Source organism: Eptesicus fuscus, chromosome 19, assembly GCF_027574615.1.
Source record: "Eptesicus fuscus isolate TK198812 chromosome 19, DD_ASM_mEF_20220401, whole genome shotgun sequence".
Lineage (NCBI taxonomy): Eukaryota > Metazoa > Chordata > Mammalia > Chiroptera > Vespertilionidae > Eptesicus > Eptesicus fuscus.
The window spans coordinates 18,904,057-19,025,961 of NC_072491.1; the positions used below are offsets into that span (position 1 = coordinate 18,904,057).

The 121,905-nt window shown below is 38.9% G+C and overlaps 2 protein-coding genes across 6 annotated transcripts; one reads left to right on the forward strand and one right to left on the reverse strand.

The window, feature by feature from the left end:
- Positions 1–50,556: 50,556 nt before the first annotated feature.
- On the reverse strand, positions 50,557–112,019 carry NUDCD1 (NudC domain containing 1). Of its 3 annotated transcripts, none has more exons than XM_054708367.1 (10): positions 111,959–112,019; positions 98,316–98,470; positions 82,448–82,633; positions 80,993–81,173; positions 77,076–77,255; positions 75,338–75,542; positions 71,119–71,263; positions 69,480–69,605; positions 53,108–53,267; positions 50,557–51,177 (listed from the first exon to the last, which is right to left on the reverse strand). In XM_054708367.1, exons 2-10 carry the CDS (start codon positions 98,421–98,423, stop codon positions 50,885–50,887), a joined length of 1,584 nt encoding a protein of 527 aa, XP_054564342.1. In that variant the 5' UTR covers positions 98,424–98,470; positions 111,959–112,019; the 3' UTR covers positions 50,557–50,884. The 3 variants fall into 3 exon arrangements, with proteins under 3 accessions (XP_054564342.1, XP_008141613.2, XP_054564343.1); XM_008143391.3 differs by lacking the exon at positions 111,959–112,019 and adding an exon at positions 111,559–111,760; XM_054708368.1 differs by lacking the exons at positions 77,076–77,255; positions 111,959–112,019 and adding an exon at positions 111,559–111,760.
- On the forward strand, positions 112,002–121,473 carry ENY2 (ENY2 transcription and export complex 2 subunit). 3 transcript variants are annotated; one of them, XR_008554546.1, is made up of 6 exons: positions 112,062–112,139; positions 113,581–113,657; positions 117,215–117,285; positions 118,610–118,684; positions 119,233–119,368; positions 121,210–121,272. XR_008554546.1 is itself a non-coding variant. In XM_028148073.2 (5 exons), the coding sequence occupies exons 2-5, from the start codon at positions 113,590–113,592 to the stop codon at positions 121,284–121,286; spliced, it is 291 nt and encodes a 96-aa protein (XP_028003874.1). In that variant the 5' UTR covers positions 112,002–112,067; positions 113,581–113,589; the 3' UTR covers positions 121,287–121,473. The 3 variants fall into 3 exon arrangements, 2 of the variants coding, with proteins under 2 accessions (XP_028003874.1, XP_008141612.1); XM_028148073.2 differs by lacking the exon at positions 119,233–119,368 and having other exon boundaries at positions 112,002–112,067; positions 121,210–121,473; XM_008143390.3 differs by lacking the exon at positions 119,233–119,368 and having other exon boundaries at positions 121,210–121,473.
- The last annotated feature ends 432 nt before the right edge of the window (positions 121,474–121,905 follow it).

Genomic DNA, 121,905 nt, shown 5'->3' on the forward strand with positions numbered 1-121,905 from the left:
CTACAGCTTCTTCATCTTGCATGACTGAGACCTTATACCCATTGAGCAGCAACTCCCATTTCCCCCTCCCTCCAGTCCCTGGCATCCACCATTCTACTTTCTTCAATGAGTTCAACTACTTTAGATGCCTCGTGTAAGTAATATCTAAAGCAGCTGATCTTTCCAAGATCCTGATTTCAATTCTCTTGCATTACATATCTAGAAATGGAATTGTTGGACTTCCTTATTATTTTCTGTAGCAGCTGCAACATTTTACATCCCCAGCAACAAGCACAAGTTTCTAATTTCTCCATATCCTCAGCAGCACTAGTTATTTTCTGTGTGTGTGTGTGTGTGTGTGTGTGTGTGTGTGTGTGTGTGTTTACAATGGCCATCTGAATAGGTATTAGGTGATACACCATTGTGGTTTTGAACCGCATTTCCCTGATGATTAGTAATGTTGAGCACTTTTTCATCTATCTATGGGCTATTGGTATGTCTTTGGAAAAATATCTATTCAAGTCTTTTACCCAATTTTGAATTAAGTTATTTGGTTTATTTGCTTACTTGCTTACTTCTGACTGTTGAGTTGTAGATGTTCCTTATATATTTTGGATATTGCCCCCCTACCATACATGTAGTTGGAAAATATTTTATTTCATAGCTTTTTAACTCTGTTGATTATTTCCTTTGCTCTACAGAAGTTTTTCATTTGATGTAATTCCTCTTGTTTATTTTGATTCTGCTGCCTATGCTTTGGGTGATGTATTGAAGAAGTCACTGCCAAGACCTGGAGGTGATCTAGTTTGGGAGATAAGGTGAGCTTGCCTCAAGTTTAAAAGTTGGAAGTGAGAAACATGCTATTCTTCTTTCCTCCTCTACTTTTGCTGTTGCTTTTGATTGTGCTGCCAACTAAGATTGTGGAGACATTTATTTTTTCACTGGCATGCTGGAAAAGTCCCAGTTTTTAGTCACCATCTTCATGAGATGCATATTCGGCATCCATTTACAGGTATATGTACAGATGGTAAGAGGTGGTGTGGTTTTGGCAGCTCTGGGTTAGTAAAAACAACTGCCTGGTTGCAGGGTACCCTACTGTGGTGATTTGGGCTGAAACCAATAGATGCTTGATCACAGAAAAGGCAGCAGCATTTTTAAAGGCCCAATTTTGCATGTGGCTTTGGAATTCATTCCTCAGAAATGTGTTGCTTCATCCCATCCAACAATTCTGTGAGCTATTTGATACACTAGGATAAATACTTTCCTACATAAATTATTCTAGCTATATAACTAGAGTAGACTATTTTTCCCCACAACTGAATGCCAAGCATCACAGCCATTAACATTGTTACCTAAATTGTAAATATGCTTTCGTTTTAATTTTTTACAGTAGAAAATAAGGGGTGGGGGACTCCTCTCTGGTCCAAAAGAGTTCAAGTTATATAAGACCTTCACCCCCATAACATCCTTAGTGACTCTTCCCACTCCCACGTACACTGTACATCAAATACACCTCTCCAGAGGGTGCCCAGGGACCACAGCTGGTAACATGGCCTCATGGAGACAAATCTACACTTAATAACTGAGAAGCTATGGAACAGATATGCTGACTATATTTAGACTTTACAAAGCACAGCAGGAGAATTTAATTTGAAGCTATGAAACCAAAATTGAAAAGCTATTAGTTCTAACTTAGTCATTTCATCCAGATATGCCACCTGCACACACACACCAGAGAATGTTCCATTACAGATTTTGTGTTTAAGTTGTGCTTGTGGGCTGAGTATGTATGTAGACTAGCAGCAATGGGAACGGAGTCATGGGAAGAAGTGAAAGACAGAGGGGAGGAGGTCCCCGCTATTTGGCTTTGCTGTGCCCTCTGGTCTTCTCTTAGGTTGCTTTTATTCTCATCCTTCTCTCTTAGTCCCAGCTCTTCTTTCCCTTCCTCGCTTTTCTCCTTTCTATGCCTGCCTTCATTCAGACTATACTCAACCCCGCTGCGTTTTCTCCCTCTTCCCATCGTTATCATTTTTTATCTTCTTAGTCAAAAGAAGAAAGTAAAACCGCAAAACAAATATATCCTGCAAAGGGAAAAACCAGCTCTGACATCTAATATTTGATTCTCTTTTCTGCTACATTCAATAATTTTTATATCCAAGAAGTGACACAAAATGAAAACAAAGGAAAAGGAGAAAATATAAAAAAGAAAAAAGAGAAAAATAGTATTTAAATTGTATTTACTACTTGCCTTTATAACTAGATAGGAACATTTTGGTGGTGATGATGCTGATGATGGTAATTAAAAGTCAACTCAGGATAGTTAGCAAGCATTTATTCAATTACTGCTCTAAGTTTGCCCTTATAATGGGTTAAGAACTGAATAGAAAATGATAAACAAGACCAAGCCCCTGCCCTCAATCAGCTGATAAGGGGGCAGGGGGTTGTGGGGGGGGGGGAGGACGAATCAGTTAGTAAGAGAAACATACTACACAATTATGACAAAATGAAATCTCAGAGTATCTTTAATTCCTCTCTGGAAGAAGCTATACAGGCCCCAAAACACACACTTTACCACTGCACTGGGCTAATGCACTTCCTAATAAATAGTGATTGGATATTTGGTGCCTCCCACTCAAGCATTCATATTCTAACACCCCCCCCCACCCCCACCCCAGAGAGCACTTCTGCTATGGGATATATAGGGAAACTCTTTTAGGTATTAATTTACCACAAACTCTGCCTCACTCTTGTTTCATAGTGAAGCAGTATTGATTGGTCATGGGTTTTTTTTCCCTTCCTTTCCCTTACCTACTCATATCCAATCGTGAGCAGGTCCCACTATTTCTATCTCCAGAGAATATCTTAAATTCATTCAGGTCTCTTTATTTACACTAAAAATCCATAACATAAACCACCACTATTCTCATTTGGACTATTACAATCCACCCCCCCATTGGTCTCTGGACTAGTTATTTTCTATCTACCATCCCCACCACCTCCTCCAGGTCCAGATTCAATCCTTCTGTGACCTGCTCTGTGCCCCAGAAGTCTGACTCTTCTCACTGCGCCATTTAGACTCTCTTGCTGGCCAGATTCTGGTTGAATTTGGCAGAAGAGAGGCGCCAAGAAGAAATCAGGAAGTAGAAAAAAAATCAAGGTGTTCCTTTCCCTCTCTATCCTTCCTTGTTATGGGGTATGTCACTCATTGACTACAGTCTCTATGCAGCAAACCCTTCTCACAGCTCTAACTCTCATGGGGCTCTGCTTACATGATTTCTTCTCACTTCTTCTTCAGGTCTAGGGGAAGCCTGAAGCTTTCAGCTATTGCCAGTCTTTGGGTGCCTTAATATCCCTTGTGGATTCTCTTAACCTCCCACTCCTTTGTAAAAACTTGCTTCGTTAAAGTTTCTTGAACCTTCTGGGTAGAGATCATTAGGCTATGACCCTACTTCACAGTCTCCTTGTCTCCACTGTTTCTCCCCTTTAGTCCATTCTCCACAGTAGCCCAAGTGATAGTTCTTAAAATGTAAATGCCATCACTTCACTCTCCCACTAAAGCCCTCCGGTGGTTCCCCAGAACACTTAGAATAACTCCTAACCATGGCCTATAAAGCTGTATAACTCTGCCCTCCCTACTGTCTCTTGTTTCTCTGACCCTATTACTTTATCTGTGGCCCCTCCAACATGTTGATTTTTCCCTATCTTCAGGTCCTTGCAGCAGCTGCTTTTTCATTATGGAATGTTCTTTCTCATACTCTTAGCATGGCTGGTTCCTTCTTATCTTTCAGATCATCTTATCTTAAATGTCATCTCTACTCTGAGTTCTTCCCAGAACACCTGATACGAAATAACCTCTGAGTAAACCTGTTTCAATATTATATATATGATTATCACATTTCGATATTTATTTTTCTTCTTTGTTTGTTTATTGACTGCTCTACCATCCACTAGAATATAAACTGTATCTGCCAATTTGAATATTTTTATTTTTTTAAATATATTTTATTGATTTTTTACAGAGAGGAAGGGAGAAGGATAGAGAGTTAGAAACATCAGTGAGAGAGAAACATCGATCAGCTGCTTCCTGCATACCCCCTACTGGGGATGTGCCTGCAACCAAGGTACATGCCCTTGACTGAAATTGAACCTGGGACCCTTCAGTCCACAGGCCGATGCTCTAACCCCTGAGCCAAACCGGTTAGGGCAGTCTGAATATTTTTTAAAATGGATTTATTGAATCCAATTTGAAAGATATTTAGAAGCTCAGAGAATTGATAGAAAGCTGGAGGAACAGGTCGAGAAATTAGGCTGGAACCAAGGAAGTTTTGAAGGCTAAGCATCAGGAAGAAGAATCCAGGACATCACCACCAGACACAGCTACTCAGCAGTCCTGCCCTAGGATACCATCATAGTACCTGACCTTCACTGCCACTAGATGCATCCACTGCCGCTGGATGGACATGAACGTGGACCTGGACCTCAGCTGCTCCACCACAACTAATCTGGGCCTGTGGTCCTTGAGCTGAGACAACAAAGACATCCTCATAGAGCGGCAACTTTGTTTAATATGGTGAATAAAACAGTGGTTTTAGACTATGTTAGTTACTTTTTGGGCTAAGGATATAATTTAGACAGGTCAGATTCTTAGGGGCCAGTAGAGTGTGGATTTGGAAGAACAAGCAGATGACATTCATCAAGGTCCACTGCTTTTGCTCTTCATCTACTCTTGTCCTTCATTCAGTTTAAAAGCTTCTACTGCCAAGCCAGTATAGCTCAGTGGTTGAGCATCGGCCTATGAATCCAGAGGTCATGGTTTGATTCCTGGTCAGGGTACATCCCGGGTTACAGGCTCAATCCCTAGTGAGGGGCCTGCAGGAAGCAGCCAATCAATGATTCTCTCTCATCATTGATTATTCTTTCTCTTTCTCTCTCTCTCCCTCTCCCTCTCCCTTCCTCTCTGAAATCAATTAAAAATATATATACTTTTTAAGTTATTAATTAATTTAATACATAGCTGCTTCAATCCCCACATGTGATGGTGTAGTTGGTCAAGAGGCCTTGTTGCCTTCATCTACTACCCAGTTTGAGTTTTCTTTACAGTCTGCAAGCATTTCAATCACAAGGAATTTTTGTACAAAGGATGATCTGTAGGATCTAACTATTTGGTGGTCTTGCCATTTTGGAGTTGTTGCTGTTTTTCATTAAGCAGAATTATTAGACAAGGGAGTGCTAACAGGCATTCAAGAGAACCCCCTGGGTTCTAAACATAGTCCTTCTGAAAGATAAGAGTTCTTGTGAAGATTATGAAAAGAACATTCCAGAAAGAGGAATAAGCCCTTCAAAAAGGTCCATATACATGTCTTTTCTTATCTTAAATTTTCCAATTATGCTTCTAAGTGCCTGATCACCTGGGCAGCCTATTAGCCCCTGTCCACAAATCACTGAGTCTGTCTCTTTCCATACAACTGAGCAACCAGTCTCACCGAAAGTTCTGCCTATTGGCATGATATATATACTTTCACAATTGTCTTTTGGAGCCTCCCTTAAGTAAAGATGTAGTACTCCTGCCTGGTGCAAGTATATTGCAGATACATCAGCCCAAGCCCACATTCTTTTCCCTTCTTCCATGAATTAGTCACAGAAATTCTCTGCCAGGGCAAAGGTATGAATTGAGAAAGAGGCAGCAAAGCAATAGAAGCATATGAGCCTGAACCACTGCTTATGCAGTTTCCTTGTGCCTCTGGACCTCCTGAGGTCTAATATATATTAGTCATTCCCATTTTATAATAGACTGCTGCCAATCCTTTCTTATTTTATGCTTCATCAGCTAAAATAATGTGCTGATGGTTAATAATGTGTTTTTGGGTAACATAGTCACCTTGTCAAGCTCCATATTTCCGCCGTCAGGATTCAGCTTCTATGGGAGCCCAGTAACAAGCCTATGAAGTCAGAAATATTGTTATTGCCATTGCAGAGCTAAAGAAATTTGCACAGGACCAGCCGGCATGGCTCAGTGGTTGAGCATCAATCTATGAACCAGTAGGTCACAGTTAGATTCCTGGTTGGGGCACATGCTGGAGTTGCAGGCTTGATCCCCAATAGGGGGCATGCAGGAGGCAGCCAATCAATGATTCTATTTCATCATTTATGTTTCTATCTCTCTTTCCCTCTCCCTTTCTTTCTGAAATCAATAAAAATCTATTTTAAAAAAAAAGAAATTTGCACACAGTTACATGGCTAGTTTAAGTGACAGGGCTAAGATGCAAATCCAGAGCCCACACTCTTAATCAGCACAGTGTATTACCTAATAGTATTTGATTTGGACTTTGAAAGATGAGTGAAGTTTAGCAATGGTATCAGCTTAACATTTTACGTTATTACTAAGTCCCAGGAAGTGTACTAAATGCTTTCCATTTATTATCTTACTTAAACCACACAAAAACCAATGAAGCAGGTTCTATTGTCAGCACTTTTTTGCACATGAGGATATTACAACTTAGACAGGTTAAGTAATTTTCTTATGTCACACAGCCAGTTAATGGTAAAACAGAGATTTTAACCCATGCACTCTGATTCCAGATCAACATGATAAGCCTTGACAAAGTAGAGTAGGAGAGCACTTAGACAGAAAAGCTAGGTAATAGCAGAGTAGAGCTAGAACATTAGAGTGGAGCTGGTTTCTAAAGAGCCTTGATTGCTAAAATAAGGAGTTTGGACTTCATTGGGTTGATAACAGGGAACTATTGAAACATGTTAATTAGGAATTGCCACTATTGTTATAGGACAGGGTCTGGGCCCAGAGCAGGTCTGCCTTAGGCCTGCCAGTAGTGTGTGAGTTGTTGACTTCATGTAGGAAAGATTTCACAACATGAGTCCAAGTGATTTTGAGACTATGTTTATCAAAGCGAAGGGCAGTGAAACAAAGGAACAGCTGAGGAGAGAAGAAGCAATAGGAGAGAGTCTAGGTGGGGCTGCTTTGGCTCTCTGAGAAATTAAAGTCACAGTGACAGAAGTAAGCTCACTGAGAATTCAGGGAAAAAAGGTACCCTGGAGATAGGTTTAGGGGGTAAGCCTGGGATGAGCTGCCATGGCCCACTGCTCCCTTGGTTGCAAGTCCCATGGCAATCCTTAGAAAAAGAGCAGAGATACAAGGAATTGGTGTGTGCTAGCAAGAGCATGCCATGGATCCTTTGTCTTGGGGCTTTTTCATCTTTCTTTGACCAGCCAGAATCCTAGGGTAGGTCTCAGGGAAGGGTTTCAACAGAATATTCATTAGCTTTTCAAGCACGTCCTTCAGTATGTTGATTCATCAAAACGAGTGCCAAAAGGGGCCAGGGTTATTTTCTGATCAGTTTATTTTTAAAGAACATTATTGAAGAGGGACTGAGACCATGGCCGGTCTGCCCCAGAACAGTCTGGAATATGTAAACCATTTGCTCCTAAGTGTTCTTGGTTAGGGAAGATAAAACCTTTTGATTTATTAACTGGCTGTAAATGCTCAAATTTTTTGGCCTTATATAATTATTTTGTCTTGGTTTCTCTTATTCCACTTGTCAAGGAATTTCCCTACCTTCTTACCATCCCATCACACTATAGAGGGGCCTCTAGATAAAACTAGTAGAGCTAATCTGTCTAAAAACAAATTCATGCCCAATCCTTTCTGGTTATGGTTTTCAACAGTAGGTCCAGAGTAATCCAACAGCAGTGGGAGAAGTAAACAAGGCTGAGACAAACACCTTCTGCTATGGGATGGCAGCTCCATGTGTATGGAAAGCATACTCTAGATAGGAGACAGCATCTCGAACTTTAGCAAATAGTTCCAGCCTTGAGAGAGCTAGCCATCTATTTGGGATATAATAGCTATTCTTCCCTGTCACTTGTACTAGAGCCTAAGACCATCGGAAAACACAGATATTTACATTATGATTCATTAACAGTAGCAAAATTACAGTTATAAAGTAGCAATGAAAATAATTTTATGGTTGGGGGTCACCACAACATGAGGAACTGTATTAAAGTGTCGCAGCATTAAAAAGGTTGAGAACCACTGTTTTAAAATATATACTTTTATTGATTTCAGAAAGAGGATGGGAGAGGGAGAGATAGAAACATCAATGATGAGGGAGAATCATTGATCAGCTGCCTCCTGCACGCCCCCTACTGGGGATCAATCCCACAGCCTGGGCATGTGACATGACCGAGAATGGAACTGTGACCTCCTGGTTTGTGGGTCAACACTACCACTGAGCCACTGGAGAATGTTACCACTGAAATGTGAATTTGGAAGAATGGAAATGTAACTGTAGACATGCCTGGTTTTAATGTGAAATGCAAATGTCCATTGGGCAGTTGGGAATGGAGGACCTTCGCCCAGAAGAGAAACGAGAGCTACCGATTGATTAGTCATTGTTTGCATAGTGAAGATCAGAAAAGCAAGGAAAATGAAAGGGACAAAATGTTTTATATTATAGATTCAGTTTGTATGTCAAGTAGGTAAAATGTCAGAGCACAGTGGGCCTCATGATCCTCTTTATCTCAATTGGTTTCTTTCACTTTTGAGGCTCAGATGAATATGTAAGAAAAACAAAGACTAAGTTGATAGATAATGAGTATAACAAAAGAATAATGCTTCCTCTAAAAATATTTTCTCCAAAAATCCTCAATTATAAATCTCATTGAAGTATATTTTACTTTGTTTATAATAATGACAGTATGAAAAACCTCTCTTATTGTTAATCTTCTTATTTTCATAATAAACTTGGTTATATATTATGGTAACAGGATGGAATGATATAGTTGTTCAACTATTCATTCCAAAGAGTTATAATATGGACTAGATACATGGATTAGAAATTTTTAAAGAACTATAAAATCTCAAACTCTTACTTATAAAAAAAAACATAAGGCCTACTATTTCATTTCCTTTTGATAATTCAAAAGGCACATTGGGATTTTGAATTTCTCAGGGTCATTACTGAGGCCATAAATTTTGATTGGTCTACAAATGTGTCAAAGCATTGGATTCATTGTAGTTACTGGTATAAAATATTCCTAGCCATCATTAATTCTCTCAGCAAAGGAGACAAACTAGTTTGGCCACAAGAATTTCCTGAGTAGGTACAATAATAAATCCTCTAGATATGAAATGCATTTAAATGTAGTTAGCTTGCTATATCAGGATCTACTTAATATGATCATTAGAATCTACTACTTTGATTTCATCTTCTGGTAGCCCATTAAACACAAAAACTCTTCATGAAAGTTTATTGTTAATTTGATTGTTTGATTGATTGATGATGCATTTAAAATTTTATCTCAAGTATAAAAATAGAGATTTTTAAATTAGGTCTACCATCTGGTTTCCTTTGATAAGAATGGTAACATGGACAAGCCTAAAGACCAAATGGGACTCCCTACTACTAGTTGGGCAACTTCCTGCCATGTTCACCCTAGAAAAAAAAATAACAATTTCTTAAAACTTGGAGAAATTAACTGTTTTGGGGGGAGGACTGGAATCCCTTTTCTAGTGCTTCCCAGGCAGTACAAAGAACATTAAATCAATACATGGGAACAAGATATTTTAAATCTGTACACAGTCGCCTCAGGTCATCCTATATAATAATAGACAAATATGCAAATTGACCATACCTCCGACACACCCACGAGCCACGCCCACAAGCCACGCCCACCATCCAATCAGAGCGAGTATGCAAATTAACCCAAACCAAGATGGCTACAGCCACAGAGAGCAAGGTTTCCTAGGTAACAGAGGAAGCCAAGCTTTCTGCCAGCCGTTGCAGGCCTAAGCCTCCACTCAAGCTACAAAGTTTCAATTATAGAAGGTAAACAAATTCAAACAAATGGCGGCAGAATGGAGCTTGAGAGAGCAGGCCAGGGTTGCCGCCGGCAACAGGGGAAGCAAAGCTTTCCACACACCCTGGCCAGGCCCACCCGCTTAAGGCAACAAAGTTTCAATTATAACCCCAACACAAATGGCTGTGGGCCTCGGAGGGAGCCCCAGGCTTGGCTCCGCTCCAGGCTACAAAGTTTCAATTGTAGAAGGAAAATAAATTCCAGATACCAGGGCCTCCGCTTTCGTTGCCAGGGGGCGTGGCCAGCCTGCAAACCACCACAGGCCCCTCCCTCAGGCCGCCCCATGCCCCAAGGGAACGCCACCCTGATCAGGGACACCCTTCAGGGCAAACCAGCTGGCCCCCACCCCTGTACCAGGCCTCTATCCTATCTAATAAAAGAGTAATATGCAGATTGATCATCACTGCAACACACAATATAGCTGCCCCCATGTGATCAAAGATCCTGCCCCCATGTGGACACAGGATCGCCACCACAGCAGCAGGAGAGGGCAGTTGGGAGGCACCCGGCCTGCAAGGGAGGGCAGTTGAGAGGGACCAAGCCTGCAAGGGAGGGCAGTTGGAAGTGATCAACCCTGCAGGAGAGGGCAGTTAGGGGTGACCAGGCCGGCAGAGGAGGGAAGTTGGGGGCAAACAGGCTGGCAGCAGAGTGGTTAGGGGGTGATCAGGCTGGCAGGCAGAAGCGGTTAGGGGCAATCAGGAAGGCAGGCAGGCAAGCAGTTGGGAGCCAGCAGTCCTGGATTGTGAAAGGGATGTCCGACTGCCCGTTTAGGCCCGATCCCTGGGATCGGGCCTAAACGGGCAGTCGGACATCCCTTGAGGGGTCCCAGATTGGAGAGGGTACAGGCTGGGCTGAAGAACAATCCCCATCCGTGCACGAATTTCGTGCAGCGGGCCTCTAGTAAATAATAATACATAACTGAAATAACAAAATAATTGTTCCTACCCACTCACTACATAGGGACTACAAGAAGGCTGGTCTTTAAAGCACTACAGGTATCCTAGCTCAGTTACCAAAAAATATACAAAGTGAGTATACAATTCTGATATGCACATGTTTGATTAACACAGACCTGTGAAAATCAAGAACTGTCTGTAGGCTGGCCAGCATGGCTCAGTGGTGTAACCAAGAGGTCTCAGTCAGGACACAAGCCCAGGTTGCCGGCTTGATCCCCAGTGGGGTCATGCAGGAGGCAGCCCATCAATGGTTCTCTCTCATCATTGATGTTTCTCTCTCTCTTTCCCTCTCCCTTCCTCTCTTAATATATATATATATATATATATATATATATATATATATACACACACACACACACACACACATATATGTATGTATATATATACATATGTATATGTGTATATATACATGTATATATACATATATGTAGATATATATATACACATATACATATGTGTGTGTGTGTATATATATATATATATATATATATATATATATATTTTTTTTTTTTTTTTTTAAGAACTGCCTGTATTTCAGGAAGAGACTGGGATCTGAGCTCAGGCCTAGAGAAGACTGACTTGCTCTATATAATCAATGGGTGAATTTCTTTCCATCTGACTTATTTCTCTTTTGCTCCTGGCAACAAAGAAGAGAAGAGAAGAAAAAGAAACCAGTCAGTATCAAGAGACCAGGATGTCCTACTGAATGCCAGGGCCTTTAAAAATTCCTCAGGGAAAAGACTTCTAGAAATGAAAATATCTAACAATTAAACATAACTCATCTGACACTCTAAATTTGCATTGTCCAATATGGCAGCCACTAGCTGTAGGTGGCCATTAAGTACTTGAAATGTGATTTGAAAAAATTAAGATGTGCTCTAAGTGTAAAATACACTGGATTTTGAAGACTTCATATAATTAAGAAGTAAAAGAAATCATTAATAATTACATTACACTGATCACAATTGATTATATTGGTATTTTGGACATATTGTTTAAATAAAATATATATTAAAATTAATTTTATCATTTTAAAAATGTGTCTACTATAAACTTAAAGTTTTATATCTAGTTCACATTATGTTTCTATTAGGCAGTACTGCTCCTATACAGCCTGTTACATATTCAGAGACCTTGAGGGAGTGGATTTGGGTGAAAAACAAGAAAAAGGCATTAAATCAAGCACAAGTGAGAGCATCACAAACTGAGTAATAACATGCAGAAGGCAGAGCTTTAAGAGTTCTACATATATTGATGTGTTTAGTCTTCATTACAATCCTGTGAGGACCTCATTTTTCAAACAAGTAAACTGAGGCACAGATAAATTAAATAGTTTTCCCAATTACACACAGTTAGTTAGTGGTGGATGGAGATTAGAACCTAGGTAGTCTGACTCCAGAGTCCATGCTCTTTTATGGCTGCTTTATTGAAGTACTCCTTTAGCAGTAGCAATAACTTAAAATCAAAGGGAATTATAAGAATGTAAGCGTCCTGCCCTGACTGGTTTGGCTCAGTGGATAGAGCGTGGGCCTGCGGACTGAGGGGTCCCAGGTTCAGTTCCAGTCAGGGGCGTGTATCTTGGTTGCCAGGCACATCCCCAGTAGGGGGTGTGCAGGAGGCAGTTGATCGATGTTTCTAACTCTCTATCCCTCTCCCTTCCTCTCTGTAAAAAATCAATAAAATATATATATAAAAAAAAAAAAAAGAATGTAAGTGTCCTGAGAAACTGCAGAAATGTATAGGGAGTGGTGAAAATTTCCATAAGTCCTCTGATGAGCATTTGCTCTAATCTTTCTAGACTTTAATGATATTCTCAGACTTGGATGACAGAGGTTAGGTTTGCTATAGGCCTTGCATAATTCAATTAGCTTGAACACAGACTCATTCATATACTTTCTGTTTCACTGCCTTCCATTCACATGGCCCCACCTTTGGGCACCACTCTTGATGTAATCATACTTTCTTATTGGTTCTCTCTACTTTCAAGCCCAAATTGAGCTCTTTCTCAGCAAGGTAGGTCTTCAGAAAATTAGAGCTCTTTCTTTTCTAAGCTCCAGATCTAGTACTTTAATTTAGATACATTGTTGTTCCCTCCTAGTCTAATGACCCATACTTAGCCCTGTGTGCTAGCCTCCAGCTCCTGAAATCCCCTGAGTAGCCTGTCTTCACATTTACATTCACTGTGCCTTAGTCTCATCTGTTCTGCTTCAGTGTCTCTGATGTATAGCTCCCACTTGTATAGCCACAGATCTTCTAAAAGCTCTTCATTTTTTAGAACACTGACTGCTCAAAGCATTACGGTCACGGTGCATAATTCTCATTCCCAAAGCAAAACATAAATAACCTCGAGATAAAGGCAGTGCCCCAGAGAACCATGTCTACAGGAAATAAGAACCCAAGGACCAGGAGAAGATCAATGCTTATCAAATCTATTGGGTACCATCTCACACCTGTCAGAATGGCTCTCATCAACAAATCAACAAACGACAAGTGCTGGCGAGGATGCGGAGAAAAAGGAACCCTCGTGCACCGCTGGTGGGAATGCAGACTGGTGCAGCCACTGTGGAGAACAGTATGGAGTTTCCTCAAAAAGTTAAAAATGGAACTCTCACTTGACCCAGTGATCCCACTTCTAGGAATATATCCCAAGAAACTAGAAACACCAATCAGAAAGGACATATGCACTCCTATGTTCATAGCAGAACAATTTATAATAGCTAAGATGTGGAAACAGCCTAAGTGCCCATCAGCAGATGAGTGGATTAAAAAACCGTGGTACTTCTACACAATGGAATACTACGCTGCAGTAAAAGAGAAGGAATTCTTACCATTTGCAACAGCATGGATAGAACTGGAGAACATTATCCTAAGCAAAATAAGCCAGTCAGAGAAAGATAAAGATCATATGATCTCACTCATTTGTGGAATATAATGAACAACATAAACTGATGAACAAAAACAGACTCAGAGACAGAGAAGCATCGATCAGACCGACAAACCTCAGAGGGAAGGTAGGGGAGGATGGGGGTAAGGGGGAAGACCAACCAAAGGACTTGTATGCATGCATATAAGCCTAACCAATGGACACAGACACCAGGGGGGTGCGGGCATGAGTGGGGGGGGCGGTAATGGGGCGATAAGGACACATATGTAATACCTTAATCAATAAAGAAAAAATTAATATATAATATATAATATATAACATATAATATATAATTTCACTGGAAGATGATCTCTTGTTCAGTCGAAATGAGAGTCAGTGCTGAATTCAACTCACAAGTGACCAATTTAACTAAAATTATTTGTGTTTGAAAATAACTGCAGATGCAAAAAGGGAGGGGACCTTTTAACAGACTGGCCTCAGGTGTGCAGGGGTAAGTCATGCCCCATCAGATTGGGTCCTGTAATGTTCCTTGTATGCTTTGCTTGAGTCATTTCAGGGACTTGTAGCTTTAAAGAGGAGGCGGCACAAAGAATAGCACATAGAACAGTACTTTCAAGTGGGAGTTTTCTATCGACTGATTTTATTCTTTTCATTACAGAATTTAGAGAGAGTGAGCAGTTCACAATTTGGGTTTGAAAAACAAGTTGTGGTTTCTCACTTGTTCAACATTTGCTATATTTTAAAGATACTTTGTATAAAAGTTAATAAAGGGCTTGTACAGTAATGGTTGTTGGGGGGTTGGGGTTCTCCCATTCCCCTGAGGAACTAATTTTTTGTTGTTCTCCAATTAGAACAATAGTCTGTCTAAGATGGCAGTACTTTCTAAATCAGAAGTAGACTTAGGATACGAAGTTGCTTTTGTGTGTGATAAGAAGCAAAGTCCTTACTTTGAAAATTCAAACAAATGCTTTACTATAGAGAAATGTTTTAAAAGAAATGGACTCAGTAAATATCTAGTCCCATATTGACTCAATCTGTACTATGGGACTTGGTCTATAACTAAGTTGTACTGGTGGGAGGTGATGTGGTCAGTTGCAGTCCTTGGTTTACAGAAAACCTCCACCTGTGAGCAGAGTGGTGGCCGCCAGCTGCCATCAGGCTATGGAAACAATCTGCTTATTACTGAGGAAAACAAACAGCCAGCAGGTTCTATACACTAATAGCCGAGCGCATACATTTTGAAATTTAGTGCAGCCCGGTAGGCGTGGCTCAGTGGTTGAGTGTCGACCTACAAACCAGGAGGTCACAGTTTGATTCCTGGTCAGGGCCTATGCCCGGGTTGCGGGCTTGATCCCCAGTGTGCGGTGTACAGGAGGCAGCCGATCAATGATTCTCTCTCATCATTGATGTTTCTATCATCTCTCTCTCCCTCTCGGAAATCAATAAAAACATATTTTAAAAAATCTATTGGGTACCCAAGCTTAGAGACATTTCAAATATGCCCAGAATTCATATTAACCAGGCACAACAAGGAGTTGGTAGTGAACAGAGAAAGGGTTCAGATATTGTTAAATAGAATCTATTACAATAAGCCTTTGTCCCTAAAAACCTGAGACTTCTTGGGTGAAACTTACTACATAGACCCGGGCTGCCTTCTAATGAATAAGCTTAAGTCTTTGTGAATGAGGTAACTAACTAACTTTCCTTAGAGTTTCTTGAAGTACTGATGGAGGGTGGCTTCATACTCTATATACTAAAGTAGGCAAGTATTTCTTCACCCTTGTGTTTCAATGTTCGGCATAGCCCTATAACATCCTATAAACATAGTATATCCCAAAAGAACTCCTAATCTGCCCATAAAACTCACTCCTCCCTGAATTTTCCCCCATTTCAATGAATAATGCCACTCCTCACCATTATTAAGGTCAGAACCTAGGAATCAGCTTTGATTCCTCCTTCTATTCCACACCTCACCCCTAATGCTTAAGCAAGTTATGTCAGTTCTTCCTTCAAATATTCCCTAAATCTGACCATTTCTCACCACCTCCATTGCTCCCCTTAGTAGTATAAGCCACCATCTCCTCTAACTTGAACTATTTCAATCACTTCCTACCTTATCATCCTACTTCCCCTCTTGCTTCTCCAGTCTCCACACGTGGCCAAATTAATGCCTGTACCCAAGTCCAGTTACCCTTCCCCACCACCCAGTGAAGGCTTCGGCTCAATGGTAGCAAACTGGAAGTCTGTGAGCCAACTCTGGCCTCAAAATACGTTTTGTCTGCGATGCCCAGTATCTTTGCAAAATTAAAATAGTTGCCAACATTTAAACTTAGGAAAATTTACATAAAATAGATCCAAATGTCTGGCTCGTCTGGAAAAAACAAACAAACATAAACTTTGGCAGTGCTGAGTCCACATTCCGGCTGTGCGACGTTCAGCTGGGGCTGAGGAACAGCCTTTCCTGGGGCTGCTTCACTCCTAATGAGGGCTTGATAGACATTTGAGCTTGAGCTTCAGGTTCACTTCCTTCCCTTCTATCCCTTTCCCGTCATCACTTTCAGTGGTTTTAATAACCTCTGGTTGACCCATCTAACACCAAGCGATCTTTGCTGTCATCTTATCTCAGCTTCACAGCTCTATATTGCCCCCTAGCTCCTTATTAGCAGTAAATGTACCCCATTCAAAATTGTGCATAATATAATGCCTGGCCCACAGTAAGAACTTAATAGATATTTGCTGAAAGATTATTTTAAGGTGAATATTTTCCCACCATCCCATCTACCAACTGGCCTGCCTAGGTACCCAGTTTCCCTCTGCATTCCCTACCGTTTAATGGAAGAAGTATCCCTGCTCACATTTGTGTATTCTGCAAGTTAGGCCTCCCACATTATTCTGAAATACAAATATGACTTTGCTTTAATTGTGAAAATCCATGTTGTCCAAGATGTTCTAAGAACGTCCGAGATAATCCAATATTACACTTGCCAAAGAGTGGTAATAGACAAGCCATATACAGAACATCTTATTGGGCTGATCACAGTCATAATGAACAATTATTGAGATCCCACATTTGCTAATTACTGTTCCAACGGCTCTTCATGCACCAGCCCGTTTAAGCTTCACAATAACATGAGATAGGCACTATTTTGTTTTTTCCATTCCCATTCAGCTGAAGTGCAGCGAGGCCAAGCAGCCTGCCCACATCCCCACAGCCTAAAACAGCAAAGCACCACTCTTATCCACTGTGCTCTACTGCCTCCTTCTAATAAAATTAAATTAAACGTGTGAAAGCCCTAACCGGTTTGGCTCAGTGGATAGAGCATCGGCCTGCGGACTGAAGGGTCCCAGGTTCGATTCCGGTCAAGGGCATAATTCCTTGGTTGCAGGCACATCCCCAGTAGAGGGTGTTGCAGGAGGCAGCTGATTGATGTTTCTAACTCTCTATCCCTCTCCCTTCCTCTCTGTAAAAAATTAATAATATATATATATTAATAATATATATATATATATTTTTTTTTTAATGTGAAAAAGTAGTACAAACTGCCGTAGTGAGGTAAAGGACATTGCTGAGATGGATAAGGGAAAGCAGGAAAGAAAGAAGGAAGGGTGACCTTGTGCCTCTACCTCTAAAATTATCTCAAATCTGTCCTCTTCTTTTCTTCTGTATTTGTGATGGCTCTAGTCCAACCCACCACCATTTTCCAACTGGAATATTGCAAAAGCCTCCTAACTGTTTTCAGTGACCCTTTCTTCTCCTCAGAGCAGCCACAACTAGCTGTTAAAAATATAAACCAGATCATCAATAAATTTTCACCCTGGGTCCAGGCGAGGCCACGCACCCCTGGGTCCGGGTGAAGCTAGATCCAGGATCCAGGTGAGGCCATGTGCCCCTGGATCCAGGTGAGGCTGGGTCCCGGGTCCGGGCGAGGCCACGCGAACTAGGTCCAGGTGAGGCCACGCGCCCCTGGGTCTGGGAGAGGCCATGCACCCCTGTGTCCGGGTGAGGCCTCGCGCCCCTGGGTACGGGTGAAGCTGGATCCCGGGTCCAGGTGAGGCCGTGTGCCCCTGGATCCGGGTGAGGCTGGGTCCCGGGTCCGGGTGAGGCCTCGCGCCCCTTGGGTCTGGGTGAGGCCACGTGCCCCTGAGTCCGGGTGAAGCCGTGCCCCTGGGTCCGGCCGAGACCAAACCAGAGGGAGTCGGACCTCCATTACCACCATTTGTCCACCATCCAGAGCTGAGGGGTCAGTGCCGACATGTACACATAAGGAACTGGTGGACATTGAAATTGGGTCTCAAAAGAACTGTTGGCCCAGAAAGAAACTCACTACAGACTGATCCATCTGCCTGTCAGCATAACTATTATTGCTCGTCTCACATTCAGTTCTTATAAGTATATCTCTAGTGACACATGATCTCGCTCATCTAGGGGAAATGATGAACAACATAGACTGATGAACAAGAACAGAACCAGAAACAAGGAGGCATCGATCAGACTATCGGGCCTCAGAGGGAGGATAGGGGAGGGTGGGGGGAGGGGGGAGAGATCAACCAAAGGACTTGTGTGCATGCATATGAGCCTAACCAATGGTTAAGTTCAACAGGGGGTTGGGGCATCCATGGGGAGGGGTGTGGGATGGGATTGGGGGGATGAGGACAAATATGTGACACCTTAATCAATAAAGAAATTTAAATTAATTAATTAATTAATTAATTTTCATTGCATTTGGCATAAAATACAGATTCCTAGCTATGGTCCAGTAAACACTACATATCCTGGCCCCTGCCTCACTTCCCAACCCAATTCCCCACTGCCATGCTGAGGAAGAGCAGTCTTCCTTCTTGCATTGCTGGAAAACATGACATTCTTTCCTAACTCGGGGCTCTTGTCTGGAATGCTCTTCCTCCTGGTCCTCTACCCATCTGGCTCTTTTGGATCTCAGCCCAAAATGTCACGTATGCCCGGAGACGTCCCCCAAGACATTAACCTCTTCCCTCAAGTTACTCCTTATCACATGATTCTTTATTGCCTCATTTAGAATTATCTGAATATACTTTATTCACTTACCTTTTATTGTATGTCTTCCTTACTTGAATATAAGCTTCCTATTTTTCTGTGTCTATATCTTAGACACGCAGAATAATGTCTAGAGTGTGATTGGTAAATGAAATAAGGTACTGCTTATATAACTCTTAGCACAGTTCCATGGTTCCTACATGTATGACATTGGCCAACAACTAACCAGTTATTAACTTCCTAAACTAAGCCAAGCTAATTTCTCAGTATATTTTTTTTTATCTGAAAAATGTTCTAATTAAGCTAAAGTCTTGATATCTAATTGCTCTTAATTTTTTGGTGGTTTATGGAAGGAAGCGGCCCAGTTTCCTTGGTCATGTGCCTTCTCTTTCCGAGTAACACATTGTTTTATATCATTATTCTTGTTTTTCATTTACTAAAGTCCATTCTCAGAAAATGATCTTTTCCTATGAGCATCTCTGCAAATATCTATAAATGATGGTGTGAAATAAGATCCCTTGATTGGCCATTTCCAAAACATTGGCTTTTATTCAGGAGCAGTCAACATGTCATATCCTTTATTTCAGAATGCTTTTATCTCTAAGAAATAAAAATAAAAACAAAAACAACTATTTCCATCTGGATAATTCTTGCTGCCTATAACATGGTTACTTGGGCACTAAGAAAATATCTGCAGAGAATGAATAATGTCTTACTTGAAATCTCTCTGTCAATTGGTACATTACAAAGTAAAAATCTAATGCTAAGCTCTTTTGATTTAGGGTAAAAACAAACAACAGAGCTCCTCTACATTATCTGAGATCTTTTACCCACAGTCATTGTTTTCCCCCCAATTTTATTCACTTTAATGCTCTTATGATTTGTAGAAAATGTAGTCAATTTTTAAGTGCTACACTTATAAACTCAAAGTTTACATAAAATCTACATCATGAAGTCTTGAAGTAAATAGGACCCTTATGGTCTAGTTCATCCAGTACATTTGTGTCTCAATTTATGATGATTTTTCAGTACACAAGAATTCATCCCACATGTTAAATACATGAAAGTTGAATGATTACTCAGATTTTCTTTGGGATCATCAGATTCGACTCACTGCTAACATGGTTTTACTTTGGCAAGAGTTGGTTATCATACATTTCCCCCATTATATTTCTGTTCTATAGATTAAAAAGCTAAATTCTTTTATTTTATCATCTATCCTGTTTTTTGTTTGTTTTGTTTGTTTTTTTACCCTAGCTCCCTTTTAGGCTATTGAGTGGTACAGAGCTAGACAATACCAGAATCATCGTGTTTATTCTTTCTATCTAATGATGATGTCCCTGATGGAATCATCAAGTAAAACTGAGACCCCAGGTTCAGTTATTTCCTTTCTTGGTTCTTTTATAGACAATTGTTTGGCTTTGGAGTAATAATCCGTATTGGGAACATTCTGTCACCTACTACCATGCTGAGTCAAAAGGTGAGTAAACTCTTTGCTAAAACAAAAGAATGAGACAGATAGGAAGTAGAAATTTTGTTTTTTACTTTCCCAGGCTGAATTTATCTCTCTGCAAGTAAAAAAAAAAAAAAAATTGTCCAGTGATGCTGTAGCTTCTCTAAAACCGGAAAAATTATGGCAGGAAAGAATTCTCTGAGTTGAAAAGCAGTGTCTTGCAGATCTGGACTTGTGCTGCTGCAATTCTATTTTTGATAATCAAAGTATTCTAGGCAAAACAGCCTCCTCCTAGAAGGGTCAGGAAACTAATTAAACCCACATTATAAACAACACTGAGAACAGCAGTGAAAAGAAACCAGGGAAAACAAGCATGATGTGCAGTTGCTATTATTAATAGGTGGTGGGAGCAAAGAAGTATCTGCTTAGTAGGAGGTCTTTTTAGTGTTCCAAGCATGTGATGACCACCGGGGACATGGCAGCAGCCCACTTTTGATCAATGAGCTCAGACAGGGAAGCAGTTTGTACCCATGTCCTGCCGTGTGCACAAGAGGAGGTTCAGGGGGTTGCTTTTAATGTACAAAGCCTTCGCTACTTCTGGCTCCTTTTGCATGACCACAGTGGTCAAGATCAATGGAGGATTTTTGTTTGCCAGCAGCAGTTCTGGGGTTGGGGCTTCTCAAAGATCTATTTGTGGCTTAATGTTACTTGGACTTTAGTTACTAGAATATTTGCTGTCCATTCTCATGTTGGGAGATGAAACAAATACGAATGATTACTTGAAAAAGTATTTTTGACAAAGTCTGGGAATCATATGCTTTTCTTCCATATTCTTCTTCACCATACACCTCATTCATTCCTTCGCTTCCAAGCCAACATTCAAGAAACAGTGGTCCCCACTGATTAACTCCACTTCCTTGCTTCCTTTTCATTCTATAATCCATTGATCGTTTTCTACTTTCACCAACACACTGAAACCGGCCTTATGTCACCAGTGACCAATACCCTTTTCGTTCCTTCTCTTACCGGACTGTTCCACTGCCCCTGCTCATGTGGGCCTCTCCCTTTCTTGAAACTCTCTGCCTCCTAGATTTCTGTCACATTCTGCATTTCCTCCTATGCCTTTAACTATTTCTTCTTCGTGTTTATTAGTTCCCTATTTCTGTCTCCTTTCTAAAATACTTCTGCTCTCATTCCAGTTGCTTTAATCAGCCATTCTAAATGATTTTTATTGCTTTTAAACACCACTTCTTAATAACAATTCACAAGTTGTATTTCTGGGTCTGCCCCTTTGTCTAAGTTCAGACTTGACTGCCCAACTGCTTGTTGGATACCTCTATGTGGTTGTGCCATAGGCATCTCAACCTCTGCAGATGAAAAACAAATTCATCATCTTCTATCCTCTTTTCCATCCAATTTCAATAAATGCTACCAAAACTCATCCAAGCGGGAGGTCTTGGAATTTGTTCAGGTCTCTTACTACCTTATTTCTCATTCTCCCCATCTTCACTCCATACACACTTCTAATGAAATGCAAACAAAACCATCAAGACTTGCTGATTCTACTTGCAAAATAGTTCTACTCTCTACTGCATCCCTTAGGAAAAGGACAATCAATAGATGCCAATGCAGAGATAATGCAGATGTTGGAAAGCAACTATAATAAATGCTCCAGCAAGCAATCCATACTTAGTTTTTTTAATCTATCAATTGCTGAGAAATATGTTAAAATCTGCAATAGATTTGTCAACACAAATAATTTCCAGGTGGATAAAAGACTTTAATATAAAGCACTGTAAAATTAAATCTATAACAGTTCTGCCTTCTTTTATTGTTTATAATGACCTAACACTTTTGGGGAATACTGATCAGTTGTTTTGTACACTATTCCTTGAATTTTCTGATGTTCTCTCATGATTAGATTGAGGTGGTACATTTTTGGCAATGTCACAGAACTAGTGTAGCATTATTTTTCCCTTTGTAATTAGTATCTTGGGGGACACTTTGAAACTGTGGATATATCCTCTATCTCCTCAAATATTACCCACAAATGTTAGCACTGATTAATGGTTCTTGCCTGTAACAATTATTACTGTGATTTCTCATGGTGATTTCCTATGTTCATTCCTTCAGCATTTATTAATTAGAATTCTTCTGTAAGAAAGAGCTGTCTTATTACTATGAGATCATATATTTTATTCTTTGAATTATAATTTAATACCTCTACTATTTTATTGCTGTTCAAATTGTTCCAGCTTTGGGGGTGCTTTCCTACTTGCTCCAGTGTTTTTCAATATGATTTCCCCACATTTTTTAGTTTATCTTTCTGGCACCATAAAATACTTCAAGCTACCTTGTATTTTCAGTGTCTCAGTCTTGGAATCAAACACTTCTTCCAGGACCCCTGGTTCTTTATATTGGAGAGTGACATAGAGAAACCAAGATCTGGTTACTAGGAATAACCATTATTACTGGGGTGCCATTGGTTCTAGGTCCTCTAGCAAACAGAGCCTAGTTACACACACACACACACACACACACACACACACACACACACACACCACTATGGATACACACAGAGGAAATTTATTTCTGTATTTACCTATTTGAATACATATGTTTAAAAAAACAATAAATTCATACCAATGCCTCAGATGTCAAAATATTTATTCAAGCCTCCTACCTTTCTTTATTTGTAAGTTCTCCAACAGTGAGAAATCTGGTTCTCACTAGCTAAAACGTATTTACTTACTTATTGAACTTTACTATATACATAAGTGTTAGAATAGCCAGTTTATAGTCCAAAAAAAAACATTGACTAAATGAAATACTGCATTTATATGCAATTCTTTTTGTCTTTACCCAGTCAAATACGGTTTTGTAAAGTAATTTAGGTTGGTTTTTTTAGCTTCCCACCTCTTTGTATGGTTATGTTAATTTGCCATTCAGTTAGGTTTATTTGTTACAGTTTGTATTTCCTTTTCAGTTACTCTCACATTCTGGTGGGTTTATTTTTCTGTTTGGGGGGTTTGTTTGTTGGTTTGCTGAAGTTTACATATAGTAAAATTCACTCTTTGTACAGTTTTTGGATTTTAACCATGCATGGACTTTTGAGTTCACCACTACAGTAATGGAATAAAGCATTTTATCACTCCCTCCCAAAATTCCCTCATAAGGAAGCATTTTTAACAGCAGCAAACTTTTAAAAAGAAAAAAAAAAGACTAACCATAAATACTACAATTGAAAATTTTAACTCCATAAACATTTTTCAAGTAGTCAAAATTTTTTTGTTAGGTTATTGCATCATTATATTTTGTTCTTCAAATATCATATTTAGTCTTATAGCTTTATAAGCCTTTACTGGGATAAGTTTTAAATTAACTTTATTGAGGTATAATTTATTAAAAACAAGCTGTACCTATTTAAAATATAAAATTCTATATGGAGAGCTCAGGAGAGATGAGGCAAAAAAGGAGGTCAGAAAAATCTGAAGTGTGAGGATTCAACCCGCCCCTGGCCTTGAAGATGGAGAGAGGGGGCTACAAGCCAAGGAATGTAAGTGGCCTCTAGAAAATGCGAACAACCCGTGGTCAAAGCCAGCAAGGAAACAAGTCAACAGCTAACAATAACAACAAAAGGGACCTCAATCTTATTATAATTGCATTTCTTAGCAAACAAAAAAGTAAAAAAATGTATTACTAGTAGAAATATTTGCTATAATTATGATTTTTAAAAAACCACTATATATTGAAATCCTCATACAAAAGGATAATAAAAACCTAAGGACCACCTTCAAATAAATAGGAAAATAGAAGGTTAATCACATTTCAAAACACTCTCTGGAAGACAGACATTGGAAGTGGATTAATGAAACAGGTAGAGGAAACAATGGTGTCCATACGCTCTGAGGAAGCTATTGAGGATAGAGGAGCCAGTCTACTGAAACAGAACTCTGTGGACACTCTGGGCTCAGATTTGCTTGGAAGTGAATTCATTCCCTGAACTTCCAGAAAGGAACACCCCTCGCCAACACGTGGGTTTGACCTTGTGACAGAGAAACTTACTGAGCCCACCAGACTTCTGAGCAGGGTTTGTTTGGCCAATTTCAGTTGGAATATACAGCATCAATTTGGAAAAGGACAACTGGTACAGCCGTTATGGAATACAGTATAATGGTTCAAAAAAATTAAAAATAGAACTACCATAAAATCCAGGAATTGCATTTCTGCATATGTAACTGAAACAAATGAAATCAGTATCTAAAAGGGATATCTGCACACGTATGTTCATTACAGCATTATTCACAATAACCAAGACATGGAAGCAACCTGTGTTCATCAATGGATGAATGGATCAAAAAGATTTACTGCCATGGAATACTATGCAGCAGTAAAAAAGAAGAATCTCTTACCTTTTCAGATGGCAGGAGGGACCTGGAGAGCATTATGCTAAGCAAATGAAGCCAGTCAGAGAAAGACAAGTATCACATGATCTCACTCATATGTGGAATCTAATGGACAAAATAATCTGATGAACAAAATAGATCCAGAGACATAGAAGCTTGGAACAGACTGTCAAATCTTAGAGGGAAGGCAGGGGAGGGTGAGTGGGGTGGGGGGGGGGGGGAAGATCAACCAAAGAACGTATATGCATGTATGCATAACCCATGTACATAGACAATAGGGTGGTGGAGGCCTGGGGTGGGGTTGGGGGTAAGGGTGAGTTAGAAGAGGTCAATGGGGAGAAAAGGGGGACATATGTAATATTTTCTACAATAAAGATTTAAAAAATATGCCTATTATTCAGCATGAAATAGAAGGACATCCTGCTTTTTGTGGTAGCTTGCATGGACCCTTTTTGTGGTAGCATGCATGGACTAAGCATTTTGCTTAGTGAAATAAGCCAGACAAAGAAAGGAAGCCTGCATGGTATTGCTTATAGGTAGAATCTTATAAAAAAAAAAAAAAAGTCAAACTGATAGAAACAGAAAGTACACAACTGGTTGGCAGGGGCAGTAGAGCAGATTAGGGGGAGTTGGTAAAATGGTACAAACTTTCAGCCATAAGGTGTCTGAGGATCTAATGTAACACATGGTGACTATAGTTCATAGCACTGTATTGTATAACTAAAATTTGCTAAAAGAGTATAACTTAAAAAAATAAGTGAAAGAGTATAACTTAAGTATTCTTACCAACAAATAAATGATGGATGTGTAACTAGATGGGAAGAATTCTTTTACACTGTACACTTATATCAGATCGTCATTTTGTACACTTTAAATATCTTACAATTTCATTTGTCAATTATACTTCAACAAAGCTGAAAATAATAAAAATTTTAAAAATAAAGAGAAAGAAGTCACTTTTTAAATGTTATGGTAAGTAGAGGGCTGAACAATAACTACTGGGTTGGAATTCAGGATATAATTTGCTATCTTAATAAGGGGCTTTTCAGAGGGTTGAAGAGAGAAGCCAGAGTGCAATATATGAAGAGAAAAATGAAAAACAAGGAAGTAGAAATAGCAATAATATTTTATTTTATTTGGTAAGAAAGAAAGACACAAAGAGTTAGATTAAAAGGGGTGTAAGATTTAATTGAAAATCTAGTTTTTTGGTCCAGCTTTTAAAATATTTAAGTTGTTTTGCATATAATTTTCCCACCAATGAAATTATGAAAAAGACAACTATTATAATGGAGATAATTAAGATCTTTGAAAGGGAATATGTAATTTTTTTCTGGTATCATGTAACCCCTTACCTATCATTACTTAATATCAATCCAACATGCATAATTGTTTCCCTATAGTTAAAGGGATTTAAGCATAGCTCCTATTTTATACTTGGTTTCCTAATGACATTTTTCTATTGCTTCATACTATCGCAGTGTTTTAATAATATGCCAAAGCAATGGCAATGCTTTCTCAAATATAAAGAATTAACTAATGCATCACAGAGGTAATACATATTTTCTTTCCCATTTACTGTCTTTTTAAAATACCTATACATCACTACTGGCTTATAATAAAAGTAAATAAGTAATTGCAAAAGAAATGGGCAATGTGATTTAAGTCACTGCCTACTTAAATTCTCTATGTTTGGCTTTTTATATTTTCAGTAGAAATTTTTGTTAAATTATCCTGTGTTTTTACACATTTTTTAATATTTTTAATATATTTACATTTCTCTGTGAAGACTTTTTAAAAACTTAGGAACAGCAACTCTAATAATTTTTTTTTAATTTTAACCAAATAAAATAGATGAGAATTTCCAAAGCCATATCACACATGCTTATCCCACCAGTTTGAATTCTCAGCCAGATCAATTATATAAATGGTTGTCAGAGTGCATAAAAGGAGGGTTTGTGAAGGTGTGTCTCTGGAAGATCTATTATAAGGCTGGGGTCCCACCTTTACCCCTAGGGGACAGGTGGGCTGCAGGGGGTCAGCTTCTTCACCTTAAGCCTCCTGAGAAATTGGCTTTTAATGTAAACAGGCTCACACTTACTCAATTGCCCTTTGTTCTGGCTTTTTCCCTCTGGGAATTTGATCTGGAGTTTAGGGGAGAGCAGAGATTTTCAAATTTTCTCATCTCAGGGCACACAGAAACTGGTTACTAAAATTCTGCAGCACACTAAAAAAATATATATTTTTTTTGGCCAAACTGACAAAAAGAATAGGTATAATTTTGATTCATTCACACCAGAAGGCTACTGTTGTGTTGGCCGTTGTCATTCTTTTATTTGACGATCTAAAGGAAAAGAGGTCTGTACCCCTGACTAAACTGCCAGGTATTCCATGTTTTAAAATTTCTTGTGGCACACCAGTTGAAAATAGCTGGGTAGAGGAATTTTTCTGTCTGACTTATTTCACTTAGCATAATGCCCTCAAGTTTCATCCATGATGTTCCAAGTAAAGTATTTCCTTCTTTTTATGGCTGAATAATATTCCACTGTATATCTACATACCACAACTTCTTTATCCATTGAACCCTCAACCGGCACTTACATTGCTTCCACATCTTGCCCATTGTAAATAATGCTGCTATGCACATGGAAGTGCAGATCTCTTGTTCTACCTAGTGTTTTCATTTCCTTCATATTTATTCCCAAAAATGAAATTGCTGGATTATTTGGTAGTTCTGCTTTAAAATTTTTCAGGAATCTCCATACTGTTTTTTGTGGGTTTTTTTGTTTTGTTTTGTTTTGTTTGTAGTTGCTGTAGAACACAAGGGTTCCCTTTATCCACATCCTCACCAACACTTATCCCTTATCTTTGTGATGATAGTCATTCTAAGTGATGTGCATGATATCTCATTGTGGTTTGATTTACTTTTCCCTGATAATTAATGATGTTGAGCATATTTTCATGTACCTGTTGGCAATTCATGCATCTTCTTTAAAAAAATTTTTTTTCATGACATTTAATTAACAGCTAATTTTTCAAATTTTATTTATTAAATTGGGGTGACATTGGTCATCATGAACATATAGGTTTCATGTGTGGATTTCTATGTTACAAAATCTGTATATTGTACCGTGTGCCCACCACCCAAAGTCAAATCTTCTCCTGTCACCTCATAGCATATATCTTCTTTGAAAAAATGTCTATCCTTGCCCTGGCTGGTTTGGCTAGGTGGATGGAGCATCGGCCTGCGGACTGAAGGGTCCCAGGTTCGATTCCGGTCAAGGGCACATGCCTGCGTTGCAGGCTCAGTCCCCAGTGGGGGGTGTGCGGGAGGCAGCCAATCAATGATTCTCTCTCATCATTGATGTTTCTCTCTCTCTCTTTCTCTCTCTCTCTCTCTTCTCCTCCCTCCCTCCCTCTCCCTTCCTCTCTGAAATCAATAAAAATATTTTTTTAAAAATGTCTATCCTGCCGAAACCGGTTTGGCTCAGTGGATAGAGAGTCGGCTTGCGGACTGAAGGTTCGATTCCGGTCAAGGGCATGTACCTTGGTTGCGGGCACAACCCCAGTAGGGGGTGTGCAAGAGGCAGCTGATCGATGGTTCTCTCTCATCGATGTTTCTAACTCTCTATCCCTCTCTCTTTCTCTCTGTAAAAAATCAATAAAATATATTAAAAATGTCTATACTTTACTCATTTTTAAATTGGACTACTTGGGGTTTTTTTTGTTTGTTTATTTTTGTTTTGTTTTTTTGTGTTTTTGTTTGTTTGTTTTTTTTTTTGCTATTGAATTGTATGAGTTCTTTATTTATTTTGGGTAGTAAACCCTTACCAGATATATGCTTTGCAATTTTTCTCCATTCCATAGGCTGTCGTTTTATTTTTTTGATTAGTTCTAGTTCTTTCGTTGTGCAGAAGATTTTCAGTTTGATGTAGTCCCACTTGTTTATTTTTTATTTTGTTGCTTGTGCTTTTAGGTGGCATAGTTAAAAAATAATAGTCAAGACCCATGGCAAGGCGATTTTTTCCTGTTTTCTTCCAGGAATTTTATGGTTTCCAGCATTACATCTTAGTCTTTAATCCATTACGAGTTAATTTTTGTGAGGGATGTAAATTAGAGGTCTAATTTCATTCTTTTACATGTTTATAGCCAATTTTCCCAGCACCATAAAAAAACTGCCTTTCTCCATTAAGTATTCTTGGCTCCTTTGTCAAATAATAGTTGAGCATATATGCATGAGTTTATTTCTGGGCTTTCAATTCTGTTTCATTGGTCTATGTCAGTTTTTATACCAGTACCATAGCGTTCTGATTACTATAGCTTTGTAAGATGGTTTGAAATCTGAAATGTGATGCCTCCCACTTTGTTGTTCTTTCTCAAAATTGCTTTGGCTCTTTGGGGTCTCTTGTCCCATATAAATTTAGGATTATTTTTTCTGCTTCTGTAAAAATCTGGATAGGGATTGCATTGAATCTATAGAAGGCTTTTTGTAGTATGGACATTTTAACAATATTAATTCTTCTAATTCAGGAACACTGGGTGATTTTCTATTTATTTGCGTCTTCTTTTATTTCTTTTATTAATATCATAGTTTTCAGTGTAGAGATCTTTTATTTCCTTGGCTAAATTTATTCCTAAGTCTCAATTTAGGATGCTACTGTAAACGAGATTATTTTCCACAAAATGTATTGTTAATGTATGGAAATGCTACTGATTTTTGTGTGTTAATTTTGTATCTTATAACTTCACTCTATTTTTCTATTAGCTCTAACAGTTTGATAGAGACTTTAGGATTTTAGAGACAATTTTACTTCTTCCTTTTCAATTCTGGTATCTTTTTATTTCTGTTACTTACCTGATTGTTCAGACTAGGATTTCCAATGCTATGTTAAATAGGAGTGGTAAGAGTAGGCACCCTTGTTTTGTTGCTAATCTCAAATTTTCACTATTGAGTATAATGTTAGCTTGTCATATATGATCTTTACCATGTTGAAGAACATTACTTCTATACCTAATTCCTTACAAGTTTCTGTCATGAACAGAACTTTTCAAATTCTTTTTCTGTGGAGCTGATCATATTTCTTTCATTCTATTCATGTAATGTATCACATTTATAGATTAACATACTGAACCATCCTTGCAGCCAAGGATAAGTCCCACTTGATCATGGTGAATGATCCTTTTAATTTACTGATAAATTTGATTTGCTGGTATTTTATTGAGAATTTTGCATCTATATTCATCAGGGATATTGGTCTGTAGTTTTCTTGTATTGTCCTTTTCTGGCTTTGATATCAAGATAATGCTAGTCTTGGAAAGTTAGTTTGGGAGATTTCCCTCCTCTTTGATTTTTTGGAAGAGTTTGAGAAGAATTGGTATTAATTCTTCTTTAAATGTTTGGTAGTATTTACCATGAAGTCATCTGGTCCTGGGCTTTTCTTCTTTGGGAGATTTTCGATTATTGATTAAATTTCCTTGCTAGTAATTGGTCAGTTCAAATTGTCTGTCTTCTTGATTCAGTCTTGGTAGGTTGCACATTTTTAATAATTTTTCCATGTCTTCTAGGTTGTCCAGTTTGATCACATGCAGTTAATTGTTCATAGTAGCCTTTTATGATTCCTTTTTATTTCTGTGGTATCAGTAGTAATGTCTCCTTTTTCATTTATAATTTTGTTGATTGGGGTCTTCTTTCTTTTTCTTGGGTAGTCTAGCTAAAGGTTTGTCAAACTTTTTACCTTTTCAAAGAACCAATTCTTAGTTTTGTTAATCTTTTCTATTGTTTCCCTGTTCTCTATTTTATTTATTTCTGCTAACTTTGAGCCCAGTTTGTTCTTTCTTTTCTAGTTCCTTGAGGCATAAAGTTAGATTGTTCATTTGCTATCTTTCTTGCTTCTTAATATAGGCATTTATCAGTATGCCCTTCCTTTTTAGAACTGCTTTTGCTGCCTCCCATGAGTTTTGGTATGTTGTACTTCCATTTTTGTTTGTCGCAAGATACTTTTCTATTTCCCCTTCCAGCTTTTCTGGTTAGGCTTTCTGGTCAGGCAGGAGAGGAGCTACACTCAAAAGTGGGTGTGGGGTGGCCTGACCACTGTGGGTCAGTGGTTGAGCATCGACCTATGAACCATGAGGTCACAGTTCAGTTCCCAGTCAGGGCACAGGCCGGGGTTGCTGGCTCGATCCCCAGTGTGGGGCGTACAGAAGGCAGCTGATCAATGATTCTATCTCTCCCTCTCTCTTCCTCTCTCTGAAATCAATAAAAACATTTTTTTCAAAGTGGGTGTTGCTATGAATTAATTCCCAGATTGGGTTGAGCATGAGAAGCAGCCCCAAGCAGCCTCCCAGGTGGTCCCAGTCAGGCTTTCTGGTTGGGAGGGGCCAGAGCTGTACTCAGTGGTGGGCGGAGCTATTAATTAGCTCCCCTGCCTGGGTAGAATACGAGGGTCAGCTCCTAGCATCCCACCAGATGTTTCCAATCTTCCAATAGGCTTTCTGGTCAGGTGGGGCAGGAACTGTAGTCAGAAGTGGGTGGGGCTATAAATTAGCTATAAATTAGCTCCCCTCCTCCTACTGAGTGCCAGAAATTGATTCCAAGCTGGGAGAAGCTGTTTGTTTGTGGTCTTGACTCAAGCTGATCTGTTTCTTAAGTCCCCTGGCTGAAAGGTGCCACTGACTTTGCTCTGGGGACAACCAGCTCTGCTGCTAAACTCTCTACTTGAGACTGGCCAGACTTCACAGCTTCCAGAAGTTCCTACCGGGCTTTCTGGTCAAGCAAGCTGAGAGCTGCACTCAGCAATGGGCTGGACCAGTGGTCGGCAAACTCATTAGTCAACAGAGCCAAATATCAACAGTACAACGATTGAAATTTCTTTTGAGAGCCAAATTTTTTAAACTTAAACTTCTTCTAACGCCACGTCTTCAAAATAGACTCGCCCAGGCCCTTGGTATTTTGTGGAAGAGCCACACTCAAGGGGCCAAAGAGCCGCATGTGGCTCACGAGCCGCAGTTTGCTGACCACGGGGCCGGACTATGACCATGCAGTTGGCTGTGCAGCTTCATTCAGCGGTGGGACCAGGACTAGGACTCCGCTCCCTGACTAGGCAGGAACGTACCAGGCTCCAGGCCCATCGAGGCTCTTTGAGGACCCGAATCAGGCGGACTTGCAGCCTCCATGTTCCCTGCACCACCGTCTTGGCTCCGTAGATCAAGCTGCTGGCTGGGACTGCACCTTGGACACTACAGGTGGGAGCTCGCTCTGTTAATATCTCAGTGCTGGTTGTTGCAAACCCCCCTGCCCTTCTCCATCACAGTTAGATTCCCAGTGGTCAAGTCCCACAGGTTCCCCCCTTCTTGCCCCCCCCCCCCCACCAATTCCCCTGTAGTGAGACCAGAGTGGGGGTTCCCAAGAAGTGGCCCACGATGCTTGGGGAGCTGAATGTCCACCCTGGACTCTCTTTTCTCACTGGAGGAAATGTAGGCTCAGGAGGCTTCCTGGGCGGTGCTGGGCGGCCTGGGGCAGGAGCGGTGTGGTTGGTCGGTAATGCAGGGACTTCAGCCTCACCTGTGTTCTAGGATCTTCTCAGTGGTGTCTTATGTATGAATAATTGTTTTTCTTGTGAGGGGAATAAAGTCAGGGACAACCTATGTCACCATCCTGGTGACGTCGCTCTCCTGGGGCTGGATGATTCTTTGTTGTGGGACTCCCACCGCTGGGAAGAGCAGGAGGACCCCACAGCAGAGGACGTTTAGCAGGCTCCCTGGTCTCTATCGCTAGTTGCCGAGAATATTCCCCACCCCCAGCGTCACAAGCAAATCTGTCTCTGGAGGAATAAAATCACCCCCGGATGGGAAACATTGTGCTACAGGGAGACTGGGGAAAGGGACAGTGGAGAAGGACTGTGTGCCCTTTCCTGTTAGCGTTGCTTCAGCGGTAGCAGTTGTTCTTGTCTCCCGCTTCTGCTGGCACCACCAGAGTCCGCCTCCTCGTGGTCCCTCAGAGGTCTCTGTAGTGGCTGCCACCCGGGGATCAGCTGCTCATGGCCTCTGCTCTGAGCTGCAAGGTAACCCCAGCTGCGCCCAATGTTCCTCAGGCCTAGGGAGCAGTGGTGGCGCGGCTTCTTCCTGGAGATATTCCCTGTGGCTTACCTCGATCTCCACCTCCTGTGCTTTCACCTGCCATCACTCCTGTCATGACATAGGTGTGGGTTTCCCTGCGTTAAACCCCCTGTATTTGAAATATCTAAGAGAGGTTCTGTTTTCTGAACTGGCCTCTGACTAATAAAGTGGTCATGCCTATGACTTTGACATCGGCCAAGCAGTAGAACTGGCAGGAGCCCAAGGATATTTGTCTTCATTCAGTATACGTTTATTGAACGCCTGTGAGTCGGCAGGCACTGTCCTGGGCTTTGAGAATAAAAGGCGAGCAATATGCAGCCCTGCCGTCCGGGCAATAAAGGAAGGTGTATTAGGAGCCAACCGCAAAATTGTTTTTTAATCCAGTGCCTTCTTCGGCAACCCACAGGTCAGTGTCAGGAGGTGTGTTGTATTATCTTTCTCTTTGCTGGTTTAATTGTTTTGGGCACATGTCCTGTTTCTTTAGTTTGGCTTTGAAATTGAAAACAGACACATGGCTGACACACTTTTCTCCTTCCCGAAAGTGCAAGCGATTAAAATGTTTTACCGTTGCCAACCCATGCAAAAGTGAAAAGCGGGTAGGAAATTGGTGTTCTCTGTTCAGACATCTTTGTTACAACTTTGGGCAATAGGCCAGGTTTATTTAGAGAATGGATGGGGAGTGAGGGGCGGGGGGGGGGCGGGGGGAGGAATAGAAGCTTGGTACCAGTCATGACAAATGTTTATGATTTCACACAATCCTGCTAAGATTGATTTGGGACTTTAGATACTGAGTAGTGGAGAATTCAAAACGTTTTTTTTTTTCTTTTTAAGTCTCTGGGTTTCTTAAAAATGAGCATTTGAAGTAAAATTCCAAATTTTCTCCTTTGCCTGAATATGCCTGGTGAGACAAGGCAAGAACCTTACTCAGTCACTGTCTTAAATTCTGATCCTTAATTTGTTTAGAGATAATTACCAGATGGCCTGTTCCTTTTTAGTCTTCTCTGATCGAGTGGCTGTGCCAGTGCCTTAGGTAGAACACTTGCTAGCTAGTGCCAGCAGCCAAACTCTAACAAAAGCAAACAGGGGAATGCATTATAAGGATATCGGGGGCGGGGGAGGGGTTGTCTCACCAACTACCTGGATTTCAGGAATATTGGAACCAGGGCCTTGAATTTCATCAGGACTGATATTTTCTCTCCTTTCTGCACATCTGCCATTTTTTCTCTCCTTATAGATCAGCTATCTAACAAAACTTCCAAGTGTTATAGGGTCCATCCTTAGCCCACCAGAGAGAAGCTGATATGATATGTTCTGTTCCTAAGTCCAAATTCATGAGGAATGAATCTCAATATATATATATATATTGATTTCAGAGAGAATGGGAGAGGGAGAGAAAGAAACATCAATGATGAGAGAGAATCCTTGATTGGCTGCTTCCTGCACACCCCTTAGTGGGGATTGAGCCCACAACCCAGGCATGTGCCCTTGACCAGAATCGAACCCGGGACCCTTCAGTCCACAGACTCATGCTCTATCCACTGAGCCAAACCAACTAGGGCTAAATCTCAACTTTTAACCCAGCTTGTGGCCCAAATGAGGCAGTCATTGAAGAATAATTACAGAGCTCAATTAATAGAGACAGTAATTCTGCCTAGGGCATAATAAAAAGCTATTGCAATATTCTAGTCTAAGGCAGTGATTCTTAACTGGAGGCAATTTTGTCCCCTAATGCTGGTGTGTGTTTCTTGACATCTAGAAGGGTTCAGGAATCTGGAAAAGGGCTGCATGTAAATTATTAAAGAGTCCAGAGACGAAACACAAATTTGGAAGGCATTTTGGGGAGCCAGAGGAGCTAAGCTGTAGGAACCAAGTTCTTCTGTCTCTCTGGACCCCTTGCTTTTTATTAACACAAATTGTCATAAAGCAAAGTAGATATGCATATCAAAGGCAAGGTTTAGTATACAGAATCCATTGTCAAATTGGGGGAACTGCCTACGGTTGTTCAGGTGTTTGGCCAGTAGGAGGCAATAACATGTAGATTGAAATGCCCTCAGCTGTCTGGCAGCAAGTAATCATTTATGCATCCTTTTCAGGTTTGGGGAAATGCCCTCAGCCATTTCCAACAGGCAATAATATCTATCTTTCAGCCCTTGCTGAAGGCTCAAGGTCTACCCACATTTTGATGAACTTCTTGCATTTATGACCTACTGGAATTAGCTTCTGGCACCCTAAGAGGACATTTGAAAATATCTGGGGACAGTTTTGATTACCATACTTGGGGAGTGTCACTGGCATCCAGGGGGGTAGAGGTCAGGGCTACTGTTAAACATCCTATAATGCACAGGACACTCACCCCTCCCAAACAAAGAATTATCCAGGTTAAAATGTTAGTGCTAAGGTTGGGAAACACGGGTCTGAGACCATTGCTGTGGGGACTGAAAGCTTTAGTAGAGATGCCTTGAATGTGGGTTAGATGTGGGAATAAGAGAAGAAGAAGCGTACACAGTGACTCTGAGGTAGGTGTCTCCGGAGGCTGGATGGTCAATAATGCCTTCAACTGATAATAAGAGAAGCAAGGTTCTGGGGGAACCTATCAACCACTCTGATAGGTTCCTGTCCTATCTCTGAGATGTTCCTGCCAGCAAAGTGAAGGTGGATAGTTAGCCAAAGGGGAGGTTGGGTGTGATTTGCTTATACAAGGGTGGGCAAACGTAGGTTTACAGCTGTGAGTACATAAAGCTTATTCTTGTATTATTACTTATTTATTATTTCATTTCTATACAAACAACTGTAAACCTACTTTTGCCCACCCTAGTATATCATCTCTTGCTATAGTGATTTAACTAAACAGAAACTCTTAGTTCTTTACCCTCTGTATCAGCATACTGCTAGTGAATGAAGCCCACAGAATATTGCTCGTTACATGGCTAAATGAAATACTCTTAAATGTTCCCTTCAGAGAGGTGATATTTAATACCACTAATATATATTAAAATTAACCTTTTGCACTCGGATGTCGAGTGTGACTCGACACGGTTAGCATTAGAATAAAGGAATGGAGAAAAAAGCAAGCGAGTGCAAAGGGTTAATAGTGTTTATGCTATTTCTACTCATCTGGTTGTTATTCCTTGGTTCCAAAACACTTTAAATAAAGGTAGACCAAGCAGGAATTGACATTATTTTATTAACATGCTATCATATCCTTTATAATATTCATACGTATTACTTCTTTTTGTTGGTTAGTGAAATATATTTAGATAGTGAAATATATTTAGATATTGACAAAGTCTCTTCTCGACAACCTTAGGCTCCTCCAAGCCCTCTAGGCTTTGACCTTGGCATCTGTCTTTGTCAGACCTGCATCACTCAGTTACAGCGATAATCTTGCTATATCAGTTTAGAGAGAACACACACCCCCATCCCATTCTCCATATCTGATCACCCTTGGTATCTGATTAAATTCCTCATTCCTTGATGTCTACCATCCTAGCTTGCCTTCAACAAGAATCCTATTAGGTCTGTTTAATGAGACCCCCACACACACCTTATCCCTGATGTTTCTGTGTAATAATTTTCCACCCTCTGACCCCCACTCTGCCCCTTGGCTATCAATCCCCACTTGTGCAGGGTGTGTTTGGAACTGAGCCCAGTTCTGCTCTGAGGTCTCATCTCCGTATTGCAATAGTTCCTGAATACCACCTGTCCAGCACTGGTTTGCTTTAACAGTAGTATCCTAAAGTTTAGGTTTAAGCCCTCTTGGCAAATCCCAACAAGTACCTACCAGGTACCATTCCTATGCTAAGTGGTTAGATTCTTAGGACTAACCAGAAAACAGAGCCACTTGAACATTTAAAACAGATTTAATCCAATGCAGGGAACTGGTGACATTGGTGATAGAAGAGCCGAGAAGCCACACAGGGCACACTGAGGCAAGGCAGAGAGTGCTAAAGCAGGAACCTCATTCCGAAATCCCAGGGGCCAGGGTCACGGGGCAGAAGCGGACACCGTGGCACAACTGACCAGCAGGAACTGGGGCCGCAAAGGAGACAAGCTGCCACCAGACACATCACCCAAGACAGGGGACAGAGGGGGAAAGACCTTGTCTTCTCCTGCTCTCGCACCTCCACACCCGACCAGAGTCACTCCTCTGGCTGACTCTAGGTGGGAGCTGGGGGCCTGGGGAATGCAGTCGCTAGGAGTCCACCCATTTGTGACACAGAGCAGGGACAAGGGATGTTAACCTGAAATTAAAGGGAGCAAAGTGAGCAGCAACAAGTATTTATTTGACAGTCAATGGCAGGCATCCTCAAACTACGGCCTGCGGGCCACATGCGGGTGTTTTTGCTGTTTTGTTTTTTTACTTAAAAATAAGATATGTGCAGTGTGCATAGGAGTTTGTTCATAGCTTTTTTTTTAAACTATAGTCCGGCCCTCCAACGGTCTGAGGGACAGTGAACTGGCCCCCTGTTTAAAAAGTTTGAGGACCCCTGGTCAATGGAATAGCTATTCAGAAAGCACTGATTCAGGCAGGAACCCAAACAGCGTTCTGATTAGCACGTGACGGTAAGGGGTTTTTATGAAAAGGGCAGAAAAATAATGACATGAATAAAAGGAAGGGATTTTTATTGGTGCTAAGAAACTAAGGAAGAAATTGCTAGAGGTGTGAATAAGGCCAGTTATTCTTTAGCTATATCCATGGTGGTGCCAATTCTAAAAAATGTCTTTAATCTTTAGTCCTGTAGTCAGGATGTCTGCTTTTTGGTTAGCTTTCAAAACCATTGTTTAAAATATAATGTTCGTTTGGCCCAGTCCAAAGTTATTTTGCCCGGTTCAAACATTCCGGTGGTTCGGGGAGGAAGGCGTGAAAGGCGGTTCCCCTGGAATGGCTGTCCTAGCTCTATTTTAAAATGGCTTCGCTTACATCAGCTTTTCACAGGCCAAAAGTGGATGTAGGCTGGAGACACCGCAGCCTGGCAGAGGGGTGCACTCAGGACTTACCTAATTTGTGCCTTGCTCAGTAAGGTATTGCTACCTCCTTTTGCAGCTTAGGAAGCTTAAGCTCATTAAGTGACTTGTCCAAAGTCACAGGCCCCAAAGGAGCAGATCTGGAAGGATTGCCAAGCTCCATCCTGGTCCGAAGCCCCTGCTGCTGTCTCAGCACAGGCTCGAGCATCAGAGCTGGGCTTTCCAGCCTGTAAACCCTAAAGGACAATTTCACGGAGGAAAACAAAATGCGGAGAATGTCCAAGTCACAGAGAGGCACGCTTGTAATACAAGACTACAGACCTAAGAACTCATACAGACCGGGGCCTTTTTATTGAACAGAGCAAAGATCCTGGCCTAACGTCTTGCATAAATCATTACTGTTCTGCTTAATGGGGTGGCCATAAACCTAATAACCTGAAGGATTTGCAAGCATTTTAATGAAAAAATACACTGGCATTTTAGAGGAAAGTAACGGGGCCCAGGGGGACACAGTTCGGACACAGGGAGATTTATTCTGGTAGTCAACGATAAGCTCTGTTACCTGGGCGATGTAACACATTAGCACCGATGAGTTCTTGTGATAAGCTGCTGCGAGCAAACAGCAGAACCTGGGGACAAGTAGAAAGGCACAGAAGAAGTGGTTTGTATGGAGGATGACAGGAAGTACGGGGGAGGAGGGAAGATGAGCTGTTTTCTAGAGAGACGAAGGCAACCTCAAGAATAATGGAACTGCTAGGGAAGTTTCCTGAGTTTGTCATATTTCTTTGTTTAGAAGATTGCCTGTGTGTTCATTAAACGTGTGTTGTGTGATGCTCTGGCTGTCAGTCTGTATTAGGAAGCTGCCTTGTGTGGGTTTATAAGGTTAGGTTATGCCGTTGCCAGTCACATTACAGCAGATGGAGAGATCCAATGAGCGGCAGGATAGATGGCAGCTCATAAGAAGGAGAGAGGACCAAGAGGGCCTGTGTGTCAATGGTGTTGAAGTTCTACTTCAAACTCTCAGGCTCCAGACAACCCCTGGTTCCTGCAGCTGGTCGCCTTCCAACAAGTCCTTCTGTCACTTGCAACTAAAGCGCTTGCTCAGCATAGTTTGCGATGTATAAGTTGTAAATAGAAATGATATCGGTGACTCAATTATGGGTGAAATTTCCGAAACTCCCCTTGTGAACCCATCACCTGTAGAAATCAAAGCTGCAGACCACTCCTCTACAGACCTTAGCTGGTTCCACTCCAGGGATGGGGACCCAGCATCCTTGCCTAGCACCTGGTAAAGGCAAATACCACGGACAAAGCCTTCACAGATTTCACACTGGTGAGTTTAGGAGACTGTACTAAAGGTTTGCTGGAGGCTGTGTCCTGAGGCACAGCCATGTCACACAGATCATGGCCTCTTAACAGCTCCTCATTCTCTCTTGTCTCCTACCTCTTCCTCTCTCTGCCTGTTCACAGTAGCAATAAAAAAAAAAAAAGTTTAAATTTATTTCCCCCCTGTAGCTATTTACTAATCATCATGTCACCTATCCATCTCGATATTTCAACTCCACCCCAAAAGTCTTAAGATAATTTCCTAAGAAAGTTCTCTCTGGTGCCAGCTACAATTTTATCATATTACAGCAGGACCGCACATAACACTGCTTTGTACAATGTCATTTTGTTATATCATTAATGGGGGGCGGGGGTGGGAATCAATCCTCACCCAGGGCCAATCTGTATGGAGGTGGTCTGTTCTTGCAGTGTCTACGTGGGTTTTCTCCAGGGATTCCAGTTTCCTCCCACATCCCAAAGATGTGCACATGAGGGGAACTGGGGTGTCTAAACTGTCCCAGGGAACTGGTGGGTGAGTGCATCCTGCAAGAAAGGGTGTCCTGCCCAGGGTGGGTGACCGCCTGGTGCTCTGAGCTGCCAGGATATAGGCTCTGGCCACTGTGACCTTGACCTGGAATAAACAAACTGGAAAGTAATTATCTTGTTTTTATTAACCTTCCCTAAATATACGTATAGCTCACATTTATTTCAGTGTTTAATATTAGAAGTGTTTTGGGTCTTTATTTAGAAGTTTGGTGATGTTTTTCTGACCAGAAATATGCCATAGGACCTTGACTCTTGTTTATATCAATTAGCCCATGGCAAAATGGGTGTCATTTTATGTCCTTTAGCTTAACGTTGCAGTTTTCAAGAATCTATTGATGACGTTAAGTGAGGACTTGTACATGTACATAACATATTTTTTGCTTACTTAGTCTTTTGAAAAAGTAGATACATATTTAGATATTTGAGATAGTAAATTATATCTAATTTTATATTCTGCTTCTTCACCTCTCTTTAGACCATAAGCATTTTCTCTTGTGAGTAAAAACTCTTCAAAATCATATTTAATGACTTCATAGTATCTTATATGCATATACGATAACTTATAATTACTCTAACTTTGAATATTTAGATTGTTTTCAGTTTTCACTATTGCAAATGACAATTCAGCAAACATCTTGATGGATAAATGTTTTTATTTTTGAATCATCTTCTGAAATTGTTTCCAAGAAGTGAAATGACAGAGTTAGAAGGTCTGAAAAATGTTAAGGCTCTTAACCAAATCACTAAATTGCTTTGTCAGGAAGAACGTATACATTTACCCTCTCCCTGGCAATGTATGAAAAAGTACTTGTTTGATTCACTTCACCCCTGTTACCTATGTACATTTGGTTGCCAAGGTTTTAAAGATTTTCTAAGTGAAAAATGATTCATCTTTATATACCTTTAGTTACTGCGAGGGCTGAGAAATTTCATATGCTTGAGCATTTTCTTGTTTTGTAAATGGTCTGTTCCTGTCCTTTGCCGCTTACGTAATAGGAAGCGGTTTCCATACCACCTCTCCTTCCAGGGGAGAAATACTCTTCTGATGTCCCTGTTTGAATTTGTTCTGGTGGCTTTTACCATAACTGAGTAGTAATATGCTCAAACGACTGTCTCTCATTTTATCAAATTTAGACAATCTGTATTAGCTCCTGGGTATGGGGGGGAAAAAAAAAAAAGGAGTTGACTCACATTTTATAACTTTGATTGGTTCCCACTAAAAACAGACCCTGAGATAAGGGTTTATGTACAGGTTTATTGGGGAAGGCAATTTGGGAAAGGACATGAAGGAATGAGGAAGTATAATACTGAGCGAAGAAAAGCCAATGAATGGGGGATTAATGAGCGAGTTGTCTCTGTAGGCAAAGTTGTCTTCCCTGAAATCAAACTCTCATCATCATTGGTTGGGAGTTATTCCTGAGCCATCTTCCCAGCACTGCTGGCCTGTCCACCTTGCAGGTCAAGCCTGTCCTGGCAGAGAGAGAATGAGATGCCATCATGGCTGTGGTGGCCTCTGGGGTCGGCCAGGGGTATGGGTAGGGCACCTACTGGATCTGTTAACATTGTTCTCCCAAAGTATAATGTTCATGTTTCTATTGTTTTTTAAAGGTTCTCTAAAATAGCACACTCTAGATATGTTTGACATTCTCGTGTTGACTCCCTACTTTGTGAGATAAGAAGATCAGCATCCATGCTCTTTCTTGGCTTTTCCTGTACCCTCTACACTGAGTGGCCAGATTATTATGATCTCTGAACGCATAATAATCTGGCCACTCAGTGTATTTGTATCTCAGATGGATACCAAAAGTATTCTAGACTTTTGCTGGAGATCAACCACCTATTTGCCCTGAGCTTTCTATCAGCCAGTGCAAAGGGAAAAACTGATCAGGTGCACAATTTATAGTATCTTTGATATCAAATAAATGAAGTACTCGAGAGAAGTACACTGAGTGGCCAGATTATTATGCGTTCAGAGATCATAATAATCTGGCCACTCGGTGTATCTCACCCTCTTTCAGCTACCTCTTAACAAAGTGATTAATACTTACATTAATTCTGGCAACCATATTCAAGTCTTCTTTGTTTTGTCTTTAGGTTGACTCTAAAAATTGAGACCCAATGAACAACATTTAAATATTCATGACACTATAGGCATTGTTCATTAAAACCCAAGTAATTTGTTTGGTTTTTGTTTCTTCCTCTGTGAGTACAACAGCTTGACCCAAAGCCCTTTGAAGAGAAAACTGAGGTTAACATGCTTAACTTCGTGCCATCTGTCATGTAGCCTTCCATTTGAATGATGACTTTCTTCTCAAATTTCTTATTTTGCTCAGGAATTCTATTTGCATTTTTCGTATTTAGCATACTTTTGAGTTTTTTTCTAAACTCACTGATTTTAGTCTATAGAGTTCACTTCTCAGAGGCATCTCTCTTTTTCTTTCTCACTGGACTGGGAGCTAACTGCTCAAGAGCTAACTGTTCTTTAAGTCCACTACACAGCTGTCCTCATGAATCCCTTCTTATCAATATTTGTTTGGTTCTACTGCTTTTAGTATATCATATGCTTCATTCTCTTATCTCTCATTTTGTTGGGCTATGTCCTAAGAAAATGTTTAACTTTCTGAGAAGTTACATGCAGGAAAAAAATAATATATATATATATATATATATATATATATATTCTGCCCTCAAACAATTTTGGTAATTTGCTGGGCACAAATTTCTAGATTGAAAATAACTTTATGACAGAGTTTTGTGTTGTAATATTTTATACTCTCCAATACAGTTAGAAAAAAAATTGATGTCAGTATGACTTTTAATTTCTTGTAAGTGATTTATGTTTTTTGTCTTCGAGGTTTTTAGGATCATCATTTAATCTTGGTTTTGTGAAAATTCTTACAGTCTAGATGTGGATCCTTCCAAAGTTATTTTCCTAGACATTAGCTGGATCCTTTTAACCTGAAAATTATTTCTTCTTCATTTCTGGGAAATTCTCTATTACTGTTCAGTGACTCCCCGTCACAACATTTGCCATCACAAGTTATCCATTTTTGTTTAAAACAAATGGGCAGATTGCCACTGGGAATATTTTATAATACTCAGTATCTTGGTCTTTTTACTAACTAGTTCTCTCTCCAGCAAAAACATTTTGACTGCCCTGACTGGTTAGGCTCAGTGGATAGAGCGTCGGCCTGTGGACTCAAGGGTGACAGGTTCGATTCCGGTCGAGGGCATGTACCTTGGTTGCGGGCACATCCCCATTAGGGGGTGTGCAGGAGGCAGCTGATCGGTGTTTCTCTCTCATTGATGTTTCTCTCTCATTGATGTTTCTCTCCCTGTCCCTCTCCCTTCCTCTCTGTAAAAAATCAATAAAATATATTTTAAAAAACAAACAAACAACAAAAAACATTTTGACTGAGAACTCCAGTGAGGAAATTTGGGGCATGTCAACTAATATAATTCATTTCATTGTAAGCCAACAGAGAACCAGTGGAGATGTTACAAATCGGCCCCAATTTTAGAATTAAAAATAATTTTTTGAGGCAGGGCTCTTGCTGACTCTTGGGCTTCCCCTTTGGGAGAGATGACAGGATAAGATTTGATTATTTTCCAAAGCATATATTAAAAGAAACGTTCTTTTGCAGGGGGGGGGGGGAGGGGGGGAGGGGAGATACCTTTTTTTGGAAGCTCCAAAGTCTTCACCAGAAGCCTCAGTTGTCTCCAGACAATTAAGTTCTGGTTTGCTTGTTTTCTCCCCCTGAAATGAGGCCTCGTATGTTTTGCCTTGGAAAACGCCATCTGCTTCTGCTTCTATAGGTACAGTTGGCCCATATAGAGGCATTTAATTAACCCTTCTGACTTCAGCCTCATTCACTTTCCCACCTGAGCAACTGAGCCCAGAGCCTCCACAGGGATCTGTTTCAGTAAACTGGCTCCTCTGTCTTCAATAGCTTCCTGAGTGTATGGGCGTTATTGGTTTCTCTACCTGTTTCATCAATCCACTGCCAATTCCTGTCTTCCACAGATTGTTTTGAAATGTGACTAATCTCCTATTTTCCTTTTTTTTTTTTTTTTTGAGGGTGGTCCTTAAATTTTTATTATCCATTTGTATGAGAATTTCAATATATGATTTTTAATCATAATTATAGCAAATATTTCTACCAGTAATACATTTTCACTTTTTTGTTTTTAGATATTTCAAGCAGGATTTAAGAAAGATATATATAATAAATAATAATGATTTAAAAAGCATCGCCCTTTCTTATCTATATAAGAATTCATATAACTCCAGAGAGCAGGCTTTGGACAGCTGTAATAGGTAGAATAATGCCCCTGAACCAAAGATATTCACATCCTACTCCCCATAACCTATGAATATGTTACATTATAAGGCAAAGAAACATAGTTGCAGATGGAAATAAGGTTATTAAGTCACTGACTTTAAGATAGGGAGATTATCCTGGTTTATTTGGGTGGATCCAATGTCATTAAAGGGGCCCCTAAAAGTGGAAGAGGGAGGCAGAAGTCAGTGTCAGAGTAATGCATCATGAGGGTAACTGGGCCGGCCACCTTTGCTGGCTTTGAAGATGGAAAAGGGTCCTGAGCCAAGGAGTGCCGGGCAGCCTCTAGACGCTGGAGGAGTCAGGGAAACACATCTCCCCTATACCTGGTTTTAGCCCCATGATACTCACTTTGTACTTCTGACCTTCAGCACTGTTAAGCTTGTGTTGTGTTAGGGAACTAATACAACAAATAGACCAAGTTAAAGAATCTCTCTCTGATTCCTACTGCAATTCAGATTCTAAAGTCCAACATGGGAAAACCAGCTTGGTAGTACTATCTAGAGAATGCTATCATTTAGCACATTACTTCTGTCTGGGTGAAAGCAGAATAATGATATCACTATATAACAGTTTATAAACGTGGTTTTAAAATACAATTCTTGGAGAAAATTAGGGAGTACACTGGCCAAAAGCTTATTATTAAACAACTTTAAATGCTTATGGCAATGTTGAATTCTCTTATTTATTAAACAGCAACATTTCTGACTCAACCCACTGTATCTGGTGCTTGATGACCATAAAGAAACTCAATGTAGTTTCTAATTTCACATTAGTTTAAAAAGTTGACATTCTGGCCTTCAGACTTCTGTCAGACTTAGGGTCAGTATTTGTTACCCCCAAAGTGCGAACATGTGCTAAGGGACAGATGGCTTGCACCACAATTTTCTTTAACTCTCTACAATGAGTCAGTTCTTATCAGCCATCATTCTAGAGGCCTACCAGGAGTGTATGGAAACCACCAGTTATGTCCCTACCAGAGAAGTTCGCTCATCTCAACAATCTGTCACTACAACTGGTTCCACAGTGGGCAGGCTTGGCAAACAGGTCAACACTCTCTCCTGCTCCATGAGTGCCACATGGACACCGGGTAGATCAGGGAGCTTAGCTGCATGCTCTCCTTGTGAAACAAGGTCTTTGGATAAATAAATATGTGCTTTTTAGCCCAGGACTCGACATAGGTTAAAATGATACCTTGAGAACTCAAAACACATCAAGGGAGGTAAAAAAAAAAAAAAAGGACAAAACTTGGAGAAAATAGAGTAAAAAAAGCTATGAAGGATGCATAGCCAGATGGCAGGTTGTTCAGAAACAGTTGGATAGCAGTTTTTCTTCTCATTGTACCAAACTATATAACTCCCTTAGGCCTAATTAGGAATTGTCATACAGCTGGGGTAGGTCACTCATCAGGTCACTGGGGAAACTGTTACAAAGCATGCATTTGGAAGGAATTAAAAATCAGTGCAAAAGGAATCACAGTGGAATTTTTCTAGACCCACACCACCAAGCATGGGGTAACATCATGAGTTTCTAAAATCATAGGTCAAGCTTTCCCATTGATTTGAATATTTTTATTTTTTTATTTTTTTAAAATGTATTTTTATTGATTCCAGAGAGGAAGGGAGAGGGAGAGAGATAGAAACGTCAATGATGACAGAGAATCATTGATCAGCTGCCTCCTGCAGGCTCCCTACTGGGGACCGAGCCCGCAACTCAGGCATGTGCCCTTGACGGAATCGAACCCCGGACCTTTCAGTTCACAGGCTGACGCTCTATCCACTGAGCCAAATTGGCTAGGGCTGATTTGAATATTTTTAATCATTCACTTCCCAAAGGCCTCTAGGTCTTTGACGATACTGAACACTAAGAACTGCAAGAAAAGTTAACCAAGCAGCAAAAGAAGAGCAATGATTTGAGAAATACAATTGGGCCCAAAAGTCCATCTGCATAAAATTCTAGACTTGGGACATATATGACTTAGGACATCACCACCATCACCACCACCAAAAAGGATGTGGACAAGTCACTACCTGTGTGTACAGAGCAGACATTTAAAGTGGCTAAAAAAGTTTCACTAGTCTGTACTCTCTTGGTTCTAATCCAGGCTCTGCCACTTATTGGCTATTTCACTAATGGATCACTCAGGCAGACTACTTATCTCCTCTGTGTCCCAGTTTTCCCTTCTGAAAAATAATAATAGGGTTGTTAGGAGAAAAAAAGTTATGTAAAGTGTTAGAACAGTGGCTGGTATGTGGTGGGTGTTATACATGTATTAGTTGTCACTTTCATTACCTTTAAGAAATAGAATTTTAGATGCCTGTGGCTCCTATGCACTTTAAGGCCAAGATTCCAACCTATCATTTAGAAAAATGGGTAACTTTCCGATGGTATAAATTTAAGATAATATCAGTAGTCTATCTTCTATTATTAGGTTCCCAAGAGGTATTGTTTGGTTTTGCTTTTCAAAATAGAATTCTCTCTGTCCTCAACTTGTAGAACATTTTCAAAGAAATTCAAAGGACGACTTTTCAACACGGGGATGTTCCAAACTAAAGACGGTGTATTTCTTCTGCAACTTGCTCCTAATCCCGATTATATGATAAAAGAAAGACTTGCACTATTTCTTCTTCCCTTGTCCTTGTCCTCCAACATTGCCTACCTGTCCCCTCTTCTTGACTGCCACCGTCATCACTCCAGCTCAGTTTCTCCTGCGCTTTTGTTTTTTGCAAGGATGATTATAATGGCCCTCTTTCTGGTCTCATGTCTCCAATTTCTCCATTGTCTACATACTTTTACAGATGAAACTTTTTAAGCACTGCTTTAATCTCACTATTCCCCAGCCCCACACTTCTTATAGTTCCCTATTGTTTTCAAATTAAACTCAAAGATCTTTAATCTGATATTTAATCCGGCCTCAACTTTATATTCCAACCTTATTTCTATCTTGTCCTCTCAAACTCAAAACTCTATCACAGTGATTCTTAATCATGGACGATTTTGTTCCCCAGGATCATTTAGCATTGTCTGAAGACATCTGGTTATCTCAATTGGGCAAGCATGCTGGTATCGGGTGGGTAGAAGTTAGGGATGCTGCTAAAGATCCTACAGTGCACAGAATAACTGTTCACTTGCTTTTGGAAGAGAGGGTATCACCACTTTAATCAATTTCCCCCAATAAAACTATATGAACAACAACAAAAAAAAACTATATGAACAGCTTGATTTTTAACAATTTCCCTACTAAAAATAATTTAATTTCTTTAAAAATAAGATAGTTCAATAAGATGAAGGTAAAAATACCAAGTTTTAAAAATCCATACATATATATATTTAGCATGGGAGATGACTTTTGAGACTTTCTTAGCCCTTTCATGTTGTTTTGTTTCTAGAATGGCTTTATTAAGATACCAGAGGCCCGGTGCACGAAATTCATGCATGGGGGGGGGGGGCAGTCCCTCAGCCTGGCCTGTGCCCTCTCACAGTCTAGGAGCCCTCAGGGAATGTCCCACTGAAGGCTTAGCGCTGCTGCAGAGGTGGGAGAGGCTCCTGCCACCACCACTGCACTCACCAGCCATGAGCCCAGCTTCTGGCTGAGTGGCACTCTCCCTATGGGAGTGCACTGACCACCAGGGGGCAGCTCCTGCATTGAGTGTCTCCCCCCTGCTGGTGGTTGGTGCACATCATAGCAACCAGTTATTCTGTTCGGTCAATTTGCATATTAGCCTTTTATTATATAGGATACTACTCCATCCTCTTACTTAAAGTATGTCAATGATTTTTAGTGTAATCAGAATTGTGCAGCCATTACCAAAATCAATTTTAGAACATTTTTGTCATCACTCACCCCAATACTGTATACCCATTAGCAGTCACATTTCCCCCAGCCCTTGGCAAACAATCTGCTTTCCTTCTCTATTGATCTACTTATTCATATAAATGAAATCACACAACACATGGCCTATTTTTAGGCTTTTTTCTCACTTAGCATAATGTTTTCAAGGTTCATACACGTTGCAGCAAGTTTCGGTACTTCATTCCTTTTCTTTTTTTTTTTTTTTAATCCTCACCCAAAGATATGTTTTCATTGATTTTTAGAGGGTGGGAGAGAGAAATATCAATTGGAGAAATATTGATCGACTGCCTCCTGTCTACCCCTGACCAGAGGATTGAACCCACAATCTAGGTATGTGCCCTGACTGGGAATCAAACCTGCAACCTTTTGGTGCATAGGACAATGCTCTAACCAACTGAGCGACCCAGCCACGGGCAGTACTTTTTCCCTTTTTATTACTGAGTAATATTCCATTGTATAGCTATATCATATTATTTACCCATTTATCCATGTGGGTGGTTTATACTTTTGGCTTTTATGAACATTAATGTACAAGTTTTTATTCCTCGGGTATATGTGAAGGCATGGGATTGCTAGATCATATAGTAACTCGTGTTTAACCCTTTGAGGAAGTGCCAGACTGTTTCCACAGAAATTTTCCATGTTGTTTGAAGTTCTTAATTTCCCAGCTGTTTTTCTCTGCTTCCAATTGGGTTCCTGAAGCACCAGTAATGAACCTCCCAGCAGAACCAATTATATCAGCATTATAGAAGAATACACTTCATACTTTTATGACCCGGTACCTCCACCTAAGATAGCCCCATCCTTCTCTTTTTTTCCTCTAGTGATGTGTATATTTGCAGACAGAAAAACAAACAAACAAAAAAACACTGAATACATATTTGCTATTTAGTAAGGAACCTGAGAATTTCTTTGCAAAGGCCTTCTTTTCATGATTTCAGTGACTGAATTCATGTTGCCTGCTGAATTACATTTTCCCTGGGAAAAATCAGATGGCAGATGAGGGGGCAATATTTGCTTTAATATTAATACACTCAATCTTCCTCAACATTCACCTGGTACCATTATTCAAGGAGTAAGAGATGCATGTTGGATATTTGGCAAACATTAGGGCTGAATCTCAAAATACTTTTTAAAAAAATCAGTTGTAGAAGAATATATTTAAATGGCTTAAAAATATAATCATTTATAATACAAGATTTGAAGTGTGGGCATATGAAAAATGTCAGAAAATAGTTTTAGGATTTAAAAAAATCCCATAAATATTTTATCCCCCCTTCCCTGGCACCAAAGAAGTTAATTTACAAATTTATTTTCATAGGTATATATTAAGATAATGGTCTTGAAAGAAATTATGGTATAGCTACTAAAAAAAAAAAAAAAAAAGGAATAGATGCTTATTTCCAAAATATAGAAAATGTGTCCTAAATGCTATTTCAAACAAGAAAAACATGTTTGTACCAATAGAAGAAGAAATGGATTAAATTAAAAAAATAAATTTAAGATCATTATCAAGGAGTCATGAACATAAAATGAACTACGTTTAAAGTGTACTATTTAACAAAGCTTGACTTATGTACACACTCCTGAAACTATCACCACAATTAAGATAATGAACATATCCTTTACCCAAAATGCTTCCTTTGACCCCTCCCTTTCATACAACACTGATGTTACTATTAGTAGAAAATTGTTGGCACTTTCTAGACTTTCATATGAATTGAATCATACAGTATGTGCTTTGGTCTTTCACTCAGCATAATTATTTTGTCACTCATCCATGTTGGTGGTATCAATACTTGATTACTTTTTACTGTCAGGAAACAGTCCATCGCATGGATACATCACAATATACTAGTATTTGTCCATTCACCAAATGCTGATGCTTGCTCTCAGGCTTGGCTATTACACAAGCTGCTGCTATATATGAACATGTACTTTCATTTCTCTTGGGTAAGAGACTGGGCGAGTGGGATGGCTGGCACATATGGCAGACGTCTGTATAACATTTCAGAAAACTATCAAACTGCTTTCCAAAGTGGTTCAATGTTACATTCCCATGAGCAATGTATGAGCATTCCAATTGCCCCATATCCTTCTCAACACTTGGTATGAAAAATCTTAAATTTGAGGCATTTCAGTAGCTGTGTGGTAATATCTCATTGTGCTTTCATTTTACAATTTCCTAATGATTGATGATGATGAGTAACTTTTCATGTGCTTACTTACCATTCATATATTTTATCTGAGATATTTCTTTAATAATTTGGCCCATTAAAAAAGTATTCATTTGATTATTTTCTTACTAAGTTTTGAAGATTCTTTATATATTGTGGATATTAGTTCCTTATCAGTTACACACTTGCAAGTTTCTTCCAGTCTGTGGCTTGTCTTTCATTCTCCTAAACTGTCTTTCTAAGAACATAATTTCTTCTGATGAAGTTCAGTTTTTCAATTTTCTCATTCATGGATCTCACTTTTGGTCTCATGCAGGAAAGGAAACCTTTATCTGGCCCAGGGTTACAAAGATTTGCTTTTGTTATCTTTTAGAAGTTTCATAGTTTCAGGCTTTACATTTAGATCTCTGACCCATTTTGAGTTAATTTTGGGATAAGATTGTTTGCTTCCTATGGTTGCTCTAACAAATTACCACAAATTTAGTGACTTAAAACACACTTAAGGCCTCTCAGCAAACTTTAAGAATATTAGATCTGCTTAAACTTCTGTTATATTTCACCTTCTAACTCAGCTATTTAAGTTCATTTAACTATTTACAAGCATCAACATTTTAACTATTATTCTGTACATTCTATAGGTACAGAATGTAGAAATGATGTCAATGAACAAAGTACACGATGAATATTTTTATTTTTAAACACTGAATTGTACATTTTTTCATATAAAAGATTCTAGCCTTTGCTTTTAAAAAATAATTACACTGCTAATTGTATCTACATTTTTTACAGAAGCCAATTTTCTCTAAATTTTCAGCTTCATCCCATAGCTTTTATAGAATCATAATCTCTTGAATATATTTCGAATATCTTTTAAAAAATAAAATACAAGATCATTTCTTTTAACATATGAAAACTTAACAGGTTACAGCATAACTGCCCAGCCTTCCAGCTACCACTGACACCTACTCCCCAACACAGAGGAGCCAACGTGTTGGAGTAACTAGTTCTCTGTTTTCACCTTTATTAAAAAGAGGTTTCTGGTGGTCAGAACAAATAATCTCTCATTTGTTGCTTGAAAGCCTACTATAGGATCATTGGTTTCTAGGCTTGCTACTTGCTGCTTAGCAACCTGTCCTACTTGCCTGCCTTCCTTTCTGTTGTAAAGTACAGTGGACATGGGAGTGGGCTGACGATAGATGAACACTCGACGCAGGCACTCACAAAGGGCTGCATAGGAGTAATTTGGAGCACAGGCAAAAAATTTTTTGTCTCTCTTTGATGCTTGGACATAGCCTGCCAACAAATAAGACAAACAAAAGAAAAACTATATATTAAAAGAAGGAGAAAAGCTGTGATTCATTATTAATTAAAATGCCTAAATTAAAGATATACCATAAATACTCAACAATGAACTATTAATGATTAGCCACAATCAATCTCTCCCACCTGGTGCAAAAATACAGATAATACCTAAGGAACAAAGTAGACAGGGTTTCAACTCTTCAAGAAAGGAACTATATAGCACCATATGACTTCCATGAATAATTAAAACACTAAACAGCTAAAATTTTAAATGCTAGAAACATGCCAAAATATCTTTAAATGCCAATTAGATAATTGAGTTCATCAATCACAGATAGGTCATGACACAATCTTTTTCTTTTTTCTTAATAAATAGGCTACCATTGTAACGTTATTTCAGGAATGTGTTCATACCGCAGGCCTCATTCCTGAAGGTACTAATATGCACAATATGTTCTTACTATTTCTGTGCTAGTATTTTTACCAACACTACAACAGAATTTTGTTGTAATTCAGCTCCCATAAGTAGAACCTTGAGAACACTTCAAACTTGAAAGAACATCAAAAGTATCTAATTTATAAAACTTCATTAGGACATCCCTTAATTAAACTTTGAAAAAAACAACAGTATTAATCTTTTTAACAATTAACTTTACAGATTTAAAAAGCTTATATATAAATTAGGATTTTTCAGCTGTAACAGGAGATAAAAAATGTAACACTAAAGTAAATTAAGTTCATCAAACAACGAATGAGCAAAAGAACCACTGAGCACAGACAGATGAACAGTTTTGTTTTTTTTCTCATTAAGCAGGGTGTGAGAAGGAAAAGCAGGATGTAGGTTCCTATGTGAGTAGCTTAGAATTAGTTCTCCGGGCTAACTCTGACAAAATTAGTAATGCATATAGTATCTATAATGTTGATTTATCTTAAACTCAAGCATAACACATTTCTTCTATACTAGGGGGCCTGGGGATTACAAATGGAGGATCTGAGCTTATGAAAATTATGGTAAGCGTTTCCTCTTATAAAAAAGAGGATAGAAAATGAAAAAATAAGAATTATAGTGGAAAGGCTAGAAATATGCAGCTAAATTACTTAAACTTTACTTCAGGTTATAAAAATCCATTTGAAGTCTGAATTCACCAATTTAACAGCTATATTACCTCGAAGGATAACTGACAAATCTCCCCAATAGGGTTGTGCACATATAGCAATCAAAATGCATAATTCTACTTCCTGTTGCCAGTTTAAAATAACCTTTCAATAAAGCAGTTATTGTGGCTAATTCATGTAAAAAAAAGTCTCCCATACAATACTAATGTATTTTGATATAAAATCAATTCTTGCATAATTATGTAGTTACAATTTTTTCCAGCCCTAGTTTTTTTAAAAAATGGCATTTCCCCTTTATCTTACAGAATAAATTTTATTTCTGTTTATCACCATATTCCTTAAATGTTTTCCTTTAGAATGGCTCTCTTTGCACTTACATCCCATGAAAGATGTCTCCTAATGTACATTACCTTAGAGCAATTCTATGTTTTGAAGAGTATTCTGAAGAAATGTGAATACAAGATTCATGCAAACCTCGTTTATTTAAACCAGGCATGTGGCCCACTGGCCACGAGTTTGACATGCTTGAGTAGGGTATTGTCAAACGCCTTGTTCATAATCTATACCGTATAGCTTAATTGGAATAGACAAATGATTGATTACAATATTTCAAGTGTTTAGTTAACCACTTTGATTTCTATTCTGCATTGATCTTCTGTACAAGCATGAAACAGCTTAGTCCTACTGTTCCAAAAGCACTGACATTCATCAACTATAGTACAAGCAACCAAATTATAGCAGAAATCAATCCCAATGTAATTAGGACAGCTCAAATTTTTAAAAGGAAAAAGAGCCTGCTGTGTACCTAAAGCATTGAAAGTGGCGATGTGCTCCCACATCTCGTCTTGTTTGCTGGAGTGTGGCTGCCAGAGCAGGGCGTCCACGTCGTGGCGCAAACAGAAGCAGGGCATTTCCTTAGGATCCACTATGACAGAGAAGAGGTACTGGTTGCTTCCAAGGTTCACCTAAAATAAAAAGTGACAAAAATAATATTTTACTCAACTAATTATTAAAAATAATGATGACAAAAACTATGTCAGCAACTATTCTAAACCTTTTATATACTTGACCTGGTAAACTCTTCATAATGCCCTGGGAGAAATGTGGTATTGCTACCTACATTCTAAAGCTGAGGAAAGTGCTGTAACTGGGCACTTAAGTAACTTGCCCAAGAACAACCTGGCAATAAGTCCTGGAGCTGAGATTTGAACCCAGAATCTATGTTCTTCTTCTTTTTTTTTTTTTTTAATGTTTTTACTTATTTTAGAGAGAAAGGAAGAGGGATAGAAACATCGATGAGAGAAAAACATTGATGCCCCCTACTGACGATCAAGCCCACAACCTGGACAAGTGCCCTGACCAGGAATTGAACCAGTGACACCTCTTGGTTCATGGGTCAACAATCAACTACTGACCCATACCAGCCAGGCCAGAGTCTTAATCACTACACTAAAGTACCTCTTAACTCTTAATAACTAGTTTAAAACATGATATAAAATACCAATTTATAAGCAGAATATTTCCTTAAACCACAGTATACAAAGTTTACAAATGCTAACTTTTAATAATTACCAAGAACAATGCTAGCTACTAGGATTCACGAGCACATCCTATATGTCAGACATGTTATAAATATTAATCTCAAGAATCCACACGGCTGTTATTGTCTTCACTTAATAGATAAAAGAACATACTTGGAGAGCTTGAGTAACTTGTTCTAGGCTACATAGAAAAATCATAATGCTGAGATTCAAATTCAGATCTGTCTGTTCACAAATTATTTACTTTGGTGTACTGTTTAATTATAATCTCAATGTCAAAGAATATTTATTAATTTTTATTGCAATATTGATGGCTAAAGGAATTTATTTTAATATAAAATAATCAAGTTGAGATTCAATTGAATTCCATCTACAGAAATATTTCTTTTTATGGAACTAGGTTACAAGATAGTCTTTATTAGAAATGTTATCAGTTTAAAATGCCTCAATACCAACAAAATCAGTCAAATATAGAAAACATTAGATATGCAGAGTAACTGATTTCCATGAGTTTTAGAATAGATTGGAGAATAAATGGTTAAAATTCAGGAAAAGAACTTTCCAGTATTCAGTAGGGAAAGCTGTGACTAGGCCCTCAGATTTACTGATATAGCTGTGCCCGCACAGCCTGCTGGCTAAGTCAGGTTTATTTTCAAAATCGCCACCAACTCACTGGCCTTTTATAGTAAGCTTGGTGGGCCCAATACTGCTTCAGCTCTCTTCCCTGCAACACCCTTTACCCAACCCGCCTCCCCCCGGCTACACACACACACTATTCTCACTTGTTTACCAAGGGCTTTCACAGAAGAAAAGAACTGAAATACAAACACAGGTTGAAATGATATTTTCATAATAATGCATTTACTTTCATGAGCCAAGTGCCTTAAGAATGTATTGAGTACTAACAATGAAAATGACTGATCTCTAATCCTCTCATGTTTCAATGCACAGCGGAGAGAAGAATAGAGGGCCCTGAACCACCAAGTGGAGGGCTAACCACTGAGATAACTAATGAACGTAAGAGGATAAAGATGCAGGTCTCTTGTGATGGGCCCCTTCCTCAGACTTAGACATTCTCTTCCACTCCCACATACCTCCAACAGAGTGGAGTCAAGGTACTATTAATTACAAAACAGCACTCTCACATCACATGGCTTACTCTACCATAACCTTAACACAGTGTTCTGCTTGAATTCTTCTTGCCTGTTCTTGCCTGATGGATTCCTACTTATTCTCCAAGATTCAGTTCAACCATGAAACCATGAGCTGCTTAAACTCTCAGAACCCTCAACATGATGGATATTATTCCTAACATTATTTATCATACTATGTTAGATTATTGATATGCATGTATAACACCTGTGGCAGGCTGAATAATGTCCCCCCAACATGCCCACATTTTAATCCCCTGGAACCTGTGAGTATGTTACTTTACATGGCAAAGGGGACTTTGTAGATATGACAAAGTTAATGATCTGGAACTGGAAAGATAATCTTGGATTATATAGGAGGGCCCAATGTACTAATAAGGATTCCTATAAGAGGGAAACCGGTGAGGGGAGTCACAGAGACAGAAGGCGATATGATAGCAGAAGCAGAGGAGTAAGAGATAGAAGATAAGAGACAGATTGTTGGCTTTGAAATTGGAAGCTTAGCCCACCAGCTAAGGAATGCAAGCAACCTCTAGAAGTTGGAAAGGGCAAGAAAATGGATTCTCCCCTTTGAGCCTCCAGAAGGAATGCAGCCCCAAAGACCAATTTTAGGGACTTCTGACCTTCAGAACTTAAGAAAATAAACTGGCATTTTTGTTACAGCAGCAATAAGAAACAAATACACCACCTATTTCACAAGACTATCCTAAGAACCAGAATTTTGTCTTCTTGTCTCCATATTCTAGATAGATATATTTTGAATATTTTATGTAGGAAGTCATTTAAAAATACTTCCAGCAAAGCTAATCTAACCTTAGAGTTAGGAGTATTTTATTCTATCTTACAGTTAGAATAATTGGCTAGGCATTTTTGTAAAGCAAAAAAATCTTACGTTACTAGAGTAATACGCACTGGAAGGTGATTAGGGTCAGTAGCTTCCACACCCAACTAAGTACACAGCTCTCGCCTCAGAAAATCTTTTTCAGTAAGTGTTCCTATGCTTAAACAAAAATGTCCAAACTGACTTAAATGGCATTTTTGAAAGCTCAAAAGTGACCCCAACATAACTTTCCAATATTAGCTCCTGTTACTCGCCTCGAAATTTAACACTTAGCAAAACTGGATCACAATCTACAAAACTGCACCCCAACTGTCCCACTTCTTTACCTGCCGTGCCTTTGCTGCTGCTCCATGTCCTCCACCCGTTACATACTTTATGCCGTACTCTAAAGGCATTTTCTCCTCTAAGCAGTTTTCTCCAACGATAATAAAAAGAAATGATGTATCCCAATAGTTCATTTATACCTCTCTCATAGAATTTATCTCCCGTTCCCCTTACAGGTCTTTGAGAGGACCATGACTTTGGGTAGAATACTGAGCCCAAGCATGTCAAACTTGCAGCAGTTTGACGTGCTTGACTTAGCCCCATTTTATTCTCCGGTAAATACAATGGTAATAATAGTACTTATTTCACAGTTACTTTGCTGAGTAAACAATATATCCAAGCACTTGAACAGTGCCTAGCACTTAGACCTTAATAAATGCAAATGTTGATTATTACCATTCTAGACATCCTCTGTCCATTCTGCCTTGAATTACTGGCATTCCAAATCAAACAAATGAGATGAGCAATATTAGGGGGGAAAAACACACCAATTTGTTGTGATCTTCATATAGCTCATACTTCACTTAGAAAATGTGAGAATAGCTATAAAAAACAATAACATACCCTTACTCTATCCTAATCCCAGTGTATTTAATTTACACACAAATTTCTAAACTCTTACATTACTTTATAAACAAGAAATACAGCCCTAGCTAATTTGGCTCAGTGGATAGAGTGTAGGCCTGAAGACTGGAGGGTCCCAGGTTTGATTCCAGTCAGGAGCACAAGCCCAGTTTGTGGGCTCGATTCCCAGTAGGGGGCATGCAGGAGGCAGCTGATCAATGAATGATTCTCTCTCATCATTGATGTTTTGATCTCTCCCTCTCTCTTCCTCTCTGAAATCAATACAAATAATATGAAATTCATTATTTTGCTTGTCATTTTATTGTCAAATTCTATTTTATCAGTAGTTTCTACTGTATGCCCATCACTTTCAATTTTATACTTTTTCTATAATGCATATCTTTCAGTAGTTTGAGGATCTGCCCCTCAAAAAGGGAACAAGTTATTCTTCAAATAAAATTTGGATGCTTTTACTATATTCAAAGATACGTTTCTGGAAGTTTAAAAAACAAATGATAATAAACTAGTCTGATGGTGATAATTTACTGTGAGATAAAACATTCCCTTTAAATAAGCTAGATAATTTGCAATTCTTTTTTCTTTATGTAGTAAGAGACTGTGTGGCATTCATTTTACTAAGTTCTAGCCTTTCTATCTTCATTTTAAAACCAAGTATTCCACAGCTAAATAAAAAAGACCATGCCACTGCAAGATGTTTGCTACTGCTTAGGTTGGTCAGCAGCCACAATAGAAAAATAAACTCATAATTCCATTCAAAGGTTGCAAGCTAAGAGCAGATAAAAGAACTGTGTGTAAATACTGCTTTTAAGATAACACCTAAAAAAATGTTTGGTTTCATTTTTCTCATGGTAGTAATGGAGTCTCTTGGTAATTTTACTTTTTCTTGAACTAGATAGGATTTCCAGCATGATGCTGAGGGTTAATAGGGCAAACACCCTTGCCTATCACCAATCTTAGGGAAAGCATTTGGTGTTTTATCAGGAAGAATGAAGTTAACTCTAGTTTTTTGAAGAGGCAGTTAATCTTCAATTCCTGGTTTGCTGAGCACTTTTATTATAAATGAATGCTAAATTTTGTCAAATTATTTTCTGCATCTAGTAGAATGGTCAAATATCTTTATTTCTTTAGTCTGTTGATATGCTGTATTATGTGAATATTGAATGTTGAATCAATCCTGAATCCTAGAATCAAACTCTACTTGGTCATGATGTATTATCCTTTTTACTTACTTCATTGGATTTACAAATATTTACTGAGGACTTTTGTGTCTATATTCATGAGGGAGAGTGATTTCTTTTCTTTTTCCCGTTTTCTTCTCATTTCTTTGCCACTACGGTAATACTGGCCTCATAAAATAAGTGGGAGGTGTTCCTTTCTCTTTATGTTCGGGAACAGTCCATACAGAATTGGTATTATTTCTTCATTTGGTAGCATGTACCAGTGAAACAACCTAGGTCTGGAGACGTCTTTGTCAGAAGGTTAGCAATAAATTCAATCTCATAACAGATATGGACCTATTAAGGTTACCATTTCTTCTGGAGTGAACTATGGTAATGCTTGTCTTTCAAGGAATTTGTGTTTTCACTTAAATTGTCAAATCTATAAAAAATAGTTGTTCTTAATATTCCATTAGTGTCTTTTAGACCCATAATGATATGCCTGTTTGTATTCCTGATCTTGGTAATTTGTGTTGTCTTTTTCCTTGGTTATTCTGGCTAGAGACTTATCAATCTTGATGTTTTTAAAGAACCAGCTTCTGGTTTCATTGGTTTTCTTTATTACCAGTATTTCTGGTTTTCAATTTCATGGATTTCTACTCTTATCTTTATAGTTTCTTTCCTCTTTCTTGCTATATATTTGGTTTGCTATTCTTTTCCCAGTTTAAGGTGGAAGCTTAAATTGTTAAAGTGAAACATGTTTTTCGTTTCTATATAACATACTATAAATTTTCCTCCAAGCATTGCTGTAGCTACATCCCACAATGCCCCAGGTTTCATTTTCATTCAATCAAAATACTTCCTAACTTCCCTTGTTAGTTCTACTATGACTCATGGATTATTCAGCAATGTGCTGTTTAATTTCCAAATACTATGTTTTTCTGTTATGAATTTCTAATTTAATTCTGTTATGTTCAGAGAACATTCTGTTTATTTTTTTTATTCTTTTAAATTTGTTGAGGTTATTTTATGGCCAGAATATGTTCTCATTTGGTGAATGTTCCACCTCCCTTCTGGGATTCCACTTACTGTAGGTGTATGTTAGACTACTTGGCATTGCTTCACAGCTCTTAGATGCTCTCATTGTTTTTGTTTTTAATTTCCGCCCCCTCTACTTTGCTTTTGGTCCTGCTAATTTTTACTAACCTAACCTCAAGGTAATTTCTTTTCTGCAGATGTATTGAGTATACTGATGATTTTGTTGAAGGCATTCTCTTTTGCTCCTATGTTTTGTTTTTAATTCTAACATTTTCATTAGACTCTTACAGGTTTTCTCTGCTAAAATTCTGCATTTATTCATGTATGTTCTCCATTAACATATTAACCACAGTTATTTTAAATTCTTTGTCTAATAGTTTCAAAATATGAGTCATCTGAGTCTGATTACATTATTTTGTTTCTTGACAGCTTCAGTTTTGTTGTTGCTATAGTTACCTTCAGTGCATCACTAGCTTGAAATCCCTCTAGTGTTACCTTGTGCTCTGGTGAGGATTTACTAATAATTTTCCTCAACGGTACTATTCTACCGCCAGCTTTAGGCCTTCACTCTGCATCTGTAATTCAGGGAGTCTGCACTCCTGCTCCTTCCCTAGCAGTATACTACTGCTGCCTACCACTTGGTCCTTCTGAGTCTGATGGGGTGGAGGGTGTAGGAAAAGGGTTCTCTACTATCTAGGCTCAGCCTCAGTCTTGGACCTTGTGTTCTTGGGTATCAGGGTTTGGGCCTTTGAAGAGTTACCCTCCTTTAGTGGAAGGAAACTTCTAGTAGTCTGTGCTTAGGATGGGTTCCTGGCTTTCCCCCCATAGAGATGGTGTTTTTTTGTTTTTAATTTTGTGTATGTGTTTTAATTCCTATTTATTGATTTGAGACAGAGAGAGGAAGGGAGAGAGAAACATCAATTTTTGTTGTTCCACTTATTTATGCATTCACTGGCTGATTCTTGTATGTGCCCTGACTGGAAATCAAACTCACAACTTTGGTGTATTGGGATGACGCTCTAACCAACTGAACTCTCAGGCCCAGGCTAGAGGTGGTATTTTAAAATTATTATTTCCCTCCAGCTGCACTGGGTCTTCTTTTGAGCCCCTGGTGGGCTACAATTTTAGTGCTCTTCACTCAGCAGGATAAGGTTTTTGTTACTTAGGGAAAATAGTGCGGGGAGGACCTCACTTTCCCCATAGAATTAGTAGCTCACCTCATCCTACCCCACACCACCAAAACAGCTTTTCTCTTGCCTCTTCCCCTGCTTGCAGTCTCTCTTGTTAGGCCCCGGTCAAGGTCCACAGAGAGGATATGTGAATCCCAAGGGTTCTATACTTTTCTTGCTAGCCCACAGTAGGCCTTTAGCAATTTGTTAGTTGAAGTCTTCTTAGATGGCAGTTCTTTCTTCTTCCTATGCTCAAATGGGCCTGCTCTCCTATCCCATAGCTTCTTGGTGGCACCTGTTTTTCCTTAGATTTCAAGCTACTTTGTTGCCCTGTAACTTCAAGTTCTCAGATGAATTTTTAAAAAGTAATGATTCTACAGATTATCCAGTCTTTTATTGTTACACTGAGAGTGCTGTCTTTCTAGCTTTCTACCTCCTAGACAGAATGTCACACTGATGATATTCAACCACCAAAGAAATATTACTTTCTCTTCATAATGCTCTACATAAGATGTTGAGCAAATAATAAATTTTAGTAAGATACCATGGAATAAAAAGGCTTTAAATGTAGTTTTAGCAATTAAAAGAATTAATTTATATTAGACAATTTACTTATTCAGAAAACTCATTCTTTAATGCCAAATGTAAATGTCTTATTGCCTTAGGAAAACCCTCTTCAATCCATAACCCATTAGCTAATAAAATATAACTCTACATTTCTTCTATCCTCATGGTTATTATAGAAAAGGTTATATTTACTTTTGAAGTACCAATGAAGACTACAATTGAATAAAACATTCTCTAGAGAAAAATCTGAAACATGAATTTCAAATAGTAAATTGATTATCTTTTTCTTTTCTTTGTAGAACACTTAGCAATTAAAGACTTCTAAAGATTAAATATCAAAGTGAAGACAGTTGAATAACCCTTAATCACTGCTATTAACAAATTAAATTGAAAGGCAGTATTAAGAGAAAGGTTTTATCTATTCAGAAACAAAGTATTTGTTAGGAGACCAGATTGAAAAATAAATTTAATTCCAAATTTCTATTCTGTACAGAAAATAATTTCTAAAATTTACTGTCTTCTTACTGTTCATGAATATTGAGTTGATCTGTACTTGCTACTCTGTGAGTAAAAACCCTCCCTGAGTTTCTCCTTTACTTTCACAGTATTACCACACTCAAAACATGTCTCACATCCGATGTGTGGGTTTTCCACATATCAAGCTGTTCTTTGACACCAGCTGGATGTCCTACAATTCAGTTCAGTTCTGAAAGAATCTAGCTGGAGATAGCATCAGATTCCACCTGTTAAGGGCTCAGTCCCATAAGACTCCCATTTAAGATGCCAATGGCATATCCCAGCTTGTCACCTGAACTTCAGACTGATAGGCAATGTATCAGTGTTCCAATGACTCCCTCCTGGGGTTTGATAATTTGCTAAAATGTCTCACAGAACTCAGGGAACCACTTAACGTTTACCAGTTTATTATAAAAGGATATGATAAAGATGAACATCCAAATGGAAGAGATGCATGTTGAGAACTATAGAGAAAGGCACACTAAGCTTCCATTCTCTTGCCAACCACACCCACCCTCCTAGTACCTCCATGAGTTCAGCATCACAGAAGCTCTATGAACCCTATACTTTTGGGGGTTTTAATGGTGGTTTCATCACACAGGAATGATCAATCATTAACTCAGCCAGTCCCTCTCCCCTTCCTGGAAGATGAGAGGTGGAGCTGAAAGTTCTAGCTCCTAATCATGGCCTGGTCTTTCTGGAGACCAGGCCTCATCTTGAAGTTCCTTAGGAGCACACTGCATGTTGCTCCATTAGAACAAAAGGCACTCTTATCTAGGATAAAATCCCAGGGGATTTAGGAACTCTGTATCGGGAACCAGATCAAAGACCAAATGATGCTCCTAGTGCTCTTTTCAGGAAATTACAAGGTTTTTAGGAGCTCTGTGCCAGGAACTGGGGACAGAGTCTACTATATACACACTAGAGGCCTGGGTCCCTCAGCCTGGCTGGCAATCGGGGCTGGCCGAGGGGGGTGGGATAGCAGGAGGTTGGCTGTGGGAGCGCACTGACCACTAGGGGGCAGTTCCTGCGTTGAGTGCCTGCCCCTGGTGGTCAGTGCACATTATAGCTGTTGTCCGGTCATAACAGTCGCTTAGGCTTTTATATAGATACTACAGGCCCAGTGCATGATTGAATCATGCACGTGTAGGGTCCCCTACACGCTTTCGATCACGGGGGAGCTGGGTGCCTGTCTGCTGGTGCACCAGGCCTTTCAGAAGCCTCTGGCTCGGCCGAGTCTTCTGAAAGGCCTGGTGCCGGAGCAGACAGGCACCCAGCTCCCCGCTTTTGATGGTCCGCTGCGGGAAGTGAGCTCGCTGCCCCAGAGGCCCCTTCTGAGCCGCAGCACAGCCATGGCGCAGACGCTGAGCTCAGCATCCTGCCGGCCCAATCAGTTACCCCGGCCACCCTGAGTCCCGCCCCCTGCGCCTCCCTTTGGCCCAATCGTGGGCGTAGCGGAGTGATGGTAATTTACATATTACCATTTTATTAGGTAGGACTAGAGGCCTGATGCACAAAATTTGTGCATGGGTAGGGTTCCTAGACCTGGCTGGCAATCAGGGCCAATTTGTCAAGTGACCAGCAGGGCAATGGGGTGGAGGGCCCACTGGCACCAGCCTTGGCCCACCTGGCACCACCTGCTCCGGCGGGGTGATCTGGGGCCAGGGTCGGCCCCCACCCCCAATCAACCTGCTGCTGCCGACAGTCACCTCCCTCTGCGAGGTGACCAGCAGGGCAGTTGGGGGCCCTCTTCTGGCACACACCTTGGCTGGCCTGGGGCCTGTGGGCAGCTCCTGTGTTGAGCATCTGCCCCCTGGTGGTCAGTCCACGTCATAGCAATCGGTGGTTCCACAGGTCATTCTGCAGTTTGGTTGATTTGCATATTAGGCTTTTATTATATAGCTATAGATTTTCTATTATTTCACAACTACCTTATTTAATCTTCACTTTCTGAGAATAAGGACTATAATCCTGTTTTATAGAAGAGGAGAATAAAACTCAAAAGGTTAAGAGATTTAAGTTAAGATGCTAGTAAGTGGTAGCTGGAATTTAATTTCAATGTACTTTCAAACCCATGTTCTAAACCCAATCACAATTACTGTATGTTCTCCCAAAGCCCACTGTACAGTAGTTACCAAGTAACTACCAGAGTATGCTCCTATCTGGGCACTATTTCAGATATGGTAATCCACACACAGTAAAAATTTTGTATATTCTGCTCGGTTAGTTAAATTGAGTTGATAAGTTGTCCTTTGGGGCATGTCTAAAACTGGTATTTACAAACAATGGCCAAGAAGTCTTTTAAAATCCTGAGTTGCAATTGTGTTTGAACACCCATTCAAAAAAGAAATACAATCAAAGATGTTTATACAATGACTAAAAAATTCAGTATAGGAAGAGGCCGAATGTGAAATGCACTTACATTTTTCACTTTACTAAAAACTGATAATGCTTTCATTTTGAAAATTATCAAATTGGATCTTTAGCTGTATATATCATATTAAATTTCACTGAGTATTCTAATGGAAGATGTATTAGTCAACAGCAATGTAAAAATATAAAATACAACTGCCATAAGAAAAAGAGAAAGCAGGTAAGGATATAATGTGGTTGTGTTTGATATCCATTAGTAAGGGACAGAAGGTAACATGTGAACACAGGTGTGAACACAGGTCTGAGTACTAGTAAAGGAAAGGAACAGATAAGGAAAGGCAGAACACTTCAGGCAGAATTAACAAATGCAAAGGCCCTAAGGGAGAAGCATGTTTAATATGAGGAAAAGCATGAAAGTCAGAGTGGCTAAAGAAAAGTAAGCGAGCCCTAGCCGGTTTGGCTCAGTGGATAGCGAGCCGGACTGAAGTGAGCCAGGTTCTATTTCGGCTTGTACCTTAGTTGCGATGCATGCAAGAGGCAACCAATTGATGTGTCTCTCTCACATCCATGTTTTTCTCTGTCTCTCCCTCTCCCTTCCACTCTCTCTAAAACTCAATGGAAAAATATCCTCAGGTGAGAATTAAAAACAACAACACACACAAGTCAGTGAGGTGGAAAATGAAAGATAATCAGAATTGGATTTTATAATTATGGGTCTCAGCAATGGTAGTAAAATCAACTTAGAGCAGAAGAAAATTTTCTATTTCATTAAAAATAGTATGGCCCTGGCCAGGTGGTTCAGTTGGTTAAAGCTCATCCTGTACACCAAAAGGTTACGGGTTCAATTCCCAGTTGTGCATGTACAGGAGGCAACTGATAGATGTTTCTTTCTGACATTGATGTCTCTCCCTTCTTCTCTAAAATTAATGAAAACATATCCTTGGGCGAGGATTAAAAGAAAAATAGTATGGAATAGTATGGAATGGAGTATTGCCTGTCCTATACAATAAGGATAGTAGTGTTTTGTGAAATTTTTGTTTCAAATTTGTGTATGTGTTTACTGGGTGTCAGTGTAAAATGTATACAGTGGGCCACAGAAAATTTGAAAGGGGCTTGAAGACCATGGTAAAGATCCTAGACATTATTCTAAACATGACAGAAAGCCACTAGAGAAAGCAAAGGAATAGAGAAATGATAAAATCTACTAAAACCTTTAAAACAGGTGTGGGAACATCCAGCACCCGGGCCATATAATAAGGCCGGAGAAGTCATTTGGTCTGGCCCTGCCAAGGCATTAGGGATGAGTTAATTAAATGTTTGACCAAATATTGTAGGCTAATTTTTAAGTTGATAATTTTGTATGGCCCGTGAATGATGTTATAAATATCCAATGGCCCTTGGCAGAAAAAAAAGTTCGCCTGCCTTGAAATTATTACTTTAACTTCACATTAATTCAAAGGGGAAGATGAAGACTGGGTGACTGGATGTTCCAAATCAAAGGAGATTGAAGAAATATCACAACTAAATGCAATATGTGACATGGGAATAAATCCCAAATCGGGGGAAACTTGTTAAAGGTACATTATTTGATCAACTGGTAAAATTTGAAAATGGACTCCATATGACATTGATGTATTGTATCTAAGTTAAATTTCTTGAATTAATATTTAAAAATGGGGGTAAAGGGATATGGCATGTGCAACTCATTCCTAAAATGTTTCAGCAAAAAGAAGAGGTGGAAAAGCAGAGAAAAAAATAAATGTGTCAAAATGCTAACATTTGCTAAAATCTAAATGAAGGATATTGTTATAGGCTGAGTTGTATCCCCTCACAGTTCACAGAATGCAACAGTATTAGGAGATAGAAGTTAAAATGAGGTCAAAAGGGTAGGTCCAAATCCAGTATCTCTGATGTCCTCCAAAGAGGAGATTAGGATTAGGACATAGACATGTGCAGAGGAAAGACCACATAAAAACAAAGGAGAAAACAGCCACCTATAGTCAGAGAGAGTGGCTTCAGAAGAAACTAACCATGCTAACACCGACCTCAGACTTCTAGCCTCCAGAACTGTGAGAAAACAAATTTCTGTTAAGGCAGCCTTAGGGAAACTATTATATAGCTTAATTTCTAATATGGTCAAGTTTGATAGATAAAACCAAATAAACAGATTAAGTACCCAAAGGAACGTAAGAATGTAAAGAGGTCCTGAGACCAAAAAGCTTGAGAACCTGGTTTAGATACTTCCTAAAAGTATTTTCTTCCTTTATAACTTTTGATCCTATCTTTAATCTTTTTGAAAAAATTAGTATATCAATTATGTGTCTTTTCTACTAGCTTTCAAACTGACATTAACCTAAAATAATTATTTCCTGTTTGTAACTCCGCTGCTTCCTGTATAACTCACTGTAATTTTTAAATATCCCATCACATTTTGACTGCTCAAGTCTACAATCTGATCACTATAGACCAGTGTTGTCCAACAGAAATAAAATGCCAGTTTTCTACTGGCCACATTAAAAAGTAAAAAGAATAAATTAATTTTAATATGTTACTTTTTTCATGTTACTTCAAAATCTGGTTATGTATTTTATATTTACAGGACATCTCAATTCAGAAAAGCCACATTTCAAGTGCTCAACAGCTACTATGTGGCCAGTGGCTAATACTTTACAAAACATATTTAACACAGCTCTAGACAGAAGCAAAAATACTTCATCTTCAAATGCACTTGAATTCTGATTTGAGTTTTACACCCCAGTGACCACATCTTATTACTTTTCTTCTTCAGTTCTGATATTTAATATTTCTATTTTATTGTTCTGCTGCATATATTGAACCCTTTACTTTCCAAATGCTAACCCTGATTTATATTTCTTTCAGGAAATTTTATATTTTGAGGAATATGTCATTTACAATATAGTTTTGACCTTTTGTTACAGTTTTTTTTCCTAAAACTATAAGGACATATATTGACTTTTCCACTTACTGATCATTTTGAATTATCCAAAGTCAAGACAAATGAAAACAGAACTGGAAGCAAACATTGCAGAAAGAAGTGCAACTGTCAATATAGTACTACAGGATTCCTAAAGTGGATGTGGCACTGAACCTGCAACATATTACAGCCTCCTTCATCCATGACAAGCCAACTTAATACCCTCTTTTTCTTTTTTTAATAATTTTTAAAATTCCTCAGTCTGTTCCATGCCTCTGGGTCTATTTTGTTCATTAGATTCCACATATGGTGAGATCATGTGATATTTGTCTTTCTCTGACTGGCTTATTTCATTTAGCATAATAATCTCCAGGTCCCTCCATGTACTTCCTTTTTACTGCTGCATAGTATTCTGTGGTGTAAATGTGCCATAGCTTTTTTTTTTTTTTTTTATCAACTCACCTACTGATGGGTACTTGGGCTGTTTCCAGATCTTAGCTATTGTAAATAATGCTGCTATGAACATATATTCTTAAGATATATTCCTAGAAGTGGGATGACTGAGTCAAACAGCTGCTGCAGTTTTAACTTTTTGAGGGAACTCCACACTGTTTTCCATAGTGGTTGCACCAGTCTGCATTCCTACCAGCAGGGTACCGGGGTTCCTTTTTCTCCACATCCTGGTCAGCTCTTGTTGTTTATAGACGGTAGCCATTCTGGCAGGTGTGAGATGATACCTCATTATCGTCTTAATTTGCATCTCTGATGATTAGTAATGTTGAGCATTTCTTCATATGTTTCTTGACAACTTTTTAAAACCTGTATCTGAGAGACAAGGCCCTAAAACACCTACCTCTGAAAGCTAATGGGGCTTGCATCCACAAACCCCACAAAGCTATAATGAACTGAGAAACGGTTCTTAAAGTGCTCTCACCCCCAAAGTCACATGCAGACTGCAAAGCGCCCAGACTTTCTGTGAAAGGCTTATTTGCTCATCTTAAAACACCGGCATGAGATGCAAGCATCTAATTTAATACGTATCTAGGAGCCTATGGAAACACTTTCCAGATAAGCAGAAGCTAAAGAGTTCATCACCACCAGACCAGCCTACAAGAAACGTTAAAGGGACTTCTTCAAGTTGAAATAAAGGGCACTAAGTATAAGTATCTCTGATACAGGTAAATACATAATAACTTTTAAAATAATCTAACATTGTAAAGGTGGTGGGTTAAACACTTATAAAAGTAGTAAAAATAACCATAACTACAATAATTTCTTAAAGAATACACAGATAAAAAGATGTAAATAAACAAAACATGAGTGGTGGGAAAGAAGTACAGATAGAGAAGTTGTAAGAGTATTTAATTTTGGTACAGCTTCAATTGCACTTCTGCCTAGTCGCTGGTCTTCTGCCATTCCACCTCATTTGTCTACGTAGGTGTATAATCTAAAAGTACTCATTTTTGTAAGTCCTTTGAGTACTGTAAAGACCACCATTAGTTAAAGAAAGTTAAGTATCCAAAAAAAACTAGGAAAGGTTAGTGAGTGAATCAAGTTCCCATGACACTATTGACTTTGCTTCCCTAAATTTTTGCTAAAACTCACTTTTCCCTCACCCTCTACAAGACAAAGAAACACACTAGGCCCAAGTTGGCAGAAACTTTCAAGACTTTTCTTGACCTACATCAATGACTGAGAGGTGTAAGAACAAAATAACAAAAGACCAAATTGTTCTCTTTTCTATTGGAACTAATTTCAACATGCAAAGTTCGAAATTAGCCACTGATTTTCTATGAAGGCACTTCTCACATGAACAACTCCATGAAACATGGCCATGGTTATATAGTATTAAGTAATAGTTAATGATTCCCCTAAGCAAATATATCTCAAAGTTCTAAAATTTTTAAAAAATCTCTATCTACAAAGCTGAGCACCACACCCTGTAATACATGAATTACAAGCCAATCCAGACAGCATTCTTCAGTACCTAGATGCACACCTCTCAAAGCTTTTGAACAGAACATAATTTTAAAGGGAAAAATTAACCAGCTTATGTATTTATGGCATATCAGAAATAAAGGAAAAAAATCTCAAAAGGAATCAAATAAAAATTCTAAAAGGAAGAGGGGGGGAAGGGGAAAACACAAGAAAATGTTAAATCACTTGATATAGAAGAGTTTCCTAAGTTTATAACAGGTCACACAAATCAATAAATACTAAAACAATTCTTCACAAAAGAAGAAATAGTCAAAAGTAAAAAAAAAAAACCAAAACACTAAAAATATTCTATATTTTGCACACCAGAGATCAAACAAAAAAACCTGAAGTTAAAAATGTAATAAAACAGGCAATAACTATAAATACTATTAATGAGAATATAAAGTGGAAATCAATTTGTCATGACTTCATTGATGATTTCTTATTTGACTTCTGTAACTCTTTATGAAATAAATAACCTGAGTATAGAAAAGGTTTCATGTAAAAGGGGATTTACAAAAACAGCATCATCATCAATAATGCAATTCAAAAAAAATTATTAAAGATGTGTACTGTAATTTGTAGAATGACCACTACATACAGACACAGACAACAACAATAACAGTACAGTATAATCCAACCATTAAACTAGAGATTGAAATAACATGAGCACAAAAAGAAATACTATGTCCTAATGCTAACTGAAAAAAATTACGAAATTATTATATATTTTAGGGATAATTGTATGTAAAAACCTGCACACACAAAGCCAATTGAAAGATATTAAATATGCAATAGTACCAAAACAATACATTTTTAAATTGGGGGTGAATATGATAAAAAGTTGCCACTTTATGGAGAGATGATATTTATAACACAGCCAGTAATTGCTAATCAAGTCATCTTTGCAAAAATAATATATATTTGTTCAATCAATTATTATTTCATCTGAGTAACTTCTATTTCTTCACAAATTTTTAAAAAATCATTATCAAGAACTTACCACATGAGTAGTTTTTAATGTATTGCCATCAAATCTGCACAAACTGGAACTCTCTTCAAAGAAAATATCACATTCTTCTAACTCTTGAGCATTACAAGGAGGTTTTCCTTTATCGGGATCTGGATTCTTAAACCAGAAAATAAAATCAGTATAGAAACAATAGGAGAATGAATTTCTTCATACTTAAAAATGTTAATATTACAACAAAAATTAAAAACTAAATTTCAAACCCATGACTAATGAAAACTTAATCAACAAACAGAAATTATGGAATGATGGAATCAGCAAAAGGTATATTGAAACAGCTATTATAAACAAAGCCTATATATTCAAAGATGTAAAGTAAACATGTCCAGAGAGTTATGGAAGATATAAAATGGAACTAAATTTATCTAAGACAGAATTGACAGCTGATTAGACATTTCAGAAGAAAAGCCCAGTGAGCATGAAACATAATAATTGAGTCTATCGAAATTGAAACACAGAGAAGAAAAAATAAAAACACAGAATCCCGTTACCTGTGGAACAATATCAAGTGGTCTAATTAATATATGAGTAATTGAAAAGGGGAAGAAAGGGAAAACTTTTAAAGAAATAATGGTCATTTTTTTTTTTTAATTTGATGAAGACTTCACTTCTATAGATTCAAGGTCAAAGCCTGGATGTGGAGCCACCTAGTTGTGGTTGCTGTTCCAGCTGAAAAATCAATGGAAACAATTCTGGTTGTTGTGGCTGGCTGTAGCTGGGCCCACTATTATCCTGACTCGAGAAGATACACATGTCCAGTGGGATAAAGAAAGAACCCTCCACACGCCTTTCTCTCTTCCCCTTTCAACTACCCATATGTTAGGGATAGGAAGGCAAAAATAAAAACGTCAGGACTGCCAAGGCAGCCAGTACTGAACTGGACAAGATTCGAGAAAAGGGGGTGGGATCGGGGCAGAGAGGGTCAATGGGGGGAAAGGAGAGGGGAATCTGTAATACTTTCAACAATAAAGATAAATGTAAGATAAACAAAATGGTATATAGCACATACAGTTATGTACAGTACTTAATACTTGATAACAGTAATAAACTATGTTACTGGTTTACAAGTTTACCATACTTTTAATTATTTTAGACTGTACTCTTTCTATTTATAAAAAGTTTGCTATAAAACAGTATGTCATGTTACACCAGCAGCAGCCTCATACATCTGGTGCTTACCGCATCTCGATTGCATCATTACCTTGATTTAATCTCATGTTGATTTGTACAGTGACATGTTGTAGAGGTTGGTAGCCTAGGAGCAATAGGCTATACCATCTAGGTTTGTGTAAGTGCACTCGATGATGTTTGTACATTTAAGCCATTAAACACAAGTTACAAAATCGCTTAACATGGCATTTCTTAGGACATATTTCTGTCGTTAAGTGCGTGCATTTTTTTGTGTGTGTATATATGTAGAGAGAGAGATACATACATAGATGCGCCTCTACCCTACACAGCATGCCCTCCCCCCCATATATATGTATTCAAATATTGCAAGGAATAGAAATTGGAATTTTAAACCATATTCAAGCAAAATAATGTTTGAAAACCTGGCATATCCTCATCTTTCTGATCCTTAGAAAATGAAACTACTATTGTAATTGCTTACCAGTTGTTCAGAGGTCAAATGCATCAAACGTTCAGCTATTGCAGCACATTGGGCTGAGTCTCTTATAAATTCCCCTTGCTTATCACCAACTACTAGCTCTGGCCAAGTCAGTCCTTCATTCTTCTTAATCAAGGAAATCTCCAAGCTAGAAGTTTAAATGAGAAAAGTAATATTATATTAAGCAACTATACAAATTATACAACTAATACCAAGAGAAGAATCTCCCATAGAAATTACCCCTCCAGTGTGCAGAAGATGTTTTACCAAATATTGTGTTCATTTTAGTTCTGCATATGAAAAATCTGTAATTTAAGGATAGGCAATTTAGATTTAATAAACAAATAATGTATCAAATGGCTTGATAGGAGTAATTGGAAAGAGTAAGGCAATCCAGAAAGCATTGTTGTAGTCCAGCTGTGTGACATGTTACCAAACTTAAGTAACAGAAATCTAAGTAGCACACATCTGAGATATTTCATTGGGCAATGGTGGAGGTGGGTACATAAAGTTAATTGGAAAAGGCCTATAACTAAAGGTACCTCTGTGTGTGTGGAACCAATTAACTTTATTTTCACAAACTAGTAGCCATAATATATATTATTCACCTAAAGATCAGGTAAGTTAAATCAATACAAATGTTATTTCTCAAAATTCAGATTTTAAAGAATTGAAAAGAAATGTAGGATTTAGAAAAACAATAACTTTGGTAAAACAGTAACAAAGTTAATATGGTCTCTATCAACTTAAAATCTAATTCTGTACATTTAAGCCATTAAACACAAATTCCAAATGTACTGGAAAGGGCCTATCGAGGAATCCTGAGATTCAGGTCTGATGCAGCAGTCAAGGGAGAGCGAGCTGAGTCAGGCACACAGTGGACTCGGGAGGATAGGGAGTTGCCATGTGCCTCTTGAATAGGAAGGGCAATCCAAGTAAGCTGCTTTGGAAGCAGCCGCGGCTGTAACACAGAGGAAAGTAGGGTGGGAGCAGCCTTTCCATGTGCCACCTTTGGTACACGTGTGCTACACTAACCCACGCCCTGGAACACAACTGCAAGCAAACAATTGCAAGAACATAATAATAACTATTATCATAATTATCAAATAGAACATGCAACTTATCAACTATTCTTTTTCAAGGCTGTTATCACCACCTCATGAATTAATTATAGCACTTTAAAATTTTCTGAAACTACTTTAAGAGATTATACAAAATGCCTTATGTAATATGAATTCCTATCATTAGCATTAAAATTACCACCACAAACAATAATGCCCAGGTTTAGTTATATTTTCTAAAGAGAAAGCTAATCTTGATAATGATGATAAAGATAATAATAATAAAAATGACAATAGCTTATACTGAGCAGGTATTTACCATATTCCAGGTGCTATCTTAAGCACTTTATATGTTTTAATTCATGTATGGCTTACCACAACCAAATGAAGTACATACTATTATACAAGTAAGAAGGAAAGCACTGAGGTTAGAAACTTGCCAAGGTCACAAGCTAGTAAAGGAGTCTGGCTCCAAGTCCATGTTCTTCACAACTGTACTATTCTGCCTCTCTGCAAAAATATATGTCAACAACTACTAAAGAACTTTACCCAGTGACCAGAATGTAGAAATACTGTTCTTATCAGCTGCTACCTAAAGAAGTTAAGAGTTCATATAATCTCAGTTGTAAAAATATTCTGATCCTTCATTAAATTGGCACAACTGCATGTCTACATTTGAATACTAGTATCAAATCCTGCCATTCAAGCCAAAAGGAACATAAAACCCAATACATAATAAACTGTAGATTAGTTATTCTTACATGGGAAGGAGCATTATTTGAAAATGAGATAGATAATTTAATCAACTACAGAAAATTGTGTGCTTTTAAAGCAACGATCCCACCTACACATCATTGTAATTACCTTTTCTAACATAAAATAGTAATCTAGCAAGTCAAATTCAATGGAAAAACAATACTGGACTATGGTCAGGTATTAAATGCTTGAAACAATCTGCATGAGCTGCATGAGGTCCAGCTATTCTCGTAGACCTTTGGTGGGTTACTGTTTAATGACATATTTAACAATATGTTCTATTTGCCTTGCCATGTTCTAATGCTACCCTCAAACATCTCACACACATACACAAAATGTGTTTAAACAATATGTGGAAATATAAACTATTTTTTAAAAGAATCTTTCAGATAACTTGAGTTTTTAAAAATATATTAAAATGTAACCAAGTCTTCAAATTTCTCCATTAATAAAATGAATTCAGGATATCTGCTTTAAAGGTTAAAAAAAAAATTAAACTAGCTATTATCTATTTTTTACACTCCCAGGATTTAGACTCAGACCGAAGATTCAATGGGTCATATATTACTAATCAATAATGATATATTAGGGTAAAATATCTAACTGACACCCACTTCAGATCAAATTTGACCATTTAAAAAATTAAGTTCCTAATACTACTTATTAATCCATCACTGAATTCAAGAATTACTAGGACCTGATATAAATAAAAGAATAATTTTACTAATCCAAATGACTGAGGCATGAAGTACCTGGGACAATAGATTTGTAAAGAGGCATAGCGAGGGTATAAGATTATAATAATAAAAGCATAATATGCATCCGAGGACCTTCGTTGGAGGGAAGCCCGGGTCCCGGATGCCTGCTGGTGGCTGGAGGGAAGCCCAGGACCTGGCAGCCGGGGGAAGGAAAGCCTACTTTTGCATGAATTTTGTGCATGGGCCTCTAGTAGTTTTATAAGACCCTTAATGTTTGTTTACCTTTTAATACTCCTTTTATGGAGGTATAATTTATAGACAAAATTCCCAGGTTTCAAGTGTAGAATTCAATGAGTTTGACAAATGCATACACCCATATAACCCAAGGAAAATAGTGAACCTTCCAGAAAGTTCCCTGTACCCTGTGCACACACAGTTATCACCTAAAATTTAGGTCCTAAATGATTATGCACAGAGTAGCATATGAAGCCATAAAATAGTATAAAAAAATTATGCATTCTTTATGAAAAGTTCTCCAAGATTTATGATTAAAGTCACAAAAGCAAGCTATATAACTATTTATAGTATGTGTTAAAAACTTTTTTGTTAAAAAAAGAAAATAGTATATATGCTGCTTAAATATGTATAAAAGTAAACTCACTACAGACTGATCCATCTGCCTGTCAGCATAACTATTATTGCTCGTCTCACATTCAGTTCTCATAAGTATATATCTAGTGACATATGATCTCACTCATCTAGGGGAAATGATGAACAACATAGACTGAGGAACAAGAACAGAACCAGAAGCAAGGAGGCATCGATCGGACTATCGGGCCTCAGAGGGAGGATAGGGGAGGGTGGGGGGAGGGGGAGAGTTCAACCAAAGGACTTGTGTGCATGCATATGAGCCTATCCAACGGTTAAGTTCAACAGGGGGTTGGGGCATGCGTGGGGAGGGGGGGGATGGGAATGGGGGGATGAGGACAAATATGTGACACCTTAATCAATAAAGAAATTAAAAAAAAAAAAGAAAATAGTATATATGCTGCTTAAATATGTATAAAAGTAAATTAATATTGTGTTGTGAGGAGTTAGAGATGGGTGACTGGAGGGTGTGGATTGGAGGGAGACTTATCACTCTATACCCTTTTATAGATCTTAAATTTTAAAGAATGGGAATGTATTATCTAGTCAACAAAGTAAAGGTGGTAGAAAAATTATTTCTATTAAAAAGTACAAATTAAAATAACTATTTTCACCTATTATTATTGTTGTTACTATTACTATTATTGTATCCAAAGCTGGTAATGAAAACCACTACTGTGTAATGTAAGCAATAACTAAAACTAGTATCTTTAATCTTAACTACAACTATGTTCTTTGACATAGTAATTCCAATTTTAATCTGCCTTAAACATAATCAGCAATACAGACAGACCAATTATAGAATTTCCTTCTAAGCTAACTACTGTGGAAAGAATAAAATGTAAACTAATAAAAAATAAAATAAAATTTAAATATAAATAAAGGGGGTCCTAATATATGGTGATGGGAGAAGATTTGACTTTGGATGCTAGGCACACAGATCTTGTAATATAGAAATCTGCACCTGAAACCTATATATGTTCATTTTGACCAATGTCACCCCAATAAATTTAATAAAAAAATTTAAAAAAATACATAAATAAAATATGTAAAAAATACCTATTATTTTCTTTAATTATCCATGTACTGCTTTCATGATCAACAGATGAATAGAGATTTCCTTCCAAAAACCTCTGACCCTTCAGCACAATGTTAACATGATCAGGCAGAAACTGTACTTGAATGTCCTCCTTAGTACTATCTTCTGGAAGCCGTATTGTGACAGTCAGATCCTCTTCAGTCTGTTGCCAGTAATACAGAGGCTCTATTGGGGGGGAAAAAAATGCAATCTATAATAATAAAAGTGTAATATGCTAATCAGACTGGACGTCCTTCCTTCCGGACAAAGCCACAGAGGGTGGGGGCAGCAGGCAGGGGTCAGGGCTAAGGTCCTTGCACAAATTTCGTGCATCAGGCCTCTAGTTATGTAATTAAAAAGTTAGGTAACAGAACATATAAAATTAAGAGACTAGAAGATACAAAAGAACACCCATCTAAAAGAAACAGCATATTTTTTAGTGATCTCACAAAAAAAGTAATTATAACCACACACAGAGAATTTTCAGTTATAGCAATTGCACTTGTCATTTTCCTCTTCCAGGTTTACCTAATTATTCATAAAATACTGACAGCCATTCCTCTCTCCTTGCCGCTCTCTTAAATACTCTGAAAGTCTCTATTAAAAACTGATATTCTTTGCCTATAACATCAAAAATATGAACAGTAATGTTTATAGAGGGAATATTTTTATATTGATCTATAGATGTATTTATCTCTTGAATATTTTTAAGAGAATATGAATTCTTTGTATATAAATGTAAACTTCTTCTGAAAGACATTGTTCCTCTTTTCATTCTGAAAACATTACAAACCTTCATTCAGTCAGTCAGTCAGTCTCTCAGTCTCCACAGAAAACATTCAGTGATTATACCTTCAAGGAACTTCCTTTCAGTTTATTACAAAAGGTATACTAGTACACATAAAATAAACAGAGTTGAGCTTACTGTAAAAAATTAATATCCTTAATGCTAATATGCCAGCTACTCAAATGCCAAAAAATAGGCATTATTTATTCGTTTGCCAAGTATTTATTAAACATCTAATCACATAAGCTAATATATATAAACATTTTTGGTAATTATAAAATTATTAAACTAGTTTCCACTATTTAGGTGGTATATTTTACAATTATTATTCTGGGAAAAATAAAAGAAATAATTAAGCACTATCTCGACCTGGTAAAACCTATAACCTATAAGGACATATAAACTAGATGAATATGTATCTATACTAATAAAAGGGTAATATGCTAATTAGACCAGGAGACCTTCTGGACAAAGCCATGATGGTGGGGCCGAGGCAGAGGTGGCTAGGGGTGATCAGGCCAGGAGGGGAGGGCAGTTGGGGGTGATCAGGTCGGCAGGGGGGGCAGATGGGAGTGATCAGGCCAGCGGGGGGGGGGGGGGCAGTTGGGGACGAGAAGGGCAACGGGGGTGCAGTTATGAACGAGCAGGATAGGAGGCAGAATGGTTAGGGGTGATCAGGCAGGCAGGCAGGCAGGCAGGCGAGCAGTTAGGAGCCAGCAGTCCTGAACTGTGAAAGAGATATCCAACTGCCGGTTTAGGCCCAGTCCCTGTGGAATGTCTAACCAACAGTCAGACATCCCCTGAGGGGGTCCCAGATTGGAGAGGGTGCAGGCCAGGCTGAGGGACACCCCTCCCCCCCGAATTTCATGCACTGGGCCACTAGTATACATATAAATACACATGAACCGTATGAAGATGAAAAGTAAAATTACCTTTGATTTTATCTGACATGTCATCATCTTTCTTTTCTTCAACATCTTGACCAACTGGAACAAATGTGAAGGACTTGTAGGAGACGATCATTAGACCATTCCCATCAGGCTCAATAGCAGCATAATGGGGCACTGACTTTCCACGGAGAATATCACGCTTAGTAATTTCATATTTATTATCTGAAAGAATATTATGTATTTTCTGAACAAAAATTACAAATAAAAAACTATATTATAAAAAAGTATTTTGAAAATATGTATGTTAATTTCAATTCAAACTAAATATTTAAAATGTACTATTAAAAGACATTCTATTGGGTGTCTTTATAGATAAAAAAAAGATAAAAAATATTGACCACCTAATATTCTGTAAATAAATCCTAAATTTAATATATTGGATTTGATAAAAATTGTTCTAGATTGTGCTATCCAATGTGGTAGCCACTGATCACAAGTGGCTATTTAATTTAAATTAAGTAAAATTAGAAATTCATTTCCTTAATCATACTAGCCACATTTCAAGTGCTCAACCGCCACACAGGCTAGCCATGATCACACTGAATGGCACACATATAAAACATGTCTGTCTTGCAGAAATTTGTATAGGACAGCAGTGCTCCAGATCATGAAAGTGACTGACTTACCCAAAATACCAGCCTCTGAAGGATCTTCCTTTTCCTTGACTATAGCCTGTCTACTTTCCTAGCAAGTGTATGATAGACATCTTCTGAAAAGAGCCACAAGTTGAGGATAAGGGAAAAAGTGTGGTGTGGACTATTTTCCTGCCCATTCTAGCTACTGATAAGGGGTTTTATTAAAATGAAATATGTTTGAAGTAGAAATGATTTTTATATACACCCAGATATATATTTATATGCCTATAATAATCAAACAAAAAATTATACTTAGAATTTTAAAGATATAAATAACTGTTTTCTAAAGTGTCTGGTAAATTAACTAAATTTATTCTCCTATGAAAATACATTATTTTTGCTTTTAAAAGAACCCAAACATTTTAGTTGAGTCCATACCTTTACTTATACTGTTACTCTATTAAAGTGGGTTCTACTTATAAACTTCACACTGAACAGTCAAAATTGTAACTCAATGTCATCTGAGTTACATATATATAGAATCTATTCTAAAAATATCAATTACTGTTTTTGCTCTAAACCTTCATCTACATTCACACATTTATTGCATGTATATTTAAAAATAAACTTCATTTCATTTCATGAATTAAAAACTCTTTATTTTTTTCTACACAGGTACATGCAGGGCAAAGAGTCCTATCTCCTTTAAAGACTCATAGTTATCGACACTGTATATTTTACAATGTGTGGGACAGAAAATAATAGGTAAGTTTCAAGTGAAATCCATGGTTAAATAAGTTGGGAAAGTCTAGATTAAAATTAAATTTTCTTTTTTTACTCAAAATGTTTAGAAACTTTAATATGCTTACCGTGTAATGGGGGATACAGTATGCCCACATTTTAAAACTAACTTGACCACAAAATATAATTCATTAAATGTTCCACTCAACACAGCTTAGAAAAACACTGTTCTGTTATCTTCACTTAAAAATAAAATGAAAACTAGCACAATTACATTAGTAATAGGAGAAAAAAAGGAATGAGACATTAAGAAAAATAAAGTAGCCCTAGCCGGTTTGGGTCAGTGGTTGGAGCGTTGGCCTGTGGACTAAAGGGTCCCAGGTTTGATTCTGGTCAAGGGCAGGTACATCGGTTGCAGGCTCGATCCCCGGCGTGTGGGAGGCAGCCAATCGATGTTTCGGCCTCTCCTCCTCATTCCCACTCTCTTTAAAAACCAATGGAGAAAATATCCTCCAGTGAGAAATAACAACAACAACAAAAAGATAAAGTAAACCACAGAAAGTATGTTTCTATAACAACAATAATTAAAATTAGTTTTGAGGAGAAAAAAGGTAAGTCTAAATATATCTATCTAGTTGAGGCATGAAAAAAAGATGAAGGGAAAAGAGGTGACAGAGGTAGAGCCACTGTGTTCTGAGACATTCTGATAAAAATTCCTGTGGATTGAGCTAAAGCTGTCACAAAACCAAGTGTCTTAGAGAAAAAAAGGGACATGCATGAGGATTTCTCCTGTAGAATGTTAAGCAACTTAATTAAAAAACAGAGCTTTTATTATCTAAAGCAGTGATTTGCACAGCCTATATTTCCACAACAAATATTTTCAAAGAATAAATTTTATATCTTTAAATGGTTAAAAAAAAAATTAAGAGAATACTATTTAAGTACATGTAAAAATCACATAAAATCCAAATGTCAATACCCATAAATAAAGTTTTATTGGAATACACTACACTCATTCATGTATTGTCTGGCTGCTTTTGCACCATGTGACACACATCATATGGTTACCATCTAGCCATTTATAGAAAACATTTTCCAACACTTAATCTAAAGTTTTAAGACACTGTGTTCCTCCAGAGATGAAACTACAACACTGGGGGGGTAGAAAAACAAATTATATCAAATACTTACCAAAAAAATCTAGTAAATTTATTTAGCTTACTTATAAACTATTCTGATTACATATATACTAGAGGCCTGATGCACGAAATTCATGCAAGTGTAGGCCTTCCTTCCCCCGGCTGCCAGCACCCATTTCCCTCTGGCACCTGGGACCTGGGCTTCCCTCGCAGCCCTGGCTTCGTCCAGGAAGATGTCCGTTCTAATTAGCATATTATGCTTTTAATACTATAGATACACACACATACATTATATATATATATATATACATATACATACATACATATACATACATACATATATATACACACACATATGCCCATGCATGTATATGCACATATATATTCATATATACATGTAGTTCATTTTAAAATAAAAAAGCTCTCTCAGAAAAAAATGCTAATAACCTTTATCAGATTCGAAACTAGCAGCTACGGTAAGAAATCTTTTTCTATAGAGATCAATTTAATGATCATTTAATACTGATAAGTTAAATAAGTAGGTTCATAAAAACTACTGAGAAAAATAACAGTCATGCAAACAAGCTCCCTTAGTGCTAAACTACAGTAAAAAAATCACTTGGTGAGTAAAAGTGAAGCACTGGCAAAGAGCAAGGCCACACCATTAAAGGATTTCTAATTAATAAAGAAAAAAGATCTGAACAATATTTATTAAATTAAAAAAAAGAGTAAGTTTTAATGTCCAAGTTAGAAGTTTGACAGACAGTTTCAAACAGAATGAAAGTGAGGACTTTCCTACAAATGAAAGCACTTTGGGTGAGTAAAATAAGAGTTTTCCTGAGGGTAGAAACAAATGACAAAGTCCAATTTTATTGAAAAGAAATCACAGTTGTGATTTAATAACCAAAGATATTCATTTTTATATAGGCAGTTATATTTAATTTATATTTCAATTATACTGTGATTTATAATTAATTTACATTTAGTTTTATATTCAGAGCGAGGCAAAAGTAGGTTTACAGTTATGAATACATGAAAGTTTATTCTTATATAATTTATTAATTATTGTATTATTTTCCATACGAATAACCATACACCTATTTTTGTCCCACCCTGTATATATAAATTCTTTTGCACATACGTATATGTGTACACATACACATATATTCTTGTATATATTAAAAATATACACTTTAGTCTTTAAAAATTATGTAACCATGTCTCCTTTTATACAAAAAAAAAGCATAATTGACTGGGGAAGCACATTATTATTTTTTTTATAAGGAGAAACTGTCTACAGATATTCATTCCACTGGATGGAAGGTACTAGAATCACAACCCAACACCGAAGAAAATGCAAACAACATTTATAGGAACAGCTTTGCGCTTCAAACTTACTAAATTATGGCAACCATTTGGAGAGTCAGAGTATGTTATGTTTTACCTTTATTTTTCTTACTGATAGTGACCCACTCCAAGGAAACAAAGAAACCACTTCCTTTCATGTCCAATCCTTCTTTCTCTACTCGAAGAAGTAGGGTAGCTACTGAATGTTCTTCAGCTTTCAGCAATGAGATACTGTGAATTATGATAAAAGGATTCCCTAGCTCTTCATTAAACACAATCTAGAAAAGAAAAAAAAAGGTGACACTTACAAAAGTATATTTATATATAACATGCATGCAGATAGCAGAGGGAATACATAGAATTCTGACAATCCAACAATTAATCTCCATACTATTTATTACAAGGAACACAAAATCGTAAAAAGCCTTTAAATAAAGGTTGCAACCTTAAATAGGATTCCTTGAAGGACTTGTAAAAAAATATTTGTTTTGTTTAACAGAGAAACTGATCAGCACTCTTGGCTTAAAAACAAAACAACAGGTCATACAAGCAGCAACTAAAGGAGAAGGAACTAAAGGCAATCTCCCAGAAATTAATTATCAAGTGAAAACAGTGCTCTATAAAAAAGAGAAGACTTGAGCAGGTTACCAGTATTATTCCTCCATCTCTTCCCCTATCTCATATATGATTTATTTCTGCTTTCTTTCTCTTAGTGTCTGGATACCAGGCATGCATGTATATGTGCAGGTGTACTTTTTTTCCTATTTTTATTTTTGGTTTGTCTTTCCGTTGTTTTCTGAAAGTTTATAAAGAGTCAAAGGCACTGGAAAACAAATCACTAAAACTTTCTTACTTCTCAAAAACAAAAGAACCATTTACATTTAAAAGGTATAATTCAACCATATTTAATATGTAATACTAAATTTGCTTATAAAAAAGGAAATATAATCATATGGAGACACAAAATCTTATCAAATTTTTTAATACTATAAACAATTTAAAAGACTATATTTTATTAAAATACTTAATAAAAGTTCTTTAATACTGATTTCTAAACAAATTTTCAAATAAATGAAAAAATTAGATGAAAAAATACTTAACTAAGAAACAAAAATCAGCTCCTTATTTTTTTAAACCTATATCTGGAATCCCCTCATGTGTGCTTCTACATGAAAGCCTTACAAAGAAAAGTGTGCTTTAATGTCAATTTCCCTATTGAGCAACTCTGTCCATATTATTCAAATAGGAGACTTTGGTATCCATTCTACAAGTCTTCCATAAGCAGAAGAACAACAACAAAAACTCAAATACTCGAAACAGAAAGGATAAAGACAGGTTTTTGTTGGTTGATTAGATTTTGCTTTTGTTTGGGGGAACAGGAGGGAAAAAGGGAAGGAAAAATAGTAAATCTGCCCTGGCCAGTGTGTCTCAGTTGGTTAAGTGTCTTCCTGTGCACTGAAAGGTCACCAGTTATTTTAAAATCATTAAGGTCCTTCCATTTATATATTCTTCCCAGCTTTTGCATAAATCTAAAACAAAAAACACACCTCACCTCCCATTTTTCAGAAGCGTTATTTCCACGTTCGCCTGTTGCAATGAGATATAATCTTCCAGTTCCATCTGACAAGGTAACCCAGGTAGAAGATGTGAAATGGATAGATGCACAAAGGCGATTGTCGAACGCTGTCAAATCTGTAGGAAGTCGAAATACCTCTCGTGGTCTTGCTAAGACAGTGTCCTAAAAAGAAGACCAATAGTATAAATGAATCCCTCCCTCTCTCCTTGGTCCATACACACACGGAATTAATATCTGCAGTGTTACGCTCCTCCTCAAGGGAAGGCATCTAACTGCCCTCCCTTGGAGTACTACTGACTTACTTCTAATAAAATATGGCAGAAATGATGGCTATGTGACTTCTGAGACTAGTTCTTAAAAGACTTTGCATCTCCTTGCACTCTCTCTTGAACAGCACGTGGTAAGCCCACCTGGGGAAGAACTGAGAACTCTTGACAATAAACATCCTGTGAGTGAGTCACCTTGGGAGTGTATCCTTCAGACCTAGTCAAGCCTTTGGATCACTGCAGTCCTGGCTGACATCGTCCTTAACTACAATTCCGTGAGAAACTTTGAGACAGAACCAGCTAAGCCACTCACTAATTTCAGTGAGATGACAAATGCTTATTGTTTTGTTTCAAGCCACTAAGGTTTTTTAAATTAAAATATAGTTAACATACAATATCATATTAATTATAGGTATACAGCATAGTTATTCAACACTTCTATCTACCTAATGACATGATCATGATAAATCACTAAAGAAAGTTGTTTCACAGAAATACGTAGATAACTAACACAAAGCAGTAATCTAGTTTTTATTCTTAAGTTTAGAGTTAACGATCAGCATTTTTAATTAGAAATATCACATCATGTTCTAAATTCCTAAAATAGACATCAGCCTGTGGTATGAAAACACCACATTTAGACTATTAACTTAGGCTTTTGTCAACACATTTTTATTGTGTCCATGACCTCATAATTTAAAGCTGTTAGATGGATTGCATCATAACAATGTTGTGCAAGAAAATATATAAAAAGGCCTACAATTCAGAAAATAAACTTCCTCTCATACATTGTACTCAATAATTTGAGGTTGTTTTATTTTACAGTGAACAGTTTTTCAACAGGACAAACATACTCCTTGATTCATTTCACTCCTGGCTCCTAGAACTGTTTAGATAGGTGTATATAAGATTTAAGTAAACTATATTAAATATCCTTACTAGCCTCAAGTTTTTTAATTAGCCATTGTTTCTAAAGCATACAGTTTAATTTTCTTTGAAACAGCACCTTTCCTTCTTTTTGTACTCATATTTCAGTGATTTACGTAACACTGAATTAAATGCTTCAATAACAAACAGAGTGGCATAAAGTTTTTAGAATGACCAAATCCTCCCCTCAGGTCACCTAATACAAGCCCAATCTTATAATACAGTTAAGTCCTTTCTAACGTCCTCCCTCTTACTGAGACTCTGCTGTTCCCCTGGGTGTGCATTCTCCTTTGAGGCAAAAAGTAATAAATCCAAATAAGTGTTAAGTATAGTGAAGTGCATTTACATACGGACATAAAAACATCTCCAAGACAATGACTGAAAAAAGAGATGCTGAACATGTACAGTAAAATACGTTGAAATAAACAAATGTTTTGATTTGACAGCACTGAGTAAGGTGTAGACAGACACGTGCTAGCATGTTAATAATGTTTATCATTAGAAAGAAAAATAAGATTGGATTGAGACTGGTGGTAGGGGAAAATGGGGGTAAGGGGCAAGTTTCCTTTTTGCTTCAATTAACTGCTTGACTATTTACTTCCCTGAGCAATTTAAGTGTTAGAGACATAATTCAAAGATATTAATAAAATAGCCGAAACCGGTTTGGCTCAGTGGATAGAGCGTCGGCCTGCGGACTCAAGGGTCCCAGGTTCGATTCCAGTCAAGGGCATGTACCTTGGTTGCAGGCACATCCCCAGTAGGGGGTGTGCAAGAGGCAGCTGATCGATGTTTCTCTCTCATCGATGTTTCTAACTCTATCCCTCTCTCTTCCTCTCTTTAAAAAAATCAATAAAATAAATTTTAAAAAAAGATATTAATAAAATAGAATGGGACTTCTTGTTCAAAACTGTGTTTTCAAAGTAAAGCTTTCTAGTGATCTCCACACACACCCTTCTCAGCATCTCACCTAATGAGTCCTTATAAGGAAGGAGGGAGGGCTAAAGTTAAGTCACTATTCTTCATTTCTTACCTAATTATTAAGGATATTTTAAGTCATTTTCTTTTAAATACAAGATTACACATGACTGAGATTTCTGGAAGTTTAACAGATAAATTAGTGCAATATTGAACAGAATGATTAAGATAGTCAAATATGTATTTGTAAAGCCAAATTTAATTAAAATACAAGAGAAAACACAAAGTATTTCTCTTACTTAAATCACTAGAGGCCCAGTGCACAAAATTCGTGCACAGGGGTGTGTGTCCCTCAGCCAGGCCTGCACCCTCTCCAATCTGGGACCCCTCGAGGGATGTCCAACTGCCTGTTTAGGCCCGATCCCAGTAGGGATCATCTTGTACCTACTGGGATCGGGGCTAAACAGGCAGTTGGACATCCCTCTCACAATCCAGGACTGCTGGCTCCCAACTGCTTGCCTGCCTGCCTTCCTGATTGCCCCTAAACGCTTCTGCCTGCCAGCCTGATCACCCCCCTAATCACTCCCCTGCCAGCCTGCTTGCCCCTAACTGCCCTCCCCTGCCAGCCTGATTGCCCCTAATTGCCCTCCCCTGCAGGCCTGGTCACCCCTAACTGCCCTCCCCTGCAGGCCTGGTCCCCCCCCAACTGCCCTCCCCTGCAGGCCTGGTCCCCCCCAACTACCCTCCTCTACAGGCCTGGTCCCCCCCAACTGCTCTCCCCTGCAAGGCCTGGGTCCCCCCCAACTGCCGTTCCCTGCAGGCCCGGTTGCCCCCCAACTTCCCTCCTCTGTTGGCCTGGTCACCCCTAACTGCCCTCCCCTGTTGGCCATCTTGTGGCGGCCATCTTGTGTTCACATGGTGGCAGTCATCTTGTGTGTTGGAGTGGTCAATTTGCATATTACTCTTTTATTAGATAAGACAGTTTAAGTGAAAGCAACGTGAATATTCCCGATTTTTTTTGTAAGAGTGATGTCCAATACTGAGTCTCTTTTAATATATATATTTTATTGATATTTTACAGAGAGGAAGAGAGAGGGATAGAGAGTTAGAAACATCGATGAGAGAGAAACATCGATCAGCTGCCTCTTGCACACCCCCTACTGGGGATGTGCCCGCAACCAAGGTACATGCCCTTGACCGGAATCGAACCTGGGACCCTTGAGTCCTCTGGCCGACGCTCTATCCATTGAGCCAAACCGGTTTCGGCTATATTCCCGATTTTTAAAATCTATTTCTGAAAGGATAAATTGCATTTTTAAATGGACTATACACAAAAAAATATTTCCTCCTGTAATATATTAATAAATCTTAAGTTACAGTATTAAATTATTTTTTAATAACCTCCACTGACAGTTTTACAAAGTGTTCTCACAATAACACTCTATGTAATTGTCATCTATAATGTTCTGGTCCCAGCTGATCTTTTTCTTCTTCTAAACAAAAAATGATAATGTAACTATGTTCAAGGCTACTAAAAATCATTCTGAGGAAACATTTCACAAGTGAATTGCAAAAGAATTAAAATTTCATTGATAAATAAAACAGGGAACAGCTATCATGTAAAAGCATTGTATTAAATAAGTGCTTTGACTTTTTACATCTTATTTGTTAACAAATCTGATGAAGTTGAAATTATTATCCCTCTCATTTTAAGAAGATAAAGAGCTCTGTTTCCAAAGATTAAATAATATGCCTGGGTCTCCAGAAAACGACAGCGCAAATTTCAAAAAAAGGCTCATGTTCTTTCCTGTATTCCACATTCTTGAAATGAACCACTTCCCAAGTTTTTCTAAACAAATAATACCTCAGACCTCACTGCAATTTATAGAATATTCCACCCTGAAAGTACCACTATAAATACAACCACTATATTCAGTTTTTCTTCATGTTAATGTATTTTTAAAAACATAATTTTACTGATTTCAGAGAGCAAGGAAGAGGGAGAGATAGAATCATCAATGATGAGAGAGAATAATTGATAGGCTGCCTCCTGCACGGCCCATACTAGGGATCGAGCCCACAACCTGGGCATGTGCCCTTGACTGAAATCGAATGTAGGACCCTTCAGTCTGCAGGCCAACGCTCTATCCACTGAGCCAAACAAGCTAGGGTTTCATGTTAATATATTATTCAGTATTTTTATTAGATTTAAGTCAATAAAACGTAACAAAAATTATGTCTATTCATTGTATATAAATGACTAAATAAATGGTAAATAAGTATTGATGTTGTATAAATAGTTTAGGGGCCTCTTAATTTCATTTACAAGGAGACAAGCTTTGAAATAACAAAACATTTTTCTAACATTTATAGAAAGGGTTACTCAAGTTTAAAAAAATGGTCAAGCAGAATTAAGTAAGAGTACCACTTACTAGTATTATTAGACACTGACATTTAAAATTTTGCCCTTTTAAAAGGAAGTGATCTTTCTCTGGAGAAAGGCTTTCATCACTAATAATTTTTAACTTTACTTGAAAAAAATCTTCCTCTTTCCTTTTTTTTGTGTGCTAAGACTTAAAGAAAAGGTATTTCTAATTAATTGCTGTTCGACTAAGTAATGTCTCTCCATAACATAAGCAGACAGTGCCAAGAACTTACTCTTTTAATTTTTTCTTTAACTAGGAAAATTAATGGTTTCATATTAATAAACTCATCCATAGAAAATAAGCTGAGATTCAGATCCAGAGAGGAACATACTGGCACACATTTGAGCTGGACTAATAAATTGTTGTGACCTGTCACTCCAAGGCACAGCCTCACAAACGCATGCTAACAAAAGGAATCCAGTAACTTTGCCTGAATCTTTAAGTGCAATTTAAAGATGCACCACAAAATGACACTCTTCTAATGGGCAGGAACTAGTTTTTCAGGTAAATGGAAAACAACATTATGACAGAATTAACTTCCTAAATAAGAAAATGATGAGATTAAAATAAGCCATAATATCATAATAAAACAAAATAAAAACTAAATTTTAAACACACTTTTTTTGCTTCCCTAAGGCATTTTCTACTTCCTAAGTATTCTTCCTCCTAATTGACATTTCTCTAAAATTATAAGCCCACAAATTAAACTGACTTAGAAGTATAATGCCTCTATCAATCTGTGTTGAAATGCCGCCACCTGCTGGCTCCTGACACAATCTAAAGTCCAGATAATGGGTGAATTTCCTTTCAGAAGCCCCACAAGCCTTCACTTTAGCCACAATGATGTTTTGCCTAGACTTAACAAGGGTGGTCCTTTGTACACCAGGCACAGGAAAAGAGCCTCTCTGGGACTGGAGCATGTGTGACTTTGACTGAAAAAAAAAACAACAACAACACACAAAAACAAAACAAAAACTCCCCATGAAAACCAGACAATAAAATGAATATTAGAACAACTGTTTTCTGCTATAAAAAACCCAATGTGTAGGGAGTGGTCAATAGTCTTCACCTGCCCCCCACACAGAACTTCAAAGAGCAAATAGGGATTTTTTTGCTCACCAGAAAAAGAAGAAATAAATATGGTATTATTCTGTACCACCGCAAGTGCAAGTTACTCAAAACCTGGTCCCTGAAATAAAGCAAAACCATCTGAGGTGTCGCATAAAATGCAGATTCCCAGGCCACGACCAACCCTGACATACTGAATCAGAATCTTTGGGAACAGTAATCTGAAGTTAGCTCTTTTTTTTTTTTTTTTTTTAATCAGTTGCTCCCAATGATTCTGATGTATAATACAACCCCAAACACCATCCTTGAAACATCAAATAGTAATAATACCTTCTAAAGTTTGATTAAGAAAAAATAAGAAGGAAAAAACAACAACAATTTTAAGAGAATCATATGCATGCAATTTTACAGGAACAAATTTGAAAGCTTAAGAGGAAATGATTTCCCTAGCAAAACAAAACAAAATTACCCAAGAAACACACAGCATGAATAAACCAATAACCATAAAATAAATTGGGTAGGTGATTAGAGAACTACCACAGAAAAGGACAATCCTACCTAATAATAGACAAATATGCAAATTGACCGTACCTTTGCTATGCCCACGATTGGCCAGGAGGCGCGGGGGGGTGGGACTTGGGGTGGCCGGAGTGGCTGATTGGGCCGGTGGGACACTGAGCTCGCGTCGCCAGCGGCGGCATGAGCTCAGCGTCTGCGCCATGGCTGTGCTGCGGCACAGAAGGTGCCTCTGGGACAGCGACCCCACGTCCTGCTGCGGACAATCAAAAGCGGGGGAGCTGGCTGTCTGTCCACTCTGGCCGGAGGCTTTTGAAAGGCCTGGTGCACCAGCGGACAGACATCCAGCTCCCCTGCGATCGAAAGCGGAGAGCTGTGTGTCCGCTCCAGCACCAGCGGACCCCCTGCCATCAAAAGCGGGGAGCAGGCTGCTAGCAGTGTCCACGGAGCGTGCTAGGCTTTGCGGGGCAGTGGATATGGCCTGGATGGCAGGTTAGGCCTAGGGGACCCTACACGTGCATGATTTAATCACGCACTGGGCCTCTAGTAGGATACATAAAATACAAAAAAACAGATCTTTTCAGTTTTAAACTTTTCCAGTGCCAGAAAACTCCCCTTTAAGGAAGCCAGCAAAACTTTAATCAAAATCTAACTGATTTTTAATCAGTTGGTTAGAGTACTGTCCCACACACCAAAATGGTTGTGGGTCGATTCCTGGGCAGGGTACTTACAGGAGGCAACAGATCAATGTTTCTCTCTTCTCCCTGATTCTCTTCTCTCCTCCCCTCCCCTCTTCTCTCCTTCCTCTCTCTAAAATCAATAAACATCCTCAGGTGAGGGTTAAAAAAAAAAAAAAATCTAATAGATTAAAAAGAATAAAATAAAAACTACTATAACTTGTGAAAATACAAATATTCTAAGTAAAATGTCAACAAATAGAAATCTAACAATGTATCCAAAAAATAATATACTCTTACCAAAAATGATTTCTAGGAAATTAAGAAATTTAACAATTTTATCATTCTAAATCACTACATTGATAAAATCATGAAAAACATACAAGATTAATAGGTGAGTGCTGTAAAGACATGTGATAAAATTCAGCAACCATTCTTAATAAAAAATATTAAATAGAAACAGAAAGTGAAGGAAACAACCTTAAAACAATGAGAGGTTTTTATCAAAACCAACAGTATTTTCCTAAGTAAATTTAAAACCTACTACAATTAAAAACAAGAGCAAAACAGGGATACTTGCATTCCCCATTATTAGTCAGCGCTGTCTCGAGGTTCTATCTTAGTAGAGCAATAAGATAAAAATGAAACAATATGGGGATGTTATTTCCATTTTCATAAACATTGGAAAGAAGAGATAAAACCATTTCCTTTGGTTGATGATAAAATTGTATACTCTGAAAACCTTAATGGGAGTAAGTAAAAGAAAAATGACTGAATTATGAAATAAGATGGCTGTTTATAAAACAAATAAGCACTTAGAAAATAGAAAAAAACTATATTCTATTAACAGATAAAGAAACTATAAATACTTAAGAATAAATTTAATAAAATGAGCCTAAGTTCAAGGATGAAAACAATTAAGAACTGGGAAAAAAGACAACTTGTAGAAACTTTCTCAGAAATCACCCATTATAAATTATGGCTTCCTTATTGTTTACTTGTGAAACTTAAAAAAATAAACTTTTAATTTTATCAAGATGCTAAACAAATTTAAACATACACTATATATATTTGGAAAGGTGTAGACTGCTATGAACATGTATGAACATGTGCCAAAAGAGGTTGTTATTTCAATGTCAAGTTCAAACTGGGGAAGTGAAGGAAGGAGGCACTTTAAATTCTACTAAAAATTAATAAACTGGAAGGAACTTTATTTTGTACATTGCAGCATTGCCAATGCCTACGGTAATGCATAATATATAAGTAGGTATGTAATAATATTTTGAAATTCAATTATATGTATATGTATACATTTTTATATATGTATCCTATATAATAAAAGTTTAATATGCAAATCGACTGAATGGTGTAATGACCAATTGGTAGAGGGTGGGGCCAGCAAGCAGGCAGTGCCAAGCCATCCAAGGCACATGCCATTGGGCGGAGGGAGGGGTCAGCGATGGGCGGGGGGGGGGAGGGGGGGAGGTGGAAGGTGGCAGCGACCAGCGGTGGCGTAATGGTGGTGGGATGGGGATGTGCCAGCCAGTGCCATCCCTGATGGGCCAGCCCGGTCGCCTCCCACAGAGGGAGGCCAGATTGCGGCTTAGGCCCGCTCCATGAGAGGGCACAGGCTGGGCTGATGGACCAACCCCCCCGAGTGAACGAATTTTCATGCAATGGGCCTCTAATACATACACATACACACACACACACACACACACACACACATATATATGCATATATATATATGCATATATACATATATATGCACATATATATACGTGTATATATATGCACATATAAATTTGTATATGTATATCAGACTTTGTGCTGAGTTAGGCTTATAAAAGTCAATATTCTTAGAGAATTTTGAGATTTTAGATTTGTTTTCCTAAACAAACAAAATATAACAGAATCTTAAAAACATAAAAGCCCTTAACTTTAAGTCACAATAAAATGTATAAGAATTATAAAGAGTTATTATAGAGTGTCCATAGAAGCTAGAGAATAGGTCAGTAAGAGGAATCAAAGATATCTTAGTCTTTACTCTGATTCCATGTCAAATAAGCTACCTTAAAAACACTACAGTAATTTGACCCTTGAACAACATATATTTGCACTGCATGGGTCCACTTATACACAAATCTTTTTTTAGTAAATCCCTGTGTTTGTTTGTTTGTGAAAACCAACTGTATGCATTGATCTCTGCCATCCTACCTAATAAAAGAGTAATATGCAAATCGACCCAACTCCGCTACACCCACAAGCCACGACCACCAGCCAATCAGGAGCAAATATGCAAATAAACCCAACCAAGATGGCTACAACCACAGAGAGCAGGAGGGAGGCTTGGGTTTCCCCGGCAACAGAGGAAGCTAAGCTTTCCGCCTGCCCTTACCGGCCTAAGCCTCCACTCAAGGCTACAAAGTTTAAATTATAGAAAGTAAACAAATCCAAACAGAAATGGCAGCAGCTACAGAGCTGGAAAGAGCAGGAGGCAAGGGTTGCCCCCCGCAATGGAGGAAGCAAAGCTTCTGCAGCCCTGGCTGGTCTAGACCTCCACTCCAGGCTACAAAGTTTCAATTATAGAAGATACATCAATCCCAAGAGAAATGGCTGCCAGCCACGGAGCGAGCAGGAGGCTTGGCTCCACTCCAGGCTACAAAGTTTCAATTGTAGAAGTAAATTGATACCAAGGCCTCTGCTTGGGTCGCCAGGGGGCGTGGACAGCCTGCAAACTACCACAGGCCCTTCACCCAGGCTGCTCCACACCCTAAGGGAACCCCCACCCTGATCCAGGACACCCTTCAGGGCAAACCAGCTGGCCCCGCCCATGCACCAGGCCTCTATCCTATCTAATAAAAGAGTAATATGCAGATTGACCATCACTCCAACATACAATATGGCTGCCCCCATGTGGTCAAAGTTCCTGCCCCCATGTGGACACAAGATGGCCACCACAAGATGGCCAGCAAGGGAGGGCAGTTGGGAGGGACCAGGCCTGCAAGGCAGGGCAGTTGAGAGGGACCAGGCCTGCAAGGGAGGGCAGTTGGAGGTGATCAACCCTGCAGGGGAGGGCAGTTAGGGGTGACCAGGTCGGCAGAGGAGGAAAGTTGGGGGCAAACAGGCTGGCAGGGGAGCAGTTAGGCATCAATCAGGCTGGCAGCGGAGCGGTTAGGGGGTGATCAGGCTGGCAGGCAGAAGCAGTTAGGGGCAATCAGGAAGACAGGCAGGCGAGCAATTGGGAGCCAGCAGTCCTGGGTCCCAGATTGGAGAGGGTGCAGGCTGGCCTAAGGGACACTCCCCACCATGCACGAATATGTGCACCCGGCCTCTAGTTTTATATAGGGTACTTGAGCATCTGTGGATTTTTCCTGGAACCAATCCCTGGCAGATACTAAGAGATAACCAAATTTGGGGGGGGAGTCAAAAGTTATATGTAGATTTTCAACTGCAAGGGAGTTGGCACCCCTAAAACCAAAGTTGTTCAAGAGTCAGCTGTATTTAATTTCCTATGGAAACTTTTTAATAGAGAAGAAGAATATCCTAACCAGTCCACATTGCTTATCTATAGTATTTCAAATGCAATCATTAAACTTTCATTCCAGATTCCCAGTCTTAAATCTTGTGACTTAATTTGGATTCAGCATCCGGAATTGTGAATATTAGTGGGTGAACTGATAAAACCAAGATTTTGGCCCTAAACCATGACCTTATCCCCACTCCTCCCAGCCAAGCACACTAATAAAACATTTCCTCTCCATACTACTTCTGCATCTTATCCCTACTTCCACTGTTACATGTTATCAATTTATGTGTATGTGCCTACTAAGGACATAGGAGCATTCAATAAATGTTTGTTTAAGAAACAAATATTTCTGCCGAAACTGGTTTGGCTCAGTGGATAGAGCGTCGGCCTGTGGACTGGAAGGTCCCAGGTTCGATTCCGGTCAAGGGCATGTACCTTGGTTGCGGGCACATCCCCAGTGGGGGGTGTGCAGGAGGCAGCTGATCGATGATTCTAGCTCTCTATCCCTCTCCCTTCCTCTCTGTAAAAAAAATCAATAAAATATATTTTTTAAAAAAAGAAACAAATATTTCTCATTCAATAAAATGATTTATCTCAATAAACCACAGACTAATACCCAGATAATAAGAGGAAGCTCCAATCAAGAATGCAAAGCCAACTCCAATGAGCAAGAAATAAACCAGCCAGAGAAAGGTTAAGTATCACATGATCTCACTCATATGCAGAATCTAATGAATCAAATAAACCAGTGATCAAAAATAGACCCAGGGTCATAGAAGCATGAACAGACTGTTGAACCTCAGAGGGAAGGCAGGGGAGAGTGGGCGGGAAGAGATCAACCAATGAACTTGTATGCGTATATTCATGACCTGTGGACACAGACAATGGGGTGGTGAGAGCCTGGGGAGGGGGGAGGAGGATGGGAGTGGGCTGGAAGAGGTTAATGAGGGGAAGAAAGAGAACCTATGTAAATACTTGAACAATAAAGATTTTTTTAAAGTGATAAAAAAATACTAAATAAATTTAAAAAAAAGAAAAAAAAAGAACTTTAAACAGCTGTTATCCATTCAACAGCACACTGGAAACCCTTCTACTGAGTCCTAGAATTACACAAATATAAGAAAAACCACAGGCTAGACCAACAGTCAACAAGCTATAGTCCATGAGCCAAATTGGACCTATTGTCTGTTCTGCTAAATAAAGTTTTATTGGAATGCAACCACATTCATTCATTTATACATACTGTCTACTGCTGTTTTCACACTACTACAGCAAAATTGAGCAGTTGTAACATAAAACCATTTGGCCCATAAACCCTAAAAGATTTATTATCTGGCATTATGCACAAACAATTTGCTAACCCCTGACCCAGAGCAAATTCAAATAGTTCATGGAGATCTAAGAGCCAATGGTTAAATGTTCTTGGGGGAGCAAAGATATTTGATATTTATCAAGGCTAGCTTCCTAGATGAAATGATTAGCTGGGACTTAAGTGAAGACTGGGAAGCAGACTGACAGAACTGAGAGAGAATATTCCAAGGAAGAGTTGATCACATGGGAAAAGGACTGGAGGCAACAGGCTTTAGGGCATGTCTCAGGAATTGCAGGAGTGTGGTATCCCTAGAGTGCAGTCTGTATAAAGCGGTGAAAGTCAAAGTTGGCGAGAAGGGCATTATAAACTTCATATGCCAAGAAGAATTTGTATATTTTACCCATGTACACAGGCTTCAAAATAGGCACAAGATCACTTGTACAGGTTCTAAACTAAATCGGCCAGCGGACAGCAGAAATCAGAACATGCTCTGTTTCTTGCTTCTATTCCCCTTTCTGCTTAGTTATCCTGGGAACTTCTATTGCCTTCAGGTAGGTGCTTCTGTCCCTGAACCAAATGCTAAGGGGATAGGAAAAGAGAAAAACAATCATCCTAGGAAGAAGAGGAATTTCTGAGAGTAAATTCAGGTAGACCTCATGGAAAATTTGAACATGACATGGAAAGATTATGTTCCCAGTGACTTTTTTCTAAATCCAAGAAATTCTTCACACTCTGATAGTTGTGATTCATGATTTCAGATTATTTACATTAGTTGTACAGAACAGTTCTTTTAGGTCACGGTGCATGTTTTTACAGCATTGCACCTGGGGGATCATGAAAGAAAGGGAAAGGGAGCAGGCTCAGCCTGGCCTGCGGGAGGAAAGGAAAGCTCAGAGGTTCCCTATTATTGCCTCTTCCATGCCTGACTACTTGGAGACTGATGCGGATTAACTCATATGCTTAACCCTTTGCACTCGCTTGCTTTTTTCTCGATTCCTTTATTCTACTCGGGATTTAATTTTTTAAATACCCCAGATTTTACAAAGCATGGCAGTAGAATAAAAAACTGGAGTTTCTTTTCATACAAACTTATTTATTTGGATTTTTTTATATTTCAAATTATTGATACATTCAAAGAGTATAAAAAGAGCTGCTACCGATGCTAACCGTGTCGAGTCACACTCGACATCCGAGTGCAAAAGGTTAAATACCCTCAGATCATTCATAACTTCTGTTAAATTCTTTTTACCAGACTGTAATACAAATGCGCTGGGCAATAAAAGCTGTTTTGTTTTGGTTTGAAGAACACAACATAAATAAAGAAGTAGAGGCCTGGTAGACAAATTCTGCGCAGGTGGGGTCCCTCCCAGCCTATCAGGCGGTCTCTCCCAGTCCCAATCGGGCCGGCCTGGGGGAGCGCACTGACCACCAGGGGGCAGCTCCTGCATTAAGCGTCTGCCCCCTTGTGGTCAGTGCGCATCATAGCTACTGGTCGGCCATCCAGTTATAAAGTTTACTTAGGCTTTTATATATATAGAAAGAACTAGAGAGATAGGAGAGGCAGTGTGTGGTAGGTAGATGTGGAGCTTCTGAAGATATGAAGAGGGGAGGAGTGGAGAGAGAAATTACAAAAATAAACTTTGCTATTTTAAAAAAAAGAATATATACCACTGTGTGTATACTTGATGAAAAAAAACAGACACATAAAAAACAAACCATTTCTAGAAAATAGATAAGAAACTAATTTTTAAAAAGTTGCAAAGGAAATATGGGTATTGAAAACAAGAGAGATAAAAGATGAGGCCAGAAAGACTTTACTATTTTTTTAAATATATTTTATTGATTTTTTACAGAGAGGAAGAGAGAGGGATAGAGTTAGAAACATCGATGAGAGAGAAACATCGATCAGCTGCCTCTTGCACACCCCCTACTGGGGATGTGCCTGCAACCAAGGTACATGCCCTTGACTAGAATCGAACCTGGGACCCTTGAGTCGCAGGCCGACGCTCTATCCACTGAGCCAAACCGGTTTCGGCAAGACTTTACTATTTTTAAATTTTTTTAAAAATCACATGAAAACATTGCCTATTCTAAAATTACATATTAAAAAGTGTAGATTTTCACATCAATAAAGAGAAACCCACCAAGCTGAAAAAAATTTTGTCATAAAATTTTGGATTTTGTCAAAAAGTGTGGATTTTGTCATAAAGGAAATATTAAAGGAATTTATGTGAGAAGTGATAAGATCAGACAAGCAATTTAGATTATGCTGTAGACACAATGTAGAGGATGGCTAGAAGCAGCAGAAAGTAGTTAGGAAACTATTAACTGACCATTGACTATTTATGCCAAACACACTAACAATGTACTGTGGAGTTTACAACAAATAACAAAACAAAATATATAACAAAAATAGCTCAAAGGTGGTAAAAGAAATATTATTGTTAGATTTATATGTGTTTTTTTTTAAGTAGGATATTAATTAGAGGCAGACTATGATAAATTAAATGTGAATACTATAATCTCTACAATAACCAACGGAATACTAAGGGATCCCTTATCCTTCGCAACAGTTTGAATAGACCTGGAGATTATTATGGTAAGTGAAAGAAGCCAGTCAGAGAAAGACATATGATCTCACTTGTAGGTGGAATCTAATGAACAAAATAAACTGATGAACTAAATAGGTCCAGGAGCATAGATGCATGGAACAGACTGACAGATCTCAGAGGGGAGAGGGGTGGGAAGGGGATGGTAAGAAATTAACCAAAACACTTATGTGCATATATGCATTACCCAAGGATACAGACAATAGTGTGTAAAGGCCTGGGGTGGGGTGGAGTGGAGTGGAGCAAAAGGGGAGAAAATGGGGGACATCTGTAATACTGTCAACAAATAAAATGAAATAAATAATAGTAATACAAACAGGTTTATATAAAAAGCCAAAAGAGAAAACTAAATGGAATTTTTTTTAAAAAGACAGATTAATCCATACAAAGGTGGAAACAGAGACACAAAAGAACAAAGAATAGATTAAATAAACTGAAAAGATGGTAATATAAACTCAACCATATCAGTAATTACATTAAATAGAAATGTACTAAGCCTTCCAATTAAAGGACAGAGATTCATACTGAATAATAATAATAATAATAAAAACCCTACTAAATGTTCTTTACAAGACATACACTTTAAAAATAAGAACACTGACAAACTGAAATTCAAAGGATAAAAAAGACCCTATCTAATGAAAGAGTAATATACAAATTGACCGTCACTCCAACACACAAGAGGGCCACCCCCATGTGGTCAAAGATGGCTGCCACAAGATGGCTGGCAGGGGAGGACAGTTGTGGGTGATCAGGCCAGCAGGGGAAGGCAGTTGGGAGGGACCAGGCCTGCAGGGGAGGGCAATTGGGAGGGACCAGGCCTGTAAGGGAGGGCAGTTGAGGGCAATCAGGGCTGCAGGGGAGGGAGTTAGGGGTGACCAGGCCAGCAGGGGAGGGTAGTTAAGGGGCAATTGGGCCGGCAGGGTAGCAGTTAGGTGTCGATCAGGCTGGCAGGGGAGTGATTAGGGGCGATTGGGTTGGCAGGCAGAAGCAGTTAGGGGCAATCAGGCAGGTAGGCAGGCAGGCAGGCAGGCAGGCAGGCGAGCGGTTGAGAGCCAGCAGTCCTGGATTGTGAGAAGAGTCCCAGATTGGAGAGGGTGCAGGCTGGCCTGAGGAACACCCCCCCTCCCCCCGTGCATGAATTTCGTGCACCGGGCCTCTAGTAAATATTTATTAAGAAAGCTAGCATGGCTATATTATTTCATAATCCTAAAAAGACCAATCCATAGCAAGCAAGACAATCCTAAATGTTTGGACCTAATTAACACTGTTAAAAATAGTGTTAGCTAAAAGGAAAAATAGATCCCCTATCATAGTTGGGGATAACACACCTCACATGAAGAAAAGAGAAATGAACAGTTACATCAACATTGATAAACTCATTAGAGTAGTTGCCACTGGTAGGAGTGGAGGGGAATAAATATGTGTAGGAATAGGACCAAAGGGAAAAAAAAACAAAAAACAAAAATGAAGCCTTACAGACTGATAGGATTCTTTATATTAAAGGTATGTGTACATCAATTCCTTGGATATAGGATTCAAAGTGAAAATTAAGGATCAAATTTATTAGAAAATCCTACTTATATATTTTTTCCTTACCAGCATCACTGTTAAATTCATAATTCTTCCAAGGTTATCAATGTAGTAGACACTGTCTTGATACCATGAATCACAGTGAAGGTAATTATACATTCCAAAAGCATGCATGTGTTCCAGTGTGTATTGATCATCTCGAAGTTTTACTTCTGCCACAGCTGAAATATAAACAAAATAAACATACACATAAAAAGTTTTGCCTCAGATTGTTCCTTTCTGTACAAAGCCTACATGGCAGGAGGCCTTCAGCACAATTCACTATGCTATTCATCCAAAAACAATTCTGGGCACCAACCAAAAACTGTAGGCAGAGGATAGTGTGTAGAACTGACATGGTCCCTGCCCTTACAGAACTTAGAACATGGTGGCCACCTCTTCCTTGTTATTATGAATAAAAAACAGAAAGATTCTAAAATTGAAGGATTTCCTATCTCCTGGGCAAATATTAAGTCTACTTCATGAAGTGTTTTTATACTTTAAAAAATGCTTTTACCTGTATTATCTCTCATTGATTTTTACCACACATTAAGAAAGCACATTTTTATTCTTTCACTAGAGGGCCGGTGCACGAATTCGTGCACCAATAGGATCCCTCGGCCTAGCCTGGGGGATTGGGCCGAAACCAGCTCTCCAACATCCCCCAAGGGATCCCGGATTGCAAGAGGGTGCAGGCCAGGCTGAGCGACCCCACCAGTGCACAATCGGGGCCGGGAAGGGATGCGGGCGGTTGGCCAGCTGGGTAGGGCAGGAAGGCTCCAGGGCATGTCTGGCCAGTCTTGCTCAGTCCCGATCAGCCAGACCCCAGCAGCAAGCTAACCTACCAGTTGGAGCATCTGCCCCCTGGTGGTCAGTGCACATCATAGCGAGCAGTTGAGCAACCTTAGCACATCATTAGCATATTATGCTTTGATTGGTTGAGTGGATGACTGGACAATCAGACACTTAGCATATTAGGCTTTTATTATATAGGACTACACGATTAAGGAAATAAATGTGAGCACAAATAGTGATTTCTGCAATGTTATACCACATTTTTCCCAAAAATGGAGAACAAAACACTATTATACCTGGAACAAAAATAAAATTTCCTATTAAAAAAATAGAACTTTTTCCACTAGAGCATTAGTTGCTTCCATACTTTTATTTTACTTTTCTCCAGCTTTACTGATATAATTGGCATAAAACATTCTATAAGTTCAAAGTGTACAACATCATGATTTAATACATGTATATATTTCAAAATGATTACTATAATAGTCTACTTCTTACATAGTTACAATTTTTTCTTTTAAAGAGAACTTTTAAGATCTACTCTCTTAGTTGCTTCCATAATTTTAAATTTGCCAAATGTGATTTCTGCCGCTCACTCCGTTTTTCCATTCACAGGAACCCTTACCGTTCAGGGCTGCCCATGTAATAGAACTATTTTCTGCTTTAACAGGAAACAAGTGGACCAAGCTGAGGCAATACCTTACCTTAATACAAAACTCATCTCACTACGTGCTAACTGGAAGTTTTATTCCAGAATGCTCACCTGTTCCTAATTCTATTACCTACTTTGAGTCCTGGCTTACTTATATCCATTCATTCATTTATTCAACAACTATTTCAATAGGCACCAATGATAAAATGATGAGTAAAGAGCACAGAATCTATCTTCTTAACACTTATGATCGAGTGGGAAATGGACATTACTCAAATAAATGCATAAGTAAATATATGATTAAATGTTTTTAAGAAAAATTACTGGGGCCTGGCTGGCGTGGCTCAGTGTTTGAGCATCGACCTATGAACCAGGAGGTCATGGTTCAACTCCCGGTCAGGGCACATGCTTGATTGTGGGCTCAGTCCCTAGTAGGGGATATGCAGGAGGCAGCCAATCAATGATTCTCTCTCATCATTTATGTTTCTATCTCTCTCCCTCTCCCTTCCTCTCTGAAATAAAAAAATATATTTTTGAAAAAGAAAAATTACTGGGTACCATGAGAACAAGTAACAATGGGAGCTAATCTACTTGGGGAGGTTAACAGTAGCTTTCAAAAATTTGAGCCAAGCTACAAAGGATAAGATAGAGTTAATTTAAGAAGTATACCTACCTGCCTACACACATACACGCACCTACTTAACACAGGCAGAAGGAAAAGCAGGCAAAAGAGGAAAAACTTGTGTTCAAAGACCCAAAAGACAGCCAAACTGGCTGAAACAACAGCAACAGAATTGTACAAGGAAAGGCTCACAGATGAATGAAGTGAGAGAACCTGGCAGGAATTGAATCATGAAAGACCTTTTCTTTACTTATATTTGTTGATAAACTCACTGTATTATGAATTTTTTAAGCAGGAGAATAAAATCCAGATTCAAATGTGTAAAAGGGTCACTTATAACTACAATATGGAAAACATACCAGAGTAAAGCAGGGCTAAATCCAGGAAGATCCACTAGAAAACCACTGCAGTCATCGGGTAAAGGACGACTGAAGTTTAGAAGCATTTCAGAAGTAACATCTTTGTAGCTTTATGATGGCTTTGATAGAGACAGAGGACATTGTTTCTATATAACTCCAGGAAGTGTTTCTTTTATAAGGAACAGTTAGAAATACATATTCCACTGATTAGGAGGGGGACAAACATCAATTCTTGGTTTTCTAGCACCACTGTGTGGATGAAACTCGATACTGCAGAAAATATGCATGGTACCATAATGGCCCAAACAGTAATACTAGACAATGTGACGACAAATACATTGTTTTTCATAATTGTCCTGCTGGTGCATAGAAAAAGGCTGCCTCTGGCCCCACATGAGAAAGAAGAATATCATAACCATCCTGGGTATAAAGGGGAGGCAGAGCAATTGAAAGGAGAAAAGCAGTGCTGAGAATGCCCTTTGACAAAGCCTCCGAAGAGCAGGAGTGGGGGGCAGGGAGTCTCAGATGTTGGTTGGGATCTTTGAAATAGCTGAAAAAGAGGAACATCTTTCATGAGGGTTAAGAAGCAAGTATAGCCAGTTTTATTATTTAACATGATAATAAGTACATTGGAAATGAAAGAGCTTTGCTGAAAAATCCTTCTCTCTTAGTAAAAAGAACTTAGGGCCTAACACAAAGGGGATCTCTCCTAATCTTTACCAAAATTCCTTACAAAACATACACGCAACCTCAAAAATCTATAGTTTTTCACTCACAAATCGTTTATTGAATGACTGCTATGGGCCAGATATTGTGCACTGGGCAAACACTGATAAATAAAACACTGATAAATAAATAAATAAAATTTATTTAGAGAATAAAAACACTGATAAATAAATGAACCCTGTTAATGGTGCTAACAACAGTTACAATTACTGCTTGTCTATAATATACTATTATATTGAACCACATGAAACTGCCAATATTCAACTCTTTTGACACCAGCTAAATATGATTCAATCTAATACTTATACACCAGTAAGCATAGTATTTTTTTTTTTAATGGAAGGCAGAGGCAAAGAATATTAAAACACTAACAAAGGTCACTTCTTAGACCACTTATCTTCTAATTGTAACCAATGAGTTAAGTCTTCTTTTCACCTAGTGACTTAATTTGTTATTTGTGTATAAAGATGCAAAAAAGTAGAGCCCAAGTTTGTATTACAAGATCTAAAGAGAGATTTATGGAATAAGGCAGGGCTAGAACTAGGAGCATTGCTCTCACTAAACTATCCTATGTAATAAAAGCCTAATATGCTAAGTGTCCAGTTGACCAGTTGGCCATTCAACCAAAGCGTAATATACTAATGATATGCTAAGGCAGCTCAACCTCTCACTATGACATGCACTGACCACTAGGGGGCAGACGCTCTGATGGGTAGGTTAGCTTGCTGCTGGGGTCCAGCCAATTGGGACTGAGCGAGATGGGCCGGACACATCCTGGAGCTCTCCCGCAGTCCCTCCCAGGCTTGCCAACCTCCCGCGTCCCTCCCTGGCCCCAATCATGCACCAGTGGGGCCCCTCGGCCTGGCCTGCTCTCTCTCACAATCCGGGACCCCTTGGGGGATGTCGGAGAGCCGGTTTTGGCCCGAACCCGCAGGCCAGGCTGAGGGACCCCACTGGTGCACGAATTTGTGCAATGGGCCTCTAGTCTTATATAATGTTTCTGCACATTAACATATTCACCTGCCTTTTTTCTCCATATTTTCCTCTAATAAAGTAGATATGAAACATATATACAATGGTTACATGGCTCTTCTCTTCCTTTACTCCAACTATAGTGATAATCTACACCAGCTTTTATCTTCCCTGCCCTGAAGAAACAGCCCAGAGAGACTACAATAAAAACATTAGAAACAGCCCTGGCAGGGTAGCTCAGTTGGTTGGAGTGGCATCACAATGCACTGGGGTTGAGGGTTTGATCCCTGGTCAGGGAACATATGGGAATGAACCAGTGAATGCACAAATAAGTGGAACAACAAACTGATGTCTGTCTGCCTGTCTCTCTCTCCTTTCCGAGGGGTGGGGAGGGGGAAACAGCATGTGCTCTAGGTATAGCTTTCCCACTGACAAGTAGCCTGGTTAAGTTACCTAACCTTTCTATCCTGTCTCACCTGTTAATGGTACTCATCCTATAATATTCTTGACAAATGTAACCTTAAAACATGTAAAGTGTTTGCTACATGGCACATAAGAAGAAATGTTGATTTCCCTGTTTCTCTTATCCCTTCCAAAGCAAATTTTCACAAAGGTGCTTGGAATTCCATTCTCTCCTCTCTATCCTAAGTCCTTCCTCTGGCAGTTATCTCCTCTCTACTGGTCCCTTCTCCACTTTAATATGTTGAAAACTTCCCACTTCTCATAACAAACAAATGAAAAAAGGTTTCCTCCTTTTTGCCCTGTTCCCAAAGCAGGGCTCTTTCCTACCCTGTACTTCTCAAACTTCTCCCATTTTCTCATCCTATCTAATAAAAAGAGTAATTTGCAAATTGACTGTACCTCCACTACACCCACAAGCCACGCCCACCAGCCAATCAGGAGTGAGTATGCAAATTAACCCAACCAAGATGGCTGTGGCCACAGAGCTGCAGCAAGCAGGAAGCTTGGGTTTCCCCAGCAATGGAGGAAGCCAAGCTTCCCTGTCGCCCTGGCTGGCCCAGGCCTACACTCGAGGCTACAAAGTTTCAATTATAGAAGACAAATAAATCCCAACAAAAATGGCGGCAGCCATGGAGCTAGAGAGAGAAGGAGGCTTGAGTTGCCCCCAACGATGGAGGAAGCCAAGTTCCCACAGCCCTGGCCTGCCTTGCCCTCTGCTACAAAGTTTCAATTATAGAAGATAAATAAATCCCAACAAAAATGGCTGCAGCACGGAGTGGGCAGGAGGCTTGGCTCCGCTCAAGGCTACAAAGTTTCAATTATAGAAGATAAATAAACCCCAGATACTAGGGCCTCCACTTGGGTCTCTGTGGGGCGTGGCCGGCCTGCAAACCACCACAGGCCCCTTGCCCAGGCCGCCCCACGCCCCAAGGGAATCCCCACGTGATCCAGGACACCCTTCAGGGCAAACCAGCCAGCCCCCACACATGCACCAGGCCTCTATCCTATCTAATAAAGGAGTAATATGCAAATTGACCATCACTCCCACACCCATGTGGTCAAAGATGGCTGCCCCCATGTGGACACAAGATGGCCAGCAGGGGAGGGCAGTTGGGAGGGACCAGGCCTGCAAGGAAGGGCAGTTGGGGGCGATCAAGCCTGCAGGGGAGGGCAGTTAGGGGTAACCAGGCCAGCAGAGGAGGGAAGTTGGGGGCGACTGGGCCTGCAGGGAAGGGCAGTTGGGGGGGGGGGGGGGGGAGACCCAGGCCTGCAGGGAAGAACAGTTGGGGGGGACCAGGCCTGCAGGGGAGGGCAGTTAGGGGCAATAAGGCTGGTAGGGGAGCAGTTAGGCATCAATCAGGCTGTCAGGGAGTGGTTAGGGGGTGATCCGGCTGGCAGGCAGAAGCAGTTAGGGGCAATCAGGAAGGCAAGCAGGCAAGCGGTTGCAAGCCAGCAGTCCTGGATTATGAGAGGAATGTCCGACTGCCCGTTTAGGCCCGACCCTACCTGGATCGGGCCTAAACGGGCAGTTGGACATCCCTTGAGGGGTCCCAGATTGGAGAGGGTGCAGGCTGGGCTGAGGGACACAAACTCCCGTGCACCGGGCCTCTAGTTATCTATATTAACCTATTTCAATTTTGTTGAACGCTACTATTCTACAGAAATCTTTTTTCACTTAAAAATAAATATTGAACACTTTTTTCTTGAAGCCAAGATGGAATAATAGTGACCAGTTCTATCTTGCCATCAGAAAGAGATGATAAGATAAAATTAAATAAATGAGATAAAATTATATGAAACAATAGTTTTCAAGAAACAAGACATCAGGCAACAAAGGACAGTGACCCCTAAGAAATGAGAAACAAAGGAGGTGAGCCCTAGCACTGCCCCTGCTTACTACCACCTTGAATGAGTTTCCGGATCTTGGCCCAAAGAGGAAAAGGTGAGGTAGAACCTGAGAGACTCCCCTTGTTGTGGAAACTGAGTGAAAGTCTAGGGAGTTGACCAAGGCAACTAGAGTTCATTGGACCGTCCAGAGTACTAGAGAAGAGAGCAACACAGAGAGAGGAAAATCTGAGGGTGTCTCTCAAATAATGGCACATGACTAAGAAAACCACCTCAGGCCAGGAAAAGAACCATCTGAAAGGAGGAGAGAGAACCATTTTAGGCACTCAACACAAGGCTGAGAGCTGTAACTGCTCCCCCAACTCAGAATTCATAGGATAATGGAGTACACAGAAAAGACTTCTCTCAAATAATTAGCCCTAGGCATTGCTCCAGACCAGGCTAACAATTCATAAAAGCAACACCCAATAAGATGACTTTTTAACCCAGGAAAATCTTCTCAAAAGTCGGGGTTCGTCTTATACGCCAGGTGTCATCTTATAGGGCGGGTATATCCCAAACTCTATATTTTAACTGGAAAAGTTGGGGGTCGTCTTATACGCCCAGTTGTCTTATACGCTGGAAAATACGGTAATCTGTTTCCAAGTAACTCAACTGCATCCCAGAACAAAGTTCAAGAAGATTTATACAAATACAAATATATTCTGCAGTCAACAAGTTAAAATTCACAATTTCTGGCAACCAGTCAAATATTATCAGACATGCAAAGAGGAAAGAAAACAAAACTCATAAAAAGAATAAACAATCGACAGAAGTTCAAGACATATCTGACACAAAAGTTATAATTAGCAGAAGAGAACATTAAAACAGTTATTAAAGCATGTCCCATATGATCAAAATGATACAGACATGAAAGATGTAAAATTTATTTAAATCAAACTTCTAGAGATGAAAACTTCAATTTCTAAAATGAAAATACACTTAGATATTAATGACAGATTAGAGACTGGAAAAAAAGATTAGTGAAATTAAAGGCATGAATATAGAAATGATCAAAAATTAAAACAGAGAACAAAAGGAATGGGGAAAAAATGAAAAGGGCATTGATGCACTGGGGTCAACTTCCAGCAATCTAAAGATGGGCAACTGGATTTCTCAAAGGAAAGGAGAGGAGGGGGAGGGGGAGGAATGGAAGAAATAATGGCTGTAAACTTACCACACCTGATGAAAACTATAAATCCACAGATTTGGGAAGACCAACAAAATCCAAGCATGAGACTCATGAGGAAAGCCATCCCAAACTGCTCAAAACCAATAAAAGAAAAAATCACAAAAGCAGCCAGAGAAAATGATGTCACACATAAAAAGACAAAGATGGATAACAGATTTTTCATCAGAAACAATATAAGCAAAAAGACAATGGGGAAACATCTTTAAAGTACTGGAAGAAAAAAATTGTCAACCTAGAATTCTACATGTGGCAAAAATGTCTTCTTAAAACCAGAGCAAAATAAAAATGTTTTCAGACATACAAAAACTGAAAGATGCATCACAAAGACCCATAGGCAGAAGGAAAATTATAGATTAAAAAAATATGGGTCTATATAAAGGAATGAAGAGCACTAAAAATGGCAACTATAAGAGAAATATATAAGCTTTTCTTATCATTTACATTTCTTTGAGATAATTAACTCTTTAAACAAAAATAATAACAATGTATTGTGAATTTACAATTATATGTAAAAGTAAAATGCATGACAACAATAGCATGAAGGCCAGCAGGAGAGAAATGGAAATATACTACAGTATTGTAAGATTCTTACACTACATGTGAAGTAGTGTAATATAATTTGAATGTATCATGTAATAAGTTAAAGCTGTATACTTAAAGTCCAAGACAACTATTAAAATAACAAAACAAAAGCAATAGCTGAAAGCCAACAAAGGTGATGAAATTGATTCATAAAAAAAACATTCAGCCCTAACTGGTTTGGATCAGTGGATAGAGCATTGGCCTGTGGACTGAGAGGTCCCAGGTTCAATTCCGGTCAAGGGCATGTACCTTGGTTGCGAGCACATCCCCAATAGGAGGTGTACAGGAGGCAGCTGATCGATGTTTCTCTCTCATCGATGTTTCTAACTCTCTATCCTTCTCCCTTTTCTCTGTAAAAAAATCAATAAATTAAATTAAAAAAAAAAAAAACATTCAATCCAGCCCAGCCAGAGTGGCTCAGTTGGTTGCGTGTCCTTGTGGTCCTATGCACCGAAAGGTTACTGGTTCGATTCTGGTCAGGGGCCATACCTGGGTTTCAGGTTCCATCCCTGGTCTGGGCACCTACAGAGGGCAACTGATCAATGTTTCTCTGCCCCCTCCCTCCCTTTTTCTAAGCATATCCTCAGGTGAGGATAAAAAAAACAACATTCAATCCAAAAGAAAGCACACAGTGAAAAAAGTCCATTTTCCCAAAAACAAACAGAATCCCAATAGCAAGATAAAAAACCCAAACCCAACAAAAGCAATAATCACATTAAATGAAAACAACTGAATTAAAATATGAGCTTTGTCAGCCTGAATGAAAAAGCAAGCCCCAACTATTTCTGCCAATAAGAAATGTATGCTAAATACTAAGATGCCAAAGAGGCTGAAAGTAAAAGTACTCACACACACACACTATGGTAACATTAATAAAAAGAAAGCTGGCATGACTATTGTATTATCAGACAGATTTCAGAGCAAGGACTATCACCAAGGTTAAAGAAGGTTATTTCATAATGATAAAGGAGTCAGTTTATCAAAAGGACACAATAATCAATGTTTATACAACAAAAAAGAGCTTAAAAATATATGAAGCAAAAACTGACAGAACTACAAGGAAAATTAGAAAAATCCACAATTATAGTCAGACTAACAATAGCCCTCTCTCAATACTAGTAATTATGCTGACTAAAAGACAACAGACAAAAAGGAACACACACTGTATAATTCCATGAATATAAAACTCTAGAAAATGCAAAAAAAAAAACCAACACAAAAACCCTAACATAGTGACAGAAAGACATCAGCAGTTGCCTAGGAATTGAAGGGGGTATGAGAAGGAATAGAGGTCTGATTACAGAAGGGTACATGGAACTCTGGGGAATGACAGCTAAATTTTATATCTTGATTGTGGTGATGAATTCATGAGTGTATACCTACGTCAAATTTTGCCAAACTATACACTTAAAATATGTGGAGCCTTTTGCCAATCGTATCTCAATAAAGCTGTTTAATGTGTTATATGAAATAATCCATTATTCACCATGCATGCTCCAGCCTTAGAAATAAAGCACTGAAGAAGATGGACACAGGATTCATCAATACAGAACTAATAGTCTTCCCATAGAAAAGACATCAAATACTACTGAGGCAGTCTATGAAGTAGCACGTATTATTGTGACAGTACAGATTCTGAAATCTACAGATTCAGACTCAAGAAAGGAATCTCTAAGTAAGTAACACATAAATCAAGGCGAAAATATGCAATATGAGTTAGCTAGGTGAAATATGGGGGGGGGGGGGGTGGATATACAAAGACATTTACAAGATAACTATCCAGAAATGAAATTGCTGGATCAAAGGGCAATTACAATTTATAAAAAAAAGGTTTTCTTGCTTAGTTCTTTGAAATAGAAAAAGACAAAGTGACATATACTGTTTACACAGCAGCGGGAATTTTAGAACCACTTAATGACACTAGTTAAGAGAATAAACCTCCAAGGTCTTTGAGACCAGGGACCACATCTTCATCCTCACATCCTAAATGCAGAGCTTCCCCCACCCGAGGTGCCCACTAACAGTGTGCTGAATTAATGTAAATTCCTTGGGTTAGTGTAAAAGAAGTCAAGCTGTCAGGAGGAGCTCCTGAATCATACCTCGCTCTCTCTAGAAATAATTTTTAAAGGAATTAACCTCTTTTTCATCCTCCTCCTCTAGTAAATAACATAAGTCCCTCCACGTGAACTTTGTAAAAGTGTTAAGCTGATCTCCCTGTTTCCATTCCTCTCATTTTCCAAATTCAACCTCCACAGAGCCGGAAACCCAGGCATGTGTCCTAACCAGAAATCAAACCTTAACTTCCAGGTTCATGGGCCCACATTCAATCACTGAGTCACAACTGCTGGGCTACATGACAGTTTTTAAGAAACATCTCCACTTGGCAAATTAAGAAGTTGAGCTTTTTATGACAGGTGAGCTTTATTTTTTATTGAAAGGCCCCATGAAGAAATCTGGGAAACAATGACAAGAGAAAGTCCAAAAGACAAACAGTGCCCTCACCTATCTAAGTCCTGTCTCCCTTTCCCAGGAGACTTTTTTCCTCCTCTCCTTCATTCACTCAACTTATTGAGCATCTGCTATGCTAAGAGCAATGGCAGAGTAGTGAGTAACGGAGAAACACCGTCTTCATGGAGCTCACAGTCTAGTGGAACGAACATATCAAATAATACAGATTTAAAACTATGATTGTACTGCCTTAGGGAGAATGGAATGACGGAGCCCAAAAATGAAGACAGGAAGGATAGTCAAGGAAGCTACTATATAGTTCAGATAAGAGATAACTATGATTTAGACAAGGATAGAGGCATGAAGAAGCCAAAATCTTCCACTGGATTTGCTGACAGATTGAACAGAGGGGTTTAATGAAGGAATAACTCCATGACATCAACGTAAGCAACTACATAGACCTGCACTAATGGTCCCTACATTTTATGCCTCCCTGGGTCTATGCCATTTGGTATGAGGTTGCTACAATTATTCTAGACGTGACTATATGATTTGCTTACCTTAGGCCAATGGTGTGCCGAGTAGGCACAGCCAGGTTTGGTGAGCCTGAGAGGGAGCAGTGAAGGATTGAGAAACGACAGACAAGAGAAAAAAGCTGGGTCTGGGTGGGATGCGCTATCCTTTCCGATGGAGAGACAGGGCCACAGCCTGAAAGCCCTGTCTTTTATAGCCAGATTCCAGGAGGCAAGGTAAGGGCGTGGTTACAACGTTCTGGTGAGTTTCGAATCTACTCAATTACATGCACCTGGTCAAGCTTTGTTTACTTGCTGCACCTCCTGTAGCCTGTATCACTCAGCCACGTGGGACCACAGGTTCAGACCATAAGGTCAAGCTTACAACCATAGCCTTTGGCTATAATTGTGCTGGGAGGGCTTTGCCCTCCAAGCTAGGACTTGCACGTGGCAACGAGAGGACCGTGCCCTCTCATTAGTCCCAGGCTTGAACCTGTCCAAACGCTGTAGCCGCTCTCCACATAATGGGACAACAGCAAACTTATTCCAAGCAGTAGCCTGAAAAAGTGTTTGTGCACTGCTACTTGTCTCTTGGAATAAGCCTGGACTAGCCGGCTAAAGAATGAGAGATCGAGTGGAGTAGAGTTAAGTGGGGACCATCTGAAATAACCTTAAGCCAGTCTGTAGCCAAAGAACCCCTAAACACAGGAAGTCCAGCCAAGAAGAGCAGAGACACCTAGCAGACCCATAATTGAACAAAAATGCACGGATGAGCCCAAGACCTACCTAGAACCACCTACCTGATCTGTAGACTTAGGAACAATAACAGAGGGACAGATAGAAACATCAATGATGAGATTCACTGATTGGCTGCCTCCTGCACCCCCCACACAGGGGATCGAGCCCATAACCCAGGTATGTGCCCTCGACCGGAATTGAACCTGGGACCCTTCAGTCCACAGGCCGACGCGCTATCCACTGAACCAAACAGGCTAGGGCTGGGATGACTTTTTAAATGCATAAACTAACTACACATGGTGGTACCATTTACTGATAGGGAGTGGGAGAGGGAATGGAAAAGAAAAACCACGCTCATTGTATCTTACCCTGGTCAACTCTTACCTAGCCTCCAAAGTTCAACTTAGATATCGATTCCTCCAGGAAGCTTTCCCAGATCTCCCAGGCTGGTTTAGAAAGTTTAAGTACTACCATTATGTTTTGTACATATCCCAATCACTGCCTTACCACGTTGTTTTATAATTATCTGTTTACTACTCATCTTGATGTTCGCATGTAACATAAAACAGGGTACCAATAGATGTTTCTGAATTGTATAAATGAATTAAACACATTACTTATTTGACATTATAAAACCTATTAATCAACTGTAGATCAGTATTTCTCAAAGTGTGATCTACAGACAACATGCACCAGAATCAGCAAGGGGTGTGTATTAAAAATGCAAACCTCTGGGCTCTCTATCCTCAATGAAAATGCCATTCCTCACCTTGTTTAAAAAAAAGGTAAAGTGCTGACTATCTGACCTGCTACAGATAAACAAAACAAGTCGTAAGACGTGTGGGTACGAAAATCAACTCTTCCTCACAATTTTCTAGAGCTGTTCTCTACAGTACAGTCCTTCTTAGGCTAATATCACCCAGGTAACTGAACATGCTCCGAACGACAATGGAGTTTCTCTTTTAAGAAATGGGTCGGACTCAGCCAGAAGCAGCAGGAGCTGGGGTCTTCCGAAGAGGTTTCTCCGCAGCAAGGGCCAGGCCAGGACGGACAGGCGGTCTCAGCCCGAGCAGCACCTGCGTGCCGGGCCCCGGAGCCCGGCGCCGGCCCGTGGTCCCGCTACAGAAAAGCGGCGAGAAGGTGGCTCCCACGAAGGTCCGGGATGGACGTCCTTCTCCAGAAACCGCCACCCTGGGTCCACCCCAGCCCGACGGGCCGTGAGGAAGGCCCCCGGTTAGAAAAAGAAGAAACTGCGGGAAGGGTCTGGCCCTTAGGCACCCGAAAGGGAATAGGAAAAGCGTGCAAGGGGACGCCGCCGCTTCCCACCTGCTTCTAGTTCCAGCTCGTAACAGGGCAGCGGCTCGAGGGAGAGTTTGTAACCCTCGAACCGGGGATCCAACAGGGGTCTCTTCACCCGCAGCGAGCAATTAGCGGCCACCTCCATAGCCTCCCGGGATCCTAGCGGGAGAATTAATAAAGCTCTTGTTGAAAGGTCCGCGCTTCCCTCGCTGCACCGAGGCTGGGAGGCTGCGTGGGTCCCCTCCCAGGAAACACCGCGGTGCAGAATGCCTCCTGGGAAATGTAGTGCCCGTGAGCGAGTTGACGGTTGCATGCCGGGATGCGTAGTTTCCAGAGGACGCACCGCCCAGCGCGGCCGTAGGAGCTGGACTCTCTTACCCAGAGGGCTGAGCGGCCGGGAGGCGGCCCGCGCTGGTTAAATTCTCACCTGATAGGCAGGGTGGCGAGGCCCCGCCCCGGAAATGCGTGTTCTAGCTTTCTGTGTGCTTAGGCGCCCGAGCTACTGAGGGTCTAAGTCCGGGCAGCCGAAGAGTGTGGTAGGTAACGGTCGTCAGCGCAAGGGTCATTTCGTCGCTGGGAAGGGACGGCCCTCGCCCGCGGTGATGGTGGTGAGCTATGCCCGTGGTCCTCAGGGCCGGGACCCGGGCCCGGCCCAGGCTCCTTTCGATGTGCTGTCTTTTCGTTAGCTTCCCCCGACCCGCGCTCGCGGGCCTGCAGGGCTCTCCGACTGGGCGTGCTAGCGGAGTTGGCCTGGAGCCAGTCCTCGCTTTGTTTTCTGGCTCCTCCCCTCCCGCCTCTCCGCTGTCTCCGCCCCGTTCTGTTTTCCCCCCAGAATGACTGGGCGGGGAGGGATCCCCTAGCGCCCTGGTTTTACCCGTGAGGAAACTGAGGTCTTTGAATCAAGAATTGACTTGTCCAAGGTCACTATCCGTATTTTTAGGGGCCCAGGCGAGATTTCAGTTCACTATTCCTGGGGATGGTACTGAACTGGACCTTAGAATTGTTTTCGAAAATGTTCACCTCCAGTTCCCAAAGCAAACCTGTGCTGGTCCTTTCTCAGCCCCCGCTTTCTCCTTGGCACTTGAAAAAGAAAAAGAAAGAAAGGAATTTCAACTCTGAGAAGTCACTGCCAGCCTGAGTTTTCCTGTCGGGCGCAGGCATGGCAGGCAGCAAAAGTCGCCTGAAGTGACTGACAGGTTCAGGGACGGACGTGAGGCCAGCTGGCTCCAAGTTTCCCCAGCCTAACCGCCCTCTTCTTTCTACACCATTTTGGTTTAGGCTATTTTTTGTTGTTTTGTTTGTTTGTTTTTTTACTGAAAATGGAGAATGTTCCAAGTTAGGAATTAGTTTGGGGTTTGTTTCCCCCCTTCTCCCCCCAGCAGGCTTTGATCAAGAGCAGAAGCACGAATAGACTTACAGCCAGGTTAGCCGTCGTGATTCTGGGTACGTCCTCGTGGGAAGCGGAGCACTTAACATCTTAACCTGGAAATTTCATTTTTCACCAGCAGTGCTTAATCTTGTACGGATGGATGGATACTTAGCCGATATTCGTATGGCTTCCCCAAAATTTCGAACAGAAATGACTAGCAGTCGGTAGGGATGAGCTTGTTCCAGTGTTTGGGGGCGGGGTCGAAGCCACCTGAGTTCAAAACCTACTTGCATGACTTTCTGTCTCAGTGCCTCAGTTTCCTCATCTGTAAAACGTAGATTATGTGAATGATACGTACATAAGACAATAGGTTCTGGGAGTTGAATGAGTTAAAAAACAACAACAACAATGTGTTAGCCCAGGACCAGGCACATAAGTGTTTAATGTTACAATAATTGCTACTTACAGACTCCTTTTAGTAAAGGGTATATGGGGGAAGGAAGCTATTGAGTTTATCAGTATGACTTCTGGGATGCAGTAATGACATTGTTAACACATTGTTGGTATTTATCGCCCCTTCAGTTGATAGAATGTTAAAGGTGTGGAGGTGCTTGCCTAGAGGACTTAGAAGGAAATGCTTTATTAGTGTTCTGTATCTGAAAATACATGTTGATGTTCAGGTTAGCAAGATGAACAAAGATGCGCAGATGAGAGCAGCGATTAACCAAAAGTTGATAGAAACCGGAGAAAGAGAACGGTAAGTAATAGACTGTGTGAATATATTACATTTAACATCTTTAAATTGCAGTTACATTATATACAAGAACCGAAATAATGAAGGAACAAAACTGATGTCAGTGGAAAGGATTACAGAAAAATAGATTGTCAAGAGCTTCCGTTCCTAACATCTGTAAACGATAGTTAGGCCTATTCAGTATTGCAAGACTTAGAGGGAAGTAAGTGATGTAGAAAGATAAACAAGAAATGACTCTCAGAGATTGTATAATAGCAATAAAATTCCTAAATAACTACAGTTGGAGACATAATGTTCCCACTTTTGAACAGGGAGACAGCATTAGTTACCCTGTTCCATTAGAACCAGTATTAGTTACCAAGCTCTTTTTTAATACTCATCCAAGGATATGTTCATTAATTTTAGAGAGAGAGGAAGGAAAAGGGGGAAAGAAATATTGATCTGTCTCCTCTCACCGAGACCGGGATTGAACCTGAGACCTTTGATGTGTGGGACAATGCTTCAGCCAACTGAGCCACAACAGCCAGGGCATTACCAAGTTCTCTTCACCTCAGAGTAGCACGTACTATTCCTACGATCTGAAACATTCCTCTTTTTTTCTCCTAATCTTTAGCTACTTCTAGCTCATCTTTCAAGTCTTAATTTAAATATTTCTTTTGAGTATCTCTTAACTCCCAAATATCTTGGTCTATCAGAACATTTAACATTGTATTGTGACCACCTACTTAGCTAGTTTGTATCCTTCAATATAATCTAAATTACTTGACAGCAGAAATAAATACCAGTGCAGAATTAAAGCTAGGAGGAGATAAAGGGTAAAAGCTGTGTGGACAGGAGGAGTAGATTTTGTATAAGTCAGATTTTTTTAGTTGAAAATGATAGAAACTGGCTTAACCAAAGGCAATACATAAGCTCTTCTAACTGAAAAGTCTAGAGCTTAAAATTGCTTCAGGCACCGCTGGGTTCAGACACTCAAAAATTATTGTCAACAATATATCTTGCTTTGCCTCTCGGCTCTGCTTTCCTCTGTGTTGGCTTTCTTCTCAGGCAGGCTCTCCCTACAGAGATTAGTAGTTCAAAATGTATATCCCTCTGGCACAGACTACCTTCCTCCGAATCGTTTCATAAAGACCTGCCTTGATTACCATCTTACTTAGATTGTAATAGGCCAGTCATGACCACCCTTGCCTAGGTCACATGTCCATCACTAGAACCCTACCCAGATTTCTTCCACTGAGAGTGGTAGAGGTTTTTTTGTTTTGTTTTGTTTTTTTTTTCTGTCAAAAAAAAGGACAGGAAAATGGGTGGTGGGTTTGCAAAAACATCTGTTGTTGATTTTATCCTTGGCTGTTGGGAGGCTTTAAAAGGTTTTTTTAAGGGAATGACTAGATCACATTTGCACTTGAGGAATGTTATTCTGGCAGTGTGGAGCATAGAATGGAAGCGTTAGAGACAATGCAGAAGATTATATTGGGTTAAAAATGAAAAACAGTAAAATGGAAAGGAAAACTAGGTTGTGGTTTTTTGTTTTTTTAAGTAAAATCAGAAATGAGGAAGAAGGTGGAAACTAGAAAGGTGCCTTGGGAAACTGAGAGGATAGTATTGCCAGTAATGAGTGTAGGGGACTATGTATTTGTTTATTTCATGCAGCTTAGTTACTGAGTTTCTACCACATGCCACGTCCTGTTAAGGTGCTGAAGTGATAGTAGTGAACAAAGTGAAGTCTGGCCTTTCATGGAACTTGTATTCTAATGGGGGAAAACAGACAAGAAATGTCTAATATGTCAGGTAATGATGAGTTCTAGAGGGAAACCAAAGCAGAGAATAATGGGGTATGTTATTTTGTAAAGAAAAAACAGGGCTTCACTGATAAGAGATCAGAAGGATATGAGGGAGATGGATGGACTCCAAGGTCCCAAGATAGGAACTTTTTGGCATTTTGAGGAGCACACGGAAGCTAATGAGACTGAATACATTAGAAGAGGGAAAGAATAAAGTCAGGGCACAGCTGGGGAGGGGGCAGATCATGGAGGGTCATTTAGGCTGTGGTAAAACTTGAAGTTTATTCAGGGTAAATTAGGAAGCCACTGGAGAGTTTTGAGCAGTGGGAAGAGAATGGAAGTGTGCAAGGAGAAAAAGCAGGGGAACAAATTAGGAGGCTTTGGGAACAATCCAGTCGAGACAAGGTGGTAGCTTGCACAAGGGCAGAGATGATAAAAAACATGGGTACAGGTACATATTTTAAAACTGGAACCAGTAGGATTTTCTCATGGGTTGGATGTGTAGTGCGAACAAAGTTGCGGTGAAGGACGCTGCCAAGGTTTCTAGCCTGAGGAACTGGAAGAATGGAGTTGCCATCGTGACAAGGAGAACAGGTTGAGGGTGGAGAGAAGCATGAGTTGGGCTTGAGCCCTGTACAGATTGAATGACCTGATTAAATATTGAGATGAAAATGTCCCATGGTGGAGATATAGGAATATTGAAAGAAGAGGTTTGGTTTGGAATATGACATGTTTTAAGCTGCGAAATAAGATGATTTAGTTTGAAGACTGGGGATTTTTTAGAGTGGGTATGGAAAAGGAACAGAAAGTACTGATAAGAAACTATTTTATTACATCCATGATGCCATTAGTTGCAATATACACCTTTTTTTTAAACCAGTAAGAAACAAGAAAACCCTGCTAATTAAATTATGATAGGGCCCTGGCCAGGTAGCTTGGTTGGTTGGAGCATCTTCCTGTAAGCCAAGGTTTAGGGTTTGATCCCAGGTCAGAGCATATACAAGATTCAATCAATGAATGCATCAAATCAATGAAACAACAAATCTCTCTTCCTCTCTCCCTCTCCCTTTTCCCTTCCTTCCCCTCCTCCCCCCTCCCTCCATTCTTCCCTCCTAACCTCCTCCTTTCCTTCCCTTCCCTCTCGTCCTACCTTCCTCCCTCCCTACCTCGCTCTCTAAAAATCAATAAATAAAAAAATTTAAATGATGATAGGCATGCCATTTACTGAATTGTTAAAATATGGGGCGGAGGCGGAGTGTTAGATTCATGAAATACATTGATGTATCATTTAGAAGGTTAATGGGAAAAGGGAGGGGGGAGTCTTTGAGAGTAGAGAGAGAAATAATGGGGAAGTAAGAGAATTGAAGGATAAGAATTTGTAGTCAAGGAAGGGATTTTGGAGTTTGAAGATTTCAGAGGTGCAGCTGCTCCAAGCTCAACTAATACCCTCCAAAAGGTGTATAGCCCCACAATATTCCTGTTGGTGGAGGGAGGTAGACGGCGGGGAGTAAGAAAGCCAGAGTAGAGTTTCTTGAGAAGTATTGTGCCCCATCCGCTTTATTTTACTTTGCTGTTGATGAAAAGGAGGCCATGTCCCCACAAGATCAAAGAACTATTTAAACTATTTCGTGATAGAACCATGATCAGGACATGGTTGAAGTTTTGTGACTGGAAAGCAGGAAATTTTTAATTGAAGGGTTGAACTTGTGATTGAAACATTCCTATCTGAGATATTGCACATTGTTGTAGTTTAATTTGAAAACACTTTTTTTCCTACAGCCTCAAAGAGTTGCTGAGAGCTAAATTAATTGAATGTGGCTGGAAGGATCAATTGAAGGCACACTGTAAAGGTAATCAGTTTCATTTAGAAGATAAGCTAATTCCATTGTTCTCTATGTTGGTTTGAGGTTCACTAGAAAAATTACAGTCAGTATTTTAAAGGTACATAAGTGGTCAGACATAATTTTAAACAAATGGAAAATTGACTCTTGTAGTGATGATTTCCTCCCCTCTGTGATAATATGTAGACCTAATTCCTAAATTTATAGAAATTTTTTGTGTATTTCTCTTAAACGATTTTTTATGGCTTTAAAATGTAGTATCTCACCTTTTTCAGTGTGCCTATTCAAAGTGAAACATTCCTTATTCCTAAAATGTTTTAATTTAACCAACTGAGTACTTTATGGTTGTTAGATACTTAGGAATTATCTCTCTTGTCTTTAACAGTGTTATTTTGAAAAATTCATGTTAAAAGCTCTTAGAGAATTATACTTATTTTTTTAAATATAGAATGGGGGCTTGTTAAATTGTTTAATGTTGATGATGATACCATTAGATAGATTACACATGTCACTGTGATGAGCCTCCTTTCTGGCTCAGCTTTTAGTATAATAGCATTTTGGTTATTTTTAATGATTTCCCGTTGTACTGTAATGGTTTCTACAAGTAATAATGATAATAGTGACTATAACATTAACTAATTATGACAAATTAGTAAAAGCATAGACTTTGAGGTCATACAGATCTTCACTGGTAAAAGACTAGAGCTGTATTTCAACTCATGTTTGGATGAGTTATTTAATCTGTATGCTTCAGTTGCCTCATCTGTGAAGTGGGAAAAATGCCCAGCCCATTTCATTATTGTGAATATTAAATGATGTAAAGCATCCAGCACACAGTATGGGTTCAGTAAACGTTAACTACTTTCCCTCTTGTTTCTTTTGGCCCAGTCTAGAGAAGAGAAAGGAGCAAAGGAGTTTTGTATTTTCATTTTGGGATATGAAATTTTAAATTGGACACAAATAATAGCTTTTTCCCTTTCCACGCACTTAAGAGCTAGTATGATAACAGTGAAATAAGATCTGTGCAGCTATAAATTTCTAGCTTTTTATAACTGTTAGATTTGACCTTACAGTTCAAATTCATTCTGTGCTATATTTGTTAAGTTAAAGTTATTTAGCTGAGAGATGAACAGGCTTTTATGATATTATCTGGTGAATACTTAATGTGTTTAAAGTTGAATTAAATATTCATTAAAAAAGAAGTGTCCTCTTTTTTTTTTTTTTTAAGACCAATCTGTACTCTAAAAACATGATCTTAACCCTTCCTCTATGAAAATCTTTCTTACAGATAATGATTTTAAATGATATGATTTGTTTTTTGCTTTTGCATAAGAGGTAATTAAAGAAAAAGGACTAGAACACGTTACTGTTGATGACTTGGTGGCTGAAATCACACCAAAAGGCAGAGGTAAGGAATACAAATTGTGTGAAAGGAAACGTGTGCTAAAGACATGATTTTTTCTGTCATGCTGGTTCAGCTTTTCTTTCTTCCTACAAGGAAAAACAACTTTTCCAGAATTATTTGGGAGCTGGTGTTCCCTCATTGGGAACAATTATAATAGTCTCCCTGCCTCCCTAGCATGATTTTGAGTAACAGATGAGATAAGAGGTGTAAAATGTTTTTGCACTCTGAAACAGTATACAAAGAAATTGACATGATTGGTAAGAAAGATATTTTTTAAAATACGGGATCTTGTAGCGGTAAATATACCTGAAGCTAAGGTTTATAAACTATTAAATATGGCATGACTTCACTTAATATTTAATAATTCGAAGTTTTACTCCTGTCCGTGAGTCATTGCTCTATCGCTTTGCTTATTAAAAATAAACAAAGCTCTGTCTTCTTGAATGTCTAATTAAGAATGTAGTAGCGCCATAACTTCATGTTCAGGGTAATCCATAATTAAGATTCACACTGCAACCACCTAATTTCTCCCTTTACTGCCTTGTTTACAGCAGGCAAAGGAAAGAAAGAAGTATGTTAACATTGACGTTATGTAATAAATATTGTCAGGAAACTACATTATATGGTTATCTCAGATGGACCTACATTTTTCCCCCATTTGCTTTGAGAAAGTTTAAGTGAAACCAGGTAAACTAGATGATCTATTGTTTTCTCACACAAAAATAGTAAAAATAATGTAAATAAGTAAATATGTTTGAAAATTATTCATAGAAACTGCTAGTTCCCTGAATTGCTTACCTGCTAGGAAGGAGCTAGGAATCCTTTGGTCCTTTCCATCATATCTTTTGGCCTAGTTACAGCTACAAAAACCTGACCTTTTCTCTACACATATCTCAGAGAAAGAAAAATAAAACCAACAGTATTTATTGTTCCCCCCGTGAATTTATATTTTAAAATGATTTTCCCTAAACTTGTTTTCTATTTTCCTTCAGTAATTTATGCCTAATTTGTTAACATTACTTAGGAACCGGTTATACAGGCTAGAAATTGTCCTTTGCTCCTCCTTCAACACTGGTATCTTGGACATATCAGTTCTTTGTAGCTCCCCTGCTAGAGAATGAGTAAAGAAAGAAAAGAGAAGTGAAAATAAATCTGTTCTCTTAGTCTTCTTTATTGTGAAGAGTAGAAGCATTTTACTTTTTTAAATATACAGTAAAATTGACCTTTTTAGTGTGCAGTTCTGTGAATTTTATACACATGTATGAATTCATATAACCACCACTCCCTTCAAGCAATCCCTTTGTATTCATTCACACCCTATCCCTACCCCAAGGCAAAGGATCTGTTCTCCATCACCTAAAAGTATATTTAATAAACATATTGATCACATTTCCAGTGGACTTGAGTTAACCATGTGGTCTCTATTTCTAGACAGGCTGAAACGAAACAGTTTATAGAGGAGTATCTGTCTCATCTGATTTGTGTACTTATTTCTGAAATTCTTATAGAAATATTTAACTATATCTGAAGCCTTCCATTTCCTCTGAATACAAGCATATAGCATTAGAAGTGTTAGTTAATTCTCTATTGTCCTTATTTATTAGGCAATTAGAAAAGGAACAGTAATGTAGATTTGTTTATTGATATTTAATATTAAAATTTCCAAAGGTAGGGCTTTGTTTTCTTTTCATTTTTTGTTTAATACTCCAAATAGATAGTACAGTCACATGGTTTAAATTCAAAAAGTAAAAATATAGGAAATGTAACCACTGTTGTGGTTTTTGCATCTTTGCTGAGTCAGAGAGTATATGCATTTATTTCTATAAAATATTGTCGAATTACCTTCCCAAAAATGTTGGAACAGTTTATACTCCCACCAGCTAATATGAGAGTGCTAGTTTTTCCCTCAGTCTTGCCAACACAGTATATTATTAACCATTGGATTTTAGCCAATCTGATTGGTAAAACATGTTATCTGAATGTGGTTTTAATTTTCATTTCTCTTGTAAGGTTTATCCCCTCTTATGTTCAAGAACTGTGTGTTTCTCTTTTTCATCTCCTGTGCTCATTTTTCTAACAGCCTGCTGATCTTTTCTTACCAAATTGAAGAAATTTTAGAGTAGAGAGATTAGCCCATTTCTGTAAATGTGTTTTCCCAGTTTTTGTCTTTTGCCTTTGTTTACAGTGATTTTGATCAAGCTTATTAAGTTGCTTTTGCATTTGAATTACATTTATCAATCTGTTATAGCCTCTGTGTTTTAAAAAGGCTGTTTTTCACTTCGTTTAAAGAATTTTCCCATGTTTCTTCTCAATGTTCCATGTGTTTCGTTATTATTTCACTCAAATAATAATTGAAAATATACTTTATTTTTTCAGATGTTTATCTAATTTGTTATTAAAGCTCATGAGGGTATTTATAAAATGAATTATAAATAAATTTTGGATCGGTCATCCTGAATAAAACATCAAATCTAAAATTGGCATATATTCATTGGAATCTTCTTACTCATATTTTTTTTATATTTCAGCCCTGGTACCTGACAGTGTAAAGAAGGAGCTTCTACAAAGAATAAGAACATTCCTTGCTCAGCATGCCAGCCTTTAAGATTGAATTAGATTGTGTTGTTTTGTGGTCTTATTTCTGAAAGTAAAACTTGCCATAAATTAGGAATCGCTTTCCCAAAATAAAATCCTTTTTTGTATGATGGTATACAGTTTTCGGTAATGATGTATACATTGTATTGATTTTTTTCCCCTAAATGTGTTATTTTAATAAATATCTCATGAATGAGTTTGAAGTTTCCTTGGATCTTGGAATAAATGGGACTTTTCAACAATGCACCAGATTTGTTGAGAGAAAAAGTCATCGAATAATACAGTTTGTTAAGTATGTACATGTTTCTGTGCTAACAACTGAGGAGAAGTAAGCTGCCTCTTCTGATTGTCGAGATATGGTATGTTTCTCTTGAATCCCTATACTATTTTATAATACATGTCCCATCTTGTACTATAGTTGTCTTATTTGTTATAAACTCTGAGAGTTAGGACTGGGTCTTACTCATCTTTATGTGCCTTCCTTATTCCTCAAAGAATTTACCATCCTATTGGAAGAGAGAACATTTGCAAACTGGCTTCATCCCAAGCTCCTCTCACATATCTACTCATCTGAACTTTGAAAACAGAAACTCTAAATTACATCCCCACATACTAAGGTCAAGGAAGAA

Bases quoted from the DNA above. Each gene is read 5' to 3' on its own strand.
- NUDCD1 (XM_008143391.3), bottom strand. From the start codon at position 111,676: ATGGAGGTGGCCGCTAATTGCTCGCTGCGGGTGAAGAGACCCCTGTTG. The intron at 77,256-80,992 runs GTAAAACATAAC...ATATTCTTTCAG, and splicing joins TATCAGTAAGAAAAATAAAG to ATAATAAATATGAAATTACT. The intron at 69,606-71,118 runs GTAAGCAATTAC...TTCTGGTTTAAG, and splicing joins ATTTGACCTCTGAACAACTG to AATCCAGATCCCGATAAAGG.
- ENY2 (XM_008143390.3), top strand. The intron at 113,658-117,214 runs GTAAGTAATAGA...TTTTTCCTACAG, and splicing joins GAAACCGGAGAAAGAGAACG to CCTCAAAGAGTTGCTGAGAG. The intron at 118,685-121,209 runs GTAAGGAATACA...TTTATATTTCAG, and splicing joins AATCACACCAAAAGGCAGAG to CCCTGGTACCTGACAGTGTA.